This window comes from Apium graveolens, chromosome 9 (assembly GCF_009905375.1).
Source record: "Apium graveolens cultivar Ventura chromosome 9, ASM990537v1, whole genome shotgun sequence".
NCBI lineage: Eukaryota > Viridiplantae > Streptophyta > Magnoliopsida > Apiales > Apiaceae > Apium > Apium graveolens.
In genome coordinates this window covers 213,525,369-213,669,547 of record NC_133655.1, presented here as the reverse complement: position 1 = coordinate 213,669,547, position 144,179 = coordinate 213,525,369, and positions in this window count along the sequence as shown.

Below are 144,179 nucleotides of genomic sequence, written 5' to 3'. Positions count from 1 at the left end.
CCCCTGCATAGGTGCAACTTCCTTTGGCGTAGTCACCACAGTTTCAATAACATCAGAGTTCGATCCATCAGAGTTTGCAGTATCAGGATTTAGATTGTCAGGATTTTCAGTATCAGAATTTAAGTCTTCATTTTCAAATCTCAGCTGCTCATGATCAATAAAATCTTCAAGTCCAGTAATCTTCTTATCATCAAAAGAGACATTGATATATTCCATGACCACTCTTATTCTCAAGTTATAGACTCTGAAGGCTTTTGTGGAAAGTAAATATCCAACAAAGATTCCTTCATCAGCTTTTAGATCAAATTTGGATAGCTATTCAGGGTGAGTCTTAAGAACAAAACACTTACATCCAAATACATGAAAATACTTCAGATTTGGCTTCTTTTTCTTCACCATCTCATATGGTGTCTTTCCATGCTTCTTAATTAGTGTTGCATTCTGAGTAAAACAAGCAGTCTGCACAGCTTCAGCCCAGAAATAGGTTGGAAGCTTTGCTTCATTAAGCATTGTACGTGCAGCTTCAATGAGAGTTCTATTCTTCCTTTCAACAACTCCATTTTGCTGTGGAGTTCCAGGAGCAGAAAATTCCTGCTTGATTCTATGGTTTTTGCAGAACTCTTCCATTATCAAATTCTTGAACTCAGTACCATTATCACTCCTTATTATTTTTACAGAATCTTTGACCAATTTATCTAGTTGCCTGACATGATCAATTAAGATAGATGCAGTTTCACTTTTTGTGTGCAAGAAATACACCCATGTGTATCTGGTGAACTAATCCACTATAACCATAGCATATTTCTTCTTTGCAATAGACATGACATTTACTGGACCAAATAGATCAACATGTAGTAGGTGAAAGGCTCAAGAATTGATGATTCAGTCTTGCTCTTGAATGAAGATTTTCTTTGTTTGGCCTTCGAACAAGAATCACAAAGACCATCAGGAGCAAATACTGACTTTGGCAGTCCTCTTACAAGATCTTTCTTGACCAACTCATTTATATTGTTGAAATTTAAATGTGTGAGTTTCTTATGCCAATTCCAGCTTTCTTCAATTGATGCTCTACTCATCAGACAGATTGCAGAACCATCAGTATTTGTTGAAAGCTTGGCTTCATAAATGTTACCATGCCTGTATCCTTTCAGAACAACTTTGCCTGTAGTTTTACTTACAACTTCACAGTGTTCTTCAAAGAAATCCACATGATAACCTCTGTCACAGATTTGACTGACACTCAGCAGATTGTGTTTAAGTCCTGAGACCAGAGCTACTTCTTTAATGATGACATTCCCAAGATTGATATTGCCATATACCAATGTTTTTCCAATATTGCCATCTCCATAAGAAATACTTGGGCCAGCCTTCTCCACAAAGTCTGATAGCAGGGCTTTATTTCCAGTCATATGTCCTGAACATCCACTGTCCAGAACTAGGATGTTTTTCCTGTTGCCCTGCAATCACAAAGACCACTAATGATTAGTTTTAAGGACCCAGACATGCTTGGATCCTTTGGCCTTATCAAGTCTGTTAACATTTGCAGCGAATTTAGCATCAGAGTTTATGTTAACATTTTTCTTATCAGAATTTACACTATCAGACTTTGAATCAGAACTTACACTAGAAGGAACAATGGTAACTTTCTTTAAAGAAGGTTTTATTTGATAATAATTATAGTACATACTATGATATTCCTTATAAGTATAAATGGAATGCCATAAACTACCACAATGAAAACAAGGATCTTGTGGCTTATATCTAACAAACTGACTCTTAACTCCTGACTTTGAAGGTAAGGAGTTTATGTTCTTATTCTTCCTGCAAAAAAGAAGCCAGATGGTTAGAACTTCCACAGTTATGACACGTTTTCCTAGGAGCATTAGGAACAGGCTTATAATCATTACTTTTATTCACACCTTCCTTTCCATTCCTATTTTTCCTAGGTGTTTTTACCTTGTTTGCATTCTTAACATCTTTCAGCTTATGTTTAAGCTGCTTCTTAGTCATTAAGCCTACGTTTACTTCAGTTGTCTTTTCCTGTTTTAGTTTGTCAGAAGTTGATTCCTTTTTAACTTCCGATTTCTCATTATTAGACTTTACAGCTACAAACTTAACAGGTTTTAACTTTGGCTTTTGTTTAACAACTACAGGCTTAATATCTACAGGTCCTTTATCATTCTTATCCTCTCCATAACCTAAGCCCTCTTTCCAGTTTTCACTACTTAACAAATTCTGAGTTGTTCTGCTAGAGTTAGTCCAAGTCCTGATAATCTCTCTTTCCTTTTCTAACTCAGCTTTTAGAGATTCATTCATTTTAAGCACTTCATCCCTAACATAGAAAGCATCATCTATGTCTTTCTGAGTTTGATGGAACATGACTAACTCTTTTTCTAAATAATCATTCCTCTTTTTGCAAGCAAGATTTTCAGAAGTTAATCTTTCACATGTTAAAATTTGATCTCTATAACTAATGAACATGGTTTTAAGATATCTTCTCAACTCATTAATATCATCATTATGAAAAGCATAAGTAGTTTGAGGTACCTTTAATTCAGTAGCTTCAGAACTGCTTTCAGCACTTGCCTTATCAGCATTTGCCATCAAGGCATAATTCTCCTCACTTTCAGAATCTGAGGTGTCTGTCCAGCTTTCCTTCTTTGTGACAAGAGCCTTTCCTTTGTCACTTTTCACTTTCTTGCAATCAGGAGATATGTGGCCTTTCTCACCACAGTTGTAGCATTTGACATTTGTATAATCTCCTCTGTCAGACTTTCCTCCTCTTCCCTCAGATTTTCTGAAATTCTTCTTATCAGAACTTGTGCCTTTCCTGGAAAACTTCTTTCCCTTCCTGAACTTCCTGTATGCAATCTTTGTGATCCCTTTCACCATAAGAGCACACAGCTTCATCATCTCTTCATCAGCATCCGTCTCAGGCAAGCTTTCTGATTCTGAGTCATCATCACTTTCAGAACTTGATGACTTAGTATCAGACTTTGTGAAGAGAGCTTTACCCTTGTCTTTCCTTGAGGTAGCTGCCTTGGGGGATTCTTCTTCAGCCTTAAGAGCAACTGTCCTTGACTTTCCTCCTTTCCTCTTGCTTCTTTGTTCCATCTCAAGTTCATGAGTCTTGAACATTCCATAAATTTCATCAAGAGTTGTTTCATCAAGATTATAGTTGTCTTTTATTGTTGTTGCCTTCAAATCCCTGCATTCAGGAAGAGCTAACATGAATTTAAGGTTTGAATCTTCAAGATCATACTCTTTATTAACCAGTGACAAATCGTTCAAGAGTTTGACAAATCTATCATATAAATCAGTCAATGACTCATTAGCCTTTGAGTCAAAGTGTTCATACTCTTGAGTGAGTATTGTCTTCTTGTTTTTGTTGATCGTATCCGTTCCCTGACATCTTGTTTTGCAAAGCATCCCATATCTCCTTTGCAGTCTTGCAGTTTATTACCCTGTTTGACATTACATTATCAATATCACTATGCAGTAAGTGTCGTACCTTAGCATCCTTAGCAATTGATGCGATATCTTCAGCAGTGTAATCACTCTTCTCCTTTGGTACAGACTTTGCTGCTTCACCTGCAACTGCAACAACGAGCTTGGTTGGTTTGTGAGGCCCTTCCTTGATTCTATCAAGATATTCTGGATCTGTAGCTTCCAGAAACATGGTCATCCTCACCTTCCATATGGCATATTCAGATGGTCTCAATATGGGAACTCTGATAGTCTCATATCGGCTTTGAATTTGTGTCTTTGGAGGTTCTTCAGTTTTGGTGGGCTTAGTTGGAGTTTCTGTTTCAGACATGATTGTGTTTGGATCTTAAACTGTTTGTGTGTTAACAGATAGGCTCTGATACCACTTGTTAGGTCACACACACACTGTAGAGGGGGGGTGAATACAATGTATAGTACAATCAAATCGAACTTTAATAACTCAAGTAACAGAAAACAAACTTTATTGAAACAATAAACTCTGTTACAATATGAAACTGTTCTCTCTCAGTGATGAACAAATATCACGAGAGCTGCTAGGGTTACAATGAATAATCTTCTCGATTATGATAACACTTATAGTGTAAACCCTATGTCTGTGTTTATATACTACACAGTTACAAGATAATCGCTAATTGTATGGAATATAATTCTGCTTCCTAAAATATATCAATCAGATATCTTTTCCTCCAAGTATTCTATTCTTCATAGAATTCCCTCTTCATGCATATCTCTTCTTATGTTTGTCTCGATCTTCTTTCCTTTAACCAACTGCCTTTCTTATCTGAACGTCCTTCAGTACTTAAGTTCTGATATCCATCTTCTGATGATTATCTCCTGATAATTTAAGTACTGATATCCTTAAGTCCTGACTTCCAGTAAGTACTGATTTATCCTATTTAAGTAAGATCTGAAAACTAAACATAAATCACATTAGCCATGACATTATCAAATATATCTAACAAGATTTCTTGGACACCTTCTTACGAAAACAATTCTTTAAGGGGTTTTATAACCTGTGAATACCTTAATAGTAATCCCAGCACCTAGGCTTGGGTTACGATATTGCATATCAATTCCAATTGGAAGAGTTTGGACATCTCACTGGAGCCACCGCATACGATGATCAGTCGTACTACGGAAGTAACCTTCTTTACTAGTAAAAGGACGAAACCGTCATCTCTTGGGTATCACCCTGGCCGCATTCGGGCTACGTGTCCCATTTTCGGGTATGCACATACTTTACAAGTTCCTGAGTACACAGAGTACCTTCGCCTGCGGTACCTTTGGTAGCCCATCTAGCACACATAGTACCAGAGTCTACCCCTCCATTGTCCTTTCAAAAGAATTCTATCAATCTCGAGAACTCGAACCACATCGAAGTTCCCCAAGCGTTTTGCTTGTTGATAGAAATAGTTTATCTCTTTAAAATATAAGTGTATATATATGTATATACGTACTTCCGAGAATTTCGGTGGAAGTACTAAGGATGTGAGTTGACCGTTGTCAACAGATAATTAATAAGGGGAAAAAGTTTCTTCTCGAAACTATATTCAATATAATAATAAGTCGGGATAATATTCACCGACGATCTGAAATTATTCGAATAATACTTCTAAATCAAAAAGTATATCAGGATCTATGATTTTTAAATCAATAACAATCCTTTAATAAATAATTAATTAAATAATAGTCTATAATTAATTAAATGATAATTGATATTAATCATAACTCGAATGAGTTTACTCTCTAAAAGATTTATTTAAATAATATTCCTCAACTAGTTTGTGTTTACATAATTAATAATCTATAATGATTAATCGGGTTTGAATAAATAAACGTTGAAGTATACTACTCCTATAATAAAGGAATACATATATAATATTTACTATCCGAATCAATAAAATATAGTTGAGGGAATATGCTCGTTAGGAAATCGTTTTAAAAGTTCGAGGTGTTTTAATGTTTCGTAAATGGACGATGAGTCCCTTTAAAACGTACTATTATGGACTTATATCCACCCTATAATATCTCCGAAATGATTCCCGGGTTTTATCTTAAATCCCGACCGACTCTCGGTCTTATATAATACGTCACGCCTTAAAGCGAAATAATATTTCACGATATATACTTATCATACAACATCGCTATATTATTCGAAAATTCAACAACTACGTATCATGGCAAACATGGTATTTAAGCGATGATAGTAAAACAATAATTTCACAACACAACGGTAAAAATGGAGTTGGGTTTGTAAACTTGCCTGGGTATCTCGAGGTGGAGGATGCTCTAGGTTCCGCTCGGAAATCTATAACCATAAACATATTTCATTTTGTTAGGTTCCGTCCTAACTTACGGTAACTCGTACTCATGTGCTACTCATTATACACCCTCTCAACTCATACTACCCTTAACATTTCTTTTAAGTCATAATCACTTTATGGTCACTTCATTTTCCTAAGTATCTTGAGTTCATTCTCATTATCGTTGTCGGCTCCGCTTAAAGATTCTTACGGTTTCTACTCGCGCGGTCTCGGCTCCGACATTTTTATAAAATTGAGAAATCATTATTTTCACTTGAAATTTTTATGAAATTTAGGAAACTCAATATGTTACTCTCTGTAAAAATTTTATGATTTATGAATACATTTAAGCCTATCCTTTATATTTTCAAAGTTCGTAATTCGTAGCAGTTTTTATCACATAAATCAGTTTTACTAAAACTACCATAACTTTTGATCAGTAAATCGGAATCAAGCGATTCAAGCGCCTAAATGATCCTTATAATATTTTCTATCCTAAACAAAGGTTATTTTTCAAGAATCTATAGTTTACAACTTCGGTACCTTCTGCAGAAACTTAAAGTTACGGTTTGTTGGTTTTAACGAAGTTACGTTTTACGATCGGGGTTTCGTTTACGCCTTAACTATCAACACAACCACCAACAATTATCATATTATCATTAACACACAAACTCCTCTCAAGAACATCATGTTCTTGAGGCAACAACAACCAACCTTAAGTCTACTTAACTTAATCATCAAGATTTCATCAATAACACTTAGTAAGTTAGGTTTACTAACACCCACTAAATGGATCTTAAACATGAACCTTAAATAAAGTTAGGCCAAAGATTTTTACCTTTCTTGAAAGCTTGAGATGTGTTCTTGAGGATGGTGGAGGCTTGGAAGTGCTTGGTATGATTTTTAGAACCTAAAACCACCATTAAAATCAAGAAACCAAAGAGAGGTTACTATTCACACTATTCACCAGGGAGTTTCTTGAATTTATTCCACCCATCAAACCTTGATAAAAAGAGATGAAAGATTTTTCTTACCTTAGTTTAGTTGCTAGGAGGCTTGGGAATTAATTGTGTGATTTTACAAGAACTAGAGCTTGGAGTTTTGAATTCCAATTCCCCTTTTTTCTTCAAAATAGAATGAGAGCTTTGTGAGGGGGGTATTTGTGATATCCTGTATTTTTAGAATTATTATTATTAATATTTGAATATGTTTATGTGATTTTATGATTTAGAAGGAATAAAATGGTGGATATTTTATTCTTATTTGACGAGTTTGTGTTATTAAATGGTAATGTGCTAATTGTTGAGTGTTATATCGATCCTTGTTAATTTCTAAAAATATTTACTTAAATGTATTATGTTTAAAAGTTTATTTGAAAACCGATCATTTTATTGGTATCGGTAGATTGAGTTCGTTTAGTAATATTCAGGATTAGATGGATATTCGGTCTGCTATGTGTTGTATGTAATATTAATTGTATGGGATTCAGTTGTGATTGAGGATTATTTGTATTATTAATTACTGAGTCGTATCGTTTTGTTTTTGTCTTTAAAAGTGATTTTATTGAAAATTTCATTTTATAAATATTTAAATAACTTTAAAATTATTTTTATGCCTTTATAATTACAATCATTATTTTTGAGATTTTATAAAATTTGGAAATCAATAATTCATCAATTATTTAGCCCTATATGATTTTTTGATTTCATTTATTTGTAAAATCCGTATTTAATTCCAAAATTCTTCAAAAATTACGAAACTCATATTCATTTAAGTTTGGAATATTCTGAGAATTTTAAAATTATTTTGGAAATTTTTAGGATTAATTTTACCCGCACGTTGAATCGTTTAATTGCTAAAAGCGGGTATAAAATGCATTTCAAAAATTGTTTTAAAATTTCAAAATCTATGTTTTTATAAACTTCGGGATATTTGTAACATTTTAAGACTATTTTCGTGATTTTCTGAATTTGTTTCAAGTGCAACTCGGTTCGTTAATTGTAAAATGCGGGTATAGCGCACGATTCAAAAATGTTTTAAAAATTATGAAAATTTTATTTTATTAGTTTTTAAATATTATGAGATTTTTAGAAGTATTTCGGTAATTTTTTTGAGTTAGTTTTACTCGCAAGTCTGTTCTTTAAATCACGAAATGCGGGTTTGATTTAAGATTCAAAAATATATTAAAAATTACGAAATTTATATTTTATTAGTTTTTAAATATTTCAGGAATTTTAGAATTATTTTGGTAATTTTTTAATTTAATTTCATTTGCAAATTATATCGTTAAAATCAGAATGCGGGATAGAATCGGGCTGCTGAGAATCCATACAGATCCTTTTTTTTGCTACGTGGCTATTTAATCAAGGGTGTCATATTTTTTTTCATACGTGTTGATTGCTGATTTTATAAAAAAAAAATCCAAAAACTACCGACCTGAACTACCCGGCCACGCGCGACCCCTTCCCCCCAATCTGCGCCTAAACCCCCTCCCCTGTTCTTTCCTTCACAGATGTACTTCCCCCTTATTTTCTTTTGTTCCCGCAGTTTACTTCCTCCCTGCTTCCCTCTCTCTCCTGTCTCCCATTATCGTATATATTTTTATACTTTTAATTTTCAAAAATTCATATCTTCTCAACCGTATATCCAAATTTCAATTATTATATATATAAACGATCAGCGTTTCGATACCTACGCATAGGTATATATATTGCAAGGTTTTGATAAGAAAATTTGTGGGCCATATTTCTGTTATATTTCCGTTTTAATTTATTTTCGGGACATAGAAAAGGAGTTTGAAGGCGGTGATTACTCCACATGGCATCTCAACGTGTATATGTCTATGGCTATTAATTTCGAATTTTTTTGGAGATATTTTCTGGACATCAGATATTCTCCTCGGGGTGACCAGAATTTATTTTGGATGCGGATCTCTCAAGTCGATCAGGACCAGATAGAATGGGTGAAGAGTAGAGTTGAATAGTATGGAATCTTGGGTTGTAGCACTGCATGAGCAGCAGACCAAATGATTAGTTGAATAAAGACGGTGATGTCTTGAGACAGAATGTCAGAATAAATGCGTCTTTGCGAGTGTGACTAACTGCTAAAACCCAAAGGCAAGTATCCCTATCATCACTTATTGTTCAAGTGATATTTATTTTAAATCTTTTGATGCAAGTATTGCTTTCCCTATTCTCAGTTTAGAAACGATAAATGTTTTACATATCGCTGAATTAAATAATTCTGTTATGTAAATACTCGTCTGTTGTTCTATGTTAAGAATAGTCAAGTGATTTTACTTATCCAATTATCGGATTTATAAATGTTTTGGATTTTGAGAAAAGTGATTTGGTTGCCAATATTCCTACCCAAGAATTGGGGGAATAAAATTATTTCAGGTGTTAATTATTATGACCCCATTTCAATAAAAGGTTTTAAGATTGGATCATAATTGCGTAAGTGACCGGGACGGACGGTCCAGCGGAGGGCTATTTCTAAGTGCCATATGGAATATTATGACACAATTTTTGCCACAGGCAGGTATATTTCCTTTTGTTTGAGTACTCATATTTTTGGGGTCACGTTTCTACGAATCATGACCTTGTGCTATCACACGGGCTGATCAGCATGTGATAGTACGTCCGTCGGAGAATGATCCTAATCTAAATTATCATATCGTTTTGATATTCATAGAATAAATGATTTATTAACTGTTTCTGTTTTGGAATAATGGTAAAATGCAGTTTTGATTCAGATTTTGATTTATGCTTATACTTACGTTGTTGTTAAATATCAAAGGTGGTATTAGTATAGATGATTGATGTTGACTTCAGTAAGGGTGTTGTGAGCATCAAAGTTCGTATTGATATCTAATTTGATATGACAGCAAAGTAAGTATTAATTTGAAGAGTTCGGTTTTGAATGAGTTTATGATCCACTCTATAATCATTGTTTCATGTTATTGTTGTTTATGATATTTCCGTAAACACTGTTTTACGAGTTTTATTCTCATCAAAATTCAAAGTATTGCTGAAGCATTTTGCTCAAAAATATCAAAATGGTTTTGAATATAATTAAGGAATTAAATATGGGATTCCTCAACTAAAATTTTATAATTCAGCAACTATGATTTTATAAATGTTCTGCTCTAATGCAGATGTCAATTTTATATCAAAACGACCATATATATATGCTATAATGAACTTGCTGAGCATTTCTTCCGCTCATACTTGTCTGTTTTCAAATTTAACCTCCAGTGAGGATTAGCTTGCGCTAGTTAGCTGCGTAATTCAAGGAAGCAAAGAAGAAGCTTTTGGAAGGTGGTTGGTCCAGGGTTGCGGACTAGTGTAAGTTTTATTGTGTAAAGTTGTTTATATTATATTATATTTTAGTTGTGTATTTTATTTAGTCCTAGTATACTTCATTTCAAAGTTATACTAGTGGGTTTAGTTTTGAGTTGGAATTTATTGAAAAGAGTTTTAAAAGAAAGCGAAAAAAATTATTGATGGAATTTGGATTTCTTGTTTCTAGAACTGTAACCTCAAAAGATCTTGGATTAGTTTGGTGTCATTTATGCTAAATATCTTCTGCTGGCATTTGTTTATTGATGAAACAGGTTAATTTGGATTGAGGTTTCATAGTGACGACCAAATCCCTTGACCCCGGATTTGGGGGCGTTACAGGTTGGTATCAGAGCTGAGGTTATAGTAAACTAGAAACGAGAGTGTGTAGGAGTGGGTATAGCTATGTGAGGACGTTTGAGCTCATATCGAGTTCCTGTTGGACTATTGGATATAGTACCGACGAGTAAGTTAAGATAGGCGCATTTGTTTGAGATGGTTGTGTTGAGTTGAACAAAACTCCTGGCAGTTGCAAACTTCTGTTGTGGAATCTTTCGAGGCTACTACGATTCGACGACGATGAAGATTATCAATATCCTTGGAACATGGAAAAATGTCTAGAATTAGATGGCGAGTCGACTGAAGAGTTCAATCAGAAGATAAGTATTAAGACCTTGGCAATACATTCTCTTCTATAATTCCTTTTGACATCTCTCAAAAAGAAGTAATTGTTAGAGGATATATTCCCTAACACTCATTTTCAATCATATCTGTGTTTTAAATGTGTCAGAGGCTGTCATGAAGCCTATTTTTCAGGTTTTGATAGCTCTACCAAGTTATGATAATTTAACTTCCACTTTTCTTATATGGTGGATAGTTTCTTGGTGATGTGACACCGGTTATTCATTTTGTGCCCGAATTTTTATTCTCTGGACTTCATTTCCTTCAAAAATATTTGCTTTGAAATCTTTCCAGTTTTATTCATTTGATTTTGGATTCTTTTGATATTCTTTTATTCTAACTTGGATGAACAACCCTAACTATAGGGGACACAAGGTATACATGTCTGTGTGATAGGAGTTGGATGGGACGCCATCACTTGTGTGTATTGTGAATACATGAAGGTTAACCACCTTTAGTAGTGTCCTAATTTGGGCACGCAATACCAAGTTCGTTTGATCATATTGATCTCTCAGTTATTCTCTTATTTCAACAAAACTTTTTCTCAAATTCAGATTTTGGTTCCGTTATGATATCAAATTCTTTTCTTTTTAAAATTCCATGATTTTATCATTCCAAATATTCGGAGGTATGTCAATCAAGTTAAGCTGAGTTATCCTGGTCAAGTCAAAGCAAGGTTATGTGATGGGATTACCAAAGGCAACAGTGGAATGCAATGGGATTAAAATATCAGTGGCATATACCGAAGTCGGTATGTTTCTTTATTTCCCTCTCTCTCTCTATCTATCTCTCTATTTCTTTTTTTCTCTTTATCTTTCTCTTTATTCTTCTTTCTCACGATCAGTAAAACTGATGCTATTGAGGAATTGGTCAAAGGATGTAGACGGAACAGTGGTACACAGTGAAGCTCTTGTAAAAGTTTTATTATACAAGGAATGCAAGATTTGTTTGAGATTATGGAAAATTGAGGTTATTTGGAAATGGAAAGTTGGTTAGAAAACCCTTAGTGATTTTTTTCCGCTGATTCCGAGGATGGAATCCTTATAAGGGGGGTAGATTGTGATATCCTGTATTTTCAGAATTATTATTATTAATATTTGAATATGTTTACGTGATTTTATGATTTAGAAGGAATAAAATGGTGGATATTTTATTCTTATTTGACGAGTTTGTGTTATTAAATGGTAATGTGCTAATTGTTGAGTGTTATATCGATCTTTGTTAATTTCTAAAAATATTTACTTAAATGTATTATGTTTAAAAGTTTATTTGAAAACCGATCATTTTATTGGTATCGGTAGATTGAGTTCGTTTAGTAATATTCGGGATTAGATGGATATTCGGTCTGCTATGTGTTGTATGTAATATTAATTGTGTGGGATTCAGTTGTGATTGAGGATTATTTGTATTATTAATTACTGAGTCGTATCGTTTTGTTTTTGTCTTTAAAAGTGATTTTATTGAAAATTTAATTTCATAAATATTTAAATTATCTTTAAAATTATTTTTATGCCTTTATAATTACAATCATTATTTTTGAGATTTTATAAAATTTGGAAATCAATATTTCATCAATTATTTAGCCCTATATGATTTTCTGATTTCATTTATTTGTAAAATCCGTATTTAATTCCAGAATTCTTCAAAAATTACGAAACTCATATTCATTTAAGTTTGGAATATTTTGAGAATTTTAAAATTATTTTGGAAATTTTTAGGATTAATTTTACCCGCACGTTGAATCGTTTAATTGCTAAAAGCGGGTATAAATTGCATTTCAAAAATTGTTTTAAAATTTCAAAATTTATGTTTTTATAAACTTCGGGATATTTGTAACATTTTAAGACTATTTTCGTGATTTTCTGAATTTGTTTCAAGTGCAACTCGGTTCGTTAATTGTAAAATGCGGGTATAGCGCACGATTCAAAAATGTTTTAAAAATTATGAAAATTTTATTTTATTAGTTTTTAAATATTCTGACATTTTTAGAAGTATTTCGGTAATTTTTTTGAGTTAGTTTTACTCGCAAGTCTGTTCTTTAAATCACGAAATGCGGGTTTGATTTTAGATTCAAAAATATATTAAAAATTACGAAATTTATATTTTATTAGTTTTTAAATATTTCAGGAATTTTAGAATTATTTTGGTAATTTTTCAATTTAATTTCATTTGCAAATTATATCGTTAAAATCAGAATGCGGGATAGAACCGGGCTGCTGAGAATCCATACAGATCCTTTTTTTTGCTACGTGGCTATTTAATCAGGGGTGTCATATTTTTTTTCATACGTGTTGATTGCTGATTTTATATAAAAAAAAAATCCAAAAACTACCGACCTGAACTACCCGGCCACGCGCGACCCCTTCCCCCCAATCTGCGCCTAAACCCCCTCCCCTGTTCTTTCCTTCACAGATGTACTTCCCCCTTATTTTCTTTTGTTCCCGCAATTCACTTCCTCCCTGCTTCCCTCTCTCTCCTATCTCCCATTATCGTATATATTTTTATACTTTTAATTTTCAAAAATTCATATCTTCTCAACCGTATATCCAAATTTCAGTTATTATATATATAAACGATCAGCGTTTCGATACCTACGCATAGGTATATATATTGCAAGGTTTTGATAAGAAAATTTGCGGGGCATATTTCCGTTTTAATTTATTTTCGGGACATAGAAAAGGAGTTTGAAGGCGGTGATTACTCCACATGGCATCTCAACGTGTATATGTCTATGGCTATTAATTTCGGATTTTTTTGGAAATATTTTCTGGACATCAGATATTCTCCTCGGGGTGACCAGAATTTATTTTGGATGCGGATCTCTCAAGTCGATCAGGACCAGATAGAATGGGTGAAGAGTAGAGTTGAATAGTATGGAATCTTGGGTTGTAGCACTGCATGAGCAGCAGACCAAATGATTAGTTGAATAAAGACGGTGATGTCTTGAGACAGAATGTCAGAATAAATGCGTCTTTGCGAGTGTGACTAACTGCTAAAACCCAAAGGCAAGTATCCCTATCATCACTTATTGTTCAAGTGATATTTATTTTAAATCTTTTGATGCAAGTATTGCTTTCCCTATTCTCAGTTTAGAATCGATAAATGTTTTACATATCGCTGAATTAAATAATTCTGTTATGCAAATACTCGTCTGTTGTTCTATGTTAAGAATAGTCAAGTGATTTTACTTATCCAATTATCGGATTTATAAATGTTTTGGATTTTGAGAAAAGTGATTTGGTTGCGAATATTCCTACCCAAGAATTGGGGGAGTAAAATTATTTCAGGTGTCAATTATTATGACCCCATTTCAATAAAAGGTTTTAAAATTGGATCATAATTGCGTAAGTGACCGGGACAGACGGTCCAGCGGAAGGCTATTTCTAAGTGCCATATGGAATATTATGACACAATTTTTGCCACAGGCAGGTATATTGCCTTTTGTTTGAGTACTCATATTTTTGGGGTCACGTTTCTACGAATCATGACCTTGTGCTATCACACGGGCTGATCAGCATGTGATAGTACGTCCGTCGGAGAATGATCCTAATCTAAATTATCATATCGTTTTGATATTCATAGAATAAATGATTTATTAACTGTTTCTGTTTTGGAATAATGGTAAAATGCAGTTTTGATTCAGATTTTGATTTATGCTTATACTTACGTTGTTGTTAAATATCAAATATGGTATTAGTATAGATGATTGATGTTGACTTCAGTATGGGTGTTGTGAGCATCAAAGTTCGTATTGATATCTAATTTGATGTGACAGCAAAGTAAGTATTAATTTGAAGAGTTCGGTTTTCAATGAGTTTATGATCCAATCTATAATCATTGTTTCATGTTATTGTTGTTTATGATATTTCTGTAAACACTGTTTTACGAGTTTTATTCTCATCAAGATTCAAAATATTGCTAAAGCATTTTGCTCAAAAATATCAAAATGGTTTTGAATATAATTAAGGAATTAAATATGGGATTCCTCAACTAAAATTTTATAATTCAGCAACTATGATTTTATAAATGTTCTGCTCTAATGCAGATGTCAATTTTATATCAAAACGACCATATATATATGCTATAATGAACTTGCTGAGCATTTCTTCCGCTCATACTTGTCTATTTTCAAATTTAACCTCCAGTGAGGATTAGCTTGCGCTAGTTAACTGCGTAATTCGAGGAAGCAAAGAAGAAGCTTTTGGAAGGTGGTTGGTCCAGGGTTGCGGACTAGTGTAAGTTTTATTGTGTAAAGTTGTTTATATTATATTATATTATATTATAGTTGTGTATTTTATTTAGTCCTAGTATACTTCATTTCGAAGTTATACTAGTGGGTTTAGTTTTGAGTTGGAATTTATTGAAAAGAGTTTTAAAAGAAAGCGAAAAAAATTATTGATGGAATTTGGATTTCTTGTTTCTAGAACTGTAACCTCAAAAGATCTTGGATTAGTTTGGTGTCATTTATGCTAAATATCTTCTGCTGGCATTTGTTTATTGATTAAACAGGTTAATTTGGATTGAGGTTTCATAGTGACGACCAAATCCCTTGACCCCGGATTTGGGGGCGTTACAGGTTGGTATCAGAGCTGAGGTTATAGTAAACTAGAAACGAGAGTGTGTAGGAGTGGGTATAGCTATGTGAGGACGTTTGAGCTCATATCGAGTTCCTGTTGGACTATTGGATATAGTACCGACGAGTAAGTTAAGATAGGCGCATTTATTTGAGATGGTTGTGTTGAGTTGAACAAAACTCCTGGCAGTTGCAAACTTCTGTTGTGGAATCTTTCGAGGCTACTACGATTCGACGACGATGAAGATTATCAATATCCTTGGAACATGGAAAAATGTCTAGAATTAGATGGCGAGTCGACTGAAGAGTTCAATCAGAAGATAAGTATTAAGACCTTGGCAATACCTTCTCTTCTATAATTCCTTTTGACATCTCTCAAAAAGAAGTAATTGTTAGAGGATATATTCCCTAACACTCATTTTCAATCATATCTGTGTTTTAAATGTGTCAGAGGCTGTCATGAAGCCTATTTTTCAGGTTTTGATAGCTCTACCAAGTTATGATAATTTAACTTCCACTTTTCTTATATGGTGGATAGTTTCTTGGTGATGTGACACCGGTTATTCATTTTGTGCCCGAATTTTTATTCTCTGGACTTCATTTCCTTCAAAAATATTTGCTTTGAATCTTTCCAGTTTTATTCATTTGATTTTGGATTCTTTTGATATTCTTTTATTCTGACTTGGATGAACAACCCTAACTATAGGGGACACAAGGTATACATGTCTGTGTGATAGGAGTTGGATGGGACGCCATCACTTGTGTGTATTGTGAATACATGAAGGTTAACCACCTTTAGTAGTGTCCTAATTTGGGCACGCAATACCAAGTTCATTTGATCATATTGATCTCTCAGTTATTCTCTTATTTCAACAAAACTTTTTCTCAAATTCAGATTTTGGTTCCGTTATGATATCAAATTCTTTTCTTTTTAAAATTCCATGATTTTATCATTCCAAATATTCGGAGGTATGCCAATCAAGTTAAGCTGAGTTATCCTGGTCAAGTCAAAGCAAGGTTATGTGATGGGATTACCAATGGCAACAGTGGAATGCAATGGGATTAAAATATCAGTGGCATATACCGAAGTCGGTATGTTTCTTTATTTCCCTCTCTCTCTCTATCTATCTCTCTATTTCTTTTTTTCTCTTTATCTTTCTCTCTATTCTTCTTTCTCGCGATCAGTAAAAGTGATGCTATTGAGGAATTGGTCAAAGGATGTAGACGGAACAGTGGTACACAGTGAAGCTCTTGTAAAAGTTTTATTATACAAGGAATGCAAGATTTGTTTGAGATTATGGAAAATTGAGGTTATTTGGAAATGGAAAGTTGGTTAGAAAACCCTTAGTGATTTTTTTCCGCTGATTCCGAGGACGGAATCCTTATAAGGGGGGTAGATTGTGATATCCTGTATTTTCAGAATTATTATTATTAATATTTGAATATGTTTACGTGATTTTATGATTTAGAAGGAATAAAATGGTGGATATTTTATTCTTATTTGACGAGTTTGTGTTATTAAATGGTAATGTGCTAATTGTTGAGTGTTATATCGATCCTTGTTAATTTCTAAAAATATTTACTTAAATGTATTATGTTTAAAAGTTTATTTGAAAACCGATCATTTTATTGGTATCGGTAGATTGAGTTCGTTTAGTAATATTCGGGATTAGATGGATATTCGGTCTGCTATGTGTTGTATGTAATATTAATTGTGTGGGATTCAGTTGTGATTGAGGATTATTTGTATTATTAATTACTGAGTCCTATCGTTTTGTTTTTGTCTTTAAAAGTGATTTTATTGAAAATTTAATTTCATAAATATTTAAATTATCTTTAAAATTATTTTTATGCCTTTATAATTACAATCATTATTTTTGAGATTTTATAAAATTTGGAAATCAATATTTCATCAATTATTTAGCCCTATATGATTTTCTGATTTCATTTATTTGTAAAATCCGTATTTAATTTCAAAATTCTTCAAAAATTACGAAACTCATATTCATTTAAGTTTGGAATATTTTGAGAATTTTAAAATTATTTTGGAAATTTTTAGGATTAATTTTACTCGCACGTTGAATCATTTAATTGCTAAAAGCGGGTATAAATTGCGTTTCCAAAATTATTTTAAAATTTCGAAATTTATGTTTTTATAAACTTCGGGATATTTGTAACATTTTAAGACTATTTTCGTGATTTTCTGAATTTGTTTCAAGTGCAACTCGGTTCGTTAATTGTAAAATGCGGGTATAGCGCACGATTCAAAAATGTTTTAAAAATTATGAAAATTTTATTTTATTAGTTTTTAAATATTCTGAGATTTTTAGAAGTATTTCGGTAATTTTTTTGAGTTAGTTTTACTCGCAAGTCTGTTCTTTAAATCACGAAATGCGGGTTTGATTTTAGATTCAAAAATATATTAAAAATTACGAAATTTATATTTTATTAGTTTTTAAATATTTCAGGAATTTTAGAATTATTTTGGTAATTTTTCAATTTAATTTCATTTGCAAATTATATCGTTAAAATCAGAATGCGGGATAGAACCGGGCTGCTGAGAATCCATACAGATCCTTTTTTTTTGCTACGTGGCTATTTAATCAGGGGTGTCATATTTTTTTTCATACGTGTTGATTGCTGATTTTATATAAAAAAAAAATCCAAAAACTACCGACCTGAACTACCCGGCCACGCGCGACCCCTTCCCCCCAATCTGCGCCTAAACCCCCTCCCCTGTTCTTTCCTTCACAGATGTACTTCCCCCTTATTTTCTTTTGTTCCCGCAGTTCACTTCCTCCCTGCTTCCCTCTCTCTCCTGTCTCCCATTATCGTATATATTTTTATACTTTTAATTTTCAAAAATTCATATCTTCTCAACCGTATATCCAAATTTCAATTATTATATATATAAACGATCAGCGTTTCGATACCTACGCATAGGTATATATATTGCAAGGTTTTGATAAGAAAATTTACGGGGCATATTTCCGTTTTAATTTATTTTCGGGACATAGAAAAGGAGTTTGAAGGCGGTGATTACTCCACATGGCATCTCAACGTGTATATGTCTATGGCTATTAATTTCGGATTTTTTTGGAGATATTTTCTGGACATCAGATATTCTCCTCGGGGTGACCAAAATTTATTTTGGATGCGGATCTCTCAAGTCGATCAGGACCAGATATAATGGGTGAAGAGTAGAGTTGAATAGTATGGAATCTTGGGTTGTAGCACTGCATGAGCAGCAGACCAAATGATTAGTTGAATAAAGACGGTGATGTCTTGAGACAGAATGTCAGAATAAATGCGTCTTTGCGAGTGTGACTAACTGCTAAAACCCAAAGGCAAGTATCCCTATCATCACTTATTGTTCAAGTGATATTTATTTTAAATCTTTTGATGCAAGTATTGCTTTCCCTATTCTCAGTTTAGAATCGATAAATGTTTTACATATCGCTGAATTAAATAATTCTGTTATGCAAATACTCGTCTGTTGTTCTATGTTAAGAATAGTCAAGTGATTTTACTTATCCAATTATCGGATTTATAAATGTTTTGGATTTTGAGAAAAGTGATTTGGTTGCGAATATTCCTACCCAAAAATTGGGGGAGTAAAATTATTTCAGGTGTCAATTATTATGACCCCATTTCAATAAAAGGTTTTAAAATTGGATCATAATTGCGTAAGTGACCGGGACAGACGGTCCAGCGGAGGGCTATTTCTAAGTGCCATATGGAATATTATGACACAATTTTTGCCACAGGCAGGTATATTGCCTTTTGTTTGAGTACTCATATATTTGGGGTCACGTTTCTACGAATCATGACCTTGTGCTATCACACGGGCTGATCAACATGTGATAGTACGTCCGTCGGAGAATGATCCTAATCTAAATTATAATATCGTTTTGATATTCATAGAATAAATGATTTATTAACTGTTTCTGTTTTGGAATAATGGTAAAATGCAGTTTTGATTCAGATTTTGATTTATGCTTATACTTACGTTGTTGTTAAATATCAAATGTGGTATTAGTATAGATGATTGATGTTGACTTCAGTATGGGTGTTGTGAGCATCAAAGTTCGTATTGATATCTAATTTGATGTGACAGCAAAGTAAGTATTAATTTGAAGAGTTCGGTTTTCAATGAGTTTATGATCCAATCTATAATCATTGTTTCATGTTATTGTTGTTTATGATATTTCTGTAAACACTGTTTTACGAGTTTTATTCTCATCAAGATTCAAAGTATTGCTAAAGCATTTTGCTCAAAAATATCAAAATGGTTTTGAATATAATTAAGGAATTAAATATGGGATTCCTCAACTAAAATTTTATAATTCAGCAACTATGATTTTATAAATGTTCTGCTCTAATGCAGATGTCAATTTTATATCAAAACGACTATATATATATGCTATAATGAACTTGCTGAGCATTTCTTCCGCTCATACTTGTCTATTTTCAAATTTAACCTCCAGTGAGGATTAGCTTGCGCTAGTTAGCTGCGTAATTCGAGGAAGCAAAGAAGAAACTTTTGGAAGGTGGTTGGTCCAGGGTTGCGGACTAGTGTAAGTTTTATTGTGTAAAGTTGTTTATATTATATTATATTATAGTTGTGTATTTTATTTAGTCCTAGTATACTTCATTTCGAAGTTATACTAGTGGGTTTAGTTTTGAGTTGGAATTTATTGAAAAGAGTTTTAAAAGAAAGCGAAAAAAATTATTGATGGAATTTGGATTTCTTGTTTCTAGAACTGTAACCTCAAAAGATCTTGGATTAGTTTGGGGTCATTTATGCTAAATATCTTCCGCTGGCATTTGTTTATTGATTAAACAAGTTAATTTGGATTGAGGTTTCATAGTGACGACCAAATCCCTTGACCCCGGATTTGGGGGCGTTACAGTATTTATAGCACTTGGTTGCTTCTCTTGAATGATTTCTAGGTTGCTTCTTGGAAGGTGACTTGATATCTTTGCAACTTGATCTTTATTCTTCCTAGGATAGCATTAGGTTTATTCCTTGTCTCCAAATCCATGGACATATCTTTGTAGTTTGCTAGCTTACAAGCTAAACTACAAGGTTAGCTCCTTAGCACACTATTTGCTAGCTAGCTTGGTCATCCTAGTGTTAGCTCACTATTTGATGAAGTAATCATGGTTACTTTCTTACCATGGTTTAGTTAGTGCATTACGTTTAATTAATCACTTACGCGTCGCTCGGTTACTTAAACGTTCTCCGTAATACTAACTCGTAAATGGTTCGCAATGTAATTCCATTCGCACTTATTCCTTATATTTTATTTATCCTACTTGAATATAAATCCGTAGGATTTTAATCTCGTAATTATATTATGATTCCCGTAATCCTTGATAAGTCGAAAATACGGTCGTTTTTCAACGTTCGTTTTCTTCGAAAACTAATACCGTTTACATACACTCTTTTGGTACATATAGTCGTAATATCAATTCCGAAACTCATTTTCTCATGCACTATATAGTGTGGGCTCAAAAGTTTTTTTCCCGTCTGTCAGGGTTACTATTCATTAAACATTTTACAAGGTCTCAAAAATTCGAGTTATTACAGTCTTACCCTCTAACAAGGATTTCGTCCCGGAATCAATTAGAAAATAAGTGAGGATATCTATTCCTCATTGTATCTTAAGTTCCCAAGTTGATTCCTCAGCATTTTGATTTCTCCACAAGATCCTAACTAGCTTCACCGTTTTGTTCCTCAACACTTGTTCTTTCTGGTCCATTATCCGAACTGGCTGCTCGATGTAGGTCAGGTCTGGTTGTAAATCTACCTGCTCGTACTCTATTACATGTCGGGCATCGACATGGTACTCTCTCAACATGGACACGTGGAACACGTTGTGTACTTGTTGCAAATTAGGAGGCAAGGCGAGCTTGTAACACCCCCAAATCCGGGGTCGGGGATCCGGGTTGTCACGAGTTCCATTTCCCTTATAACACCCAATCTTAATAAATAATCAACTACTCTGTACTGTGACCCCACAATAAACACACACCACAAGTTATAGTCTCAGAGATGAACACTCAAAAATAACACAAGTCCTTATATTCCACAATTATAAACCGTTACACCTTAAAAAGGTTCTGAATAAATTTACATATTCCTTGCCATTATTACAATTCATATTATACATAAGTCTGGTTCATCAATAGTTGAAAACCTAGCTTATTGGTAGCTCCTACCTCAGCTACGGCGACATCAACGCTTTCAGAAGACTGCGAAACGTTTTCTAACCGCTTACGAATCGGGAGCTTGGTCCTGTTCATCTTTTCTATCTGTTGTTGTGTGATGAAAGAAGAAAGCAAGGGTGAGCAGTAAGCCCACCAAAATAATATGTATAATGATTAACAATATATGAGCCTTCTCATAGTACTCATGAAAGTCTTGGTCAAAAGAAATGAACCAAGTTTAATATCTTAATGCGATGAAGTCGCAAAATATTCAGTATATATACATATATACTTTTCAAAATCGTGGAAGTCCTCTTCCATGCATAATATACACAGAGTTCCAGTTTATAACTGTATAAAAATATCGTTGCAAGGTGATCTCATATATCTACCCTTGTCTCAACATTTTTCTGAAAATCTTTGATATGCATAAGATAATCATTAACTAGATATAAGTTGAAAATATGAAGTTACAAGATACCCCAATATACTTATATCTTTTCCAAATATTACTTGAACTACCACCGTTCAAGTTATAATCAGTTCAAAAGTTCATCACATAGATGAGACTACAAGACAAGATTTGAATAGATTCAATCTTTGAATATCATTATAAATAATGAAGTTACGAGATACTTTATTAAATCCTGATATATATATACACCTATATATATACATTTCATACACTCCTTGAAAACCTCTGTTATGAAAATTATAAACAGAGTTGCAATATCCAATGAATTTGGAAAGGAGAAAACCTTGGCATAAACCTGATATCTTGCTGATCAGGCAAAGATACCAATAAGTAACCTTTTCTACTAGTAGATGGACGAATTCCCCACGGGTCATCACCCTGGCCGCAATAGGACCTTATGCTGGACTGCCACTCAGCCACTTACGCATTTGATGGTGTAACACCCCCAGATCCGGGGTCGGGGATCCGGGTCGTCACGGTCTTTCTTCCCACAATATCACTTCACTTAATTAATAATAATAACCTTATGCTGTGACCCCACACTAACACACCACAACCCGTTATAGTCTCAGAGATGAAATTGAAATAAGTACAAGTCTTTGAATCCACAATTTAATAGTTATTACAACCCAAAACGATTACTTGATAAATTTACAGTTAATTGCCATTATCTGTCACAAGTTATAATTATACATAATTGATTCTCAAAAGTAGAATGCCTGATCTACCAATGGATCTACCTCTGCAGCTATAGCAGCCATAACATCAACGGGAAGACGCGGGACGCTTCCCACGCGCTTGCGCTGGGTCTGCTGGAGTCTGGCCATCTTTCCTAACTGTTGTTGTGTGATGAAGAAATAAAGCAAGGGTGAGCAGCAAGCCCACCAAAATAATATGTATAATGATTAATAGTATATGAGCCTTCTCATAGTACTCATGAAAGTCTTGGTCAAAAGAAATGAATCAAGTTTGATATCTTAATGCGATGAAGTCGCAAAATATTCGGTATATATACATATATACTTTTCAAAATCTTGGAAGTCCTCTTCCATCCATAATATACACAGAGTTCCAGTTTATAACTGTATACACAAAAAATATCGTTGCAAGGTGATCTCATATATCTAACCTTGTCTCAACGTTTTTCCGAAAATCTTTGTCATTCATAAGACAATCATTAACTAGATATAAGTTTAAAAGATGAAGTTACAAGATACCCCAAAATACTTATATCTTTACCAAATACTACTTGAACTACCCCCGTTCAAGTTATAATCAGTTTCAAAGGTTCATCACATAGATGAGACTACAAGATAAGACTTGAATAGATTCAATCTTTGAAATATCATTATAAATAATGAAGTTACGAGATACTTCATTAAGTCCTGATATATATATCCATATATATATATCTCATACATTTCCTGAAAATCTCTGTCATGTAAAGTATGAACAGAGTTATAATATCCAATGAATTTTGGAAAGGAAAAGAATTTTGGCATAAACCAGATATCTTGCTGATCAGGCAAAGATACCAATAAGTAACCTTTTCTACTGTAGATGGATGAATTCCTCACCGGTCATCACCCTGGCCGCATTAGGACCTCGCGCTAGACCGTTACCCGGCCACTCACGCGTTGATGGACTGCCACCCAGCCACTTACACTTTGATAGACCGTACCCCGGCCTGTCGCTTATGCCGACTCAATTAGATGGGCTTACTTCCCGAACATTGGGCAAGTAATCAATTCATTTATCAAAACAACAACCTTGTTGCGAATATAAAATACACCATAGAGCCGGATCCCTCAGGTTTTGAACGAGTATTTAAATCCCCTTTAAAAGGAAGATCTTAAATATAAAAATGAGTTTTGGGATCCGCTCTAACTTTTAAAAATCATTTTGAAGACTCGAAAACATTTTTAAGAATGTTTGGAGTAATGCTGATTTAATAAAATAAATCAGTCCCAATATGAAAGAAATATCTGAATATTATTATTTAAATAATATTCCCATAAAGAATAATTGAGGTAGAAGTTGAAAAACTTATACTTGAATGAATAGCAATTAATCAAAGATATACTTATACGAAAGTAATATCTTTACTTGAATATCAAAAGTAAGTTTGATTATCGAACATTATTCTTTAATAAAATAAAGAATATTTATAAATAGTAAGCGGAGTCATAATACCTCGAATGAATATTATAAACAATATTCATTAAATAAAATAAAGGAGTCATACATCCTCAAATGAATATCCAATTAATAATCATTAATAATATAAACTGAGTCATAAGCCCTCGAATGAATATTCAAAATAATATTCATTAAATAAAATAAAGTTATCGAATAAACCTTATTCGATTAATAGTTTTGAAAACTATAACCATATATTTATATAAATATATATATTATACTCGGGATCCTCGACTCCCGGTTTAGAAAATATTTTCACCTTTGGGTCCCTATACTAAGGGTATATGCAAATACCGCTTTTCTCTAGCATAGGTATTATGCAACGAATAAGCACTTGAACCAACAGATATATAAATCAAGAATACGAAACATGCATGCATATATATACCATATCAGCATGCTTCAATATATTGCAACATTTGCTAATATAAACATCATGCATCTATCGCAAGATAATGCATATACATATATACATCACAACAACAGTATAACGGGTAGAAAACTTGCCTGAGCGACTGGGGGTTACGAATGGCTCGGGACGAGTCTGGTAACCTATAAACAACAAGTAAGTTGGAATTAAACCAAAGTCACTTGTAAATCTATACTTTAACTAACTTAGACTCTAACGCTTGTTTTGCGCTTACTGATTCTCTTAAGTCACTCGAGTACCCTCGGCTCCACCATTTTTAATAATTTAACCTTTACGAGTTTTAAGGCGATTCCTTCGCGAGTGTCTTACCAACTGCCTAACACACTTACCATAAATGTTTCATACATTAATTAACCCTTTTCGGTCTTTAACCTATGTTTCAAAGTAAGGCGAGGGGAAAAGTTTCGTTCGCGAAACGCCGTTACTTGAAACGGTCATTTCTCCTAAACCGTGCATTGGAATCGAACGAACTACATATCAAAACGAAGCTCGTAACATGAGCTATCTAAACATGGCAGTGGTCATAATCTAGCAGGGGGTTCTCGGGTCCTAATATTATACACAAAAACAGTCTAAAGAAAATCGGACGTTACGACGGCTATGTTTACGCGATTACCAATGTTTAAACTACTCCAATTAACCACCAACCAACTCATAACCATCAATACAACAAAACTTCACCTAAACCATACCACATCAGTCCATAATCTCCAAGGTTTTCAACTCAAACAACCACAATCAAGACCTATGAACTATAATCAAGCTTCAATTACCAAAACACTTCCAAATCAAACCAAACTACTAATAATCACAATCCATGCTTCTCATTTCACAACACCAACCATTAAACTTACTAACAAATAAAGTAAAGGCTAGGGTTTGAAGTTTATACCTTCCTTTGGAGGTGTTAAGTTGCTAGGAAGCCTTAGGGAGCCTCCTACAAGCTTGATCTTTCCAAAGAAATCAAGAACACAAAGTTAGGCTTTGAAGTTTCTAAAAGTCCGATTTAAAGAACTATAAAAATGAGGGTCTTACCATGATTATTTGGACGAGACTTGTGAACAAGAGTTGTAGGCCATCTCAATACCTTTCCAATGAGCTATAGAACACAATATTTGAGTGAGAAATGAAGGAGATACAGCAGTTTTAATGTTCTGGTTCTGTTTTGGCCGAGAGCATGAAGAACAATGCCTTGGTTTCTTTTTGATTTTGATGAAAATGATTTTACTTGGCTTGGTTGCTTTGTTTTTGTGTTTGATTTAGTCAATTACCTTGTTGCCCTTGAATTTGTGTGGTTCTCATTCAACCACACCTCCTTCCTTCCCATGTCATGCTTGTGTAATCCTCATGATGTCATCCTCCCCTCCTTGTCCTCTTTCTATTGGTTGGATAACATCATCCTCACTAATCCCCTTGATTAACTTCCTAATCGTTTGCCTAATGACCGCTGATCTGTTATACGGTTCGCTTAACTTTCGTTTTCGTTTATCGTTTGAGGGATCATACCCGGGATCTTATTACTTAGGTTCCCTTAACCTTTCTCAATATATTGTATTCCTTTTATGACCCTCTCTTATAATCCTTTAATTTAAATCCTTTTTATCCTGTTACCTTATACTCAATTCTTTCCGTATCTATTGGATTTCCGGGAAAAATCAAAGTGTTCGGATTTGGATTCTGACGATCTTTACATACACTTATATCCCATATAAAGTACTAATAAAATCTCAGAATATCCATATCAGAACCCCTACATAGTGTGGCATGAAAAGTTTTCTCATTCAGCAAAAACACTATTCATAAGGGTTTCAAAAATTTCCCAAAAATTGGGGTTATTACAGTCTCCCCTCCTTAAAAGGATTCCGTCCCGGAATCAGATAGAAAATGAATAGGGATACTCTCTTAGCATTGCACTTTCTAACTCTCGAGTAAATTTTCCCACATTGTGGTTCTACCATCAAACTCTTACTAGTTTGATAACCCTTCTCCTAAGCACTCGTTCCCTTTTACTCTATACCCTTCCTGGTTGCTCCATATAGGTTACGTCTGGTTGCATGTCTATGCGCTCATATGCCCCTATTTGTCTGGCATCCGAATTACACTTCCTTAACATTGATACGTGGAACACGTTATGAACTTGCTACAGGTTCGGGGGTAGGGCTAGCTCATATGCTAACTTCCCAAACGTCTTAATATATCCAAGGGTCCAACAAATTGTAGACTTAGCTTTCCTTTCTTTCCGAACCTCATCAATCCTTTTCAAGGGTTTCCAAGGGGATGCCTATAACATTACTAGGCCCCCTATTTCGTACTCTTTATCCTTTTGTGTCAAATCAACATACTTATCATGTCCATCTTGGGCTACTACCAGCCGTCCTTTGATTAGATCTATCATATCCTTGGTCCTTTAGACCACTGCTGGTCCGAGCATCTTGCGCTCTACAACTTCATCCTAACATAAGGGAGATCGATATTGTCTTCCCTCAAGGATCTCATAAGGCGATATCTCAATACTGACATATGATCTATTGTCGTAAGAAAACTCAATCCGTGTTAAGTGATCATTCCAATTTCTTTCAAGTCTATTGCACAGACTCTCATTATAGCTTTTAGCATTAGAGCTTTTGCTTCTCAATACCCATTCTTTTCCAGTTCGTAATCGTTACTACCTTCCGTTCCTAATATTATACTGGTTATACTTTTGCTCGTTAGCGTTCTATAACCTTTTAATAACCACGTCAACCTTAGTATCACGAATGTGTTTCCATTCCGAATACTACCACAACTTTATTACTCCTTTTTCAGCTGTTTCTATTTCCCAAAGTTTGATCAATCATATAGAAGTAAAGGAATTTATTGAGAGATCACTATGATCATGAACACTTGTTATATCGCATAGTTAGTACAGAAGGTGGCCAGCCTTTATTACTTAACAAGCAATTAAACAATAGCTGGTATCCTACTCGGCTTCTATCACACAGATAGATAGTCATTCGGCAATACCTCCCCTTCTGGAAGGGTTGTTCTTCTCAGCTTACATGAAATGAAAAGAAGAGAAAAGAATGAACTGAAGAGAATTGTATATTCATAAAAAAAATTTATTGCCATAAAATATCTGGCTTGGAATCTACCTCTGAACTATAGAGGTTTATCATAGAAGAACAAAACATATATGTATTTATATCAACATCAAGTATTATAGCATCGCATTTCACGTGCCTAAATATTTTCGCTATCCCGTCCATCATTCTATGGACCCATGCTCTTCCTCGAGCTTATACACAATCACCTTTGAAACTTCCTCGACATCGAAAATCGAATTTGGGATCTCATTCTATATATCACCGTTACTAGGATTCTATGCTCGCACCGCAACCTTCCTCGTATAATAATACGACTCTCTATTGATAAGAAAGAATAATTATTCACTAGGTAGATACTCTACTTAATTAGTCTATCAATGATAACTTATACACTACCATGACCCGATTAGTGGTACTCAATCTCAACACCCATTCCAATACAACTCTCACGGTTGTAATCAGCTCATTACTCGCAGAATCATTGCTGCCTTACTATGGTCCACCACTGACCTACTGTCGTCATTCACTTTTCCATAAAATCTTAATATCTAACCATACGGAGTCCATACATCTCGTATCTAATTCTCCTAAGGAGTTAACATAACCACCAATCACAATTCATGAAGAACACTCCAAACTCTGACGTACTTTCATGACATGAAGTAGATAAAATTGCAGAAGAGTTTCAATCAAAGGAACGATAGCAGGTTAATACCATTCTTAATCATACGCCCTAAATAGAAGAATTAACTCAAGGGTTCATCTAGTCCTTTTTGAAACATGGTCCTGGCTTATCTCAAGATAGGACCTTCTAAGATAGATAGCCCGTTCCTGGCGATTACATGAATTAAACCTTTACCAACTACTATTACGGTTGGGTATTGCACAATCATCAGAAGGAATGTCAATCTTCCAAACCATAATTCAACCTTCACATTTTTAACCATCATCACTGTTTTCTTTTGGAACACGCGCCTATAATTATCCACTTACCTTTAAAGTGTCGGCCACCTCTTTGGCCTTTCCTAATAGTAAAATTTCCTTACAGTCAATGTCATTTTAACCACCTCCAAATAAATTTTCTACCTTATTTCCGATCACTGCTTGAGTGAAGATGTTTTCCTTAAAATCAGATGGGAAAGAAAAGAAAAAAAAATATCACCATTTTTCCATAAGTTATTGCCTCAATCTTTAGAGGCTAATCACTGCCAAGACTGACTCTCAATCATACTTAGAACATTTTTTATCTTAAGTCCTAATTGCCCTGAACAATTTCGACCATTACTGGTTCGATCCATACTTTCTCGTGGTTTAACACGTGCCCCACTTGGCATCATTATAATTATGTCATATTTCCTTTATCAACATTTTTATTCTTGAGAATTTCGAATATTTCCTTTCTCCTTGTAAAACCTCTAAGGTTATCCTTCAATCGTTCCTCCTGTATTCCCTATATACAGGGCATATCAAAATACCATTTACTAATACTAGAACCATTGTCTATATACTTCTGAAAAATTTCTCCACTGATCCTTAAAGGTTATTATTACCTTAATCCTTTCCAATTCATACTGTCAAAACTCATACTATCCCTATTAAGGGTGAAATGCCAACCTTTATGCATTCCCCTAGGATTCATTTTAAGTTACCGATGTTCTATCCTTAATTCCACCTTTGAAAAGGTACATGCATCCATCCATGGATAAACCAAGTCATATATCCTTGATAGATTATCTTCTTCATCATTCCCACCTCGATAGTCTATACCTAACTTCATAATAGCATCCTTATTCAAATTGAGGTCAATCCATATGGCCTCCAAAAGATAACAATGGTCATCCGCTTTTCTTTCCTGATTTGGTAATGATAACATGGATGTTCTGGAAGATATTGGTCGTGTTTAACGTGAACTTCTTCTTAATAATTCCTTATTTAATTTTGTTGTTTATCTCAACAGTCACCTCAATGTTGGGATATCTTTTATACCTGGCGTCTCCCTTTCTGGGTATCAAGCCACCGGTCTTACATTTCACCTTCTTGAAGGTCACTTCCTTCATCCAATTTTTCCTAATTTTTACTTCCTTATCCCCTTAGTCTATCCGCGTCTCATTATTTATCTTTCGAATTATCTCAAGGTTTCCTCGAATCCTCCCAACTTACAGGGGATAAACAATATGTATCTCTTATGCCCTCAACCATCAATTTTAACTTATGGTGAATCACCCTCATCCTGACGAATGCATACTTTTCTATGTCTATTGCTACGAGTCTTTAGGGTTTCCTCATACCCAACTCCCTTATCATTCCTCAAACTCTATTGCCTTTATATTCCTTTCCACTTCAGTTTCTTTTTATTTTCCTTTCTCTTATCATTATTTCATGGACCAACACAACATAAACATTGATTTCATACATCTCGTCATTCTGGATTCGTGTCCTCAGAACGAATCTTGATAACTTTTACAACTTAGATTCATAATTCATCATGCTCGTCTGCCTTTGTTCTGTCTCTAAAGCTTTTACACTATCTCCATAACCTTGGGAAGTACTTTCCTAAAACAATTGACTGAACTTAAATCAGTTTATTATAACCTCTGGCTCCGTGCCTTTCTTGGTCTTTCACCAGCGGGTGGCCTCTCTCTTAGGAGGGTAAGTGACAAAAACAGTCCTTTGTGGTTCGTCAATCATTTAGAATCTTAAATGATTTCTCTATTTCCTTTATCCAGGCTCTTGCCTCGGCTGGGTCAGCTTGTTCCATGGAACTGTGAGAGCTTAGCGACTTAAAGGTCCTGAAAGAATTTCTCACCGTACTGTCTCCTCAGGGTGGTGGTTGGGGATAATAGTCTAAGTTCTCTTTAGACAGGTCCATGAATTGCCGTATAGGGGTACCATCTCGGGTCTCCTTTCCTTATTCGACTTTTTGTTTCCTTAATATGAAATGTTTCATCCTACTCTCCATAATTCGGGTCATCTTTTAATTTAAAATCCTCATTTTCCACTCCATTATGTCATGAGTTCCTTCTATCTTGATGGCGACCTCCCTGACTATCACGTTCAGGGTTTGCTCTAAATCTTATTCCTCAAACTAGCTTTCATCTAAGATCTCATCTTTAAGCTCTTGAACATTTGGAACCCAAATTCTGTAGGAATATCTCATTATTCCCTTCTCATCTTTCTCGGTATTAACCTCTTATCTATTTGTTGGCTCTCTGCCTTCATTCATAACTTTTTCTGGCATAATATGATCTTTTCCAATAATTCGGGCTGTATTGCTATCTAAAACAGCTTTTCGGTACCGGCTCCGGTTACCTTCACTACTATTTCCATTTTCTCAAAATCTCTTATAAACTCTCCAAAAGACATTATCATCTTGAGTCTCTCCTTTTTACTAAGGGCATCAGCCACCATATTGGCTTTCCCCGAATGATAAAGAATCTCCCAATCATAATTCTTGATTAGCTCTAACCGCCTCCTCTGGCGTATGTTGAGCTCTTTCTACGTAAGAATGTATTAGAGCACTTATGGCTTAGGTAATTCTCGCACTTCTCTCCATACAAGTAGTGCCTCCAATCTTTAGGGTAAAACTATTGCCACGAGCCTAAGCTCATGGGCGGGGATATCGAATTTCATATTACCTTAATTGTCTTGACGCAGACGCGATTATCTTGCTGTGCTAAGAAGCACCCTAATTCCTTATGCGAAGCGTCACTTACAAATCACAAAATCTCCTTTTTCCATCCAGCAACGCCAGCATAGGGGCCATCACCAACCTCTGCTTCAGTTCTTGAAAGCTGTTCTCGCATTTCTCTGTCCATTCGAACTTCTCAGTCTTACGAGTAAGCCGCGTTAAAGGGGCTACTATCTTTACAACTTGAACGAACCTCCGGTAGTGACCGGCCAATCCTACCTCTGGTAGTTGCCCTAACCATGGTCATCAATTCCTCAGTGGTCCTTTATTCATTCTTGTCAGGATCCTCCATAGGATCCTCCTCAGCAACTATCCCTTCTAGGACAACATCCTCAACCGCTACATCCTCAATATCAACATCATCAGGTCCCGCGTTAGGACGCTCTATCGGATCCATAATCTGATCCCCAATAAATAATAAAACATCATCGCGTTGATGTTCCTCAACTTCAGGGTTCGGAGTCCCGCTACCATATACGATAACGAACTATGCTTCTATCGCTACATTTATAAGGGTTCCCATAAGGGTTTTAACTGTCAGTACTACGTTAGGTAGTCCGACTATGAACTTGGCAAGAGTTCTTATTATCTTAGTGAATTTATTATCTTAACGTCCCATCATCTCTGAGGTTTATAACGCTTAGCTCTGATACCATTTCTGTAACACCCCCATATCCGGGGTCGGGGATCCGGGTCGTCACGGTCTTTCTTCCCACAATATCACTTCACTTAATTAATAATAATAACCTTATGCTGTGACCCCACACTAACACACCACAACCCGTTATAGTCTCAGAGATGAAATTGAAATAAGTACAAGTCTTTGAATCCACAATTTAATAGTTATTACAACCCAAAACGATTACTTGATAAATTTACAGTTAATTGCCATTATCTGTCACAAGTTATAATTATACATAATTGATTCTCAAAAGTAGAATGCCTGATCTACCAATGGATCTACCTCTGCAGCTATAGCAGCCACAACATCAACGGGAAGACGCGGGACGCTTCCCACGCGCTTGCGCTGGGTCTGCTGGAGTCTGGCCATCTTTCCTAACTGTTGTTGTGTGATGAAGAAATAAAGCAAGGGTGAGCAGCAAGCCCACCAAAATAATATGTATAATGATTAATAGTATATGAGCCTTCTCATAGTACTCATGAAAGTCTTGGTCAAAAGAAATGAACCAAGTTTGATATCTTAATGCGATGAAGTCGCAAAATATTCAGTATATATACATATATACTTTTCAAAATCTTGGAAGTCCTCTTCCATCCATAATATACACAGAGTTCCAGTTTATAACTGTATACACAAAAAATATCGTTGCAAGGTGATCTCATATATCTAACCTTGTCTCAACGTTTTTCCGAAAATCTTTGTCATTCATAAGACAATCATTAACTAGATATAAGTTTAAAAGATGAAGTTACAAGATACCCCAAAATACTTATATCTTTACCAAATACTACTTGAACTACCCCCGTTCAAGTTATAATCAGTTTCAAAGGTTCATCACATAGATGAGACTACAAGATAAGACTTGAATAGATTCAATCTTTGAAATATCATTATAAATAATGAAGTTACGAGATACTTCATTAAGTCCTGATATATATATCCATATATATATATATATATCTCATACATTTCCTGAAAATCTCTGTCATGTAAAGTATGAACAGAGTTATAATATCCAATGAATTTTGGAAAGGAAAAGAATTTTGGCATAAATCAGATATCTTGCTGATCAGGCAAAGATACCAACAAGTAACCTTTTCTACTGTATATGGATGAATTCCTCACCGGTCATCACCCTGGCCGCATTAGGACCTCGCGCTAGACCGTTACCCGGCCACTCACGCGTTGATGGACTGCCACCCAGCCACTTACACTTTGATAGACCGTACCCCGGCCTGTCGCTTATGCCGACTCAATTAGATGGGCTTACTTCCCGAACATTGGGCAAGTAATCAATTCATTTATCAAAACAGCAACCTTGTTGCGAATATAAAATACACCATAGAGCCGGATCCCTCAGGTTTTGAACGAGTATTTAAATCCCCTTTAAAAGGAAGATCTTAAATATAAAAATGAGTTTTGGGATCCGCTCTAACTTTTAAAAATCATTTTGAAGACTCGAAAACATTTTTAAGAATGTTTGGAGTAATGATGATTTAATAAAATAAATCAGTCCCAATATGAAAGAAATATCTGAATATTATTATTTAAATAATATTCCCATAAAGAATAATTGAGGTAGAAGTTGAAAAACTTATACTTGAATGAATAGCAATTAATCAAAGATATACTTATACGAAAGTAATATCTTTACTTGAATATCAAAAGTAAGTTTGATTATCGAACATTATTCTTTAATAAAATAAAGAATATTAATAAATAGTAAGCGGAGTCATAATACCTCGAATGAATATTATAAAAAATATTCATTAAATAAAATAAAGGAGTCATACATCCTCAAATGAATATCCAATTAATAATCATTAATAATATAAACTGAGTCATAAGTCCTCGAATGAATATTCAAAATAATATTCATTAAATAAAATAAAGTTATCGAATAAACCTTATTCGATTAATAGTTTTGAAAACTATAACCATATATTTATATAAATATATATTATACTCGGGATCCTCGACTCCCGGTTTAGAAAATATTTTCACCTTTGGGTCCCTATACTAAGGGTATATGCAAATACCGCTTTTCTCTAGCATAGGTATTATGCAACGAATAAGCACTTGAACCAACAGATATATAAATCAAGAATACGAAACAGGCATGCATATATATACCATATCAGCATGCTTCAATATATTGCAACATTTGCTAATATAAACATCATGCATCTATCGCAAGATAATGCATATACATATATACATCACAACAACAGTATAACGGGTAGAAAACTTGCCTGAGCGACTGGGGGTTACGAATGGCTCGGGACGAGTCTGGTAACCTATAAACAACAAGTAAGTTGGAATTAAACCAAAGTCACTTGTAAATCTATACTTTAACTAACTTAGACTCTAACGCTTGTTTTGCGCTTACTGATTCTCTTAAGTCACTCGAGTACCCTCGGCTCCACCATTTTTAATAATTTAACCTTTACGAGTTTTAAGGCGATTCCTTCGCGAGTGTCTTACCAACTGCCTAACACACTTACCATAAATGTTTCATACATTAATTAACCCTTTTCGGTCTTTAACCTATGTTTCAAAGTAAGGCGAGGGGAAAAGTTTCGTTCGCGAAACGCCGTTACTTGAAACGGTCATTTCTCCTAAACCGTGCATCGGAATCGAACGAACTACATATCAAAACGAAGCTCGTAACATGAGCTATCTAAACTTGGCAGTGGTCATAATCTAGCAGGGGATTCTCGGGTCCTAATATTATGCACAAAAACAGTCTAAAGAAAATCGGACGTTACGACGACTATGTTTACGCGATTACCAATGTTTAAACTACTCCAATTAACCACCAACCAACTCATAACCATCAATACAACAAAACTTCACCTAAACCATACCACATCAGTCCATAATCTCCAAGGTTTTCAACTCAAACAACCACAATCAAGACCTATGAACTATAATCAAGCTTCAATTACCAAAACACTTCCAAATCAAACCAAACTACTAATAATCACAATCCATGCTTCTCATTTCACAACACCAACCATTAAACTTACTAACAAATAAAGTAAAGGCTAGGGTTTGAAGTTTATACCTTCCTTGGGAGGTGTTAAGTTGCTAGGAAGCCTTAGGGAGCCTCCTACAAGCTTGATCTTTCCAAAGAAATCAAGAACACAAAGTTAGGCTTTGAAGTTTCTAAAAGTCCGATTTAAAGAACTGTAAAAATGAGGGTCTTACCATAATTATTTGGACGAGACTTCTGAACAAGAGTTGTAGGCCATCTCAATACCTTTCCAATGAGCTATAGAACACAATATTTGAGTGAGAAATGAAGGAGATACAGCAGTTTTAGTGTTCTGGTTCTGTTTTGGCCGAGAGCATGAAGAACAATGCCTTGGTTTCTTTTTGATTTTGATGAAAATGATTTTACTTGGCTTGGTTGCTTTGTTTTTGTGTTTGATTTAGTCAATTACCTTGTTGCCCTTGAATTTGTGTGGTTCTCATTCAACCACACCTCCTTCCTTCCCATGTCATGCTTGTGTCATCCTCATGATGTCATCCTCCCCTCCTTGTCCTCTTTCTATTGGTTGGATGACATCATCCCCACTAATCCCCTTGATTAACTTCCTAATCGTTTGCCTAATGACCGCTGATCTGTTATACGGTTCGCTTAACTTTCGTTTTCGTTTATCGTTTGAGGGATCATACCCGGGATCTTATTACTTAGGTTCCCTTAACCTTTCTCAATATATTGTATTCCTTTTATGATCCTCTCTTATAATCCTTTAATTTAAATCCTTTTTATCCTGTTACCTTATACTCAATTCTTTCCGTATCTATTGGATTTCCGGGAAAAATCAAAGTGTTCGGATTTGGATTCTGACGATCTTTACATACACTTATATCCCATATAAAGTACTAATAAAATCTCAGAATATCCATATCAGAACCCCTACATAGTGTGGCATGAAAAGTTTTCTCATTCAGCAAAAACACTATTCATAAGGGTTTCAAAAATTTCCCAAAAATTGGGGTTATTACAGATGGACTCCCACTGAGCCACTTACACTTTCATGGACGCCCACTGAGCCCATGTTGCTTATGCCGACTCAAATAGATGAACTTACTTCCCGAATGATGGGCAAGTAATCCAGATGTGTTCTCAAAACAGCAACCTCGTTGCGAATGTAAAATACACCACTGAGCCGGATCCCTCAAGTTTTGAACGAGTATTTAAATCCCCTTTAAAAGGAAGATCTTAAATATAAAAATGAGTTTTGGGATCCCCTCTAACTTTTAAAAATCATTTTGAAGACTCGAAAACACTTTAAAGAGTGTTTGGAGTAATGCTGATTTAATGAAATAAATCAGTCCCAATACATTAGAAAATATCTGAATATTATTATTTAAATAATATTCCCATAAAGAATAATCTTTATAAAAATAATTGAAGCAGAAGTTTTAAAACTTATACTTGAAATGAGTATTAAATAACCAAAGATATACTTATACGAAAGTACTATCTTTGTTTGAATAATCAAAGATAAGTTTGATTATCGACACCTTATTCTTTAATAAAATAAAGAATATATCTCAGCAAATAATCGGAGTCATAGATCCTCAAATGAATATTCAAATAATATTCATTAAATAATATAAACTGAGTCATAAGCCCTCGAATAAATATTCAAATAATATTCAATAAATAATATAAAGGAGTCATAAGCACTCGAATGAATATTCAAATAATATTCAAATAATAAAATAAAAGGAGTCATAAGTCCTCGAATGAATATTCAAAATAATATTCATTTAATAAAATAAAGAAGTCATAAGCCCTCGAATGAATATTCAAAATAATATTCATTTAATAAAATAAAGAAGTCATAAGCCCTCGAATGAATATTCAAAATAATATTCATTAAATAAAATAAAGTTATCGAATAAACCTTATTCGATTAATAGTTTTAAAAACTATATCAATATATATATATAAATATATTATACTCGGGAGCCTCGCCTCCCGGTTTTAGAAAAAGTTCACCTTTTGATCCCCTATACTAAGGGTATACGCAAATACCGCTTATCTCTAGCATAGGTATTATGCAACAAATAAGCATTTGAACCAACAGATATATAAATCAAGAATACGAAACAGGCATGCATATATACCATATCACATGCTACAATATATCGCAAGAATTTGCTAATAACAAATATGCATTTATCACAAGATCATGCATATACACATATACATCACAACAACAGTACAACGGGTAGAAAACTTGCCTGAGCGACTGGGGGTTACAAATGGCTTGGGACGAGTCTGGTAACCTATAAACAACATATAAGTTGGAATTAAACCGAAGTCACTTGTAAATCTATACTTTAACCAAATTAGACTCTAACGCTCGCTTTGCGCTTACTGATTCTCTTAAGTCACTCGAGTACCCTCGGCTCCACCATTTTTAAGAAATTAACCATTACGAGTTTTAAGGCGATTTCTTCGCGAGTGTCTTACCAACTTCCTATTACACTTTACATAAATGTTTCATACTCCAATTAGTCTTTTAAGGTCTTTAACCTATGTTTCAAAGTAAGGCAAGGGGTAATGTTTCGTTCGCGAAACGTCGTTACTTAAAACGGCCGTTTCTCCTAAAACCGTACATCGGAATCAAACGAATCATATATCAAAATGAAGTTCGTAACATGAACTATCTAAACATGGCAATGGTCAAAAGCTAGCAGGGATTTCTCGGGTCCTAATGTTCTGAACAAAAGCAGTTTAAAGTAAATCGGACATTACGACGGCTATGTTTACGCGATTTCCAAATTTTTTACCATTCCAAATCATATCAATCCAACTACCAATTAACAACAACTCAAGATACACATCAATGCTACTGATTTCAGTCATAATAAGCTCAAGGATCTCAATCCAATCATATATTATAACATCTCCAAATTCAACTAAACTACTTAACAATTAAGCTCGAATCATGCTTATCATTCAAATTACTACTCATCCATCCAAACCATCTCCAAACTTCAACATTCAAACTTATTACTAAAGGGTGTGAAGATTTATACCTTTCTTAGAGGGTGGAAAGTTACTAGGGAGCCTTATGGAGCCTCCTACAAGCTTGATCTTTCCAAAGAAATCAAGAACACAAAGTTAGGCTTTGAAGTTTCTAAAAGTCCGATTTACAGAACTGTAAAAATGAGGGTCTTACCTTGTTTATTTGGAAGAGACTTGTGAACAAGAGTTGTAGGCCATCTCAATACCTTTCCAACGAGCTATAGAACACAACATTTGAGTGAGTATTGAAGGAGATATGGCAGTTTGAAGTTTCTGGATTTGTTTTAGCCGAGAGCTTTCTTCTTGAAATGGGAAAGTCAACTTTCAATTTGTATTTGTGTTATGATATTTGTTGGTTGGTTGCTTCCTTTTGTCTTGGAATTAAATTAAATTTTTACCATGGTGAAAAATGTGTGGCGCACAATCAACCAACCAATCCTTCCCACTTGTCATGCTTAGGTCATCAAGCTTAGGTCATCTTGTTACACTTGTCTTCTTCTTGTTGGTTTGATGACATCATCATCCCTAACCTCCTTGATTAACTCCTAATTGCTTGCCTAATGACCGCTGATCTGTTATACAGTTCGCTTAACTTTCGTTCTCATTTATCGTTTGAGGAATCATATCCGGGATCTTATCACTTGGGTTCCCCTAAACCTTCCTAAATATTTTATATTCCTTTTTATGATCCCCTCTTAAAATCCTTGAATTTAAATCCTATTTATCCTGTTACCTTATACTCACTTCTTTTTGTATCTGGTGGATTTCCGGGAAAAATCAAAGTGTTCGGAATTGGATTATGACGATCTTTACATACACTTATATACCATATAGAGTACTAATAAAATCTCAGAATATCCATAACAGAACCCCTACATAGTGTGGCATGAAAAGTTTTCTCATTCAGCATAATCTGCAAAATCACTATTCATAAGGGTTTCAAAAATTCCAAAAATTGGGGTTATTACAGTCTCCCCTCCTTAAAAGGATTCCGTCCCGGAATCAGATAGAAAATGAATAGGGATACTTTCTTAGCATTACACTTTCTAACTCTCAAGTAAATTTTCCCACATTGTGGTTCTTCCATCAAACTCTGAATAGTTTGATAACCCTTCTCCTAAGCACTTGTTCCTTTTTCAATCTATAACCCTTCCTGGTTGCTCCATATAGGTTACGTCTGGTTGCATGTCTATGCGCTCATATGCTCCTATTTATCTGGCATCCGAATTACACTTCCTTAACATTGATATGTGAAACACGTTTTGACTTGCTACATGTTCTGGGGTAAGGCTAGCTCATATGCTAACTTCCCAATACTTCTTAATATATCCAAGGGTCCGACAAATTGTGGACTTAGCTTTCCTTTCTTTCCGAATCTCATCAATCCTTTCCAAGGGTTTCCAAGGGAATACCTTTAACAACACTAGGTCCCCTACTTCCTATTCTTTGTCCTTTCGTGTCAAATCAACATACTTCTTATGTCCATCTTGGGTTACTACCAGCCGTCCTCTGATTAGATCTATTATATCCTCGGTCCTTTGGACTACTGCGGGTTCGAGCATCTTGCGCTCTACAACTTCATCCTAACATAAGGGAGATCGACATTGTCTTCCCTCAAGGATCTCATAAGGCGACAACTCGATAATGACATAAGATCTATTGTCGTAAGAAAACTCAATCCGTGTTAAGTGATCATTCCAATTTCTTTCAAGTCTATTGCACAGACTCTCATTATAGCTTTTAGCATTAGAGCTTTTGCTTCTCAATACCCATTCTTTTCCAGTTCGTAATCGCTACTACCTTCTGTTCCTAATATTATACTGGATATACTTTTGCTCGTTAGCGTTCTATAACCTTTTAATAACCTCGTCAACCTTAGTATCACGAATGTGTTTCCATTCCGCATACCACCACAACTTTACTACTCCTTTTTCAGCTGCTTCTATCTTCGAAAGCTTAGTCCTTCATATAGAAGTAAAAGAATTTATTGAGAGATCACTATGATCATGAACACTTGTTACATTGCATAGTTAGTACAGAATGTGGCCAGCCTTTAGTACTTGACAAGCAATTAAACAATATATGGTATCCTACTCGGCTTCTATCACACAGATAGATAGTCATTCGGCAATACCTCCCCTTCTGGAAGGGTTGTTCTTCTCAGCTTATATGAAATGAAAAGAAGAGAAAAGAACGAATTGAAGAGAATTGTATATGTGAAAAAAAAATATACTGCCACCAAATATCTGGCTTGGAACCTACCTCTGAACTATAGAGGTTTGATATAGGAGAACAAAACATATGTGTATTTATATCAACATCAAGTATTATAGCATCGCATTTTACATGCTTAAATATTTACTATTCCATCCATCATTCTATGGACCCATGCTCTTGCTCGAGCTTATACACAATCACCTTTGAAACTCCCTCGACATCGAAAATCGAATCTGGGTTTTCATTCTAGACATCACCGTTACTAAAATTCTATGCTTGCACTGCAACCTTCCTCGTATAGTAATACGACTCTCTATTGATAAGAAGGAATAAGTATTCAATAGGTAGATAATCGACTTAATTAGTCTATCAGTGATAACTTATACATCACCACAACCCGATTAGTGGTACTTAATCTCAACATCCATTCCAATACAACTCTTACGGTTGTAATTAATTGGCTCATTACCCGCAGAATCATTCCTGCACTACTAGGGTCCATCGTTGACCTACTGTAGTCATTCATTTTCCATGAAGTCTTAATAGCTAACCATACAGAGTCCATACATCTCGTATCGAATTCTTCTAAGGAGGTACATGATCACCGTTCATGATTCATGAAGAACACTCTTGAACTTGACGTACATATGACATGAAGCAGATAAAATTGCAGAAGAGTTTCAATGAAAGCAACGATAGCAGGTTAATACCATTATTAACCATATGTCTTTATTAGGAGACATGAAGCTCAAAGGTTCATTTAGTCCTTTCGTAACATGGTCCTGGCTTATCTTAAGATATGACCCTCTAAGATAGATAGCCCGCTCACGGTGATTACAAAAAATAATCTTTACCCAACTACTATCACGGTTGAGTATCGCACAATCATCAGAAGGAATGTCAATCTTCCACACCATAATACAACCTTCACAGCCTTAACCATTATCACTATATTCCTCTGGCACGAGCGCCTATAATTGTCCTCTTACACTTAAAGTGTCGGCCACCTCTTTGGCCTTTCTTGATAGTAATATTTCCTTACAGTCAATGTCATTTTAACCACCTTCACTAAATTTTCTACCTCATTTCCAATCACTGCTTGTGTGAAGATGTTTTCCTTAAAATCTGATGAGTAAAAAAAAAATATCACCATTTTTCCATAAGTTATTCCCTCAGTCTTTAGAGGTTAATCACTGTCACGACTGACTCTCAATCATTCTTAGAACATCTTTTATCCTAGGCCCAAATTGCCCTGAACAATTTCGACCTTTACTGGTTCGATCCATACTTTCTCGTGGTTTAACACGTGCCCCACTTGGCATCATTATAATTACGTCATATTTCCTTTATCAACATTTTTATTCTTGAGAATTTTGAATATTACCTTTCTCCTTGTAAAACCTCTAAGGTTATCCTCGAATCGTTCCTCCTGTATTCCCTAGATACAGGGCATATCAAGATACCATTTATTAATACCAGAATCATTGTCTATATACTTCTGAAAAATTTCTCCACTGATTCTTAAAGGTTGTTATTACCTTAACCCTTTCCAATTCATACTGTCAAACTCATACTATCCCTATTAAGGGTGAAATGCCAACCTTTATGCATTCCCCTGGGATTCATTTTAAGTTACCGATGTTCTATCCTTAATTCCACCTTTAGAAAAAGTACATGCATCCTTCCATGGATAAATCAAGTCATATATCCCTGATGAGGGTGTCTTATTCAATCATTTCCACCTCGATAGTCTATACCGAATTTCACAATAGCATCCTTATTCAAGTTAAGGTCAATCCAAATGGCCTCCAAAAGATAAAAAATGGTTATCCGCTTTTCTTGCCTAATTTGGTAATGATAACAAGGATGTTCTGGAAGATATTGGTCGTGTTCAACGTGAACCTCTTCTTAATAATTCCTTATTTACTTTTGTTGTTTATCTCAACAGTCACCTCAATGTTGGGATATCTTTCATACCTGGCGTCTCCCTTTCTGGGTATCAAGCCACCGGTCTTACACTTCACATTCTTGAAGGTCACTTCCTTCATCCAATTTTCCTAATTTCTTACTTCCTTGTCTCCTCAGTCTATCCGCGTCTCATTATTTATCCTTCGAACTATCTCAAGGTTTCTTTGAATCCTCCCAACTTACAGGGGATAAAATATATGTATCTCTTATTCCTTCAATCATCAACTTTAACTCATGGTGAATCACCCTCATCCTGACGATTACATACTTTTCTATTTCTATTGCTACGAGTCTTTAGGGTTTCCTCATACCCAACTCCCTTATCATTCCTCAAACTCTATTGCCTTTATATTCCTTTCCACTTCAATTTCTTTTTATTTTCCTTTCTCTTATCATTATTTCATGAACCAACACAACATAAGCATTGATTTCAAACATCCCGTCATTCTGGATTCGTGTCCTTAGAACGAATCTTGACAACTTTTACAACTTAGATTCACAATTCATCATACTTGTCCGCCTTTGTTCTGGCTCTAAAGATTTTACACTATCTCCATAACCTTGGGAATTACTTTCCCGAAAACAATTGACTAACTTTTAATCAGTTTATTCTAACCTCTGGCTCTGTGCCTTTCTTGGTCTTTCACCAGCGGGTGGCCTCTTTCTTAGGAGGGTAAGTGACAAAACAGTCTTTTGTGATTCGTCCATCATTTAGAATCTCAAATGATTCCTATATTTCCTTTAGCGAGGTTCTTGCCTCGACTGGTTCAGCTTGTTCCTTGGAACTCTAAGGGCTTAGCGACTTAAAGGCCCTGAAAGAATTTCTCACTGCATTGTTTCCTCAAGGTGGTGGTTGGGGATAGTAGTCTAAGTTCTTTTTAGACAGGTCCATGAAATGCCGTATAGGAGTACCGTCTCGGGTCTCCTTTCCTTACTCGTCTTTCTGTTTCCTTAGTATGAAATGTTTCATCCTTCTCCCATACTTGGGGTTATCTTATATGTTAAAATCCTCATTTTCCACTTCATTATGTTATGGGTTCCTTCTATCTTGATGGCGTCCTCCCTGACTATCACATTCAGGGTTTGCCCTAAATCTTATTCCTCAAACTAGCTTTAATCTAAGATCTCATCTTTAAGCTCTTGAACATTTGGAACCCAAATTCTGTAGGAATACCTCATTATTCCCTTATCATCTTTCTCGGTATTAATCTTTTATCTAATTGTTAGCTCTCTGCCTTCATTCATCACTTTTTCTGGCACAATATGTTCTCTTCCGATAATTCGGACTGTATTGCAATCTCAAACATCTTTTCGGTACCGGCTCCGGTTACCTTCACTTCTATTTCCATTTTCTCAAAATCTCTTATAAACTCTCTCAAAGACATTATCATCTTGAGTCTCTCCTTTTTACTAAGGGCATCAGCCACCACATTGGCTTTCCCCGAATGATAAAGAATCTCATAATCGTAATCCTTGATTATCTCTAACCACCTCATTTGGCGCATGTTGAGCTCTTTCTGCGTGAAAATGCACTAGAGCACTTATGGCTTGTGTAAATCTCGTACTTCTCTCCATACAAGTAGTGCCTCCAATATTTAGGGTAAAACTATTGCCACGAGCCCAAGCTCATGGGTGGGGATATCGAATTTTATATTTCCTTAATTGTCTTGATGCGTACGCGATTACCTTGTTGTGCTGTATAAGAAGCACCCTAATTCCTTATGTGAAGCGTCACTACACATCACAAAATCTCCTTTTCCATCCGGCAACGCTATCATAGGGGTCGTCACCAATCTTTGCTTCAGTTCTTGAAAGTTGTTCTCATATTTCTCTGTCCATTCAAACTTCTCAGTCTTACGAGTAAGCCGCGTTAAAGGGGGCTACTATCTTTACAAACTTGAACGAACCTCCGATAGTGACTGACCAATTCTACCTCTGGTAGTCGACCTAACCATGGTCATCAATTCATCAGTGGTCCTTTATTCATTCTTGTCAGGATCCTCCATGGGATCCTCCTCAGCAACTATCCCTTCTAGGACAACATCCTCAACATGAACATCATCCGATCCCGTGTTAGGACACTCTATCGGATCCATAATCTGATCTCCAATAAGTAATAAAATATCATCGCGTTGTTGCTCCTCAACCTCAGGGTTCGGAGTCCCGCTACCACATACGATAACGAACTACGCTTCTATCACGATATTTATAAGGGTTCCCATAAGGGTTTTAATTGTCAGTACTACGTTAGGTAGCCCGACTAGGAACTTGGTAAGAGTTCTTATTATCTTAGTGAACTTATTATCTTAACGTCACATCATCTCTGAGGTTTATAACGCTTAGCTCTGATACCACTTCTGTAACACCCCCAAATCCGGGGTCGGGGATCCGGGTTGTCACGAGTTCCATTTCCCTTAATAACACCCAATCTTAATAAATAATCAACTACTCTGTACTGTGACCCCACAATAAACACACACACCACAAGTTATAGTCTCAGAGATGAACACTAAAAAATAACACAAGTCCTTATATTCCACAATTATAAACCGTTACACCTTAAAAAGGTTCTGAATAAATTTACATATTCCTTGCCATTATTACAATTCATATTATACATAAGTCTGGTTCATCAATAGTTGAAAACCTAGCCTATTGGTAGCTCCTACCTCAGCTACGGCGACATCAACGCTTTCAGAAGACTGCGAAACGTTTTCTAACCGCTTACGAATCGGGAGCTTGGTCCTGTTCATCTTTTCTATCTATTGTTGTGTGATGAAAGAAGAAAGCAAGGGTGAGCAGCAAGCCCACCAAAATAATATGTATAATGATTAACAATATATAAGCCTTCTCATAGTACTCATGAAAGTCTTGGTCAAAAGAAATGAACCAAGTTTAATATCTTAATACGATGAAGTCGCAAAATATTCAGTATATATACATATATACTTTTCAAAATCGTGGAAGTCCTCTTCCATGCATAATATACACAGAGTTCCAGTTTATAACTGTATAAAAATATCGTTGCAAGGTGATCTCATATATCTACCCTTGTCTCAACGTTTTTCTGAAAATCTTTGATATGCATAAGATAATCATTAACTAGATATAAGTTGAAAATATGAAGTTACAAGATACCCCAATATACTTATATCTTTTCCAAATATTACTTGAACTACCACCGTTCAAGTTATAATCAGTTCAAAAGTTCATCACATAGATGAGACTACAAGATAAGATTTGAATAGATTCAATCTTTGAATATCATTATAAATAATAAAGTTACGAGATACTTCATTAAATCCCGATATATATATACACCTATATATATACATTTCATACACTCCTTGAAAACCTCTGTTATGAAAATTATAAACAGAGTTGCAATATCCAATGAATTTGGAAAGGAGAAAACCTTGGCATAAACCTGATATCTTGCTGATCAGGCAAAGATACCAATAAGTAACCTTTTCTACTAGTAGATGGACGAATTCCCCACGGGTCATCACCCTGGCCGCAATAGGACCTTATGCTGGACTGCCACTCAGCCACTTACGCATTTGATGGACTCCCACTGAGCCACTTACACTTTCATGGACGCCCACTGAGCCCATGTTGCTTATGCCGACTTAAATAGATGAACTTACTTCCCGAATGATGGGCAAGTAATCCAGATGTGTTCTCAAAACAGCAACCTCGTTGCGAATGTAAAATACACCACTGAGCCGGATCCCTCAAGTTTTGAACGAGTATTTAAATCCCCTTTAAAAGGAAGATCTTAAATATAAAAATGAGTTTTGGGATCCCCTCTAACTTTTAAAAATCATTTTGAAGACTCGAAAACACTTTAAAGAGTGTTTGGAGTAATGCTGATTTAATGAAATAAATCAGTCCCAATACATTAGAAAATATCTGAATATTATTATTTAAATAATATTCCCATAAAGAATAATCTTTATAAAAATAATTGAAGCAGAAGTTTTAAAACTTATACTTGAAATGAGTATTAAATAACCAAAGATATACTTATACGAAAGTACTATCTTTGTTTGAATAATCAAAGATAAGTTTGATTATCGACACCTTATTCTTTAATAAAATAAAGAATATATCTCAGCAAATAATCGGAGTCATAGATCCTCAAATGAATATTCAAATAATATTCATTAAATAATATAAACTGAGTCATAAGCCCTCGAATAAATATTCAAATAATATTCAATAAATAATATAAAGGAGTCATAAGCACTCGAATGAATATTCAAATAATATTCAAATAATAAAATAAAAGGAGTCATAAGTCCTCGAATGAATATTCAAAATAATATTCATTTAATAAAATAAAGAAGTCATAAGCCCTCGAATGAATATTCAAAATAATATTCATTTAATAAAATAAAGAAGTCATAAGCCCTCGAATGAATATTCAAAATAATATTCATTAAATAAAATAAAGTTATCGAATAAACCTTATTCGATTAATAGTTTTAAAAACTATATCAATATATATATATATATATATATATATATATAAATATATATTATACTCGGGAGCCTCGCCTCCCGGTTTTAGAAAAAGTTCACCTTTTGATCCCCTATACTAAGGGTATACGCAAATACCGCTTATCTCTAGCATAGGTATTATGCAACAAATAAGCATTTGAACCAACAGATATATAAATCAAGAATACGAAACATGCATGCATATATACCATATCACATGCTACAATATATCGCAAGAATTTGCTAATAACAAATATACATTTATCACAAGATCATGCATATACACATATACATCACAACAACAGTATAACGGGTAGAAAACTTGCCTGAGTGACTGGGGGTTACAAATGGCTTGGGACGAGTCTGGTAACCTATAAACAACATATAAGTTGGAATTAAACCGAAGTCACTTGTAAATCTATACTTTAACCAAATTAGACTCTAACGCTCGCTTTGCGCTTACTGATTCTCTTAAGTCGCTCGAGTACCCTCGGCTCCACCATTTTTAATAAATTAACCATTACGAGTTTTAAGGCGATTCCTTCGCGAGTGTCTTACCAACTGCCTATTACACTTTACATAAATGTTTCATACTCCAATTAGTCCTTTAAGGTCTTTAACCTATGTTTCAAAGTAAGGCAAGGGGTAATGTTTCGTTCGCGAAACGTCGTTACTTAAAACGGCCGTTTCTCCTAAACCGTACATCGGAATCAAACGAATCACATATCAAAACGAAGCTCATAACATGAACTATATAAAAATGGCAATGGTCAAAACCTAGCAGGGATTTCTCGGGTCCTAATGTTATGAACAAAAGCAGTCTAAAGTAAATCGGACATTACGACGGCTATGTTTACGCGATTTCCAAATTTTTTACCATTCCAAATCATATCAATCCAACTACCAATCAACAACAACTCAAGATACACATCAATGCTACTTATTTCAGTCATAATAAGCTCAAGGATCTCAATCCAATTATATATTATAACATCTCTAAATTCAACTAAACTACTTAACAATTAAGCTCGAATCATGCTTATCATTCAAATTACTACTCATCCATCCAAACCATCTCCAAACTTCAACATTCAAACTTATTACTAAAGGGTGTGAAGATTTATACCTTTCTTGGAGGGTGGAAAGTTACTAGGGAGCCTTATGGAGCCTCCTACAAGCTTGATCTTTCCAAAGAAATCAAGAACACAAAGTTAGGGTTTGAAGTTTCTAAAAGTCCGATTTAAAGAACTGTAAAAATGAGGGTCTTACCATGTTTATTTGGAAGAGACTTGTGAACAATAGTTGTAGGCCATCTCAATACCTTTCCAACGAGCTATAGAACACAACATTTGAGTAAGTATTGAAGGAGATATGGCAGTTTGAAGTTGCTGGGTTTGTTTTAGCCGAGAGCTTTCTTCTTGAAATGGAAAAGTCAACTTTCAATTTGTATTTGTGTTATGATATTTGTTGGTTGGTTGCTTCCTTTTGTCTTGGAATTAAATTAAATTTTTACCATGGTGAAAAATGTGTGGCTCACAATCAACCAACCAATCCTTCCCACTTGTCATGCTTAGGTCATCAAGCTTAGGTCATCTTGTTACACTTGTCTTCTTCTTGTTGGTTTGATGACATCATCATCCCTACCTCCTTGATTAACTCCTAATTGCTTGCCTAATGACCACTGATCTGTTATACGGTTCGCTTAACTTTCGTTCTCGTTTATCGTTTGAGGAATCATATCTGGGATCTTATCACTTGGGTTCCCCTAAACCTTCCTCAATATTTTATATTCCTTTTTATGATCCCCTCTTAAAATCCTTGAATTTAAATCCTATTTATCCTGTTACCTTATACTCACTTCTTTCTGTATCTGGTGGATTTCCGGGAAAAATCAAAGTGTTCGGAATTGGATTCTGACAATCTTTACATACACTTATATACCATATAGAGTACTAATAAAATCTCAGAATATCCATAACAGAACCCCTACATAGTGTGGCATGAAAAGTTTTCTCATTCAGCATAATCTGCAAAATCACTATTCATAAGGGTTTCAAAAATTCCAAAAATTGGGGTTATTACAGAGCTCGTAAGCTAGAGGTCCTATTCACCTCAAAATTTCAAAGGGTCCTATGAATCTGGGACTCAACTTCCCTTTCTTTCTAAATCTCATCACTCCTTTCCACGGAGATACCTTCAATAGCACCGAATCTCCTACTTCATATTCCCTATCCTTCCTGGTCTGGTCGGCGTACTTCTTTTGTCTGTCCTGGGCTGCTACCAGTCTCTTCCTGATGAGTCCTACCATTTCTCTGGTCTGCTGGACTAACTCTGGTCCTAATATCTTGTGTTCTCCAACTTCATCCCAACACAGGGGAGAACGACATCTTCTCCTGTAAAGAGCTTCATACGGGGGCATTCCTATGCTAGCGTGATAGCTATTGTTGTAAGAAAATTTGATCAGGGGTAAGTGATCATCCTAATTTCCTTTGAAATCGATGGCACACACTCGCAGCATATCTTCTAGGGTCTGTATAGTCCTTTCGCTTTGTCCATCAGTCTGGGGGTGGTAAGCGGTACTCATGTTTAGTCTGGTGTCTACACATTCCTGGAAGCTTCTCCAAAATTGGGAATTAAACCTCGGGTCTCTTTCTGACACTATGGCTACAGGAACGCCGTGTCTTATTACAATTTCCTTCAAGTAAATATCTACCAACTTGTCTACGGTGTACCTTTCGTTGATTGGTAAGAAGTGTGCGGACTTGGTCAGTCTATCAATGATAACCCATATAGCATCGTGATTAGTCTTTGTCCTTGGTAAGCCCGTCATAAATCCATGGCTATGTGTTCCCATTTCCATTCCGGAATTTCTAGGGGCCGTAACAGTCCACTAGGTCGCTGGTGTTCCGCCTTCACTCTCTGGCATGTCAAGCACTTGCTGACCCACTCTGCTACTTCTCTCTTCATGTTAGGCCATCAATAATATTCCTTAAGGTCACGGTACATTTTCGTACTTCCTGGGTGGATTGAATATCTAGAGCTGTGCCCTTCATGCAACAGCTCGTACTTTAATTCTTGCACATTCGGAATCCAAATCCGGGACGCATAACTCATGATCCCTTTCTCATCCTTCTCACATCTCACTTCTTCACCGGTCAATGTCCCTTTTTCCTTACTCATCTTCTTTTCCTGACATACTCGTATCTTTTCAGTCAGTTCTGGTACTAGCTTAATCTCAAATAATCCTTCCATTCCCTTACCGGTCACCCTCCTCTGTCTCATGTTCAGTTCCTTCTGAGTAAAAATATATTTGAGGCTTTTATGGTCAGTGTAGATCTCGCATTTTTCACCGTATAGGTAGTGTCTCTAAATTTTTAGGGCAAATACTATGGCTACTAATTCTAGATCATGCGTAAGGTATCTGCTCTCATGTTCCTTCAATTGCCGAGAGGCATACGCTATAACTTTGCCGTGCTGCATTAGTACACATCCTAATCCTTTAAGCGATGTGTCGCTGTATATCACAAACTCTCCCTTTCCATCGGGAAGAGCGAGCACTGGTGCTGACACCAGCCTCCTTTTCAGTTCTTGAAAACTCTCCTCACATTTCTCTGTCCATACAAACTTTTCTGCCTTCTGGGTGAGTCTAGTCAGTGGACCGTTTATCTTAGCAAAGTCTTGCACGAACCTTTGGTAATATCCTGCTAAACCCACGAAACTCCTAACCTCTGTTGGGGTTGTTGGTCTTTCCCAATTGGATACCGCCTCTATCTTGGCAGGGTCAACTAAAACTCCTTTGCTACTCACCACATGTCCTAAAAACTGAACTTCTCTCAACCAAAATGCACTTCGAAAATTTGGCATACAATTTCTCATTCCTCAAGATTTCTAAGACTATCCTCAAATGTTCTGCATGTTCTTGCTCTGTCTTTGAGTATATTAGAATATCATCTATAAAAACTATCACACATATATCCAGGTACTTTTTGAACACTCTGTTCATCCAATCCATAAAGGCTGCGGGTGCATTGGTTAACCCAAACGACATGACTAAGAACTCATAGTGTCCATACCTAGTGCGAAAAGCGGTCTTCGGTATATCTTCCGGTTTGATTTTCAACTGGTTATTACCTGTTCTTAAATCTATTTTGGAAAAATGTACAGCTCCTTTGAGTTGGTCGAATAGGTCATCAATTCTGGGAAGAGGGTACCTATTCTTAATAGTCAGTTTATTCAGCTCTCGATAGTCTATACATAATCTCATGCTGCCGTCCTTTTTCTTGACGAATAGTACTGGCGCTCCCCATGGCGACACACTGGGCCTTATCATTCCATTATCTAATAATTCTTGCAGTTGAGAAGCTAGTTCTTTCATCTCAACTGGGGCTAGCCTATATGGGGCCTTGGATACTGGTGCCGTCCCTGGCGTTAACTCTATAGCGAACTCTATTTCTCGGTCATGTGGTAATCCTGGTAAGTTTTCTGGAAATATATCCTCGAATTCATTTACTATGGGTATGTCCTATATATTGGGGACCTCCTTCTTGGTATCTATCACATAAGCCAAATAGGCCTTGTTACCTATCCTTAACAATCTCTTTGCTTGAAGCATGGTCAGAAATTTTTGGTTCTGTAGTTGACCTTTAAACACTACTTCTATTTCATTTTGCACTCTTATCTTAACTTTCTTCTGTTCACAATCTATTTGCATTCCATTACTGGATAACCAATCCATTCCTATAATCACATCAAATTCTCCTAATGCGAATGATATTAGGTCGACCTCGAAGATCTTCCCTTCTAATTTCAGCTTGCACTTAGGGTATACTTGATTTACAGGGATTATTTCTTTGTTTGCTATTTCCACTCGTAATACTTCACGTAAGGGTATGACATTAAGTTTTAACTTTCTAGCAAAATCTTGAGATATAAAAGACTTGGTTGCTCCGGAATCAAATAGGACATTTGCATGTTCAGAATTTAACAAAAGGGTACCTGCTATCACGTCAGTGTTTCAGACAGTATCCTGAACAGTCATGTTGAAGGTCCTAGCGGCTGGAGGTCGGTTGGATGCAGCTTTGCTCATTCCTGAGGCTGGGGGCTTCAACATTGGGCAATCCCTCTTCATGTGTCCTACTTTCCCACATTGGAAACACGTTACTTTGGGTCGGGTGCAGCTGTTGGCAAGGTGCCCGATTTGGTCACACAGGTAACATCTCAGAGGGGCTCTTATCTGGGTACATACTCCAAGGTGCTTCTTCTTACAGGTTGACACTCTGGTATTGGGGCACGTGGTTGGCTATGAAATATTGCCCTAGATTGTCCGCCGCCTTGGCCAACGCTCTCACTCGGGGCCTTTCTGAATCCGGGGCCTCGTGCAGGTTGGGACACCACTCCCCTGACGAACCTGCTCGGAAGGCTCCTGTTCCCGATTCCTATTCCTTGACTGCCTATCTTCCTCTTCCTATTTTCCTTTTTTTTCACAATCTGCTCACTGCCAGCTTCAACAATCGAGGCTTTCTGTACTAAGGTGGCATAGTCTGTCAGCTCTAACACTGCTACTCGGTTCTGTATCCATTATTTCAGACCAAGCTGAAACCTTCGTGCTTTCTTTTATTCGGTATTCATAAACTCTGGTATAAATCTAGACAACTCAGTAAATTTGGCCTCATATTCTGCCACAGTCATCTTATCCTGTTTCAACTCCAGAAACCTAATCTCTATCTGGGTTTCCATGAACCTAGGGAAGTACTTGTCTAAGAACAGTCGGGTAAATCTATCCCATGGGATCACAACATCAGTTTCTAGGTTTCGTTTGGACTCCCACCAGTAGTTAGCTTCTCCTTTCAGCATGTAAGAAGCGAAAATGGTCTTATGTCGTTCCTCAACACCTAGTATCTCGAAGGATTTTTTTATTTCTTTGAGCCAGGCCCGTGCTTCAACGGGTCGGCAGATCCTAGGAACTCTGGGCGTTTGAGGGATTTGAAGGCTCTAAAGGCAGTAGCTCCAGTCTGTTGGGCAGCATAGGGCTGTGGTGGAATAGGCTGTTGGTTCAGATTTGCTCTTAGCAGTTCCATAAATTCATTCATGGGGTTCCCTCCCTGATGGGTATCCTCAGCCTCTTCTTCTACATATTCTTCCTCATCATATTCATTATAGTCTAGGTCTTCTTCACTTTCTTCATTTACTACTGGGTCACCTCGTTATTGGTTAACAGACTCTGCGGGCTGTGCCCTGGTTCCTCTTCTACGGGGTGGCATTGTTCTGATAAAGAAAATTGGTCACATGATTATAACAGTTGGGTTATTTTGTTCATATGTAAGCATGTCATTTATTATTTAACAAGTTTTATAAAGTGCAGTAATATAGACATCATTTCTTAATAACTGCTTAGATATATATTCATAAGATCTCCCATTTATATCTTGGGGATGAAACAACTAGCCGAGTTCATACACGCCTGATTATAATCTATCACTACTAGTTCTAAATACTGAAATGAAAATACATAAGCCGTGTACCCTGAAAGGCTAGGAACGCTATCTACTACTAGCAATTCTATCAAAATTGGTGACAAGTCACTCAGCCTTCTTCAAGGTCTACATCTAATCACTAATCTCTCAGTCACTATCACTGTGAGTGAGGTCACGCACCCTCCTCATCGCTCCTGCAATCATCATCTCTGCATCCACTACCGGGATGTATCCTCCCACTGATGTCATCCTCATCTAAACCCTGGTACGGAGCTCGATCCCATCGATCTCTCTGCGGGCTATGGTTGGGGAAGAAGCTCTGAAATCTCCTGGGTATCCTAGTCGTGTAGCTCTCTCAGCTGTCAGTGCCTGGCGTAACTCAGCAATGCGAGCAGATGCCGCAGTGATCTCAGCGTTAAGCTGACCCACTATCCAGTCGTGTACGGCTACATGCATGGTCGCCGGTGGTGGTAGAGGTGAATCTGGGCCGCTAGAGGATATGTCATGGACCTCATGGAACTATACATGTATCGCCTCCTCATCATCATCATCAGTATAGGACATAGGGTTTTGGATCCCTGGGGGTGGTGTAGGAGAGCGAATAGCCTGGTGTGGGTACATCTCTACATCTCTCCATACTACCCTATTAGCTACGGGGACAGGAAGCTCAGTCTCCTCATCTAGGACATCCTCAGTAGGGTCATCATCTGAATCATCAATGGGTGGGCTCTCTGGCTCAGGAATAGGGTCACGCTCTGGAATCATGACATCATCAACAGGTTCAACCTCCCTCCTAGGCTCCATTGGTACCTGACATAATAGGCAAGGTATTACTAACTTAAAGTTGGAATTTCCTTGAGGGTAAAACAGTCAAGACTACCCATGTAGCCTGACGACGAACTTGACTTGAGCTCTAATTGATTGTTTTATTATTCTTAGGTCTACGTATTTTATATCCTATCGTTTCCAAGATTTGATAACCTATGGCTCTGATACCATTTCTGTGGCGCCCCAAAACCCGGGGTCAGGAGTCTCGGAAGCCATGCCATCTAAACTCACACTACAATATATAAATACTCACGCTTCACAACCCCACACTTATCACACACACACTTACAGGTTTTTGTCTTGGAAACGAACCATCATTACTAGAGAAATTTTATTACAACCCAAATATAATTAGTCTTACCGGGGAGTGACCTTTAGGTAAGGTTAGTCCTCCGGCCAAATATACGTTTCTTATTTCTTATCTTACATAAACCATACTTATAAATAAGCCAAACTATAAACAACTGAAAACTAATCCAGCTTATTCTGACTACCTGAGGTACAACACCAAATAATCTACGGAACAGCTGGCCATTTCCTACCCGTTTCCTGGCTGTTGTTCTCATGGCAGGCATCTTGATTGACTGTTGTGTTGTGTCAATTTAAGAAAACAAGTGTGAGCTATAATGCTCAGCATAATAATGTACAGTATGAAAATGACTGTATAATAACATCATATATTATATATATATTTTATTTGAAAATAGATTTCTTGGTGTCCCACACCTTCTTACGAAAACAATTCTTTAAGGGGTTATAACCTGCGAATACCTTAATAGTAATCCCAGCACCTAGGCTTGGGTTACGGTATTGCATATCAATTCCAATTGGAAGAGTTTGGACATCTCACTGGAGCCACCGCATACGATGATCAGTCGTACTACGGAAGTAACCTTCTTTACTAGTAAAAGGACGAAACCGTCATCTCTCGGGTATCACCCTGGCCGCATTCGGGCTACGTGTCCCATTTTCGGGTATGCGCATACTTCACAAGTTCCTGAGTACACAAAGTACCTTCGCCTGCGGTACCTTTGGTAGACCATCTAGCACACATAGTACCAGAGTCTACCCCTCCATTGTCCTTTCAAAAGAATTCTATCAATCTCGAGAACTTGAACCACATCGAAGTTCCCCAAGCGTTTTGCTTGTTGATAGAAATAGTTTATCTCTTTAAAATATAAGTGTATATATATGTATATACGTACTTTCGAGAATTTCGGTGGAAGTACTAAGGATGTGAGTTGACCGTTGTCAACAGATAATTAATAAGGGGAAAAAGTTTCTTCTCGAAACTATATTCAATATAATAATAAGTCGGGATAATATTCACCGACGATCTGAAATTATTCGAATAATACTTCTAAATCAGAAAGTATATCAGGATCTATGATTTTTAAATCAATAACAATCCTTTAATAAATAATTAATTAAATAATAGTCTATAATTAATTAAATGATAATTGATATTAATCATAACTCGAATGAGTTTACTCTTTAAAAGATTTATTTAAATAATATTCCTCAACTAGTTTGTATTTACATAATTAATAATCTATAATGATTAATCGGGTTTGAATAAATAAACGTTGAAGTATACTACTCCTATAATAAAGGAATACGTATATAATATTTACTATCCGAATCAATAAAATATAGTTGAGGGAATATGCTCGTTGGGAAATCATTTTAAAAGTTCGAGGTGTTTTAATGTTTCGTAAATGGACAATGAGTCCCTTTAAAATGTACTATTATGGACTTATATCCGCCCTATAATATCTCCGAAATGATTCCCGGGTTTTATCTTAAATCCCGACCGACTCTCGGTCTTATATAATATGTCACGCCTTAAAGCGAAATAACATTTCACAATATATACTTATCGTACAACATCGCTATATTATTCGAAAATTTAACAACTACGTATCATGGCAAACATGGTATTTAAGCGATGATAGTAAAACAATAATTTCACAACACAACTGTAAAAATGGAGTTGGGTTTGTAAACTTGCCTGGGTATCTCGAGGTGGAGGATGCTCTAGGTTCCGCTCGGAAATCTATAACCATAAATATATTTCATTTCGTTAGGTTCCGTCCTAACTTACGGTAACTCGTACTCATGTGCTACTCATTATACACCCTCTCAACTCATACTACCCTTAACATTTCTTTTAAGTCATAATCACTTTATGGTCACTTCATTTTCCTAAGTATCTTGAGTTCATTCTCATTATCGTTGTCGGCTCCGCTTAAAGATTCTTACGGTTTCTACTCGCGCGGTCTGGCTCCTACATTTTTATAAAATTAAGAAATCATTATTTTCACTTGAAATTTTTATGCAAGTTAGGAAACTCAATATTTTACTCTCTGTAAAAAGTTCATGATTTATGAATACTTTTAAGCCTATCCTTTATATTTTCAAAGTTTATAATTCGTAGCAGTTTTTATCGCGTAAATCACTTTTACTAAAACTACCATAACTTTTGATCCGTAAATCGGAATCAAGCGATTCAAGCGTCTAAACGATCCTTATAATATTTTCTATCAAAAAAGATTATTTTTCAAGAATATACAGTTCTTCGGGACCTTCTGCAGAAACTTAAAGTTACGGTTTGTTGGTTTTAACGAAGTTACGTTTTACGATCGGGGTTTCGTTTACGCCTTAACTATCAACACAACCACCAACAATCATCATATCATCATTAACACACAAACTCCTCTCAATAAAATCATGTTCTTGAGGAAACAACAACCAACCTTAAGTCTACTTAACTTAATCATTAAGATTTCATCAATAATACTTAGTAAGTTAGGTTTACTAACACCCACTAAATGGATATTAAACATGAACCTTAAATAAAGTTAGGCCAAAGATTTTTACCTTTCTTGAAAGCTTGAGATGTGTTCTTGAGGATGGTGGAGGCTTGGAAGTGCTTGGTATGAGTTTTAGAACCTAAAACCACCATTAAAATCAAGAAACCAAAGAGAGGTTACTATTCACACTATTCACTAGGGAGTTTCTTGAATTTATTCCACCCATCAAACCTTGATAAAAAGAGATGAAAGATTTTTCTTACCTTAGTTTAGTTGCTAGGAGGCTTGGGAATTAATTGTGTGATTTTACAAGAACTAGAGCTTGGAGTTTTGAATTCCAATTCTCCTTTTTCTTCAAAATAGCCGAATGGGAGCTTTGTGAGGGGGGGGGGGGGGTATTTATAGCACTTGATTGCTTCTCTTGGATGATTTCTAGGTTGCTTCTTGGAAGGTGACTTGATATCTTTTCAAATTGATCTTTTTTCTTCCTAGGATAGCATTAGGTTTATTCCTTGTCTCCAAATTCATGGACATATCTTTGTAGTTTGCTAGCTTACAAGCTAAACTACAAGGTTAGCTCCTTAGCACACTATTTGCTAGCTAGATTGGTCCTCCTAGGGTTAGCTCACTATTTGATGAAATAACCATGGTTACTTCCTTACCATGGTTTAGTTAGTGCGTTACGTTTAATTAATCGCTTACGCGTTCGCTCGGTTACTTAAACGTTCTCCGTAATACTAACTCGTAAATGGTTCGCAATGTAATTCCATTCGCACTTATTATTATATTTTTATTTATCCTACTTGAATATAAATCCATAGGGTTTTAATCTCGTAATTATATTGTGATTCCCGTAATCCTTGATTTGTCGTAAATATGGTCGTTTTTCAAAGTTCGTTTTCTTCGAAAACTAATAACGTTTACATACACTCATTTGGTACGTATAGTCGTAATATCAATTCCGAAACTCATTTTCTCATGCACTATATAGTGTGGGCTCAAAAGTTTTTTTCCTGTCTGTCAGGGTTACTATTCATTAAATGTTTTACAAGGTCTCAAAAATTCGAGTTATTACAGTGTTGCTCCGCGGCTGATCATCGGCGGCAACACACCGTCGTTCGAGGATTCCAATCTAAATTATTATATTGTTTTTGATAATCATAGAATCAATGATTTTTATCAACTGTTTATGTTTTGGATTAATGGTAAAATGCAGTTTTGATTCAGTTTCTGATTTGCGCTGATACTTACTTTGTTGTTAAATATCAAAGGTGGTATTAGTATAGATGATTGATGTTGACTTCAGTATGGGATGTTGCGAGCATCAAAGTTCATATTGATATCTAATTTGATATGACAACAAAATGAGTATTAATATCAAAAGTTCGATTTTGAATAAAGTTTATGATTCACTCCATAATCATTATTTCATGTTGATGTTGTTTACGATATTACCGTAAACACTGTTTTACAAGTTTTATTCTCATCAAGATTCAAAATATTGCTGAAGCATTTCGCTCGAAAATATCAAAAGAGTTTTGAATACAGTATGAAACAATTATCCGATTCTTTAATAAATTTTCTATTTCAGCAATTATGTTTTTAAAATGATCTGCGCTATTGCAGATGTCGGTTTTATATCAAAACGACCATATATATGTATTACAATGATCTTGCTGAGTATTTCTTCCGCTCATACTTGCCTGTTTTTAAATTTAACCTCCTGTGAGGATTAACTTGCGCTGTTTAGCCGTGTAATTCGAGGAAGCAAAGAAGAAGCTCTTGGAAGGTGATGGGTCCAGGGTTTGCAACTTAGTGTAAGTTTTATTGTATAAAGTTGTTTATATTATATTATATTATAATTATGTTATTTTATTTTATTGTTGGGCTAGTATACTTCTTTTTGACGTTATACTAGCGAGTTAGTTTTGAATTAGAATTTATTGAAAAGAGTTTTAAAAGAAAGAGAAAAATTTATTGGTGGAATTTGGAATTCTTGTTTCTAGAACTGTAACCTTAAAAGATCTTGGATTAGTTTGGGGTCATAGATGTTAAATATCTTTCGCTGGCAATTGTATATTGATTAAACAAGTTGATTTGGATTGAGGTTTCATAGTGACGACCAAATCCTCTGATCCCGGATTTGGGGGCGTTACAACAGAGTTCTCGAATTTATATATATCTCTGGTGGAAAAGTTCAATCCACCAGAAAGTTTTTAAATACTTTTATTTGATTACTTTGTGTTTGATTTCTTCAATACTTTTATTCTGCACCTTAGCTAAATCAAACACAATTATATATTCAAGGTAGAACCATTCTTAAAATCCAAAAAGAGCCAGAATTACATTCAACCCCCTTCTGTAATTCTTTGTTAGATTTTTTGGGAATAACAATTGGTATCAGAGCAAGCTCTTGAAGAACGAAGAGTTTAAAGATCACAACAACTAACAAGATGAGCATACTAGATATTGGAGTAAAGATTCCATTTTTGGACAAAGACAATTATCACCATTGGAAGGTGAAAATACACCTGCATCTCCTCTTTCAAGATGAAGAATATGTGGACTACATTGAGAAAGGTCCTCATGTCCCTATGAGAGCTGCTACAGGAAATGAGCCATCTATCCCCAAATCTTAAGCAGAATGGTTTGATCCAGATATTGAACAAGTTCATAAGGATAAGAAGGCCGTGAATATTTTGTTTAATGGTGTTCATGGTGACATGTTTGACAATATCATAAATTGAAAAACTGCTAAAGAGGTCTGGGATACAATTCAAGTTATATGTGATGGAACTGAGCAGGTAAGGGAAAATAAAATGCAACTCTTGATTCAGCAATATGAGCATTTCCATGGTGAAGAAAGTGAGTCACTCACTGACATTTTTAGTAGATTTTAAAAGCTGGTGAATGTTCTAAAGCTGCATGGAAGAGTTTATCAGACAAAGGACTCAAACCTCAAGTTCCTTATATCTCTACCAAAGGAATGGAAGCCTATGATAGTCTCACTAAGAAACTCTCAAGACTACAAGGAATTTACCTTGGATAGACTGTATGGGATTCTAAAGACCTATGAGCTTGAAATAGAACAAGATGAGAAGCTGGAGAAAGGGAGGAAGAAGGGAGGATCCATTGCATTGGTTGCTGAGCAAGAGAGATAGAAAGAGATAAAGGTTTAAGCTGTGGAATCTGCACCAAACCCTAGAGTTTGTGATGGCAAAGGAAAAGGGCTAGTAGCTGAACATGAAGACCATCTTAGTCAAGATGATATGGATGACATAGATGAACATCTGACTTTTCTATCCAGAAGGTTTGCCAAGCTCAAATTCAAGAAGAATTTTGGAGCATCCAAGCCAAACAGAAACATGGTTAACAAGTCAAAATTTAAATGTTTCAAGTATGGCTTGAGTGGTCATTTTGCAAGTGAATGCAGGAAGCCTGATTCTGATAGAAAGAAGTTTGAGCCCGTGGACTACAAAAAGAAATACTTTGAGTTGCTCAAACAGAAGGAAGTGGCCTTTCTAACTCAGGAAAATGACTGGGCTGCTGATGTATTAGAGGAGGATGATGATACAAGCTATGTTAATCTAGCACTTATGGCCAAATCAGATAAAACAGAAGTCAGTTCATCCAGTAATCAGGTAATCACCACTAATCTATCATATTTATGTAAAGCTGAGTGTAATGATGCTATAAATGACATGTCTACTGAATTATATCATCTGCGTGTTACACTCAAATCTCTCACTAAAGAAAACACTAAAATTAAAGAGAATAATATGATTTTAAGTGAAAGAAACAATGTGTTAGAAACTCAATTTATTGAGTTTGAAAAACTGAAGATGGAGTGCAAGATTGCCAAGGATGAACTGACTGAATCCTTAAAGAAAGAGGATATTTTAAGAAAGCAACTTGAAAGAGAACATGAAGTAATTAAGGCATGGAAATCATCTAGAGATGTCCATGATAAAATTACTAAAGTTCAAGGTATAGAATCCTTCTGTGATGAAGCCTGGAAAAAGAGCAAGGAGAAACTGAATCCCAACTTGGAAGAAGGATTTTCAACAGATGTGGATTCGACGGATAATTAAGATTATCCGTAGAATAATCAAAATAATTATCCGTCGAAAGACAAGGAATCACATCCGTTGAGTGAAAGAAAGCTAGTTAGCAAATCCCAGATAGCTAAGTTAAATGAGAATTATGGATCAGCTTCCAAGAACTTTGTTCTAGGAGAAACAAGTTAAGTGCAAAAGAATAAGAGAGTCAATGTAGGGCATCTGTCAATCAAGCAATTGAATGACAGATTGGAGAAAAGAGAAGTTAAAGCAGAATCAAAAAAGAAAAATAATAGGATTGGGAAAGTAGGAATTAACAAACATAACAACTACACACCTGATAAATATGCACCTATAAAAATTTGTGTGAAGTGTGGTAGTGTTAAACATTTGTCTGTTAATTGCAAACTTGCTATGCATGCACCCATGTATGCTCCTCCTTCATTTCCTACATGCCTACAATGCCTATGAATATTATGCCTGCACATAATTTGAATGCACAATTTTCTAATATGCCATTTGCACAATATCCTTACTATGCTGCATTTAGTATGCCACAAATACCATTTAGCATGCCTTACTGGAATAACATGTTTGCACAAAATATACCTTTCCATGTTAACCAGCATGTGCATGATAATTCTGTAATGATGAATGGTTTTAAAGGTTCCACTCAATTGACTAAGGATGAATCTCAAATACCTAAGTCAAATGAGGACAAGCCTAAGAAACCTAAGAAAAAGGCTAACAAAACAGGACCCAAGGAAACCTGGGTACCAAAATCAACTTGATTTGATTTTTTTGTGTGCAAGGAAATAGAAAAAATCTTTGGTATTTGGATAGTGGGTGCTCAAGGCACATGACTGGAGATTCTACCCTGCTCACTGAGTTCAAGGAGAGAGCTGACCCAAGTATTACTTTTGGAGATGATAGCAAGGGTTATACTGTGGGATATGGCTTGATTACAAAGGACAATGTCATCATTGAGGAAGTTGCCCTAGTGGATGGACTCTAGCATAATTTGTTGAGTATCAGCCAGCTTTGTGACAAGGGCAACTCAGTAACATTCAATTCTAAAGCATGTGTTGTGACCAACAAGAAAAGCAACAAAGTGGTTCTCACTGGTGTGAGAAAAGGAAATGTGTATCTAGCTGACTTCAACTCATCAAATGCAGAATCTGTCACTTGTCTCTTTAGCAAGGCTAGTCAAGATGAAAGTTGGCTATGGCACAAGAAGCTGTCCCATCTTAACTTCAAGACTATGAGTGAACTAATCAAGAAAGATTTGGTAAGAGGCATTCCTCAAGTGGAATTCTCAAAGGATGGATTGTGTGATGCCTGTTAGATTGGAAAGCAGATCAAGGCATCATTCAAAAAGAAGCTTAATTCAACAATTGAAGAACCTTTACAACTACTGCACATGGATTTATTTGGACCAGTCAATGTGTTGTCCATCTCAAAGAAAAGATATTGCCTAGTAATTTTTGATGATTTCTCAAAGATCTCTTGGACATATTTTCTCAAATCCAAAGATGAAGCTAGTAAAATCATCATCGATCACATTAGGCAAGTCAACAATCATCCTGATTTCAAGGTTAGAAGAATCATGAGTGACAATGGAACTGAGTTTAAGAATTCTGTGATGAGATTGTTTTGTGAAGAGAATGGGATCATGCATGAGTTTTTTGTAGCAAGAACCCCACAAAAAAATGGAGTGGTGGAAAGGAAGAACAGATCTCTTATTGAAGCTACAAGAACAATGTTAGAAGAATCAAAGTTACCAACATACTTTTGGGAAGAATCTGTAAATACTGCATGCTACACTCAGAACATTTCTTTGGTTAATCAAGCAAAATGCATGACACCCTACCAATTGTTTAAGAATAGGAAGCCAACATTAAACTTTCTTCATGTCTTTGGCTTTAAATGCTATATCTTAAGGAATCAAACTGATCAGCATGGAAAGTTTGATGCCAAAGCAGATGAAGGCATCTTTGTTGGATATGCAGTTGGAAAAGCATACAGATTCTACAATCTCGGAACCAACATTGTTATGGAATCTGTACATGCTATGTTTGATGATAAAAAGATTGAAGGATTTCTAGATTGAGATTTCCATGAAAGCCTCAAATTTGACAATGTTGAGATGATTTGTGATGATAGTGATGACGAAGGTGATCAAGAAACAATATCTAAGGATAATGCAGAAAAGCCTACAACAAGTGAAACACATAATTTAATATCTGTTGAAAGACCAAGTGCATCATCCGTTGAGAGACAACCTTCATCATCCATCGAAAGGAAAAGATCAACATCCGCTGAGCCATAAATAGGAGTTGAAAGCCAATACAGATCACAATCAGAAAGAACCCCAACACCAAGTCAAAGATCCACAAACTCAGGGGGAGTTTCTTCTAATCAAAACTCAGTCATACATCAAGACAACTATGAGGCCTCTTCATCTAGAGCTAATCTACCACAATAGAGAAAATGGACTAGAGATCACCCATTTGAGCTAATTATTGGTGATGCATCTTCAAGAGTGCAAACAAGGAAAGCAACTCAAGAAGAATGTCTGTACAACAGCTTCCTGTCTCAGGAAGAACCAAAAAAGGTAGAAGAAGCTCTGTTTGATCCTGATTGAGTATTAGCTATGCAAGAGGAGCTAAACCAATTTGAAAGGAATAAAGTTTGGAAGCTGGTACCCAAGCCTAAAGGAAAGAATCCTATTAACACCAAGTGGGTATTCAGAAACAAGATGGACGGAAATGGTATAATGGTTAGGAACAAATCTAGATTGGTTGCTAAGGGCTACTGTCAACAAGAAGGAATAGATTTTGATGAGACTTTTGCTCCTGTTACAAGACTTGAGGCCATCAGAATCAATATGGCCTATGCAGCCCATGCCAATTTCAAAGTCTATCAAATGGATGTTAAAAGTGCCTTTCTGAATGGAGACTTGGAGGAGGAAGTCTATGTCAGTCAGCCTCCTGGTTTTGAAGATCCCAATTTTCCAAAATATGTCTACTATCTTTTGAAAGCACTTTATGGACTGAAGCAAGCACCTAGAGCTTGGTATGACACCTTATCAAAGTCTTTCTTAGAAAATCATTTCACAAGAGGTACTGTTGATAAAATCTTATTCTATAGAAATGTTAATGGCTCTAGTATACTTGTTTAAATTTATGTAGATGATATTATATTTGGCTCTATAGATGAAAAACTTTGCAAAATGTTTGCCAAATTGATGCAAAGTAAATTTGAAATGAGCATGATGGGAGAACTAACTTATTTTCTTGGTTTACAAGTTAAGTAAGTTAGTGATGGAATATTCATTAGTCAAACCAAATATATTTATGATCTTTTAAAGAAGTTTGACTTAATGGATTGCACATGTGCAAAAACTCCTATGACCACTGCAACTAAACTCGAAGTAAACACTACTGAAAAATCTGTGGATATTTCAAGCTATAGAGGCATGGTTGGCTCACTTTTATATTTAACAGCCAGTAGGCCAAATATAATGTTTGCTACCTGTCTTTGTGCTAGATTTCAGGCTAATCCTAGAGAATCTCATTTAGTAGCTATTAAGAGAATTTTCAGATATCTCAAAGGAACACCAAAACTTGGTATTTGGTATCCTAGAGATTCTGGTTTTAATCTAACTGGTTATTCAGATGCAGATTATGCAGGTTGTAAAATTGATAGAAAAAGTACTATAGGTCCCTGCCCATTTCTAGGAAATAAGCTAGTACCTGGTTCAGTAAAAAGCAAAATTCAGTCTCTACTTCTACAGTTAAGGCTGAATATATTGCTGCTGGTAGTTGTTGTGCACATATTTTATGGATGAAAAATCAACTGTTGGACTATGGTTTACAGGTGAATAAGATTCCTATTTTCTGTGATAACACAAGTGCCATTGCAATTACTGAAAATTCAGTACAACATTCAAGGACCAAGCACATTGACATCAAGTACCACTTCATTAAAGATCATGTCATGAATGGTACTGTGGAACTTCACTTTGTTCCAAGTAAGAAGTAACTTGTAGACATCTTCACCAAACCACTTGATGAATCCACCTTTACTAGGTTGGTAAGTGAGTTAGGTATGCTTAATTACTCTTAATCTGTTTTGATGTCTAAGCAATTTGAAATGCAGCTAGAATAAAATTTGATATTTCTTGTCAAAGATGAAATTTTTGCTAGGTCAGAATTTACATCTCGACGGATGTTCATTATCCGTTGAAAATGAATATTCGTTGAATTTTATCATCCATTGATATATCAAATATTATTCTGGGTACTTTTAATCCTTATCCGTTGAATTGCTCTCAATTTTAGCCATTAATTATAGATATTATCCGTCAAATTTACTTACAGCCTGTAAGTATACTTCGATGGATAATCATTAAAATTTTGACACTTTTCTTTATTTTAAACGGCTATTTTGGCTAATTTGATTGGCTAATTTATTTTTTCTTTTATTTTTTAACCGTTTATGTTTGAGAAAGTATAAAATCCTATTTCATTCTCATTTTCACTTTTATCTTTCTCAAAACTATCACTAATCTCTCTTCGTCTCCAAAGAAAAAAAAACCCTTTCTGCAACTACTTTCAATCACGGTAATGGCACCCGCAGTCAAAATCATGTCTCAAACTGGGTATGTATATGAAAAAAACAACTTTGTAGCTTTGGTGAACAAGGAAATTCCTGTATCTGAAGACTATCACAAAATGATGGACTTCATTCGAAGCTGCAAATTGAGTTATGCCATGCTTGAGTCCCCAATCATCTACTGTGAAGTTGTTGAGGAGATTTGGACTACTTCTGTGCTCAACTCCAAGGATAAGACCATTACTGCGGCGCCTTCCAAACCCGGGTCAGAAGTTTGGGGTCCACACACACCTTATTTATAACCTGTTTATAATAATAATAAAGATAATAATAATATACAATGACCCTACTTACCAACTACCACGGACCGTAACAGGTTAAAGTATGCACACAAGCCAAACACACTATTATATTACAAATCGTTCAAATCCCAACTATTCAAACTCAGAACTGAGTATTAAACATTATTATAAACTTTTACAAACTTAAATTATCCCAAAAGAAGCCTACTAGCTCAACTTGATCAACCTGTACCCCTAGTTCTCGCGCTGGACTGGGGATCCTCGCTACCAACTGGTTCCTTTTTAACTGGAAAAGAATAAAAACAACATCGCACAAATGAGCTAACTAGCTCAGCAAGTCATAATGACAAAACTGAGAATAATGATCATCAGGTGAACACGGTTATGATATTAAATGAACAATGGATTATGATTTAGAATTGAATATTATATTTTCATTTTAAAAATAAAGGTTAGGCTGCTGATCAGTCACGCACTAACCCCGAGCAAAGCACACAACACTGCTATAACTACTGGATCCAAGGCACACATTGGCCTAACTTGACCATTATATGGTCTGACCACGAATCTGGTCTACAATTTTATAAAAACAATCCAATTCTAACATAATAACAGAATAAGCAATAATAAACAATAATCAGAATTATTAACAACATTGAGTGTTCAACAATGAAAGGGTTTCAATCTTCATAAGGATCAGTAAGGTAATTTCAAAGCTTGGATGCTGGGTAAGGAAAGAATTGGATAACAAAGGAAATGATGTTTCAGAGTTTCAAGGATTTGGTCTTTTAAAGCATAAGATACAATGGTTTGAGTGCGTAGGTAATTCGATTCAGTGCATGGTGTTTAGTTTGTATGTATTGGTGGAGTAGTATCGTATATTTGTGGTTCATAATTGGGTATACAACAATCAATGGTCTAGAAAGAATCAGGTTTACGACTCAAGATCAATAACTGGATTCATGGTTAGGGTTCAGTGCCTCAAAGCACTTGCAATATAAAACAGGACTATCAATCACTATAATATCTCGAGAAAGTTCAAAACACTTGCCTGGTACTAGCTTACTACACTGCACTTGCTCTCAATCACCACACTGTCTTACTCCTTTACAATCTGTTTCCCTTTTCTAGGCATTGCCTCTTCTGCTCACATATCATAAGCATCTATCAATATTTAACTCATACGATTCTATTCGACACATACTTCTATCTACCCTTCGTTTCACCCAAATCCGATTAACGGATTGAAAGTTATGCAATAAACAAGTAAACATCGAATATATAGACCGACAGTTAACCAACAAGCCACATATAACACATAACACGTCACATAATCAATGGTATATCATTTATAAAGAAGTCTCGGGTCATAAATCGGCTTTCAGGTACTTAAAATGATTTTTAAAACATTTTTTAAAATTAAAACGGGTCGTTGGATCAATTTCAGAGTAATAAATAGGGCTCGGTTGGCCAATTCAGGCTTCAAAACAATTTTATAATAATTTTCGAGCCTTGGAAATAATTTAGAATAATATTTTAAAGCTCGAAACTATTTTTCGAAATTTTTAAATCATTTTTAAATAATTAAATCTAATTAAATAATTAATTAAAATCAATTAATAATTAATTAAAAATTAACTGAAGTTAATTAACTAATTAATTCAGATTTATTTTTGAATTAAAAATAATTTTTGGAATTAAAATAATAATTTTTAGAATTTTTTTTAGAAATTAAAAACCAATTTTGGAAATGAATTTATAGAAGAAATCTGATTTTTAAAAGTTTTTGAAACAGAAATCCCATTTCTGCAAAGCTGGGAAACCTTGGGGGGCTAAACTGTAAAAACAGAAGTTAGAAATTAATTTTACAGAATTTTGGATCAAAACCGGGTCAAACCGGGTCAGAACTCCGGGTCACCAAGAACAGAAACGGGTTCTTCATGAACCCAGATTCTGGTGACCAGAATACGGCTCCGGTGTGCCCCGATTCAAGCGAAAACAGGATGGTTTAACACGATTCAAGAGGGGTTTTCATTCTAAATCACTTCAGGAGTTCAAATCAATTAACAAATGGACCAAACGACATCTGGAAACGAAAATCCGGCCAAAAACTTTAAGAACACCGGCGACACATTCAAGAGATCGATTCGCACAAACCAGGAATCGTCCGTTGCTATACTATATACGAATCGATTCCATATTCAACCAGGAACACATATCAACCATCAAATTCGACAGATAACCCCTAACAAAGATTCCCCTAAATCGAATTGAAAACATTCAAGATAATATAAACCCTAATTTCTAATTCCGAGAATCAAACACAAAATTAAACACGTTATTGAACTCCAAATCAAGCGTATGATATACCAAAATCTTCAGAATGAAAAGTTCTACCACATGCAATCATCAAAACATACAAACAATAGCTCGAACAAAAATTCATAATTTTATTTTTAAGAAATTCGAATATAAGTAATTAAATCAGAAAATACCTTTGAAATCTGCAGTGAAACGGATGAAAGATTTGGATTCTAGATTTCAGTAGCTTCGTTTTGAGTATATGTACGCCAAAATCGGATATCGATAACTCTTCCAAATTTGTATTTGATTACGAAGAACAATTTATAGTTCTAGTATTTTCTCTGTAAAAATTCTGTAAATACTGTTTGCAAATGATTTCTGGTACGAAATAAAATACGGTAAAGGCTATTTATATTTCGGAAAATTAGTATCACGTTGGATCATTCCGGATATAAAACGGTACGTTCATTTATAAAAACTGATCCAAACGGTATCGGTTTTCGGGATAATTATCCAAATCAGTACAATTTGTACTGCGGTCTTGGTCTCAGCGCCTGGTTACACGTATTATGAGGTGATAATTGTGATAGTTTAATAAAAAGCTCTCGTTTATCGAAAATACGAGTTTTATTGATTTACCGAAACGAATATTGTATCAAAAATGTTGCGCCGGGACCCGCACAGGACAAGCCGTACGCCGGATCGAAAAAGTCAAAACATGGAATATGCTCGGAATATTGCAATAAGGTTAGGAAGGAGTTCTCGGAAGAGTTTCCGGTTCCAAAAACGTAACAACGGATAACGTCGGTTGGTTCCCGTTTTTATAAAATAGATTTTAAATACCCGGAAAAAGATTTTATAAAATTCATATGATTCCTATATATTCATAAATCAACATAAAAATAATTAGGAAGATATGACAATTATCTATATTTTATTTTGGACATATAAAAATTAAAATACTCAATTAATATTATTTTTAAATATCCAAACACAGATAACACTTAAAAATTAATTCATATAATAGATACTGATCACAAATAATAATTATTTATTAGCGAAAATAATTACACGATATATCTCAGATATTACATCTATTCCCCCTTAAAAGGATTCTGTCCTCAGAATCTCCTAAGAAAACAAATGAGTGTACTTTTCTCTCATATCACTTTCTAACTCCCAGGCTGACTCTTCAACCTTTGGGTTTCTCCATAATACTCTTACTAGCTTTACCACTTTATTACTCAATACTTTCTCTCTTTCCTCTAGAATCTCTATTGGACTCTCTACATATGACAAATCTGCCTGAAGCTCTATTGGCTCATATTCTATTACATGCCTGAAGTCTGGATTATATTTCTTAAACATCGATACGTGAAAAATATTGTGAATATGCTCCATGTGCGGAGGTAACACCAACTCGTAAGCTACTTTGCCAGGGCACTTTAGAATCTCAAAAGGTCCGACATATCTTGGGCTCAGCTTTCCTTTCTTTCCAAACCTCGTTAGTCCTTTCCATGGTGATACTTTCAGTAATACCAAGCTTCCTTCTTCGAATTCCATGTCTTTCCTTGACTGGTCTACATATTTCCTTTGACGGTCTTGTGCTGCTATCAATCTTTTCTGGATTACTTCAACAACTTCCTTTGTCTGCTGCACCAATTCAGGTCCAAGTATTTTGCGTTCTCCTATTTCGTCCCAATATACTGGAGATCTATATTTGCGTCCATAAAGGGCTTCATAGGGTCGCATCCCAATGCTGGCGTGGTAACTGTTGTTATAAGCAAACTCTACCAGGGGTAAATGCTCGTCCCAACTTCCTTTGAAATCAATAGCACAAACACGTAACATGTCCTCGATTGTCTGGATCGTTCTTTCACTTTGGCCGTCCGTCTGGGGGTGATAGGCCGTACTCATATTCAGTCTCGTTCCCAAACATTCTTGAAAATTCTTCCAAAATCTCGAATTAAATCTTGGATCTCGATCAGATACGATAGACACTGAAACTCCATGACGAATTATGATTTCCTTTAGGTACATATGGACTAACTTATCGAGCGAGAATCTTTCATTTATAGGCAGAAAATGAGCTGACTTGGTAAGTCTGTCCACTATAACCCAGATGGCATCATGATTAGCTCTTGTTCTTGGTAATCCAACTATGAAATCCATGGCAATATGTTCCCACTTCCACTCTGGAATTTCCAATGGCTGTAGCAATCCACTTGGTCTCTGATGCTCGGCTTTAACTCTCTGACACGTATAACATCTGCTAACCCATTCCGCAATTTCCGTCTTCATATCTGGCCACCAATAATTTTCCTTTAAATCTCTGTACATTTTGGTACTCCCTGGATGGATTGAATATCTTGAACTATGTGCTTCCTGTAAAATTTTATTCTTCAGCTCCATTACTGGTGGAATCCAAATTCTAGAAGAAAACCTTAGAATACCTTGCTCATCCTTTTACGTGCATAATTCTTCACCTACCAAAAGATTTATATCTTGATCCATCACATCCTTCTGACACTTCTTTATTTTCTCTAGCAACTACAGCTGAAAAGTCATACTGTACACTTTTGCTTCTTTAGGCCTGCAAACTTTAATCTCCAATTCCAGTTTATGAAATTCCTTATATATCTCTTCAGGTACTGATAACACATTTAACTTTTCCTTCCGACTCAACGCGTCTGCTACAACGTTCGCTCTACCGGGATGATAATTAATCGAGCAGTCGTAATCCTTTATTAATTCTAACCATCTCCTTTGCCTCATATTAAGCTCCTTCTGTGTGAATCTGTACTTTAAGCTTTTGTGATCCGTGTAAATCTCGCACTTTTCTCCATACAAATAATGTCTCCAAATTTTCAAAGCAAAAACTATGGCTGCTAGCTCCAAATCATGAGTAGGATATTTTTGTTCGTGTGGTTTCAATTGCCTTGACGCATACGCAATCACCTTATCGTGCTGCATTAGAACACATCCTAGTCCTTTATGAGAAGCATCGCTATAAATTACGAAATTTCCTTGATCGTCTGGAAGTGACAAAACAGGTGCTGTGATTAATCGTTGCTTCAATTTCTGAAAACTTTCTTCGCACTTGTCGTTCCATATAAACTTTTCATTTTTCCGTGTAAGCTTTATCAATGGTATTGCAATCCTTGAAAATTTTTGAACGAATCGACGATAATATCCCGCTAATCCCAAGAAACTTCTTACCTCGGTGGGTATTCTCGGTCTTTCCCAATTTATAATTGCCTCAATCTTTACTGGGTCCACTTTGATCCCTTCATTACTGACTATATGTCCTAAGAACTGAACTTCCTGTAGCCAAAACTCACACTTCGAGAATTTAGCATACAACTTCTTTTTCCTTAGAATTTCCAAAGCTGTTTTCAAATGTTCTGCATGATCCCCTTCCGCCTTTGAATAAATCAAAATATCATCTATAAACACAATAACGAACTTGTCCAAGTATTCCTTGAAAATTCTGTTCATCAGGTCCATAAACGCTGCCGGGGCATTGGTCAATCTAAAAGACATCACTAAAAATTTGTAATGTCCATACCTTATTCTGAAAGCTGTCTTTGGTATATCTTCTGGCTTGATCTTCAGTTGATGATATCCCGGTCTTAAATCAATTTTGGAGAAGTACTTGGCTTCCTTCAATTGGTCAAACAAATCGTCAATTCTGGGTAACGGATACTTGTTCTTGATTGTAAGCTTATTGAGTTCTCTATAGTCGATGCATAGTCTCATGCTTCCATCTTTCTTCTTGACAAATAATATCGGTGCACCCCACGGGGATACACTGGGTCTGATTACTCATTTCTCTAACAATTCTTGCAATTGCTTTGCTAGCTCTTTTATCTCAACGGGCGCCATTCTGTACGGGGCTTTGGATACCGGTTCTGTTCCAGGTGCTAAGTCGATTGCAAACTCAATTTCTCTATCTAGAGGAAGTCCTGGTAACTCGTCGGGAAACACATCTGGAAATTCATTCACTACTGGAATATCTTCAAGTTTTGCTGGCTCCTGACTTCTGTCAATTACATATGCCACGAAATGCTCGCATCCTTGCCGTAGTAACTTCTTGGCTTGAATCATCGTTAAGAACTTCTTTACCTGCTTCTGGCCCTTGAACGTTATTATCTTTTCATCTGGCGTCTTCACCATTACCTTCTTATTTCGACAATCTATCTGCGCATCATGCTTAGATAACCAATCCATTCCTAATATAACGTCAAATTCTCCTAACTTAAATGGTATCAAATCTACACAAAACTTACTATCAGAAATCTCAATCTCACAATTCCCACAAACTTGGTTAACAGATACACGTACTTGATTTGCTAATTCCACAGTCATTATTTCATTTAAATACTCAACTGGACAATTTAACTTGCTAACAAAATCTTGTGAAACAAACGATCGAGTTGCTCCCGAATCTATTAATACTTTGGCACCTAAAGAATTCATATTAAGCGTACCTGCCACGACATCAGTATCCTGGATAACATCCTTCATAGACATGTCAAAAACTCTAGCCCTTGGAGTCTCATTCACTGCTGGGGTAGATCCCATAATCCTCAATGCATTACTGACTGGGGCTGGTGTCTTGCAATCCCTGGCCATATGTCCTGGCTTTCCACATTTGAAGCACGTAAATCCAATGGCTGGAACCTTTACTGCTGGATTCTGAATAGGCTGATCCTTATTTGCTGGCTCTTTTGCTGGCTGGTTTCGGTACTCCCTCAAATAGTGCCCTTTCTGGTTACATTTGAAACATACCACATTTAACTTATTACAAACTCCTCCATGCTTCTTCCCAGATACTTGACAATCTGGAAAAGTTAGTCTCAACTGATTCGGCTGATTTGCATTAACTGGACGGTTTCCCTGACCTCCGTCGCCTGCATTTTATCTCCTGAAATTAAAATTTCTCCCTGGCTGAAACTTGCCTTTTTTAAAATTTGGAAACTTCCCTGGTTATGACTGACTTTCATTCCCTTCAAATTTCCTTTTCTTGCTTTCCTTCTCCTTCTGTGATATCTCACTCTCTGTTTCTGCGATCATGGCCTTCTGTACCACTCGTGCATAGGTTTCCAACTCAAAAATAGCTACCTTCCCTCTGATCCATGGCTTCAAGCCTTGCTGGAATCTCTTAGCATTCTTCCTGTCGGTATCCACATACAACGGCACATACCTTGACAATTCTTCAAACTTACTTTCATAATCTGCCACCGACATATTCCCTTGCTTTAATTCTAAAAACTTCAGCTCCATCTGATCTTGAATAAACTGAGGAAAATACTTTTCTAAAAACAACTCCTTAAACCTCTCCCAAGTAATAACATCTGTTCCTTCCAACGTCTTCACCATCTCCCACCAATAGGTGGCCTCATTCTTCAAATAGTAACTTACAAACTCAACCTTCTGTTCGTCCTTTACTTTTATTAAGGCAAATGCCTTCTCTATCTCCTTTAACCAAACATTTGCTTCAATCGGTTCTAAGGAACCCTTGAATTCTGGTGGGTTTACTGCCTGAAAAGTTTTGAAAGTTACCTGGGGATTAGTCTGTCTTTGTTGTTGTTGTGCCAGGTGAATTGTTTGTTGGGCCAAGATTTGAAGAATCTGGGCTATTGCTGGATCTATGGGTCCTGGGTTTGCATTCTGGTTTGTATCATCTTGGTTGTTATTGTTGTGGTTGTTGGTTTCTTCATTCTGGGTGTTGGTGCGGGTATTTCTTCTGGGAGGCATTTTCTGTAAAGAATCAAACAACTTATTTAGGTTTTGAATCAAATCTTTTGCATAAAAGAAAAAGTTTTGTAAAATAGAAATATTTCTTTTTGAAAATAGTTATAACTAAGTAAATTGCATGCTTCTTTACAGAATATAAACAGTTATGGAAAACAGGGTACATGGTATCACATGGGTATAACTGGTGCAATAAATAAGGTAAAGTAAAATAGGTGCAATAAAGTAAATGACAGTGCTGGAAAGGAAAAGGTACTGATATATATAGATCAAAAGTTTTAGGTAGTATAAGGGTAAAGATGCTTCGGAAGTAAAAGCAAAAGGGTACAACAACCTACTCACTAGTCAGCATAGCTAGTCTATAAATATAACTCAAAAGTCTACTGATACACACCACACACTACTGTACACAATACATAACCATAACAACACTGCTCAGCATCTCTATCTCCGGCTCTCTGACTCATGGCAAGTCTGGATCTCCAATCTCCTCAAGCTCCTCTACAACCCACTTAGCCCACTCCACTAAAAAATCAGGGGTGATGTCCTCATGGGTAGCCTCAGCAATCCTCACAGCAGCTGCTCTACGAAACACCTGGAGCCTCTCTCTAAGTCGTTTCTCACCACTCCCAACCTCTCTAGTACGCATAATATGTAGTAACTCCTGAATCTGACCCTGTAGGAATCGCTGCTCCATAAGGCAAGCCTCAAACTGATGATATGGGACAGGATAAGAAGAGAACTGGAAAGGTACTCCTGTAACTAAATGGCCAGTAAAGCCTTAATCAGCAGGTGGGGGTCCTCTGATAGGTGACCTCATGCTTGGAGGTGGAATAGCCTGCAGTGGTACGGGCTGCAACACAGGTGGAGGTAGAATAGCCAATGCTGGTGGAATAATAGGACGTGGATCTGATGATGGTGCTCCAACTGAAGGCTCTGAGTGATCAGCTGATACGGGGATAAAAGAGTCGGCCATCGCTGCTATCTGAAATCATATCGCAATATAAGAATCTCGAACCATGACGCGAATTATACTAGTACCTGTTATACCACAACTCTGAACCTCTCGACGTTCTATCTTTCTATTCCTTACTTCTAATCCTACCCCTCTATCAATTCTCGTTGTCCTAGGCTTGTGTCAGTGACTTATAACCTGTAGCTCTGATACCAAACCTGTGGCGCCCTCCAAACCCGGGTCAGAAGTTTGGGGTCCACACACACCTTATTTATAACCTGTTTATAATAATAATAAAGATAATAATAATATGCAATGACCCTACTTACCAACTACCACGGACCGTAACAGGTTAAAGTATGCACACAAGCCAAACACACTATTATATTACAAACCATTTAAATCCCAACTATTAAAACTCAGAACTGAGTATTAAATATTATTACAAACTTTTACAAACTTAAATTATCCCAAAAGAAGCCTACTAGCTCAACTTGATCAACCTGTACCCCTAGTTCTCGCGCTGGACTGGGGATCCTCGCTATCAACTGGTTCCTTTTTAACTGGAAAAGAATATAAACAACATCACACAAATGAGCTAACTAGCTCAACAAGTCATAATGACAAAACTGAGAATAATGATCATCAGGTGAACATGGTTATGATATTAAATGAACAATGGATTATGATTTAGAATGGGATATTATATTTTCATTTTAAAAACCAAGGTTAGGCTGCTGATCAGTCACGCACTAACCCCAAGCAAAGCACACATCACTGCTCTAACTACTGGATCCAAGGCACACATTGGCCTAACTTGACCATTATATGGTCTGAATATGAATCTGGTCTACAATTTTATAAAAACAATCCAATTCTAATATAATAACAGAATAAGCAATAATAAACAATAATCAGAATCATTAACAACATTGAGTGTTCAATAATGAAAGGGTTTCAATCTTCATAAGGATCAGAAGGTAATTTCAAAGCTTGGATGCTGGGTAAAGAAAAAATTGGATAACAAAGGAAACGACGTTTCAGAGTGGCGCCCTCCAAACCCGGGTCAGAAGTTTCGGGTCCACACACACCTTATTTATAACCTGTTTATAATAATAATAAAGATAATAATAATATGCAATGACCCTACTTACCAACTACCATGGACCGCAACAGGTTAAAGTATGCACACAAGCCAAACACACTATTATATTACAAACCGTTCAAATCCCAACTATTCAAACTCAGAACAGAGTATTAAACATTATTACAAACTTTTACAAACTTAAATTATCCCAAAAGAAGCCTACTAGCTCAACCTGTACCCCTAGTTCTCGCGCTGGACTGGAGATCCTCGCTACCAACTGGTTCCTTTTTAACTGGAAAAGAATATAAACAACATCGCACAAATGAGCTAACTAGCTCAGCAAGTCATAATGACAAAACTGAGAATAATGATCATCAGGTGAACATGGTTATGATATTAAATGAACAATGGATTATGATTTAGAATTGGATATTATATTTTCATTTTAAAAACCAAGGTTAGGCTGTTGATCAGTCACGCACTAACCCCGAGCAAAGCACACAGCACTGCTCTAACTACTGGATCCAAGGCACACATTGGCCTAACTTGACCATTATATGGCCTGACCACGAATCTGGTCTACAAATTTATAAAAATAATCCAATTCTAACATAATAACAGAATAAGCAATAATAAACAATAATCAAAATCATTAACAACATTGAGTGTTCAATAATGAAAGGGTTTCAATCTTCATAAGGATCAGTAAGGTAATTTCAAAGCTTGGATGTTGGGTAAGGAAATAATTGGATAATAAAGGAAACGATGTTTCAGAGTTTCAGGGATTTGGTCTTTCAAAGCATAAGATACAATGGTTTGAGTATGTAGGTAATTCGATTCAGTGCATGGTGTTTAGTTTGTATGTATTGGTGGAGTAGTATCGTATATTTGTGGTTCATAATTGGGTATACAACAATCAATGGTCTAGAAAGAATCGGGTTTACGGCTCAAGATCAATAACTGGATTCATGGTTAGGGTTCAGTGCCTCAAAGCACTTGCAATATAAAACAGGACTATCAATCACTATAATATCTTGAGAAAGTTCTGAACACTTGCCTGGTACTAGCTTACTACACTGCACTTGCTCTCAATCACCACAGTCTTACTCCTTGACTATCTGTTTCCCTTTTCTACGCCTTGCCTCTTCTGCTCACATATCATAAGCTTCTATCAATATTTAACTCATACGATTCTATTCGACACATACTTCTATCTACCCTTCGTTTCACCCAATCCGATTAACGGATTGAAAGTTATGCAATAAACAAGTAAAAATCGAATATATAGACCGACAGTTAACCAACAAGCCACATATAACACATAACACGTCACATAATCAATGGTATATCATTTATAAAGAAGTCTCGGGTCATAAATAGGCTTTCGGGTACTTAAAATGATTTTTAAAACATTTTTTGAAATTAAAACGGGTCGTTGGATCAATTTCGGAGTAATAAATAGGGTTCGGTTGGCCAATTCTGGCTTTAAAACAATTTTATAATAATTATCGAGCCTTGGAAATAATTTAGAATAATATTTTAAAGCTAGAAACTATTTTTTGGAATTTTTAAATCATTTTTAAATAATTAAATCTAATTAAATAATTAATTAAAATCAATTAATAATAAATTATATCAATTAATCAATTAATTTTCGAATTAATTGACCAATTAATCAATTAAAAATTAACTGAAATTAATTAACTAATTAATTCAGATTTATTTTTGAATTAAAAATAATTTTTTGAATTAAAATAATAATTTTTAGAATTTTTTTTAGAAATTAAAAACCAATTTTGGAAATGAATTTATAAAAGAAATCTGATTTTTAAAAGTTTTTGAAACAGAAATCCCATTTCTGCAAAGCTGGGAAACCTTGGGGGGCTAAAATGTAAAAACAGAAGTTAGAAATTAATTTTACAAAATTTTGGATCAAAACCAGGTCAAACCGGGTCAGAACTCCGGGTCACCAAGAACAGAAACGGGTTCTTCATGAACCCAGATTACGGTGACCGGAATACGGCTCCGGTGAGCCCCGATTCAAGCGAAAACAGGATGGTTTGACACGATTCAAGTGGGGCTTTCATTCTAAATCACTTCAGGAGTTCAAATCAATTAACAAATGGACCAAACGACATCTGGAAACGAAAATCCGGCCAAAAGTTCAAGAACACCGGCGAAACATTCAAGAGATCGATTCGCACAAACCAGGAATCGTCTGTTGCTATACTATATACGAATCGATTCCATATTCAACCAGGAACACATATCAACCATGAAATTCGACAGATAACCCCTAACAAAGATTCCCCTAAATCGAATTGAAAACATTCAAGATAATATAAACTCTAATTTCTAATTCCGAGAATCAAACACAAAATTAAACACATTATTGAACTCCAAATCAAGCGTATGATATACCAAAATCTTCGGAATGAAAAGTTTTACCACATGCAAGCATCAAAACATACAAACAATAGCTCGAACAAAAATTCATAATTTTATTTTTAAGAAATTCGAATATAAGTAATTAAATCAGAAAATACCTTTGAAATCTGCAGTGAAACGGATGAAAGATTTGGATTCTAGATTTCAGTAGCTTCGTTTTGAGTATATGTACGCCAAAATCGGATATCGATAACGCCTCCAAATTTGTATTTGATTACGAAGAACAATTTATAGTTATAGTAGTTTCTCTGTAAAAATTCTGTAAATACTGTTTGCAAATGATTTCTGGTACGAAATAAAATACGGTAAAGGCTATTTATATTTACGGAAAATTAGTATCCCGTTGGATCATTCCGGATATAAAACGGTTCTTTTATTTATAAAAACTGATCCAAACGGTATCGGTTTTCGGGATAATTATCCAAATCAGTACAATTTGTACTGCGGTCTTGGTCTCAGCGCCTGGCTACACGTATTACGAGCTGATAATTTTGATAGTTTAATAAAAAGCTCCCGTTTATCGAAAATATGAGTTTTATTGATTTACCGAAACGAATATTGTATTGAAAATGTTGCGCCGGGACCCACACAGGACAAACCGTACGCCGGATCGAAAAAGTCAAAACATGGAATATGCTCGGAATATTGCAATTAGGTTAGAAAAGAGTTCTCGGAAGAGTTTCGGGTTCCAAAAACATAACGGATAACGTCGGTTGGTTCCCGTTTTTATAAAATAGATTTTAAATACCCGGAAAAAGATTTTATAAAATTCATATGATTCCTATATATTCATAAATCAACATAAAAATAATTAGGAAGATATGACAATTATCTATATTTTATTTTGGACATATAAAAATTAAAATACTCAATTAATATTATTTTTAAATATCCAAACACATATAAGACTTAACAATTAATTCATAGAATAGATACTGATCACAAATAATAATTATTTATTAGCGAAAATAATTACACGATATATCCCGGATATTACAATTACCTTCTCTCTCAAAGGTGACAAACACTGTATTAACTGTGATACTCTTGAAGCATGCTTTAAATTGCCTGAAAATAACACTCTTGCTCCACACACAGACATTGATTTGAGTAACATGCTTATTTCTATGGGTTATACTCTTACTGCCACCAAATTAAGTGAAGTTAGAAGACTAGGTCTTAGGAAAGAATGAAGCTTTCTATGTGGCTCATTTGTTAAGGTTTTTTCTGGAAAAGTTAGTAATTTTGATGTTGTTAGCTATTCTATTAATTGTTAACATGCTCTATATGCTTCTGAGTGATAAGTATTTTAATTTCAGTACTTCTGTAATGTATGAATTGGGGAGTAAAATAGGAGACATTAACAAGAGGCCTATGTTAGGAATATGTTATGAACTTGATGATAAGTTAAACAAAACACCTTAGTAGATTTAACTTAGTAAAATTTGTAGCTCTCGACGGATGATTTACAAGATTCCCGACGGATGATCAACAAAGCTCCCTACGGATAATCATCAAGACTCCTGACGGATGACAAACATAGTCCTGCCGGATGATCAAATTCAAAATAGCTGTTGATAGTGACAACAGAGTCACATGCGTTGGGTGTTTTTAAATGGAATGTGGCAGCCTGTTAAGCAGGATTTTGAGAACAAAGAAGCATTACCATTTCCATGCAACAGTGAAGATATTCAAAGATGCTGGAATAGAGTAGTGAAGCAGCATGGAGTTAGAGTAGATATATTTTGTTATATTATCTTGTCTTACTGTCATGTAAACTTGGTGATATATAAACCAAGTGTAGCAAGTAAAACAATTAACTAAGCAAATACATTTTCCAGAGAAACATATCAAGATGTTTTCAGTAAGAATTTCTCTGTAGTTTGTTTGTTCAACTTGTAAAGCAGCTGTGAGCTATTTAAAGCTTCACAGAGTTCTCAAATTGATATAAATACATATCTCTGGTGGATACATTCAAATCCACCAAAAAGTTTTAAAACTTATGTTTTGATTTCAATTATCTTTCCATTCCGCACTACACCAACTCAAACAATATTATATGTATTAAGTTAGAACTGTTTTTAAAATCTAAAAAAGAAGCCAGAATTACATTCAACCCCCTTCTGTAATTCTTGTTTTATTGTTAGGTGTAATAACCCCAATTTTTGGAAATTTTTGAAACCCTTATGAATAGTGATTTTGCAGATTATGCTGAATGAGAAAACTTTTCATGCCACACTATGTAGGGGTTCTGTTATTGATCTTCTGGGATATTATTAGTACTCTATGTGGTATATAAGTGTATATAAAGATCGTCAGAATCCAATTCCGAACACTTTGATTTTTCCCGGAAATCCACTAGATACGGAAAGAATTGAGTATAAGGTAACAGGATGACAAGGATTTAAATTAAAGGATTATAAGAGAGGATCAAAAAAGGAATATAATATATTGAGAAAGGTTAAGGAAACCCAAGTAATAAGATCCCGGGTATGATCCCTCAAACGATAAACGAAAACAAAAGTTAAGCGAACCGTATAACAGATCAGCGGTCATTAGGCAAACAATTAGGAAGTTAATCAAGGAGGTTAGGGATGATGAGGTCATCCAACCAATAAGGAGAGGACAAGTAAGGGATGATGACACAATAAGGTGATGTAAGCATGACATAGGAGGGAAGGAGGTGTGGATGAATGATAACCACACAAAGTTCAAGGTTATTAAGGTAATTAACCAAAATCTAAACAAAAACAACCAACCAAAAAACAAATCAAAGCAAAAAAACACAAAAATCTCTCTTTCTCCAAGCTTGCTCTCGGCTTTTCTTCTTTTTCAAAGAAGAAATTTTCAAAAATCAAGTTCCAAGCATTGTTAAATCACAAGGTAATTATCTAAGGTTCCTTGTACATAGATATGGATGTCCTATAAGTTTAAACTTCTAATTCCTTCACAATCTCTTCCAATAAATTAAGGAAGAAGATGGTGAATAGTAACCTTCAAGAAATAACTTTGGTTTTCTTGATTTTTTATGAAAGTTCAAGGTAGCTTAAGCATAGATCAAGGCTTCCATGGGCATTCCAAGGATCTTTCATTGATTAAGAAGCTTCAAGAAGGTATAAACTCCAAACCCTAGCTTTAGTTTTGAGTATTTAGGAATGGTTATGAGTAATATAGTATATGTGAAGCATGAAGCTTGTTTGTTTAGAGTTTGGGTTGGAGTGGTAGTGGTATGAATGTTGAATCTTGTTGATTTGTTAAAGGAATTAAGTATAGTTTAAGTTCATGATGAGAATAACATAAATTGGAAGAACTTGAGGTGTTGGGACTGTTGTAGTGTGTTTTGGATGAATGTTGATTGTATGAATGAATTGGGATTAATTGGTGGTTGAATTGGAATGGTATAAAATTGGGAAATCGCGTAAACATAGCCGTCGTAATGTCTGATTTACTTTAGACTGCTTTTGTTCATAACATTAGGACCCGAGAACTCCCTGCTAGGTTTTGACCATTGCCATGTTTAGATAGTTCATGTTACGAGCTTCGTTTTGATATGTGGTTCGTTTGATTCCGATGTACGGTTTAGGAGAAACGGCCGTTTTAAGTAACGACGTTTCGCGAACGAATCATTACCCCTCGCCTTACTTCGAAACATAGGTTAAAGACCTTAAAGACTAATTGAAGTATGAAACATTTATGTAAGGTGTAAGAGGCAGTTGGTAAGGTACTCGCGAAAGAATCGCTTTAAAACTCGTAATGGTTAATTTATTAAAAATGGGGGAGCCGAGGGTACTCGAGCGACTTAAGTAAATCGTTAAGCGCGAAAGCGAACGTTAGGACTCTAAATGGTTAAAGTCTAGTTTCTTAAGCGACCGGGGTTTAATTCCGACTTATGTTGTTGTTCATAGGTTATTGGACCCACTCTAAGCTTAAGTCTATCCGGGAGCACTCAGGCAAGTTTTGTACCCGTTATACTGTTATTGTGATGTATATATGTATATGCATTATCTTGTGATAGATGCATGTTGGTTAATTAGCAAATTTTGCAATATATTGAAGCATGCTGATATGGTATATATATGCATGCCTGTTTCGTATTCTTGCCATATATATCTGTTGGTTCAGTTGATAAATACCTATGCTAGAGAATAGCGGTAATTTGCATATACCCTTAGTATAGGGACCCAAAGGTGAAAACATTTTCTAAAACCGGGAGTCGAGGATCCCGAGTTGATTTTATATAAATATATTTATATATATATGGTTATAGTTTTCAAAACTATTAATCGAATAAGTTTTATTCGATAACTTTATATTATTTAATGAATATTATTTCGAATATTCATTCGAGGGCTTATGACTCAGCTTATTTATTTATTGAATATTATTTCGAATATTCATTCGAGGGCTTATGACTCAGCTTATTTATTTATTGAATATTATTTCGAATATTCATTCGAGGACTTATGACTCCTTTATATTATTTATTGAATATTATTTGAATATTCATTCGAGGGCTTATGACTCAGTTCATATTATTTGATGAATATTATTTAAATATTCATTTGAGGATGTATGACTCCGTTATTTTATTTAATGAATATTATTTATAATATTCATTCGAGGTATTATGACTCCGCTTATTATTTAAAAATATTCTTTATTTTATTAAAGAATAATGTGTCGATAATCAAACTTACTTTTGATTATTCAAATAAATATATTACTTTCGTATAAGTATATCTTTGGTTATTTAAGAGTCATTTCAAATATAAGTTTTACAACATCTACTTCAATTATTTTTATAAAGATTATTCTTTATGGGAATATTATTTAAATAATAATATTCAAATATTTTTATATATTGGGACTGATTTATTTTATTAAATCAGCATTACTCCAAACATTCTTAAAAATGTTTTCGAGTCTTCAAAATGATTTTTAAAAGTTAGAGCGGATCGCAAAACTCATTTTTATATTTAAGATCCTCCTTTCGAAGGGGATTTAAATACTCGCTCAAAACCTGAGGGATCCGGCTCTGTGGTGTATTTTATATTCGCAACATGGTTGCTATTCTGATAAAAGAGTTTTTGATTACTTACCCAACACTCGGGAAGTAAAATTCTTGGAACAAGTTAATCCATTAACAGGCATCGCCTGGGAAATATTGGTGAGTTTTCCTTTCCAACTAGATACGACTTCTTGGTGGAGCCGTACCAACAAGTTTCTACTTGGGGAAATGGGGGACGAGCTTTACGTTTCAGAGTCATGGATTTCATCTGAACTAGGAGTGGCATAAGTGGTCGAGTAGCGCCGGCCCAGCCTTATTATCTTGGCCCAAATGGCCCGGAAGTTCCGCTAAGGCGGTCCATTCCTTAGGAGTTCAGTGTTCGGTTGACAAGTAAATCCGACAGGTTCTCCTCTACATGTAGAAAATGGTGGGGTTGTACTACTACGACTGATCATCGTAATTGGTCTTCCTGGCGCGACAAACTCCCGTAATGAGTTCATCATCCAATTGGATATTTCTGCAACACTACCCAGAGCACTTCGATAGAAAGGCTACGGTTGGGCGATTGTTGAGTGTTGGCAGGGTCAAGTTTTCAAAATGATGTTTGCATCAAATGAAGTATCTCGTAACTTCATTTTATTTTGATGATATTTTAAAGATTTAATCTATTCAAATCTGGTCTTGTAGTCTCATCTATGTGATGAACTTTTGAAACTAATTATAACTTGAACGGTGGTAGTTCAAGTAATATTTGGAAAAGATATAAGTATATTGGAGTATCTTGTAACTTCATCTTTTAAACTTATATCTAGTAAATGATTATCTTATGCATGTCAAAGATTTTCAGAAAAACGTTGAGACAAGGTTAGATATATGAGATCACCTTGCAATGATATTTTTATACAGTTATAAACTGGAACTCTGTGTATATTATACATGTTAGAGGATTTCAAAGATTGTGAAAAGTATATATGTATGTATACTGAATATTTTGCGTCTTCATCGCATTAAGATATCAAACTTGGTTCATTTCTTTTGACCAAGACTTTCATGAGTACTATGAGAAGGCTCATATATTGTTAATCATTATACATATTATTTTGGTGGGCTTGCTGCTCACCCTTGCTTTCTTCTTTCATCACACAACAACAGATAGAAAAGATGAACAGGACCAAGCTCCCAATTCGCGAGTGGATAGGAAACGTTCCGCAGTTTCCTATAGGCATTGATGTCGCTGTAGCTGAGGTAGGAACTACCAATAGGCTAGGCTTCAACTTTTGATGTACCAGATTTATGTATATTTATGAATTGTAATAATGGCAAAGAAATGTAAATTTATTCAGAAACCCTTTTAAGGTGTATTGGCATATATTGGTGGAATAAAACGACTTGTGATTATTATTGGATATTCATCTCTGAGACTATAACTTGTGGTGTGTGTGTTTATTGTGGGGTCACAGTACAGAGTAGTTGATTATTTATTAAGATTGGGTGTTATTAAGGGAAATGGAACTCGTGACAACCCGGATCCCCGACCCCGGATTTGGGGGTGTTACAGAAGTGGTATCAGAGCTAAGCGTTATAAACCTCAGAGATGATGTGACGTTAAGATAATAACTAAGATAATAAGAACTCTTGCCAAGTTCATAGTCGGGCTACCTAACGTAGTACTAACAGTTAAAACCCTTATGGGAACCCTTATAAATATCGTGGTAGAAGCGTAGTTCGTTATCGTATATGGTAGCGGGACTCCGAACCCTGAGGTTGAGGAGTAACAGCGCGATGATGTTTTATTACTAATTGGAAATTGGATTGTGGATCCGATAGAGCGTCCTAACGCAGGACCGGATGATGTTGATATTGCGGATGTAGCGGTTGAGGATGTTGTCCTAGAAGGGATTGTTGCTGAGGAGGATCCCGTGAAGGATCCTGACAAGAATGAATAAAGGACCACTGAGGAATCGATGACCATGGTTAGGGCAACTCCCAGAGGTAGGATTGGCCGGTCACTACCGGAGGTTCGTTCAAGTTTGTAAAGATAGTAGCCCCTTTAACGCGGCTTACTCGTAAGACTGAGAAGTTCGAATGGACAGAGAAATGCGAGAACAACTTTTAAGAACCGAAGCAAAGGTTGGTGACGTTCCCTATGTTTGCGTTGCCGGATGGAAAATGAGATTTTTTGAAGTGTAGTGACCCTTCGCATAAGGAATTAGGGTGCTTCTTATACAGCACAACAAGGTAATCGCGTACGCGTCAAGACAATTAAGGGAATATAAAATTCGATATCCCCACCCATGAGCTTGGGCTCGTGGCAATAGTTTTGCCCTAAATATTGGAGGCACTACTTGTATGGAGAGAAGTGCGAGATTTACCTAAGCCATAAGTACTCTAGTACATTTTCCCGCAGAAAGAGCTCAACATGCGCCAAATGAGGTGGTTAGAGCTAATCAAGAATTATGATTGGGAGATTCTTTATCATTCAGGGAAAGCCAATATGGTGGCTGATGCCCTTAGTAAAAAGGAGAGACTCAAGATAATAATGTCTTTGGGAGAGTTTATAAGAGATTTTGAGAAAATGGAAATAGAAGTGAAGGTAACCGGAGCCGGTACCGAAAAGCTGTTTGAGATTGCAATACAGACCGAATTTTTGGAAAAGAACATATTGTGCCAGAAAAAGTGATGAATGAAGGCAGAGAGTCGATGACTGGAGAAGAGATCCATACCGAGAAAGATGATAAGGGGATAGTGAGGTGTTCCTACAGAAATTGGGTTCCAAAAGTTCAAGAGCTTAAGGATGAGAACTTAGATGAAAGCTAGTTTGAGGAATAAGATTTAGAGCAAACCCTGAACGTGATAGTCAGGGAGGTCGCCATCAAGATAAAAAGGAACCCATAACATAATGAAGTGGAAAACAAGGATTTTTAACGTATAAGATAACCCCGATTATGGGAGAAGGTTGGAACATTTCATACTGAGAAAATAGAAGTTGAACAAGATAGGGAGACTCAGAATGGTACTCCTATTGGGCAATTCATGGACCTATCTAAACAGAACTTATACTTTATTCCCAACCACCACCTTGAGGGAAACAATGTAGTGGAAAATTCTTTCAGGACCTTTAAATTGCTAAGCTCTCAGTGTTCCAAGGAACAAGTTGACCCAGTCGAGGCAAGAGCCTGGCTAAAGGAAATATAGGAATCATTTGAGATTCTAAATGATTGACGAATCACAAAAGACGGTTTTTGTCACTTACCCTCCTAAGAGAGAGGCCACCCGCTGGTGAAAGGCCAAGGAAGGCACGGAGCAAGAGATTATAATAAACTGATTTAAGTTCAGTCAATTGTTTTCAAGAAAGTGCTTCCCAAGAGTATATAGATAGTGTAAAGCTTTGGAGCTAGAATAAAAGCGGATGAGTATGATGAATTATGAATCTAAGTTGTAAAAGTTGTCAAGATTCGTTTTGAGGACACGAATCCAGAATGACGGGATATTTGAAATCAATGCTTATGTTGTGTTGGTTCATGAAATAATGAGAAGAGAAAGGAAAATAAAAAGAAACTGAAGTGGAAAGGAATATAAAGACAATAGAGTTTGAGGAATGATAAGGGAGTTGGGTATGAGGAAACCCTAAAGACTCGTAGTAATAGAAATAGAAAAGTATGTAATCGTCAGGATGAGGGTGATTCACCATGAGTTAAATTGATGGTTGAAGGTATAAGAGATACATATATTTCATCCAAGGATTCGAGGAAACCTTGAGATAATTCGAAGGATAAATAATGAGACGCAGATAGACTGAGGAGACAAGGAAGTAAGAAATTAGGAAAAATTGGATGAAGGAAGTGACCTTCAAGAATGTGAAGTGTAAGACCGGTGGCTTGATACCCAGAAAGGGAGACGCCATGTATGAAAGATATCCCAATATTGAGGTGACTGTTGAGATAAACAACAAAAGTAAATAAGGAATTATTAAGAAGAGGTTCACGTTGAACACGACCAATATCTTCCAGAACATCCTTGTTATCGTTACCAAATTAGGCAAGAAAAGCGGATAACCATTGTTATCTTTTGGAGGCCATATTGATTGACCTCATTTTGAATACAGATGTTATTGTGAAACTAGGCATATACTATCGAGGTGGGAATGATTGAATAAGACACCCTTATCAGGGATATATGACTTGATTTATCCATGGAAGGATGCATGTACCTTTTTAAAGGTGGAATTAAGGATAGAACATCGGTAACTTAAAACGAATCCTAGGGTAATGCATAAAGGCTGGCATTTCACCCTTAATAGGGACATAATGAGTTTTGACAGTATGAATTGGAAAGGATTAAGGTAATAACAACCTTTAAGAATCAGTGGAGAAATTTTTTCAGAAGTATATAGACAATGATTCTGGTATTAATAAATGGTATCTTGATATGCCCTGTATCTAGGGAATACATGAGGAACGATTCAAGGATAACCTTAGAGGTTTTACAAGGAGAAAGGTAATATTCAAAATTCTCAAGAATAGAAATGTTGATAAAGGAAATATGACGTAATTATAATGATGCCAAGTGGGGCACGTATTAAACCACGAGAAGGTATGGATCGAACCAGTAATGGTCGAAATTGTTCAGGGCAATTAGGACTTAAGATAAAAGATGTTATAATTATGATTGAGAGTCAGTCATGACAGTGATTAACCTCTAAAGACTGAGGCAATAACTTATGGAAAAATGGTGATATTTTTTTTACTCATCAGATTTTAAGGAAAACATCTTCACATAAGCTGTGATTGAAATGAGGTAGAAAATTTATTTGGAGGTGGTTAAAATGACATTGACTGTAAGGAAATTTTACTATCAGGAAGGGCCAAAGAGGTGGCCGACACTTTAAAGGTAAGAGGATAATTATAGGCGCTTGTGCCAAAGGAATACAGTGATGATGGTTAAAGCTGAAGGTTGTATTATGGTTTGGAAGATTGACATTCCTTCTAATGACTGTGCGATACCCAACCGTAATAGTAGTTGGTAAAGGTTTAATTCGTATAATCACCATAAGCGGGCTATCTATCTTAGAAGGTACTATCTTGAGAATGAGCCTGGACCATGTTTCAAAAAGGACTAAACGAACCTTTGAGTTAAGTCTTCTATCGAAGGCATATGATTAAGAATGGTATTAACCTGCTATCGTTGCTTTAATTGAATCTCTTCTGCAATTTTATCTGCTTCATGTCATGTATGTATGGCAGGATCAGGAGTGTTCTTCATGAATCATGAATGGTGATTATGTTACCTCCTTAGAAGAATTCTATACGAGATGTATGGACTCCGTATGATTAGATATTAAGATTTCATGGAAAGTGAATGACGACAGTAGGTCAGTAGTCGACCATAGTAGTGCAGCAATGATTCTGCGAGTAATGAGCTGATTACAACCGTGAGAGTTGTATTGGAATGGATGTTGAGATTGAGTACCACTAATCGGGTCGTGGTAGTGTATAAATTATCATTGAATAGACTAATTAAGTAGATTATTTACCTATTGAATATTTATTCCTCCTTATCAATAGAGGGTCGTATGACTATATGAGGAAGGTTGCGATACAAGCATAGAATTCTAGTAACGATGATGTCTAGAATGAGATCCCATATTCGATTTTCGATATCGAGGGAGTTTCAAAGGTGATTGTGTATAAGCTCGAGGAAGAGCATGGGTCCATAGAATGATGGACGGAATAGCAAAAATATTTAGGCATGTGCAATACGATGCTATTATACTTGATGTGGGTTTATATACACATATGTTTCGTTCTCCTATGACAAACCTCTATAGTTCAGAGGTAGGTTCCAAGCCAGATATTTGGTGGCAGTATATTTTTTTTATATATACAATTCTCTTCAATTCATTTTTTTCCTCTCATTTTCATTTCATGTAAGTTGAGAAGAACAACCCTTCAAGAAGGGGAGGTATTGCTGAATGACTATCTATCTGTGTGATAGAAGCCTAGTAGGATACCACATGTTGTTTAATTGCTTGTCAAGTACTAAAGGCTGGCCACCTTCTGTACTAACTATGCAATGTAACAAGTGTTCATGATCATAGTGATCTCTCAACAAATTCCTTTACTTCTATATGATGGATCAAGCTTTCGAAGATGGAAGCAGCTAAAGGAAGTAGTATCAGTCCGATGGTATTCCGATTCTAACGCGTTAGTGATACTAAGGTTGACGTGGTTATTAAAAGGTTATAGAATGCTAACGAGCAAAAGTATAACCAGTATAATATTAGGAACGGAAGGTAGTAGCGATTACGAACCGGAAAAGAATGGGTATTGAGAAGCAAAAGCTCTAATGCTAGAAGCTATGATGAGAGTCTGTGCAATAGACTTGAAATAAATTGGAATGATCACTTAACACGGATTGAGTTTTCTTACGACAATAGATCATATGTCAGTATTAATATTTCGCCTTATGAGATCCTTAAGGGAAGACAATGTCGATCTCCCTTATGTTAGGATGAAGTTGTAGAGCGCAAGAGGCTCGGACCCGCAGTAGTCCAAAGGACCAAGGATATAATAGATCTAATCAGAGGACGGCTGGTAGTAGCCCAAGATGGACATAAGAAGTATGTTGATTTGACACGAAAGGACAAAGAATAGGAAGTAGGGGACCTAGTGTTGTTAAAGGTATCCCCTTGGAAACCCTTGGAAAGGATTGATGAGATTCGGAAAGAAAGGAAAGCTAAGTCCATAATTTGTCGGACCCTTGGATATACTAAAACACATTGGGAAGTTAGCATACGAGCTAGCCCTACCCCCGAACCTGTAGCAAGTTCATAACGTGTTCCACGTATCAATGTTAAGGAAGTGTAATTCGGATGCCAGATAAATAGGGGCATATGAGCGCATAGACATGCAACCCGACGTAACCTATATGGAGCAACCAGGAAGGGTTATAGAGTGAAAAGGAACAAGTGCTTAGGAGAAGGGTTATCAAACTATTCAGAGTTTGATGGAAGAACCACAATGTGGGAAAATTTACTCGAGAGTTAGAAAGTGCAATGCTAAGAGAGTATCCCTATTCATTTTTTATCTGATTCCGGGACGGAATCCTTTTAAGGAGGGGAGACTGTAATAACCCCAATTTTTGGAAATTTTTGAAACCCTTATGAAGAGTGATTTTGTAGATTATGCTGAATGAGAAAACTTTTCATGCCACACTATGTAGGGGTTCTGTTATTGATCTTCTGGGATATTATTAGTACTCTATGTGGTATATAAGTGTATGTAAAGATCGTCAGAATCCAATTCCGAACACTTTGATTTTTCCCGGAAATCCACTAGATACGGAAAGAATTGAGTATAAGTTAACAGGATAAAAAGGATTTAAATTAAAGGATTATAAGAGAGGATCAAAAAAGGAATATAATGTATTGAGAAAGGTTAAGGAAACCCAAGTAATAAGATCCCGGGTATGATCCCTCAAACGATAAACGAAAACGAAAGTTAAGCGAACAGTATAACAGATCAGCGGTCATTAGGCAAACAATTAGGAAGTTAATCAAGGAGGTTAGGGATGATGAGGTCATCCAACCAATAAGGAGAGGACAAGTAAGGGATGATGACAGAATAAGGTGATGTAAGCATGACATAGGAGGGAAGGAGGTGTGGATGAATGATAACCACACAAAGTTCAAGGTTATTAAGGTAATTAACCAAAATCTAAACAAAAACAACCAACCAAAAAACAAATCAAAGCAAAAAAACACAAAAATCTCTCTTTCTCCAAGCTTGCTCTCGGCTTTTCTTCTTTTTCAAAGAAGAAATTTTCAAAAATCAAGTTCCAAGCATTGTTAAATCACAAGGTAATTATCTAAGGTTCCTTGTACATAGATATGGATATCCTATAAGTTTAAACTTCTAATTCCTTCAAAATCTCTTCCAATAAATTAAGGAAGAAGATGGTGAATAGTAACCTTCAAGAAATAACTTTGGTTTTCTTGATTTTTTATGAAAGTTCAAGGTAGCTTAAGCATAGATCAAGGCTTCCATGGGCATTCCAAGGATCTTTCATTGATTAAGAAGCTTCAAGAAGGTATAAACTCCAAACCCTAGCTTTAGTTTTGAGTATTTAGGAATGGTTATGAGTAATATAGTATATGTGAAGCATGAAGCTTGTTTGTTTAGAGTTTGGGTTGGAGTGGTAGTGGTATGAATGTTGAATCTTGTTGATTTGTTAAAGGAATTAAGTATAGTTTAAGTTCATGATGAGAATAACATAAATTGGAAGAACTTGAGGTGTTGGGACTGTTGTAGTGTGTTTTGGATGAATGTTGATTGTATGAATGAATTGGGATTGATTGGTGGTTGAATTGGAATAGTATAAAATTGGGAAATCGCGTAAACATAGTCGTCGTAATGTCCGATTTACTTTAGACTGCTTTTGTTCTTAACATTAGGACCCGAGAACTCCCTGCTAGGTTTTGACCATTGCCATGTTTAGATAGTTCATGTTACGAGCTTCGTTTTGATATGTGGTTCGTTTGATTCCGATGTACGGTTTAGGAGAAACGACCGTTTTAAGTAACGACATTTCGCGAACGAATCATTACCCCTCGCCTTACTTCGAAACATAGGTTAAAGAACTTAAAGGACTAATTGAAGTATGAAACATTTATGTAAGGTGTAAGAGGCAGTTGGTAAGGTACTCGCGAAAGAATCGCTTTAAAACTCGTAATGGTTAATTTATTAAAAATGGGGGAGCCGAGGGTACTCGAGCGACTTAAGTAAATCGTTAAGCGCGAAAGCGAACGTTAGGACTCTAAATGGTTAAAGTCTAGTTTCTTAAGCGACCGGGGTTTAATTCCGACTTATGTTGTTGTTCATAGGTTATCGGACCCACTCTAAGCTTAAGTCTATCCGGGAGCACTCAGGCAAGTTTTACCCGTTATACTGTTGTTGTGATGTATATATGTATATGCATTATCTTGTGATAGATGCATGTTGGTTAATTAGCAAATTTTGCGATATATTGAAGCATGCTGATATGGTATATATATGCATGCATGTTTCGTATTCTTGCCATATATATCTGTTGGTTCAGTTGATAATACCTATGCTAGAGAATAGCGGTAATTTGCATATACCCTTAGTATAGGGACCCAAAGGTGAAAACATTTTCTAAAACCGGGAGTCGAGGATCCCGAGTTAATTTTATATATATATATATTTATATATATATGGTTATAGTTTTCAAAACTATTAATCGAATAACGTTTATTCGATAACTTTATATTATTTAATGAATATTATTTCGAATATTCATTCGAGGGCTTATGACTCAGCTTATTTATTGAATATTATTTCGAATATTCATTCGAGGGCTTATGACTCAGCTTATTTATTTATTGAATATTATTTCGAATATTCATTCGAGGACTTATGACTCCTTTATATTATTTATTGAATATTATTTGAATATTCATTCGAGGGCTTATGACTCAGTTCATATTATTTGATGAATATTATTTAAATATTCATTTAAGGATGCATGACTCCGTTATTTTATTTAATGAATATTATTTATAATATTCATTCGAGGTATTATGACTCCGCTTATTATTTAATAATATTCTTTATTTTATTAAAGAATAATGTGTCGATAATCAAACTTACTTTTGATTATTCAAATAAAGATATTACTTTCGTATAAGTATATCTTTGGTTATTTAAGAGTCATTTCAAGTATAAGTTTTACAACATCTACTTCAATTATTTTTATAAAGATTATTCTTTATGGGAATATTATTTAAATAATAATATTTAGATATTTTTATATATTGGGACTAATTTATTTTATTAAATCAGCATTACTCCAAACATTCTTAAAAATGTTTTCGAGTCTTCAAAATGATTTTTAAAAGTTAGAGCGGATCCCAAAACTCATTTTTATATTTAAGATCCTCCTTTCGAAGGGGATTTAAATACTCACTCAAAACCTGAGGGATCCGGCTCTGTGGTGTATTTTATATTCGCAACAAGGTTGCTATTCCGAACACTCGGGAAGTAAAATTCTTAGAATAAGTTAATCCATTAACAGGCATCGCCTGGGAAATATTGGTGAGTTTTCCTTTCCAACTAGATACGACTTCTTGGTGGAGCCGTACCAACAAGTTTCTACTTGGGGAAAGGGGGGACGAGCTTTACGTTTCAGAGTAATGGATTTCATCTGAACTAGGAGTGGCGTAAGTGGTCGAGTAGCGCCGGCCCAGCTTTATTATATTGGCCCAAATGGCCCGGAAGTTCCGCTAAGGCGGTCCATTCCTTAGGAGTTCAGTGTTCGGTTGACAAGTAAATCCGACAGGTTCTCCTCTACATGTAGAAAATGGTGGGGTTGTACTACTACGACTGATCATCGTAAGTGGTCTTCCTGGCGCGGCAAACTCCCGTAATGAGTTCATCATCCAATTGTATATTTCTGCAACACTACCCAGAGCACTTCGATAGAAAGGCTACGGTTGGGCGATTGTTGAGTGTTGGCAGGGTCAAGTTTTCAAAATGATGTTTGCATCAAATGAAGTATCTCGTAACTTCATTTTATTTTGATGATATTTTAAAGATTTAATCTATTCAAATCTGGTCTTGTAGTCTCATCTATGTGATGAACTTTTGAAACTAATTATAACTTGAACGGTGGTAGTTCAAGTAGTATTTGGAAAAGATATAAGTATATTGGAGTATCTTGTAACTTCATCTTTTAAACTTATATCTAGTAAATGATTATCTTATGCATGTCAAAGATTTTCAGAAAAACGTTGAGACAAGGTTAGATATATGAGATCACCTTGCAACGATATTTTTATACAGTTATAAACTGGAACTCTATGTATATTATACATGTCAGAGGATTTCAAAGATTGTGAAAAGTATATATGTATGTATACTGAATATTTTGCGACTTCATCGCATTAAGATATCAAACTTGGTTCATTTCTTTTGACCAAGACTTTCATGAGTACTATGAGAAGGCTCATATATTGTTAATCATTATACATATTATTTTGGTGGGCTTGCTGCTCACCCTTGCTTTCTTCTTTCATCACACAACAACAGATAGAAAAGATGAACAGGACCAAGCTCCCAATTCGCGAGCAGATAGGAAACGTTCCGCAGTTTCCTATAGGCATTGATGTCGCTGTAGCTGAGGTAAGAACTACCAATAGGCTAGGCTTCAACTTTTGATATACCAGATTTATGTATATTTATGAATTGTAATAATGACAAAGAAATGTAAATTTATTCAGAAACCCTTTTAAGGTGTATTGGCATATATTGGTGGAATAAAATGACTTGTGATTATTTTTGGATATTCATCTCTGAGACTATAACTTGTGGTGTGTGTGTTTATTGTGGGGTCACAGTACAGAGTAGTTGATTATTTATTAAGATTGGGTGTTATTAAGGGAAATGGAACTCGTGACAACCCGGATCCCCGACCCCGGATTTGGGGGTGTTACATTAGGGAATAACAATTGGTATCAGAGCAAGCTCTTGAAGTACAAAGAGTGTAAAGAACACAACAAAGAGCAAAATGAACAAAAAGGATGTTGGAGTTAAAATTCCATTTCTGGATAAAGATAATTATCACCACTGGAAGGTGAAGATGCACTTACATCTTCTTTCCCAAGATGAGGCCTATGTGGACTGCATAGAGAGAGATCCTTATGTACCAATGAGAGCTGCAACTGGCAATGAGCCATCTATTCCAAAACCTAGGCATGAATGGTCAGACCATGATATTGAGCAAGTCAGGAAGGATAAGAAGGCCATGAACATATTGTTCAATGGAGTTGATGGTTGTATGTTTGATAACATCATTAACTGTAAAACAACCAGCGGGGTTTGGGACACAATAGAGATTATTTGTGATGGTACCGAGCAAGTAAGGGAGAACAAGATGTAGCTCCTGATTCAGCAATATGAGCATTTCCACTATGAAGACAATGAGTCACTCACTGATATATTTAGTAGATTTCAAAAACTACTAAATGCTCTGAAGATGCATGGAAGAGTCTATCAAATAAAAGACTCTAACCTCAAGTTCCTTAGATCTCTCCCAAAAGAGTGGAAGCCAATGACAGTCTCATTGAGAAATTCACAGGATTACAAGGAGTTTACCTTAGAGAGACTGTATGGCATCCTGAAAACTATGAGCTTGAAATAGAGCAAGATGAAAGGATGGATAAAGAAAGGAAGAAAGGAGGGTCCATAGCTCTGGGTGCTGAGTTATAGAAGGAGAAAGAGATGAAGGTAGAAGTTGTAGAGCCTACTTCAAAGGTCTGTGAAAGCAAGGGTAAAGGGATGGTAGCTGAAAATGAAGATCAGTTGAGCCATGATGAAATGGATGATATTGATGAACATCTAGCATTCTTATCTAGGAGGTTTGCCAAGCTCAAATTCAAGAAGAATTTTGGAGCAGCCAAGCCAAATAGAAACATGGTTGATAAGTCAAAATTTAAGTGTTTCAAATGTGGCTTGGCGGGTCATTTTGCCAGTGAATGTAGAAAGTCTGATTCCAGCAAAAAGAAGTTTGAGCCTGTTCATTATAAACAGAAATACTTTGAGTTGCTCAAACAAAAGGAAAGGGCTTTCATCACACAGGAGAATGACTGGGCTGCAGATGGATTGGATGAAGATGAAGAAACAAGCTATGTCAATCTAGCCCTAATGGCTAAATCTGATGAAACAGAAACAAGTTCTTCAAGCAATCAGGTAATCACTACTAACCTAGCACATTTATCTAAAGCTGAGTGTAATGATGCAATAAATGACATGTCCACAGACTTATATCACCTGCGTGTTATATTTAAGTCCCTCACCAAGGAAAATGCTAAAATTAAAGAAAACAATTTATTTTTAAGTGAGAGGAATAATGTGTTAGAGTCTCAGTTTATTGAATTTGAGAAATTGAGAATTGAGTGTAAGATTGCTAAGGATGAATCAACTAAGTCCTTGAAGAAAGAAGAGATTTTAAAGAAGCAGCTTGAACGAGAACATGAAGTGATTAAGGCATGGAAATCATCTAGAAATGTTCATGCTCAAATCACTAAAGTTCAAGGTATTGTCCTTTTGTGATGCAGCCTGGAAGAAGAGTAAAGAGAAGCTTGAGTCCAATTCGGTTGAAAGATTGTTGACAGATGTGGACTCGACGGATGATGAAAATCATTCGTCGGATAATCAAAAGGATTATACGTCGAGAGACAAGGAGCCATATCCGTCTGCTGTGAGTAAACGAGTTAGCAAAGCTAAGCTTTCTAAGTTGAATGAGAAATATGGATCAGTTTCTAAAAACTTTATTCCAGGAGAATCAAGTCAAGTCAGAAAAGAAAAAAAAAGTTAATGTTGGTCATCTGTCTATCAAGCAATTGAATGAGAGATTAGAAAAGATTGAGGTTAAAAATAAGCTAAAAAGAAAAATAATAGAAATGGGAAAGTAGGAATTAACAAACATAACAACTACACACCTGATAAATATGCACCAAGGAAAATATGTGTTAAGTGCGGTAGTGTTAATCATTTGTCTGTTAATTACAAACTTGCTATGCCTACTCCCATGTCTGCACCCTCTTCTTTTACCAACATGACTACCATGCCTATGAATGCTATGTCTACTCAGAATATGAATGCAAAATTTGCTAATATGCCATTTGCACCTAATCTTTATTATGCTGCATTTAGTATGCCTCAAATGCCATTTAGCATGCCTTACCGGAATAACATGTTTTGCAAATAGCATGCCTTTTCATGTAAACCAAAATATGCATGATAATTCTGTTTTAATGACTGATTTCAAAGGTTCAACTCAAATGACTAAGGATGAATCTGAAATTCCCAAGTCAAATGAGATCAAACCCAAGAAACCAAAGAAGGAAGCTAACAAGGTAGGACCCAAGGAAACATGACTGGAGATTCTACCCTGCTCACTGAGTTCAAGGAAAGAGCTGGCCCAAGTATTACTTTTGGAGATGACAACAAGGGTTATACTGTGGAATATGGCTTGATTTCAAAAGAAAGTGTCATCATTGAAGAGGTTGCCCTTGTGGATGGTCTCAGGCATAATTTATTGAGTATCAGCTAATTTGTGATAAGGGCAACTTAGTTACTTTTAACTTAGAAGCATGTGTTGTGACAAACATAAAGAGCAACAAAGTGGTTCTCACTGGAGTCAGAAAAGGAAATGTGTACCTAGATGACTTCAACTCATCAAATTCTGAATCTATCACCTGTCTTCTCAGTAAAGCAAGTCAAGATGAAAGTTGGATATGGCACAAGAAGCTGTCCCATCTAAACTTCAAGACCATGAATGAGTATGTCAAGAAAGAATTGGTTAGAGGTATTCCTCAAGTGGAGTTTACTAAGGATGGATTGTGTGATGCCTGTCAGAAAGGAAAGCAGATTAAAGCATCATTCCTAAAGAAGCTTGATTCAACAATTGAAGAACCTTTAGAACTGTTGCACATGGATTTATTTGGACCAGTCAATGTGTTGTCTATCTCAAGAAAAAGATATTTCCTAGTAATTGTAGATGATTTCTCAAAGTTCTCTTGGACATATTTTCTAAAGTCCAAAGATGAAGCTAGTGAAATCATCATCAATCACATAAGGCAAATCAATAATAATCCTGACTTTAAAGTAAGAAGAATCAGGAATGACAATGGAACTGAGTTCAAGAATTCTGTGATGAGATCATTTTATGAAGAGAATGGGATTATGCATGAATTTTCTAGAGCAAGAACTCCACAACAAAATGGAGTAGTGGAAAGGAAGAACATATCTCTTATTGAAGCTGCAAGGACAATGCTTGAAGAATCAAAGTTACCAACATATTTTTGGGATGAAGCTGTGAATACTACCTGCTACACTCAGAATATCTCTTTGGTTAATCAAGCAAAGTGCATGACACCCTACCAATTGTTCAAGAATAGGAAGCCAACTCTAAATTTCTTCATGTCTTTGGCTGCAAATGTTATATCTTAAGAAATCAAACTGATCAACATGTAAAGTTTGATGCTAAAGCAGATGAAGGAATCTTTGTTGGATATGTTGTTGGAAAAGCATATAGAGTCTACAATCTAAGAACCAAAATTGTTATGGAATCAGTACATATTGTGTTTGATGATAAAAAGATTGAAGGACTACGAGATGGAGATTTCCATGAAAGCCTCAAGTTTGATAATGTCGGGATGGTTAGTGATGACAGTGATGATGAGAGTGATTAAGAAACAGCGGCTAATGATAATGCAGAAAAATCTACAACTAATGAAGCACATAATTCAATATTTGTCGAGTTATAAAATTCTTCATCCGTCAGTAGACAATCTGCCTCATCCGTTGGGAGACAATCAACTTCATCCGTCGAGATACAAAGTGAATCATCCATTGGAATAATGAGAGAAGCTGAAAGTCAGAATATATCATCTACAGAAAATATCCCTTTTTCAAATCAAAGATTCACAAATTCAGGGGGAGTTTCTCATAATCAAAACTCAGTCACATATCAAGACAATAATGAGGCCTCTTCATCTAGAGCTAATCTACCTCAACAAAGAAATTGGACTAGAGATCACCCTTTTGAGCTCATCATTGGTGATGTATCTTCTAGAGTTCAAACATGGAAAGCAACTAAAGAAGAATGTCTATATAGCAGCTTTCTTTCTAAGGAAGAACCAAAGAAGGTAGTAGAAGCTTTGTTGGATCCTGATTGGGTTTTAGCTATGCAGGATGAGCTAAACCAATTTGAAAGGAACAAGGTATGGAAGCTGGTACCCAAACCTAAAGGAAAGAATCCAATTGCCACCAAGTGGGTATTCAGAAACAAGATGGATGAAAATGGCATAGTGGTCAGGAACAAAGCTAGATTGGTTGCTAAGGGCTACAGTCAACAAGAAGGAATAGATTTTGATGAAACTTTTTCTCCTATTGCAAGACTTGAAGCCATCAGAATTTTCTTAGCCTATGCAACCCATGCCAATTTCAAGGTCTATCAAATGGATGTCAAAAGTGCCTTTCTGAATGGAGATTTGGAGGAGGAAGTCTATGTCAGTCAGCCTCCTGGTTTTGAAGATCCAAATTTTTCAGAATATGTGTACTATCTTTTGAAAGCACTTTATGGATTAAAGCAAGCACCTAGAGCCTGTTATGACACTTTATCAAAGTTCCTTTTGGAAAATCACTTCACAAGAGGTACTGTTGATAAAACTTTATTCTTTAGAAATGTTAATGGCTCCAGTATACTTGTTCAAATTTATGTAGATGATATTATATTTGGCTCTGCAGATGAAAAACTTTGCAAAAAGTTTGCCAAATTGATGCAAAGTAAGTATGAAATGAGCATGATGGGAGAGCTAACTTACTTTCTTGGTTTACAAGTTAAGCAAGTTAGTGATGGAATATTCATTAGTCAAACCAAATATATTTATGATCTCTTAAAGAAGTTTGATCTAATGGATTGCACATCTGTAAGAACTCCCATGGCCACTGCAACTAAACTTGAATTAAACACTACTGAAAAGTCTGTGGATATTTCAAGCTATAGGGGCATGGTTGGCTCACTTTAATACTTAACAGCTAGTAAGCCAGATATAATGTTTTCTACTTGTCTTTGTGCTAGATTTCAGGCCGATCCTAGAGAATCTCACTTAGTAGCTATTAAGAGAATTTTCAGATATCTCAAGGGAACACCAAAACTTGGCATTTGGTACCCTAGAGATTCTGGTTTTGATCTAACTGGTTATTCAAATACAGATTATGCAGGTTGTAAAATTGATAGGAAAAGTACAACTGGAACCTGTCAATTTCTAGGGAACAAGCTTGTGTCCTGGTTCAGTAAAAAGTAAAATTTAGTTTCTACTTCTACAGCTGAAGCTGAATATATTGCTGTTGGTTGTTGCTGTGCACAAATTTTGTGGATGAAAACTAATTATTGGACTATGGTGTACAAGTGGACAAAATTCCTATTTTATGTGATAACAAAAGTACAATTTCCATCACTGAAAATCCAGTACATCACTCAAGAACAAAGCACATAGACATCAAGTATCACTTCATTAGGGAACATGTGATGAATGGTACTATGGACCTTCATTTTGTTCCAAGTGAAAAGCAGCTTACAAATATCTTTACCAAGCCACTTGATGAATACACCTTTTCTAGGTTGGTAAGTGAGTTAGGTATGCTTAATTATTCCTAAATCATTTCAGATATTTTTGCAAGTTCTAATGCATCCAGAAACTCAATTGATTTTTCTGTATTAGATGAAATTTTGGCTAAGTCAAAATTTACATCCCAACGGATGCTCATTATCCATCGAGTTTGATCATCCGTCGGAATAGTATATCTTAATAAAAAATCAATTACTTTTCTGGATTATTTTATACCCGACAGATAATTGCTTTATTCTCATCCTTCGAATTGTCTCAATCTTAGCCGTTGGAACTCTGAACATTATCCATCGGATATACTTACAGTCTGTAAGTATATCACGATGAATAATTGACATAATTTTGATAGTTTATTTATTTTAAACGGTTATTTTGGGCTATTTTGATTGGTTACTTTATTTTACTTTATTACTTTTGACAGTTTATTTTTGAGATGGTATAAAAACAAAATTCATTTTCATTCTCTTCTTTTATCAATCTCAAATCAATTGCTCTAACTCTCTTCTTCTCCAAAGCAAATACTCTCTTTCTCTCTGCAAATTCCCTTACTTTAACAATGGAACCAGTAGTTAAAATCATGTCTCAGTCTGAATTCATCTATGAAAAGAACAACTTCATAGCTCTTGTGAACAAGGAAATTCCACTATCCGAAGATTTTAACAAAATGATGGATTTTGTGAAAGGTTGCAAACTTAGTTATGCTATGCTGGAATCACCCACAATCTACTGTGAAGTTGTGGAGGAGATATGGACAACTGCTGTGTACCATTCTACAGAAAAAACCATGTCTTTCACTCTCAAAGTTAAGCAATTCTGCATTAATAGTGACATAATTCAAGCATGCTTTAAGATTCCTGAAAACACTACTACTGTTCCACACACATATGCTAATTTAGTTACCATGCTTAATGCTGTTGGCTATGCACTCCCTACCTCTAAGTTAAGTGAGATTAGGAGGCTAGGTCTTAGAAAAGAATGGAATTATCTGTGTGATGTAGTTACCAAGGTATTTTCAGGTAAGATAAGCAATTTTGATTCTGTCAATACTGCCATGCTTAACATGCTTTATATGCTAGTTACTGATAATTATCATAATTTAAGTGACATGGTTATGTTTGAATTAGGCTATAAGTTAGAGGAACTTAATAAGAGAGGTAAAAGTATCTATTATGCTAGATTCTTTATGATGCTTGCTAACCATCTTATGAAAAATATTTCTATTGAGAACCCAACCAACAAACTAAATTGTTGGGTTCAAGAAAGAAGAATCATTGCAGATCTCAACGGAGCAAGTCACCACAAAGAGGTGCCCCTCTTCTACTTTCCAATCATGGAAGGCCCTCAGGTAAGTGAGTTAAGCACCACTGTGTCCACTATTCCAACCTCACAAATTTCTTTGCCTTTAAGTGTAGCAATGACATCTGTGTCAATGAACCAACAGATGCCTACCCAAGCTACCAAAACAAAAACTTCAAAATCCAAAGCAAAGAAAGCCCCCTCTGGTTTCTCTCAAAAGAAACTAGTTGCAAAATCTACCAAACCTAAAGAGGAGAGTGTGCAGGGTAGTGAGTTGGGTGAGGGACAGGGTGAAAATCATAGAAACCCTAAGGATAAGGTTTGTGAGGAAAGTGTACCCAAGCCTAGCCACACCACAGTTTCCCAACAAACTGTAGTAGTTAATAAGGAAATTAGAACAATTCTAGTTTCATCCTCCCAAAAGGATGTTGCTATTGAAACAAGCTCCCAACTAGGAGCACAGGCCAAGAGGGTAAGGGACACAAGTTCACCTCAAACCTATGCCAGAAAGAAGAGATCTAAAACCCTTGGGATGCACAGGGAACACACACAGTGCAAACTGGAGCTTAAAACTCAGTCACTGTACCATCTCAAATTCAACTTGATGTGGCTCCAATAAATGTGGAGTCACAGCCAAATCTTTAGTGATAGAAGCACCTCAAACACCAAACTCTCCCACAAATTCTCTGGATGTGGATATGATTAACACATCAATTCCTGATTCCCCTTCTTTAACTTTGTTGGGGAAGCCAAAATCTAGTGCAAGTGAGCATCATCTTTTAAATGATTTGTTGGCTCACTTGCCAATTCTTTCAGGATCTATTGAGATATCTGTGCCCAAATATTCATCAATCTGCACAGATTCTACAATAGTCTCTACTCCAAACTCATTCATTTCTTCTATTCCGATGGATATTGCTCATCCATCGGTTAGTGATTGTATCCCGATGGATGTGCCTAACAGCAGTCATCCGTCGGCTATCCTAACTACTATCCCGATGGAAGTTCCTCATCCGTCGGTACACTCTACACACACTGAAAATTCAACAATTGTTACAAGTATAGATGAGTTAGTAGTTGTACAATCACTCTTAGGACTGAGGGAAGGGAGTGAAATGAGTGAGAGGCTGGGTTACTCCCAGGAAAAAGGAGAGGAAATGAGTGAACATATACAGGCTATTTATTCCAGCCTGGCAAAAGAGAGTGAAAGGAGTTCCACCTTAGAAGGTGAAGGTGAGGGTGGTGAGCCAAGGGGAGCCCTTGATGCAAGAAAATAGAGAAAATGAGAGAAATGCAAATACATGAGAAATAAGGATGGACATCATTGTTAGTGAGTCAATGAATGTCAATGATTCAGACAGAGAAAAATTACTTCAGCATGCTCAAGTTGTCATAGATTCCATCTCTTTGGATGCTGAGACATTTACTCATCCTATTCCAGCATATCAACTTTTGGCTGGACAGAGCAATGAAAATGCAGAAAAGATGCTTAACTTGGTACATACAACTAAATCAATGCAAAGAGCAAAGGATGCCATCACAGCCATGCCACATAGAGATGGTGATGATGTTGACTATGGTACTGGTGAGTCTGAAGACTTCTTTGGAGATGATGGTGATAATGGTGAAGAGTTCATGGACATATGGGGAGAAGCAGGCCCTAGCTCTAGATCAAACATTCCTCCTTGGGTATTTTCTAAATACTGTGATGAGCAGCATTTCAAAACAACTCTTTTTCACATCATCCAACAGAAACACAATGCTCTTTAAGCCACTAACAATGCTAGCACCAAGAAGCTTCTACAGGCACATCTCAACTCTCTGCAACTACATCAAATCCAATCTCTTTAAAATAACCAAGATGTCACTTCAATTAAGACAGAGATTGACCAAGTCAAGAAGAATGTCTCTGAAAGATTGGATGCTACATTTCCAAACACAACAATGCTTGACATCAACAGACAGTTGAGGAGAAATTCTAATCTTGCAACCAAAGTGGACTCTTTGGACACTAGACTGAAAGTTGTAGAAGCCTCTCTAACATCTATTCATCTTCATCAAGCACAACAAACTCAGTTGCTGCAAAGGCTGGTGGCTGCACAAACTTCTACCTCCACTCTACTTGATGATAACAAAACGGGGGAACAAGAATCAACAATCCAAGTCAATCAAGCAGAGCCAAACAGTGAGGGGGAGCATGTGATTAATGTTTAAATCAGTCAAGTAATTGTTCCGGAAATTACTCTGCCTAAGCCACCAGTATTGGACAATATTGATCTGATGCAAATAGCAGCTGCTAAACTTGATTCAAAGACAAATCCCAAGATGCTTGATGTTGTAGCTGTTGAGAAGGAACTAGATGAAAAATGGAAGAAGATTGATGCATATATTCTGAAGAAATTTGGTCAGCTACAGAAACCAGACAAGACTTTTCATCACTATTCTCAAGTCAAACATATCTCAGTGCATGAAATGAGTATAGGCAACTTGGAAAAAGGCCACACTTCATGCATCAAATCTCCAAAAGCTAATCTGATTTTGAAGCCTAAAAGGAACTATTCAAAGCTCTCAGAAAAAAGTCCTGTGGATCTTATGTTTGAGACATCTAGGCCAGATGAAAAGAAGCTGTTGGCAAGGTCAATTGCATTTTACAAAGATCCATCTGATTCAGTTCAAAAGAAGAGAATTTCCAAAATTTACATGAATGGAAAAGAGATATGTGTGGTGGCTGGACACCCTCTGTTTGTAGAAGCTAAGAAGGAAGAAAAAGAAAGGATCAAGCAAGAAAAGAAGCAGGTTGCTTTAGATGCTAAGAAGCTCAAACAAAAGAAGGAGCAAGCTGCTATCTTGGCTAAACTTCAAGTTGTCAAATCTACAACTGAGATTTCTGAAAAACCACCTGTGATTACTGAAGCTCAAGATCAACAAATTCAAAATGAACCTCCATAGAAAAGAAAGTTCAGATACAAGCTTCACTCCAAAAGAAAATTGGACTTTAATGATGAGGAAATGGAGGACTACATTCCCAAAAAGTCTACAACATCAAATTAAACATCCATGCCCTCAGTGGTGCCTGAGGAATTCAAGGTGGATCCAAGAAAGAACTTTCATGGTGAGCCTATTATTCCCAAGGATGAGTCAATAGACTGGGAAAGTTTGCCAATTCCTGAATTCAACTTACCTATCTTCAACAAGCCAAAGAAGACAAAGATTAGAGCAACCAAGAAAGTGAAGCCTGTGACTCTTAGATCCAAGACCCTAACCAAATCTCAACCCACAGTCAACAAGGAGGATCACTTATACATCTGTGACATCAAGGACTTTCCTAAAATAAACCTCTACTTGGATGAATTGGAAGAAGTAAGAGGGATTGATGCTCACAGACATCTTCCTGAAATGCTGGTGTTCAAGTAGAAGGGAGGGAAAGAAATCACATGGCCACTTCACAGGATCCTTCAGGAAAGCCATTTTGTTCTGATAAAAGTCTTCTCATCCTTCAAGAAAAACTTTGGGTTCAATGTAACTGCAAGGAAACTGGTTCTAAAGAAGATAGAAGATCTAAGGAGTAATAAAACAAAAAATGCACTTCCAAGAACTCTAACAATTCCCTTTACAGGAAAGAGAGTACATATGAGGCCTTATTTGCTGATGGAATTCATGGATAATAAGGGAGTTAGAAGATTCTTCAGACTGGATGACCAATTGAGTATCTCTAGCAATGAGACTCTATTGGAAATGCAAGAAATGCTGGATCTATCTGAAGCTGATGAACTTGAATTCCACATACAACTCTAGAATCAAATAGAAGAAAACAACATGAAGCTTGGGAAGAAATCCAGACAATTAATGAAATAGAATTATCTGCTCAGACTAAAGGAGCACCTTGAAAATGATTGTGAGAACTCTTTGTACACTTTGCATTGTTCAATTTTCAATAAATTTTGTAGCACTTATCAGTTTTATCTACTACTTTTTAATATGTATTTTTAGGGTGTTTTATTATCATCAAGTTTCTCTTAATTTATGGCTACAATTCCAGTAGACATAAATTGGGGGAGATTGTTAGGAATATATCGTGAACTTGATGATAAGTTAAACAAAACACCTTAATAGATTTAACTTAGTGAAATTTGTAGCTCTCGACGGATGAACTATAAGACTCCCGATGGATGATCAACAAAGCTCCCTACGAATAATCATCAAGACTCTTGACGGATGACAAACATAGTCCCGACAGATGATCAAATTCAAAATAGTTGTTGATAGTGACAACACAGTCACATGCGTTGGGTGTTTTTAAAAGGAATGTGGCAGCAGGTTAAGCAGGATTTTGAGAACAAAGAAGCATTACCATTTCCATGCAATTGTGAAGATATTCAAAGATGCTGGAATAGAGTAGTGAAGCAGCATGTAGTTAGACTAGATATATTTTGTTTTATTATCTTGTCTTACTGTCAAGTAAACTTGGTGATATATAAACTAAGTGTAGCAAGTAAAACAATTAACTAAGTAAATACATTTTCCAGAGAAACATATCAAGCTGTCTTCTGTAAGAATTTCTCTGTAGTTTGTTTATTCAACTTGTAAAGCAGCTGTGAGCTATTCAAAGCTTCACAGAGTTCTCGAACTGATATATATACATATCTCTGGTGGATACATTCAAATCCACCAAAAAGTTTTAAAACTTGTATTCTATTATTTAGTGTTTTGATTTCAATTATCTTTCTATTCCGCACTATATCAAATCAAACACTGTTATATGTATTAAGTTAGAACTAATTTTAAAATCTCAAAAAGAAGCCAGAATTACATTCAACCCCCCCTTCTGTAATTCTTGTTATATTGTTAGGAAATAACAACCTAAGAATATTTATTATGCTAGATTCTTTATGATGATAACTAAATTTGTTTCCGAGGATATCTCAATTATGAACCTAACAAACAAGTTAGATTGTTGGGTCCAAGAGAGAAGAATTATTGATGATCTTAACATGGCTAATCACCATAAAGAGGTTCCCCTAATCTACATGCCCATTATGGAGCAGCCTCAGGTAAGTGAAGTAAACACTTCTATCCCTGCTACTTCTCTACCATAAGTTTCTTTGCAGAAAACTGTGGCTATGGCATCTGTGAGTTTGCCCCAACAGGTGCCTACCCAAGCCACAAAATCAAAAATTTCCAAATCCAAGTCAAAGAAAACCCACTCTAGTTTCTCTCAAAAGAAACTAATTTTAAAATCTACTAAAAGCCAAGAGGGGAATGTGAAGGGAAGTGAGCCTGGTGAGGGACATGGTGAAAATCAAAGAAGCCCTAAGAATAAGGAAAGTGAGGTGTGTGTAATCCAGCCTAGCCACACCGCAGTTTCCTGAAAACTGTAGTGCTTAATAAGGATTCAAGCTCATTGCTAGTTGCATCCTCCCCAAAGGGTGTAACTATTGAAATAAGCTCTTAACCAAGAACACATGCCAAAAGGGTTAGGTGTAACGACTGGGAAATTACGCTTGTATATATTTTATTAATGATAAGTTATGTGTCTTATTATGTCATATATGTGTAATTAGTTGTAAAACCCTAAGTGTTACGTGCTATGTGTATTCTGTATTGTCCGGGTATTTTCAGGGTATTTTTCAGATATTTTATTTCGTATTTAAAGCCTTCGTATCAAAAGTTATATGACCCGAACTATGTTTTAATAGCTGATATTTCAAATAAAATAATTGGCCTTATTTTTCTTAGAATGGCTTGTACCATCGCATTATTCTGAACATCTAGATATTTTATAAATTTTCCCATTTTACGAAAAATGACTTTTTCGGGCCCCATTGGGTGTTAAAAACCCCACAAAAAATCACATTTTTACTTTTATAAAATTATAAGACTTTTATTTATACTAATTCTTTTCATTTTTGAATTATTCACAATTTTTGGGAATTTTTAGCATATATATTGTATATATTAATTATTTAAAAATTAAAATTTAATACTAAAAAATTATAAAATTAGGGGCCAATTAATTTTAAAAGATGTATAATTAGGGCCTTAATTTTAATTATGGGTATTATTTTACCTACTATAAATAACCTAATTTTTAATTAATTATTATTAAAAAAACAGAAAAATTATCAAAATTCTCTGAAATCGGGTCGGGTTTGTCAGAATCGGGTCGAAGATTAACCGGTGATTTTGATCGATTCTCTGCACCAAATCAAGTGATTCAAATACTCAAATCGAAGGTTTTGATATGTTCTTTCTGTTTTTACCATCAATTTCATATTTTAATTCGTATATTTTGATTTTCAATTTCTAGTATGACGGACCCACACTACTAACTAGCAGGAATATGCATAATATTAATTAAACAATAAAGTACTACAAAAGATAGAATATTAAAGCTACCAACCCTTAACCACAATCCCCGAATACACAGGAATGAGTTTGAACAATATCTAACATCTTTATTATTACAGACCAAAAATATCTTAAGTCAAATTACTACCAAATTTTAAACCCAAAGTTTATAACCCTTAGGGAACTACTAGTTCCCTACCTGCTCCAACATCTGACGGTAGGCATACCCCGAGTCCCCAGAAGTCTTACGCGCGGTTTGCTTGAAACGAACCATCTTCGGGTTTCACTGAAGGGATAACATCAATAACAATATTAATGAGCAAAACGCTCAGCAAGTGAATAAGAGTGAATAACAATGCATCATATACTCAATAAAATGATAACAGAAGATAATTAACAATAAGAAATCTCAAATAAAAGATCAAGTTTTTAATAAGTGAATGAAATTGGAAATCTCACGGCGCTATGAGCGATGAGGGGTGATCAGCCCACATCAAAGCTCCGCACCACATAACAAGTGATTCACAACTATTGAGGATCCTCGGCACACTTTGGCCATATAAAACCATCAGGCTCCCTGCTACTGAGGTTTTAACAGTGACGGGCGCCTTAGTCTTACCAGAACATACCATCCAGTTCCTTTTAATCAATTCATTTTAATTTCAAAGGGTTCTTGATCAAGGACAAGATAACAAGGGTTGGTATTGTCAAAGTTCAAATGATGGGATGTTATTAGTGTTTGGGTTTCCAAAAGAAATGATTCTAATTTATGAGGGTTTTAGGATTCACTTGATATATTAAGGAACTATTTTAGGGTATTCACATGGGTATGAGGTAATATATGATGAAAAGGGTTCAATTCAAGTATGAAAGCGATTAACTAAATTCAAGATCTAATCATTTGGTGATGTCAGGGACTAATTAATTTATTGAAACTGTAGTCATGCATTCACAGGATAATTAATCACAGGAACAGAATTATAGAGGTAAGTTGAGAGTTCACTTTCCTGGACTACGCTTACTGAGTACTTGAATGGAATCGTCTATGGGCTTCTTTCTTGGCCTCCTACTTGAATCTATTATGAATAGCACATTTAGATTTTTCTACCTTAGTCACTTTAGCAATTTACCATATAACATATAATTATCAAGACTAATACTCCTAATCCTCCTTTATAGACCTCAACTCAGCCAAGGTTTAGTAAGGCACACTTGTGCCTCAATTCAAATGACTCACAATTACAATGCACACTACTTAACTTACCTGAATGTACACCTTGGCACCAATTCTGTGCCTTGGCATATATATGAAGCTCTACCTTGGGAATTTGTTATATTCTGACTCCTATGAATTCTTATGAATTTAAGCTAACTTCATAAATTGGTTTGACATCAAGGCCTCACTTAAAAGACACACAAATGCAATGCACTTCTCTAAGTTTTCGAAGGCAACTCTAATGGTGACTCTCGGGTGTTTTGGTGGAAATAAGGTATCTCCACCTTGGGACTTCACTCCAAACCAACTCTCAAAGGTTATTAAGACTCTAAACTGACTCTTAAAGTTGTAATGACTCAAAGGCCTCACTCAGGCCTCCCTATGCCTTAAGTGGAAGTTGACACAAAACTGCCTCCCCTGATTACCACACTGCCTTGATTTGATCAACTTAAAGCTCATTTATCCAATTCAATTACTGGTTTTAATGTCTTGTTAAGCTTCATAATACTTCATTATCTCTATTTAGACCAAGGCCCCATGAAGGCCTAACCTATGACATGATGATAATCAATCAAAAGTCAAGTTTACTCAAATCTGCCCCGTTCTGAGCTGCTCTCGGGTTTGTGTGTGTGCACCTAACCAAATGCAAGTTTTTATTCAATCTAAAGCTACTGGATTCAAGTATGAACAAAGTCACAACTCCCTTGAGCTCAGGCCTACCAAGGACTTGCTAAAACTCACCTAAAATGACCTAAACTTCTAGTACAAAAATATGCCCAGCTATGACCAAGTGACTTCTTCCACCTTAACTCCCTACATTACTCCAAAAACAATCAACAACCAACCAAGGCAAGTCTTAACATACACTTACACCTACTGATTATCAACACATAAGGTTCATTTACAATTCCTTAAGCATGAAAACAAAATATAAAGACAAGCAAAGTAACACATCACAAGTCGAGCCATCACTTAGCATTTTTTAGGGAAAAGTTCGAAGTAAACATGCATGGTAACTTCATGACACCTACTGAGCTTAAGCAATTTCATAATATATAACCTAAACTAGCATTTTATCAAAGGAATCATGTCATGCAACTCACAAAAATCAATTATCAAGAGGTTAAAAGAACAACTATATTGGTAATATCACCTCTTCGAGTTTTAAGCAAAAATTCGAACCATAAACCCAAAATAATCACTTGATATCTAATGAATATAATCACTTATCATCATGGAATAATTCATCTAGCATTTTTATAACAAAGACCATAGCATGCATGTAACACCCCCAGATTTGGGGTCAGGGATCCGGGTCGTCACGGTCTTTCTTTCCACAATATCACTTCACTTAATTAAATAATAGTTAACCTTATGCTGTGACCCCACACTAACACACACCACAACCCGTTATAGTCTCAGAGATGAAATTGAAATAGATACAAGTCTTTGAATCCACAATTTAAAAGTTATTACAACCCAAAATGATTACTTGATAAGTTTACAATAATTGCCATTATCTGCCACAAGTTATAATTATACATAATTGATTCCCAAAAGTAGAAGGTCTGATCTACAGATAGATCTACCTCTGCAGCTATAGCAGCTATGATCTCAACGGGAAGGCGCGGGGCGCTTCCCACGCTCTTGCGCTGGGTCTGCTTGAGTCTGGCCATCTTTCCTAACTGTTGTTGTGTGATGAAGAAATAAAGCAAGAGTGAGCATTACAGCTCGCAAGATAATATATAGTGTAAACAATAATGCAAGTATCTAAATGGATAAATTACTAGAATCATTTATCAAGTGTAAGATAATTACTTACTGGATATAAGCAAAAACAAAGGATGAAGTTACCAAATACTTCACTATACTTATATCATTTATAAAGCTACTTGAACTACCACTATTCAAAGTATAATGAGCTTTCAACAGTTCATCACATAGATGAGACTATGAGCCAAGATTTGAATAGATTAAATCTTTGCAGTATTATTGAAGGAAATGACGCTATGATATACTTCATTAAGTTCCGATATATATATCCACATATATACCTTCTTTATACAGTTCCTGGAAACCTCTGTCATGTAAGGTATGAACAGAGTTTGTAACATCCAATAAATTTTTGGAAGGAAAAAGAATTGTGGCATAAACCCGATATCTTGCTGATCAGGCAAAGATACCAATAAGTAACCTTTTCTACTAGTAGATGGACGAATTCCCCACTGGTCATCACCCTGGTCGCAATAGGACCTTATGCTGGACTGCCACTCAGCCACTTACGCATTTGATGGACTCCCACTGAGCCACTTACACAATCATGGATGCCCACTGAGCCCATGTTTCTTATGCCGACTCGATAGATGGACTTACTTCCCGAATGTTGGGTAAGTAATCAATTCATTTACCAAAACCGCAACCTTGTTGCGAATATAAAATACACCACAGAGCCTGATCCCTCTGGTTTTGAGCGAGTATTTAAATCCCCTTTAAAAAGGAAGATCTTAAATATATAAAAATGAGTTTTGGGATCCGCTCTAACTTTTAAAAATTATTTTAAAGACTCGAAAACACTTTAAAGAGTGTTTGGAATAATGCTGATTTAATAAAGTAAATCAGTCCCAATATATTAGAAAATATCTGAATATTATTATTTAAATAATATTCCCATAAAGAATAATCTTTATACAAATAATTGAAGTAGAAGTTGTAAAACTTATACTTGAAATGAGTATTAAATAACCAAAGATATACTTATACGAAAGTACTATCTTTATTTGAATAATCAGAAAAATAAGTTTGATTATCGACACCTTATTCTCTAGTAAAATAAAGAATACATTTCAGAAAATAATCGGAGTCATAGGTCCTCATATGAATATTCAAATAATATTCAATTAAATAATATAAGTGGAGTCATCTGTCCTCGAATTAATATTCAAGTAATATTCATTAAATAATATAAAGTGAGTCATAAGTCCTCGAATGAATATTCCAGTAATATTCATTAAATAATATAAAGTTATCGAATAAACCTTATTCGATTAATAGTTTTAAAACTATTCATATATATATATATATATATATATATATATAATACTCGGGAGCCTCGCCTCCCGGTTTTAGAAAAAGTTCACCTTTTGATCCCCTATACTAAGGGTAAACTCAAATACCGCTTATCTCTAGCATAGGTATTATGCGACTAATAAGCACTTGAACCAACAGATATATAAATCAAGAATACGAAATAAGCATGCATATATACCATATCACATGCTACAATAGATCGCAAGAATTTGCTAATAATCAAATATGCATTTATCACAAGATCATGCATATACACATATATATCACAACAATAGTTATACGGGTAGAAAACTTGCTTGAGCGACTGGGGGTTACAAATGGCTCGGGACGAGTCTGGTAACCTATAAACAACATGTAAGTTGGAATTAAACCAAAGTCACTTGTAAATCTATACTTTAACCAAATTAGACTCTAACGCTCGCTTCGCGCTTACTGATTCTCTTAAGTCGCTCGAGTACCCTCGGCTCCACCATTTTTAATAAATTAATCATTACGAGTTTTAAGGCGATTCTTTCGTGAGTGTCTTACCAACTGCCTATTACACTTTACATAAATGTTTCATACTCCAATTAGTCCTTTAAGGTCTTTAACCTATGTTTCAAAGTAAGGTGAGGGGTAATGGTTCGTTCGCGAAACATTGTTACTTAAAACGGCCGTTTCTCCTAAACCGTACATCGGAATCAAACGAATCACATATCAAAACGAAGCTCGTAACATGAAATATCTAAACATGGCAATGGTCAAAACCTAGCAGGGAGTTCTCGGGTACTAATGTTATGAACAAAAGCAGTCTAAAGTAAATCGGACATTACGACGGCTATGTTTACGCGATTTCCCAAATTTATACCATTCCAAATCAACCACCAATCAACCCCAATTCACAACCCAATCAAAAATCCATCCATACTACATCATAACAGTCCCAACAACTCAACATTAACAATTTTTACTTATTCTTAAACTTGAATTTAAAACTATACTTAAGTCCTTTACTAATCAACAAGATTCAACATTCAATTCACTACAACTCCACCCCAAACTCTAAACCTACAAGCATCAAGCTACTCTTTTACCATAACAATCAAAATCATCCTAATATAAAAAGTAAAGCTAGGGTTTGGAGATGTTATACCTTCCTTGAAGTGATTGGAGTAGCTAGGAAGCCTTAAGAAGCCTTGAGATGTCTTAGGGATGCTTGGATCTTAAAGGAAAAACAAGAAAATTCAAGTTAAAAATCTTGAAATCACTATTCATTATCTTCTTCATTGATTTCTTGGAGAAGATTGTGAATGATTTGGAGGCTTAAACTTATAGGATAACTATATCTATGCATAAGGAGTACTAGATAATTATCTTACCAATTAAGGAAGCTTGGAACTTGATTTTTGAAATTCTTGCTTTGAAGAAAAAGGAAAAGCCGAGAGCTCCTTGGATGAAGAAAGAAATGATTTTGTGTTTTGCTTTGATTTGTTTTGGTTGGTTGATTTTTTGATTTGTTTTATTTTGATTTCTTACCTTTTTACCATGGTAATTATTGTGTGGTTCACAATCATCCAACAATTCCTTCCCTTATGTCATACTTATGTCATCATGTGATGTCACCCTCCCTCCTTTGTCCTCTTCTCATTGGTTGGATGACATCATCCCCTCTAATCTCTTTGATTAGCTTCTAATTACCTGGCTAATGACCGCTGATCTGTTATACGGTTCACTTAACTTTCATTTTCGTTTATCGTTTGAGGGATCATACCCAGGATCTTAATACTTAGGTTCCCTTAACTTTTCTCAATACATTATATTCCTTTTTTTATGATCCTCTATTAAAATCCTTGAATTTAAATCCTTTTTATCCTGTTACCTTATACTCAATTCTTTCGATATCTGGTGGATTTTCGGGAAAAATCAAAAGGTTCAAATTTGGATTCTGACGATCTTTACATACACTTATATATCATATAGAGTACCAATAAAATCTCAGAATATCCATAAAAGAAACCCTACATAGTGTGGCATGAAAAGTTTTCTTGTTCAGAAATATCAGCAAAAACACTATTCATAAGGGTTACAAAAAGTTCAAAATTTTGGGGTTATTACAGTCTCCCCTCCTTAAAAGGATTCCGTCCCGGAATCAAATAGAAAACAAATGGGGGTACTTTTCTAGCATTGCGCTCTCTAGTTCCCAAGTTGATTCTTCCACATTATGATTTTTCCATAGTACTCTGACTAGCTTGATCACTTTGTTCCGAAGCACCTGCTCCTTCTTATCTATAATCCTTATTGGTTTCTCCATGTAAGTCAGATCTGGTTGCATATCCACATGCTCGTACTCCACTATGTGTCTGGCATCCCGATGATACTTCCTTAGCATTGACACATGGAACATATTATGAACTTGTTGTAGGTTCGGGGGTAAGGCTAGCTCGTAAGCCAACTTCCCAATCCGTCTTAGTATCTCAAAAGGTCCAATGTATCTTGGGCTTAGTTTTCCTTTCTTTCCAAATCTCATTAACCCCTTCCAAGGGGATACTTTTAGTAGTACTAAGTCCCCTACTCCATACTCCTTGTCCTTTCGGGCTAGGTCTGCATATTTCTTCTGTCTATCTTGGGCTGCCACCAGCCGCCCTCTGATAAGATCCACTATGTCTTTGGTCCTTTGGACCACTTCGGGTCCGAGCATCTTCCGTTCCCCTACTTCATCCCAGTATAAGGGAGATCGACACCTTCTTCCGTACAGGGCCTCATAAGGCGGCATTCCGATGCTAGCATGAAAGCTATTGTTATAAGAAAACTCGATCAACGGCAAGTGATCATCCCAACTTCCTTTAAAGTCTATTGCACAGACTCTCAACATATCATGTAGTGTCTGGATGGTCCTTTCACTCTGCCCATCCGTCTGGGGATGGTACGGGGTACTCATATTTAACTTGGTCCCCGCACATTCTTGAAAGCTCCTCCAAAATCTGGAGTTGAACCTGGGGTCTCGGTCTGAGACAATGGACGCTGGGACTCCATGTCGCGTCACTATTTCCTTAAGGAAAATGTCCACCAGTCTATCGACTGTGTATCTCTCATTGATAGGAATGAAATGAGCTGACTTTGTCAGTCGGTCTATAATCACCCATATGGCATCATGGTTGGCTTTCGTCCTTGGTAAACCGACAACAAAATCCATGGCTATCTGTTCCCATTTCCATTCGGGAATCTCCAGGGGTCGTAAAAGTCCACTGGGTCTCTGGTGCTCTGCCTTTACTCTTTGGCAAGTCAAACATTTGCTTACCCATTCTGCTACGTCCCTCTTCATGTTGGGCCACCAGTAATATTCCTTCAAATCCCTATACATCTTGGTGCTTCCCGGGTGAATGGAATACCTTGAACTATGGCTTTCATCCAAAATCTCATCTTTAAGCTCTTGAACGTTCGGAACCCAAATCCGGTAGGAGTACCTCATTATCCCTTTATCATCTTTCTCAGTATGGATCTCTTCTCCAGTCATTGACTCTCTGCCTTCATTCATTATTTTCTCTTGGCACAATCTGATCTTTTCCAATAACTCTGGCTGCATTGAGATCTCAAAAAGCTTTTCAGTTCCGGTTCCGGTTACCTTTACTTCTATTTCCATTCTTTCGAAATCCCTGATTAATTCCCCCGAAGTCATTATCATTCTGAGCCTTTCCTTCCTACTGAGGGCGTCAGCCACCACATTGGCTTTCCCTGGATGATAGAGAATCTCACAATCATAGTCCTTGATTAGCTCTAACCATCTCCTCTAGCGCATATTGAGCTCTTTCTGCGTGAATATGTACTTGAGGCTCTTATGGTCTGTGAAAATCTCGCACTTCTCTCCATACAAGTAGTACCTCTAAATTTTTAGGGCAAAAACTATTGCTGCGAGCTCAAGGTCATGAGTAGGATATCTAATCTCGTATTCCTTCAGTTGTCTCGATGCATATGCAATCACTTTATCGTACTGCATAAGCACACACCCTAATCCTTTGTGCGACGCATCACTATATATCACAAAATATCCTTTTCCGTCTGGCAATGCCAACACCGGGGCCGTTACCAACCTTTTCTTTAATTCCTGAAAACTGTTCTCGCATTTCTCCGTCCATTCAAACTTCTCTGTCTTACGAGTAAGTCGTGTCAAAGGGGCTGCGACCTTCGCAAAGTCCTGTACAAATCTACGATAGTAGCCGGCCAATCCTATGAAACTCCTTACCTCTGTGGGTGTGGTTGGCCTTTCCCAATTTGAGACCGCCTCTATCTTGGAGGGGTCGACCAATACTCCTTCTTTATTGATCACATGTCCTAAAAACTGTACTTCATTCCGCCAGAATTCACACTTCGAGAATTTGGCAAATAACTGATCCTCTCTGAGTATTCCTAGAGCTATCCTCAGATGCTCTACATGATCTGCCTCAGTCCTTGAGTAGATTAAAATATCATCGATAAAAACTATCACACACTTGTCCAAGTACTTCTTAAATACTCTGTTCATTAAATCCTTGAGTAGATTAAAATATCATCGATAAAAACTATCACACACTTGTCCAAGTACTTCTTAAATACTCTGTTCATTAAATCCATGAAAGTCGCTGGGGCATTGGTTAATCCAAAGGACATTACCAAGAACTCATAGTGCCCATACCTGGTACGGAACACTGTCTTGGAAATATCTTCGGGTTTAATCTTTAGTTGGTGATATCCAGTTCTCAAGTCAATCTTGGAAAAATAAACAGCATCCTTTAGCTGGTCGAACAGATCGTCTATTCTAGGTAACGGGTACCTGTTCTTTATGGTTAGCTTGTTCAACTCTCGATAGTCGATGCACAGCCTCATGCTCCCATCCTTCTTCTTAACAAATAACACTGGTGCTCCCCACGGAGACACACTGGGTCTATCATACCCTTATCCAAAAGTTCCTGCAATTGGGTAGCTAATTCCTTCATTTCTAATGGGGCTAACCGGTAAGGTGCTTTTGAAACTGGCGCCGTCCCTGGGGCCAACTAAATAGCAAATTCAATCAATCTATCAGCTGGTAATCCCGGAAGGTCTTGTGGGAATACGTCTTCAAATTCGTTGACTACTGGAATATCTTGTAAGTTGGGCACCTCCTTTTGCGTGTCCACCACATAGGCTAGGTAAGCCTCATTTCCTTTTTGTAGCATCCTTCTGGCCTGGGCCATAGTCAAAAATTTCTGCGTCTGCCTCTTTCCTCTAAATATAACTTCTTTCTTTCCTGGGATATTTAACTTAACTTTCTTCCCCTTACAGTCTATCTGAGCATCATTTCTAGATAGCCAGTCCATTCCCAAAATTACATCAAACTCCCCTAATTTAAAAGGAATCGGATCAACACTAAAAGATTGCTCCCCTATGCCTAACTCACAGGCGGGGTGAATCTGGTTAACAGGAATAATTTCATGATTGACTATTTATACTTGCAAGGGTTCTACCAAGGGTTCAGCCTTAAGTCTTAACTTACGCGCAAGGTCCTTTGATATAAAAGATTTAGTTGCTCCCGAATCAAATAAAACGTTTGCACTGACTGAATTTAAAGAAAGGGTACCTGCTATCACATCTGAGTCTTTCATAGCATCCTGGACTGTCATGTTGAAAGTCCTCGCAGTAGGTGGCTTATCGGAGGCAGCCCTGCTGGCTCCTGAAGCTGCTGGTTTGTTCATTGGGCATTCCCTCTTCCAATGACCCGGGCGTCCACACTGATGACAAGTGGTGGTTGGAATGATGGCAGGGGTTGATGAAGGGCACTTAGTTGAATAGTGACCTTCTCGACCGTACTTAAAGCAGGTTACTGGCTTTCCTTTACACTCCCCAGTGTGCATCCTTCCACAAGTGTTACAGGCTGGCAATGGGGGTCAAGACTGGTTGGAATAGGACATTCTTGACTTCTGGCCGCTCTGGCTCACATTCACGCTAATTGGCCGCTTAAACCCAGTGTTCTTTCCCAGTAGGGACACTGCTCCTCGATTAAATCTAGTTGGGAAGCTCCTTCCTGCGGAACCCCCACCCATGCTCATACTTTTCCTCTTTATTCCCTTCTTCTCTCTTTCCTTCTGCATCTGTTCACTTCCGGCTTCTACAATTGTTGCCTTTTGCACCAGAGTGGCATAATCCGTAAGCTCAAGGATTGCCACCCTATTCAGAATCCACGGTTTCAGTCCCTGCTGAAATCTCCTAGCTTTCTTTTCCTTGGTGCTTACAAATTCTGGCACAAACCTTGATAACTCAGTAAATTTCGCTTCGTACTCTGCTACAGATAAGTTATTCTGCTTTAGCTCCAAGAACTTGAGCTCCATCTGGTTCTCCATAAACCTCGGGAAATATTTTCCCAGAAATAACTGATTGAACCTCTCCCAGGTTATGATAGCATCTGTCTCCATGTTTTTCTTGGCCTCCCACCAGTAGTTGGCCTCTCCTTTCAGAAGGTAGGTAGCAAATACAGTCTTCTGTGCCTCATCGGTACTCAAAATCTCAAAGGATTTCTCCATTTCCTTTAACCATGCCCTTGCCTCAACTGGGTCGGCTGATCCGTGGAACTCAGGGGGCTTAAGGGACTTAAAAGCCCTGAAAGAGTTTGCCACAGCATTGTTATTTCCTTGAGGGGGTGGGTTGGGTTGACGTTCCAAGTTCTGCCTTAGTAGTTGCATGAACTGGCCCATGGGATCCATGCCTGGGTTTGGTATTGGTTGCTCAACCTCAGTTTCTCCTTCCTCAGCCTCTATCTCAAATCCCTCAACATCATATGTTTCCTCTTCATCTTGATACAGGGAGTCATCCTGTTCCACATAATCCTCATCTTCCTCTTCACTGTGTTCCTGGTTCCTATCATCCTGGTTATCGCTTCCCTGGTCCTCAGATCCAGGGTTCGCCCTAGTTCCAATCTTTCTTGGCGGCATGATACTGATAAATATTTGGGGAATTCCATGTTAGGTCACAATCATACACAACATTGTGCCTTGCACAGTTCTATAATGGGGAGAATGTATCTCGCAATTCTATTATATTATGACAGTTCTAATAAGAAGTGCAGTAATAATAATGATAAAAGCAGTGATCTCGTCACTAAGGAACTGAACCAAAAGGAAACAAATATATACATAATGCGAGAAATACATAGTTTGATCTGGTCAAAAGTACAACAGTGCTACAGCCATCTGTCCCAAAAGTGTAATAACCCCAATTTTGGAGAAATTTTGAAACCCTTATGAATAGTGTTTTTGCTGAACGAGAAAACTTTTCATGCCACACTATGTAGGGGTTCTGTTATTAATCTTATGGGATATTATTAGTACTCTATGTGGTATATAAGTGTATGTAAAGATCGTCAGAATCCAATTCCGAACACTTTGATTTTTCCCGGAAATCCACAAGATACGGAGAGAATTGAGTATAAGGTAACAGGATAAAAAGGATTTAAATTAAAGGATTATAAGAGAGGATCATAGAAGGAATACAATATATTGAGAAAGGTTAAGGGAACCTAAGTAATAAGATCTCGGGTATGATCCCTCAAACGATAAACGAGAACGAAAGATAAGCGAACCGTAAAACAAATAAGTGACCAAGAGACAAGCTTGTACAAGAAGCCAGTGACTGTGACATCATCAAACCACAAGGTGTGGACAAGTGGGAGCATTATGACATGTGCAAGGTGACATAGGCATGACAAAAAAGGAAGGAGATGTGGTGACTTTTTAACCACACAAAATCAAGGGCAACTAGGTAATTTACTAAATCAAACACAAAAACAAGCCAACCAAGCCAAGCAAAATCATTTTTCATCAAAATCAAAAAGCAACCAAGGCATGGTTCATCTTTGCTCTTGGCTTTTTACTATTCAAAAGAGCAAGAAATTCAAAATCAAAGATCCAAGCTTCCTAAATTGGTGAGTTAATTCCCTAATCATCTTCATGCTTAGTTAGGGCTATATCATGAGTTTAAGCCATCAATTCCTTCTCCATCTTCTCCATTTAATCAAAGAAGAAGACTATGAATAGTGTTTTCAAGTTTTTAACTTGAAGTTTTTCTTGTTTTCCTTGAAGATCCAAGCATTCCTAAGACTTCTCAAAGCTTCTTAAGGCTTCCTAGCTCCTCCCACCACTTCAAGGAAGGTATACCATCTCCACACCCTAGATTCCTATGTATTATAAGATGATTTTGATTAGTAGGATGATATTGTAGCTTGTTGTTATGATTAGAGTTTGGGAATTGAAATGGTAGTGAAATGGAATGGTAAATGTTGTTGTTTTGATTAAAAGAACTTAAGAATTGTTAAAGTTAAGCTTAGGCATAAGTATGAATGATTAAATTGAATTGGTTGGGGTTGTTATGATGTGATAAGGATGGATGTTGGTTGTATGTTGGATTTGAGGTTGATTTGGAATGGTTTTGAATGGTTTAAAATATTGGAAATCGCGTAAACATAGCCGTCATAACGTCCGATTTTCTTTGGACTGTTTTTGTGCATAGCATTAGGACCCGAGAACCCCCTGCTAGTTTATGACCACTGCCATTTTTAGATAGCTCATGTTACGAGCTTCGTTTTGATATGTAGTTCGTTCGATTCCGATGCACGGTTTAGGAGAAACGACCGTTTCAAGTAACGGCGTTTCGCGAACGAAACTTTTCCCCTCGCCTTACTTTGAAACATAGGTTAAAGACCAAAAAGGGTTAATTAATGTATGAAACATTTATGGTAAGTGTGTTAGGCAGTTGGTAAGACACTCGCGAAGGAATTGCTTTAAAACTCGTAAAGGTTAAATTATTAAAAATGGTGGAGCCGAGGGTACCCGAGTGACTTAAGCGAATCAGTGAGCGCAAAACAAGCGTTAGAGTCTAAGTTAGTTAAAGTATAGATTTACAAGTGATTTTGGTTTAATTCCAACTTACTTGTTGTTTATAGGTTACCAGACTCGTCCCGAGCCTTTTATCACCCCAAGTCGCTCAGGCAAGTATTCTATCCGTTACACTGTTGTTGTGATGTATATATGTATTTGCATTATCTTGCGATAGATGCATGTTGGTTAATTAGCAAATGTTGCAATATATTGAAGCATGCTGCTATGGTATATATATATGCATGCCTGTTTCGTATTCTTTCCATATATATCTGTTGATTCAGTTGATAATACCTATGCTAGAGGATAGCGGTAATTTGCATATACCCTTAGTATAGGGACCCAAAGGTGAAAATATTTTCCAAAACCGGGAGTCGAGGATCCCGAGTAGATTTTTGTATATATGGATATGGATATATATATATATATATTTATATATATATATATGGTTATAGTTTTCCAAACTATTAATCGAATAAGGTTTATTCGATAACTTTAACTTTATTTTATTAATGAATATTATCTTGAATATTCATCCGAGGACTTATGACTCCTTTATCTTATTAATGAATATTATCTTGAATATTCATTCGAGGGCTTATGACTCCTTTTATTTTGTTAATTGAATATTATTTGAATATTCATTTGAGGATGTATGACTCCTTTATTTTATTTAATGAATATTATTTATAATATTCATTCGAGGTATTATGACTCCGCTTATTACTGAAATATATTCTTCATTTTATTAAAGAATAAGGTGTAAATAATCAAACTTATTTTCGATTATTCAAATAAAGATAATACTTTCATATAAGTGTATCTTTGGTTATGTAATACCCGTTTCAAGTATAAGTTTAATACTTCTACTTCAATTATTTTTTTAAAGATTATTCTTTATGGGAATATTATTTAAATAATAATATTCAGTCATTTTCTAAATATTCTGGGGACTGATTTACTTCATTGAATCAGCTTTACTCCAAACACTCTATAAAGTGTTTTCGAGTCTTCAAAATGATTTTTAAAGTTAGAGCGGATCCCAAAACTTTTTTTTTATATTTAAGATCTTCCTTTTTTAAGGGGATTTAAATACTCGCTCAAAACCTAGGGAATCCGGCTCTGTGGTGTATTTTATATTCGCAACGAGGTTGCAGTTTTGGTAAATGAATTGATTACTTGCCCAATGTTCGGGAAGTAAGCCCATCTAATTGAGTCGGCATAAGCGACAGGCCGGGGTACGGTCTATTATTGTGTAAGTGGCTGGGTGGCAGTCCATCAACGCGTAAGAGGCCGGGTGGCGGTCCAGCACAAGGTCCTTATGAGGCCAGGGTGATGACCGGTGGGGGATTCATCCATCTACTAGTAGAAAAGGTTACTTATTGGTATCTTTGCCTGATCAGCAAGATATCTGGTTTATGCCAAAATTCTTTTCCTTTCCAAAATTTATTGGATGTTTCAAACTCTGTTCATACTTTACATAACAGAGGTTCCAGGAAATGTTTAAAGAGATATATATGTGGATATATATATATATATCGGGACTAAATAAAGTATCTCATAACTTTTTTTTTCATTCAATAATATTTCAAAGATTGAATCTATTCAAGTCTTAACTTGTGGTCTCATCTATGGGATGTTTTTCTTAAAACTTATAATACTTTGAACGGTGGTAGTTCAAGTAGCTTTATAAATGATATAAGTGTAGTGAAGTATTGGTAACTTCATTCCTTGTTTTTACTTATATCTAGTAAGTAATTATCTTGCATATGATAGAGATTCTATTAAGTATCCATTTAGATACTTATATTATTGTTATCACTATGTATTATCTTGCGAGCTGTAAGGCTCACTCTTGCTTTATTTCTTCATCACACAACAACAGTTAGGAGAGATGGCCAGACTCCAGCAGACCCAGCGCAAGCGCGTGGGAAGCTTCCCGCGTCTTCCCGATGATGTTGTAGCTGCTATAGCTGCAGAGGTAGATCCATTGTAGTTCAGACCATCTACTTTTGAGAATCAAATTATGTATAATTATAACTTGTGGCAGATAATGGCAATTAACTGTAAATTTATCAAGTAATCATTTTGGGTTGTAATAACTGTTAAATGGTGGATTCAAAGACTTGTACTTATTTCAATTTCATCTCTGAGACTATAACGGGTTGTGGTGTGTGTTAGTGTGGGGTCACAGCATAAGGTTATTATTATTAATTAAGTGAAGTGATATTGTGGAAAGAAAGACCGTGACAACCCGGATCCCCGACCCCGGATCTGGGGGTGTTACAGAAATGGTATCAGAGCTAAGCGTTATAAACCTCAGAGATGATGGGACGTTAAGATAATAAGTTCACTAAGATAATAAGAACTCTTGCCAAGTTCATAGTCGGGCTACCTAACGTAGCACTGACAGTTAAAACCCTTATGGGAACCCTTATAGGTATCGTGATAGTAACATAGTTTATTCTCGTATAGGGCAGCGGGGCACCAAACCTTGAGGTTCAGGAGCATCAGCATGAGGATGTTTTATTACAAGTTGGAGATCAAATTGTGAATCCGATGGAGTACCCTAATGAGGGACCGGATGAGGTTCAGATAGAGAATGCTGCGGTTGAGGATGTTATTCCGGAAAGGATTATGGCTGAGGAGGATCTCATGGAGGATCCTGATGAGAATGAAGAGAGGACCGTTGAGGAACAGATGACCGTAGTCAGGGCGACTACCAGAGCAAGAATGGCCACGAGGGTGGCCCTAGAGGATGAAGAGTTACCAAGGGCACAAAAGTTAATGAGGGCAGAAGGAGTGGGGCCTTCCACGACCCCAATTATACCAGTATCAGACCCTCTTCCAGAGGCTCCTGTAGACATCCATGAGGTTCCACCAATTCCTGTTCCCTCCCCTGTACAGAGCCCAGCACATACTGAGGAAATGCCACCTTTATCCCCTGCACCATTGTCACCTGATACCGTGCTTGATTATCCATTTGGATCTCCTGGGTCTGCACCACCTGCCCCCCATGGACTGCTAGATGCTACCACTCAGGCTTCTCTTATCGCTGATTATCATATGACTTTAGGTGGCCTGTCAGAGGCCCGGAATGTTAGGAGTGATCTGTTGGATCGACTTACGGCACCAAGGATTGAGGGTGGGATACTTCCGGCAGGATTAGCGTATAGCATGGAAAGGATTGAGGCTACCACCCGTGTTACAGCTAGGGGCCATCTTGAGGGTCAGGTTGATCCAGCTCTACTTGCGACTATCTTAGACCTCATCACCTCTGTGATGGAGCAGGTTAGGGATGTCGTGCGTGCTCGCATCTCTTAATCCATGGTAGTGTGCAGAGCCAGAGCAATCAAACAAGGGTCTCATGTAGCACCGCTTTTGGAGGATTAGCCTAAGTTATGAATGATTAGTTTTAATGACGAGATGACTATCTATGGTAGTACTTTTGGGATAGGAGCGATAAGTTCATATGATGTAATCCTCTTTAATATGTTCAGTTGTTGTACCCTCGAACAAATGGTTATGTATATATTCGTTAATTTCAGTTCAGATCAGTTTGATTGTGATAAATCACATTGTTAATTGCTCTATTAACACTTAAGAGAGTGTCATGAAGTTTATCGAACTTAAGAATTCATAATTTGCAATCGTGCAAGGACTAAACGAGGGGAAGACTTAAGCAAAGTAAGTAAGACAAATATCCGGAGATTCTCAAAATTTTCCAAGTAATATGCCCCCACAAGGAATAAGATTAAGGGCAAACCTTGAACGTGATAATCAGGGAGGTCGCAATTAAGATATAAAGAACCCAGAATATAATAAAGTGGAAAATGAAGATTTTAAATTAAAAGATGACTCCAATTATGGGGAGTAGGAAGAAATATTTAGATTGAGGAAACAAAAGTCGAGTAAGGAAAGGAGACCCGAGATGGTACCCCTATACGGCAATTCATGGACCTGTCTAAAGAGAACTTAGACTATTATCCCCAACCACCACCCTGAGGAGACAGTGCAGTGGGAAATTCTTTCATGACCTTTAAGTCGCTAAGCTCTCAGAGTTCCAAGGAACAAGCTGACCCAATCGAGGCAAGAGCCTGGCTAAAGGAAATAGATGAATCATTTGAGATTCTAAATGATTGACGAACCACAAAAGACTGTTTTGTCACTTACCCTCCTAAGAGAGAGACCACCCGCTGGTGAAAGGCCAAGGAAGGTACGGACCAAGAGATTATAATAAACTGATTTAAGTTCAGTCAATTGTTTTCAGGAAAGTACTTCCCAAGGTTATAGAGATAGTGTAAAAGCTTAAGAGCCAGAACAAAGGCAGACGAATATGATGAATTATGAATCTAAGTTGTAAAAGTTATCAAGATTCGTTCTGAAGACACGAATCCAGAATGACGGGATGTTTGAAATAAATGCTTATGTTGTGTTGGTTCATGAAATAACGATAAGAGAAAGGAATATAAAGGCAAGAGAGTTTGAGGAATGATAAGGGAGTTGGGTATGAGGAAACCCTAAAGACTCGTAGCAATAGACATAGAAAAGTATGTAATCATCAGGATGAGGGTGATTCACCATGAGTTAAAATAGATGGTTGAAGGCATAAGAGATACATATATAATTATCCCCTGTAAGTTGGGAGAATTCAATGAAACCTTGAGATAATTCGAAGGGTAAATAATGAGACGCGGATAGACTAAGGAGACAAGGAAGTAAGAAATTAAGAAAATTGGATAAAGGAAGTGACCTTCAAGAATGTGAAATGTAAGACCGGTGGCTCGATACTCAGAAAGGGAGACGCCAGGTATGAGAGATATCCCAACATTGAGGTGACTGTTGAGATAAACAACAAAAGTAAATAAGGAATTATTAAGAAAAAGTTCACGTTGAACATGACCAATATCTTCCAGAACATCCATGTTATCATTACCAAATCAGGAAAGAAAAGCGGATGACCATTGTTATCTTTTGGAGGCCATAAGGATTGACCTCAATTTGAATAAGGATGCTATTATGAAGTTAGGTATAGACTATCGAGGTGGGAATGATGAATAAGATAATCTATCAAGGATATATGACTTGGTTTATCCATGGATGGATGCATGTACCTTTTCAAAGGTGGAATTAAGGATAGAACATCGGTAACCTAAAATGAATCCTAGGGGAATGCATAAAGGTTGGAATTTCACCCTTAATAGGGACAGTGTGAGTTTTGACAGTATGAATTGGAAAGGATTAAGGTAACAACAACCTTTAAAGGATCAGTGGAGAAATTTTTTCAAAAGTATATAGACAATGATTCTAGTATTAGTATATGGTATTGTGATATGCCCTGTATCTAGGGAATACAGGAGGAACGATTGAAGGATAACCTTAGAGGTTTTACAAGGAGATAGGTAATATTCAAATTTCTCAAGAATAGAAATGTTGATAAAGGAAATATGACGTAATTATATTGATGCCAAGTGAGGCACGTGTTAAACCACGAGAAGGTATGGATCGAACCAGTAATGGTCGAAATTGTTCAGGGCAATTAGGACTTAAGATAAAAGATGTTCTAAGTATGATTGAGAGTCAGTCTTGACAGTGATTAGCCTCTAAAGACTGAGGCAATAACTTATGGAAAAATGGTGATTTTTTTTTTACTCATTAGATTTTAATGAAAACCTCTTCACATTAGCTGTGATGGAAATGAGGTAGAAAATTTAGTTGAAGGTGGTTAAAAGACATTGATTATAAGGAACTATTACTATCAGGAAAGGCCAAAGAGGTGGCCGACACTTTAACGGTAAAAGGATAATTGTAGGCGCTTGTGCCAAAGAATACAGTGATGATGGTTAAAGCTGTGAAGGTTGTATTATGGTTTAGCAGATTGACATTCCTTCTGATGACTGTGCAATACCCAACCGTAATAGTAGTTTGTAAAGGTTTAATTCGTGTAATCGCCATGAACGAGCTATCTATCTCATAAGGTACTATCTTGAGAATAAGCCAGGACCATGTTTCCAAAAGGACTAGACGAACCTTTGAGTTAAGTCTTCTATTTAAGGCATATGATTAAAAATGGTATTAACCTGCTATCGTTGCTTTGATTGAAACTCTTCTGCAATTTTATCTGCTTCATGTCATGAAAGTACGTCAGAGTTTGGAGTGTTCTTCATGAATTGTGATTGGTGGTTATGTTAACTCCTTAGAAGAATTTGATACGACATGTATAGACTCCGTATGGTTAGATATTAAGATTTTATGGAAAAATGAATGACGACAGTAGGTCAGTGGTGGACCATAGTAAAGCAGCAATGATTCTGCGAGTATTGAGCTGATTACAACCGTGAGAGTTGTATTGGAATGGGTGTTGAGATTGAGTACCACTAATCGGGTCATGGTAGTGTATAAGTTATCATTGATAGACTAATTAAGTAGAGTATCTACCTAGTGAATAATTATTCTTTCTTATCAATAGAGAGTCGTATTATTATACGAGGAAGGTTGCGGTGCAAGCATAGAATTCTAGTAACGATGATGTATAGAATGAGATCCCAGATTCGATTTTCGATGTCGAGGGAGTTTCAAAGGTGATTATGTATAAGCTCGAGGAAGAGTGTGGGTCCATAGAATGATGGACGGGATAGCGAATATATTTAGGCATGGGAAATACGAGGCTATAATGCTTGATGCTGATATAAATATGTATATGTTTTGTTCTCCTATGACAAACCTCTATAGTTCAGAGGTAGGTTCCAAGCCAGATATTTTGTGGCAGTATATTTTTTTCATATATACAATCCTCTTCAGTTCGTTCTTTTCTCTTCTTTTCATTTCATGTAAGCTGAGAAGAACAACCCTTCCAAAATGGGAGGTATTGCCGAATGACTATCTATCTGTGTGATAGAAGCCGAGTAGGATACCAGCTATTGTTTAATTGCTTGTCAAGTACTAAAGGCTGGCCACCTTCTGTACTAACTATGCAATATAACAAGTGTTCATGATCATAGTGATCTCTCAACAAATTCCTTTACTTCTATTTGATTGATCAAATTTTGGAAAATAGAAACAACTGAAAAAGGAGTAATAAAGTGGTGGTAGTATGCGAAATGGGAACACATTCGTTATACTAAGGTTGACGTGGTTATTAAAAGGTTATAGAACGCTAACGAGCAAAAGTATAACCAGTATAATATTAGGAACGGAAGGTAGTAGCGATTACGAACTGGAAAAGAATGGGTATTGAGAAGCAGAAGCTCTAATGCTAAAAGCAATAACGAGAGTCTGTGCAATAGACTTGAAAGAATTTGGAATGATCACTTAATTCGGATTGAGTTATCTTACGATAATAGAGGCATATGAGCGCATAGATATGCAACCCGACGTAACCTATATGGAGCAACCAGGAAGGGTTATAGAGTAAAAAGGAACAAGTGCTTAGGAGAAGGATTATCAAACTAGGCAGAGTTTGGTGGTAGAACCACAATGTGGGAAAATTGACTTGAGAGTTAGAAAGTGTAATGCTAAGCAAGTATCCCCATTTGTTTTCTATCTGATTCCGGGACGGAATCCTTTTAAGGAGGGGAGACTGTAATAACCCCAATTTTGGAGAAATTTTGAAACCCTTATGAATAGTGTTTTTGCTGAACGAGAAAACTTTTTATGCCACACTATGTAGGGGTTCTGTTATTAATCTTATGGGATATTATTAGTACTCTATGTGGTATATAAGTGTATGTAAAGATCGTCATAATCCAATTCCGAACACTTTGATTTTTCCCGGAAATCCACAAGATACGGAGAGAATTGAGTATAAGGTAACAGGATAAAAAGGATTTAAATTAAAGGATTATAAGAGAGGATCATAGAAGGAATACAATATATTGAGAAAGGTTAAGGGAACTTAAGTAATAAGATCTCGGGTATGATCCCTCAAACGATAAACGAGAACGAAAGATAAGCGAACCGTAAAACAAATAAGTGACCAAGAGACAAGCTTGTACAAGAAGCCAGGGACTATGACATCATCAAACCATAAGGTGTGGACAAGTGGGAGCATTATGACATGTGCAAGGTGACATAGGCATGACAAAAAAGGAAGGAGATGTGGTGACTTTTTAACCACACAAAATCAAGGGCAACTAGGTAATTTACTAAATCAAACACAAAAACAAGCCAACCAAGCCAAGCAAAATCATTTTTCATCAAATCAAAAAGCAACCAAGGCATGGTTCATCTTTGCTCTCGGCTTTTTACTATTCAAAAGAGCAAGAAATTCAAAATCAAAGATCCAAGCTTCCTAAATTGGTGAGTTAATTCCCTAATCATCTTCATGCTTAGTTAGGGCTATATCATGAGTTTAAGCCATCAATTCCTTCTCCATCTTCTCCATTTAATCAAAGAAGAAGACTATGAATAGTGTTTTCAAGTTTTTAACTTGAAGTTTTTCTTGTTTTCCTTGAAGATCCAAGCATTCCTAAGACTTCTCAAAGCTTCTTAAGGCTTCCTAGCTCCTCCCACCACTTCAAGGAAGGTATACCATCTCCAAACCCTAGATTCCTATGTATTATAAGATGATTTTGATTAGTAGGATGATATTGTAGCTTGTTGTTGTGATTAGAGTTTGGGAATTGAAATGGTAGTGAAATGGAATGGTAAATGTTGTTGTTTTGATTAAAAGAACTTAAGAATGGTTAAAGTTAAGCTTAGGCATAAGTATGAATGATTAAATTGAATTGGTTGGGGTTGTTATGATGTGATAAGGATGGATGTTGGTTGTATGTTGGATTTGAGGTTGATTTGGAATGGTTTTGAATGGTTTAAAATATTGGAAATCGCGTAAACATAGTCGTCTTAACGTCCGATTTTCTTTGGACTGTTTTTGTGCATAGCATTAGGACCCGAGAACCCCCTGCTAGTTCATGACCACTGCCATGTTTAGATAGCTCATGTTACGAGCTTCATTTTGATATGTAGTTCGTTCGATTCCGATGCACGGTTTAGGAGAAACGACCGTTTCAAGTAACGGCGTTTCGCGAACGAAACTTTTCCCCTCGCCTTACTTTGAAACATAGGTTAAAGACCAAAAAGGGTTAATTAATGTATGAAACATTTATGGTAAGTGTGTTAGGCAGTTGGTAAGACACTCGCGAAGGAATCGCTTTAAAACTCGTAAAGGTTAAATTATTAAAAATGGTAGAGCCGAGGGTACCCGAGTGACTTAAGCGAATCAGTGAGCGCAAAACAAGCGTTAGAGTCTAAGTTAGTTAAAGTATAGATTTACAAGTGATTTTGGTTTAATTCCAACTTACTTGTTATTTATAGGTTACCAGACTCGTCCCGAGCCTTTTATCACCCCAAGTCGCTCAGGCAAGTATTCTATCCGTTACACTGTTGTTGTGATGTATATATGTATTTGCATTATCTTGCGATAGATGCATGTTGGTTAAGTAGCAAATGTTGCAATATATTGAAGCATGCTGCTATGGTATATATATATGCATGCCTGTTTCGTATTCTTTCCATATATATCTGTTGATTCAGTTGATAATACATATGCTAGAGGATAGCGGTAATTTGCATATACCCTTAGTATAGGGACCCAAAGGTGAAAATATTTTCCAAAACCGGGAGTCGAGGATCCCGAGTAGATTTTTGTATATATGGATATGGATATATATATATATATATATTTATATATATATATATGGTTATAGTTTTCCAAACTATTAATCGAATAAGGTTTATTCGATAACTTTAACTTTATTTTATTAATGAATATTATCTTGAATATTCATCCGAGGACTTATGACTCCTTTATCTTATTAATGAATATTATCTTGAATATTCATTCGAGGGCTTATGACTCTATTTATTTTGTTAATTGAATATTATTTGAATATTCATTTGAGGATGTATGACTCCTTTATTTTATTTAATGAATATTATTTATAATATTCATTCGAGGTATTATGACTCCGCTTATTACTGAAATATATTCTTCATTTTATTAAAGAATAAGGTGTTAATAATCAAACTTATTTTCGATTATTCAAATAAAGATAATACTTTCATATAAGTGTATCTTTGGTTATTTAATACCCGTTTCAAGTATAAGTTTAATACTTCTACTTCAATTATTTTTATAAAGATTATTCTTTTTGGGAATATTATTTAAATAATAATATTCAGTCATTTTCTAAATATTCTGGGGACTGATTGACTTCATTAAATCAGCTTTACTCCAAACACTCTATAAAGTGTTTTCGAGTCTTCAAAATGATTTTTAAAGTTAGAGCGGATCCCAAAACTTTTTTTTTATATTTAAGATCTTCCTTTTTTAAGGGGATTTAAATACTCGCTGAAAACCGAGGGAATCCGGCTCTGTGGTGTATTTTATATTCGCAACGAGGTTGCAGTTTTGGTAAATGAATTGATTACTTGCCCAATGTTCGGGAAGTAAGCCCATCTAATTGAGTCGGCATAAGCGACAGGCCGGGGTACGGTCTATTATTGTGTAAGTGGCTGGGTGGCAGTCCATCAACGCGTAAGAGGCCGGGTGGCGGTCCAGCACAAGGTCCTTATGAGGCCAGGGTGATGACCGGTGGGGGATTCATCCATCTACTAGTAGAAAAGGTTACTTATTGGTATCTTTGCCTGATCAGCAAGATATCTGGTTTATGCCAAAATTCTTTTCCTTTCCAAAATTTATTGGATGTTTCAAACTCTGTTCATACTTTACATAACAGAGGTTCCAGGAAATGTTTAAAGAGATATATATGTGGATATATATATATATCGGGACTAAATAAAGTATCTCATAACTTTTTTTTTCATTCAATAATATTTCAAAGATTGAATCTATTCAAGTCTTAACTTGTGGTCTCATCTATGGGATGTTTTTCTTAAAACTTATAATACTTTGAACGGTGGTAGTTCAAGTAGCTTTATAAATGATATAAGTGTGGTGAAGTATTGGTAACTTCATTCCTTGTTTTTACTTATATCTAGTAAGTAATTATCTTGCATATGATAGAGATTCTATTAAGTATCCATTTAGATACTTATATTATTGTTATCACTATGTATTATCTTGCGAGCTGTAAGGCTCACTCTTGCTTTATTTCTTCATCACACAACAACAGTTAGGAGAGATGGCCAGACTCCAGCAGACCCAGCGCAAGCGCGTGGGAAGCGTCCCGCGTCTTCCCGATGATGTTGTAGCTGCTATAGCTGCAGAGGTAGATCTATTGTAGTTCAGACCATCTACTTTTGAGAATCAAATTATGTATAATTATAACTTGTGGCAGATAATGGCAATTAACTGTAAATTTATCAAGTAATCATTTTGGGTTGTAATAACTGTTAAATGGTGGATTCAAAGACTTGTACTTATTTCAATTTCATCTCTGAGACTATAACGGGTTGTGGTGTGTGTTAGTGTGGGGTCACAGCATAAGGTTATTATTATTAATTAAGTGAAGTGATATTGTGGAAAGAAAGACCGTGACAACCCGGATCCCCGACCCCGGATCTGGGGGTGTTACAAAAAGTGATACACAGGAGTCTATCTGTCTAGTTAGAAAAAGGGATGCTATATACAAGTCAACTATCCCGGAAAATTGGCTCTTACTAAGGCCTCGACTAACTAGACAACTAGAATATCCCATCGTCGGTCCTGAATCACACACCGGAGCGGGTCAGCTCCCATACCCTTTCCATCGCACGACGGAAGATATAGTCGGCCTGCCGCCTGGAGATCCTACCATGCCTGTCCCCCTGGAGCGATCTGAGTCTCGCTCGGGACGTGAGCTCTATCCCCGTCAGCTCCCTCCTCAAGGATCGGGGTATAGCAGCCCTAGTCTCATAAGCTCGGGTACGCCTACCCGCCCTCTCCGCATCCAACTCCCTCCTGGCCTCATCCAGCCGGGCCTCAGCAACAGCCACTCGGGTCCTTAGTACATCCTGAACATAGTCGTGGGCTAACAAAGACTGCCTATGGGCAGGGTCGAGAGGTGGTGAATCCGGAGCCGCTGGGGGTGCCTCCTCGGTCTGCTTAGGCTCAGGAGTATGGGTCTCTGAGCTGTCATCATAGGGGCTCCAAGATAGTGGTGGAGGGGTAGGAGCTCTGACCACCGGGAGTGTGGGTAAAGGGGTACCAGTGTACACTACCATAGCTCCGACACGCTCCTCAGCTACTGGGACCTCATCCGGGTCCTCCTCATCTGAAATAGCAATGACCTCTGTCTCTGACTCCTCTGAGGGGTCCTCCTCATCCTCCTCCATCTCAGGCTCCTCCTGATCCTCGACATCTAGCAGTGCCTCATCATGCTCACGCTCGAACATCTCAGGGTCCTCTATCTCATGCGCCTACACATTAAACGAGCTAAGTTACTATCATGATACTTATAAGGGTTCCCGTAAGGATTTTAACTGTCAGTGCTACTTTAAGTAGTCCGACCATGAACTTGGCAAGAGTTCTTATTATCTTTGTGAGTTTATTATTATATCGTCGCATCATCTATGAGGTTTATAACGCTTGGCTCTGATACCATTTATGTAACACCCCCAGATCCGGGGTCAGGGATCCGGGTCGTCACGGTCTTTCTTTCCACAATATCACTTCACTTAATTAAATAATAGTTAACCTTATGCTGTGACCCCACACTAACACACACCACAACCCGTTATAGTCTCAGAGATGAAATTGAAATAGATACAAGTCTTTGAATCCACAATTTAAAAGTTATTACAACCCAAAATGATTACTTGATAAGTTTACAATTAATTGCCATTATCTACCACAAGTTATAATTATACATAACTGATTCCCAAAAGTAGAAGGTCTGATCTACAGATAGATCTACCTCTGCAGCTATAGCAGCTATGATCTCAACGGGAAGGCGCGGGGCGCTTCCCACGCTCTTGCGCTGGGTCTGCTTGAGTCTGGCCATCTTTCCTAACTGTTGTTGTGTGATGAAGAAATAAAGCAAGAGTGAGCATTACAGCTCGCAAGATAATATATAGTGTAAACAATAATGCAAGTATCTAAATGGATAACTTACTAGAATCTTTTATCAAGTGTAAGATAATTACTTACTGGATATAAGCAAAAACAAGGGATGAAGTTACAAAATACTTCACTATACTTATATCATTTATAAAGCTACTTGAACTACCACTGTTCAAAGTATAATGAGCTTTCAACAGTTCATCACATAGATGAGACTACGAGCCAAGATTTGAATAGATTAAATCTTTGCAGTATTATTGAAGGAAATGAAGCTATGATATACTTCATTAAGTTCCGATATATATCCACATATATACCTTCTTTATACAGTTCCTGGAACCCTCTGTCATGTAAGGTATGAACAGAGTTTGTAACATCCAATAAATTTTTGGAAGGAAAAAGAATTGTGGCATAAACCCGATATCTTGCTGATCAGGCAAAGATACAAATAAGTAACCTTTTCTACTAGTAGATGGACAAATTCCCCACTGGTCATCACCCTGGTCGCAATAGGACCTTATGCTGGACTGCCACTCAGCCACTTACGCATTTGATAGACTCCCACTGAGCCACTTACACTATCATGGACGCCCACTGAGCCCATGTTGCTTATGCCGACTCGATAGATGGACTTACTTCCCGAACATTGGGTAAGTAATCAATTCATTTACCAAAACCGCAACCTTGTTGCGAATATAAAATACACCAAAGAGCCGGATCCCTCTGGTTTTGAGCGAGTATTTAAATCCCCTTTAAAAAGGAAGATCTTAATTATATAAAAATGAGTTTTGGGATCCGCTCTAACATTTAAAAATCATTTTAAAGACTCGAAAACACTTTAAAGAGTGTTTGGAGTAATGCTGATTTAATAAAGTAAATCAGTCCCAATATATTAGAAAATATCTGAATATTATTATTTAAATAATATTTCCATAAAGAATAATCTTTATACAAATAATTGAAGTAGAAGTTGTAAAACTTATACTTGAAATGAGTATTAAATAACCAAAGATATACTTATACGAAAGTACTATCTTTATTTGAATAATCAAAAAAATAAGTTTGATTATCGACACCTTATTCTCTAGTAAAATAAAGAATACATTTCAGAAAATAATCGGAGTCATAGGTCCTCATATGAATATTCAAAGAATATTCAATTAAATAATATAAGCGGAGTCATCTGTCCTCGAATGAATATTTAAGTAATATTCATTAAATAATATAAAGTGAGTCATAAGTCCTCGAATGAATATTCCAGTAATATTCATTAAATAATATAAAGTTATCGAATAAACCTTATTCGATTAATAGTTTTAAAACTATTCATATATATATATATAATACTCGGGAGCCTCGCCTCCCGGTTTTAGAAAAAGTTCACCTTTTGATCCCCTATACTAAGGGTAAACTCAAATACCGCTTATCTCTAGCATAGGTATTATGCGACTAATAAGCACTTGAACCAACAGATATATAAATCAAGAATACGAAACAGGCATGCATATATACCATATCACATGCTACAATATATCGCAAGAATTTGCTAATAATCAAATATGCATTTATCACAAGATCATGCATATACACATATACATCACAACAACAGTTATACGGGTAGAAAACTTGCCTGAGCGACTGGGGGTTACAAATGGCTCGGGACGAGTCTGGTAACCTATAAACAACATGTAAGTTGGAATTAAACCAAAGTCACTTGTAAATCTATACTTTAACCAAATTAGACTTTAACGCTCGCTTCGCGCTTACTGATTCTCTTAAGTCGCTTGAGTACCCTCGGCTCCACCATTTTTAATAAATTAACCATTAGGAGTTTTAAGGCGATTCTTTCGCGAGTGTCTTACCAACTGCCTATTACACTTTACATAAATGTTTCATACTACAATTAGTCCTTTAAGGTCTTTAACCTATGTTTCAAAGTAAGGCGAGGGGTAATGATTCATTTGCGAAACGTCGTTACTTAAAACGGTCGTTTCTCCTAAACCGTACATCGGAATCAAACGAACCACATATCAAAACGAAGCTCGTAACATGAACTATCTAAACATGGCAATGGTCAAAACCTAGAAGGGAGTTCTCGGGTCCTAATGTTATGAACAAAAGCAATCTAAAGTAAATCGGACATTACGACGGCTATGTTTACGCGATTTCCCAAATTTATACCATTCCAAATCATCCACCAATCAACCCCAATTCACAACCCAATCAAAACTCCATCCATACTACATCATAACAGTCCCAACAACTCAATATTAACAATTTTTACTTATTCTTAAACTTGAATTTAAAACTATACTTAAGTCATTTACTAATCAACAAGATTCAACATTCAATTCACTACAACTCCAACCCAAACTCTAAACCTACAAGCATCAAGCTACTCTTTTACCATAACAATCAAAATCATCCTAATATACAAAGTAAATCTAGGGTTTGGAGATGTTATACCTTCCTTGAAGTGATTGGAGTAGCTAGGAAACCTTAAGAAGCCTTGAGATGTCTTAGGGATGCTTGGATCTTAAAGGAAAAACAAGAAAATTCAAGTTAAAAATCTTGAAATCACTATTCATTATCTTCTTCATTGATTTCTTGGAGAAGATTGTGAATGATTTGGAGGCTTAAACTTATAGGATAGCTATATCTATGCATAAGGAGTACTAGATAATTATCTTACTAATTAAGGAAGCTTGGAACTTGATTTTTGAAATTCTTGCTTTGAAGAAAAAGGAAAAGCCGAGAGCTCCTTGGATGAAGAAATAAATGATTTTGTGTTTTGCTTTGATTTGTTTTGGTTGGTTGATTTTTTGATTTGTTTTGTTTTGATTTCTTACCTTTTTACCATGGTAATTATTGTGTGGTTCACAATCATCCAACAATTCCTTCCCTTATGTCATGCTTATGTCATCATGTGATGTCACCCTCCCTCCTTTGTCCTCTTCTCATTGGTTGGATGACATCATCCCCTCTAATCTCTTTGATTAGCTTCTAATTACCTGGCTAATGACCGCTGATCTGTTATACGGTTCGCTTAACTTTCGTTTTTGTTTATCGTTTGAGGGATCATACCCGGGATCTTATTACTTAGGTTCCCTTAACCTTTCTCAATACATTATATTCCTTTTTTTTATGATCCTCTATTAAAATCCTTGAATTTAAATCCTTTTTATCCTGTTACCTTATACTCAATTCTTTCGATATCTGGTGGATTTTCGGGAAAAATCAAAATGTTCAAATTTGGATTCTGACGATCTTTACATACACTTATATATCATATAGAGTACCAATAAAATCTCAGAATATCCATAAAAGAAACTCTACATAGTGTGGCATGAAAAGTTTTCTTGTTCAGAAATATCAGCAAAAACACTATTCATAAGGGTTACAAAAAGTTCAAAATTTTGGGGTTATTACAATGCATCTCACACAAGTCAAGTACCAAAGCACAAAATCAACAAGTATGGTTTCAACTTTGAAAATCACTTGTAAATCGACATGCAAGTACTATATCCAACATGCAAGTGCTAAAATCAACATGCAAGTACTAAACTTAAGGTATCTTGAAGGAAAAATAGCATGCAAGAGTTTAATCTTCATAAAACAATATTTATAAAGAGCAAGACTTTAAAAATCAACATGCATGGTCATTTTTCATAAAAACTTCCCAAAATCAACACTTTACATTCGACTCTTAAAAAAATCATTGCCAAATGTTTATGAACAAGATAATGACTTGGAAAAAATAGAAGTGTAACACCTCTCCAAGATCACATCTTTCTCATTTCTATAAGCACCATGGTTGAAACCTTGAGTTCACAAGAATTAAGGCCTCAACTTCGGCTTTAACAACATGCATGCACAAAACTCACCTCAAAATGAAGCTACTCCACTAAATGATGAAGATCTTGGCTTGACTAACTTGAGAAGTGAAAAAAATGAAAAGAAGTGAAGAAAAATGGCAAGAGTGGGGTAGGGGTGAGCTTCGACCGAGAGGGAGAGAGGAGATGAGAGGGTGAGGTGTTTGAGTGGGTGTGTGATGAAAATGAGAGTATCCTCTTGGTTTTGTTACTAAAATGTGGTAGTGGAATGGGGAATTTACTCTAATAACCCTCCTGCTAGTTGTAACAAAATTGCATGCAAGATTAAAGAAGTAAACTAGCAAGTTAGTGAGGTTGGAATTGACGGTCTTAGCCTTGGACCCTTTTATAAACCAAAATGCATGCAAGGGTATACTAGTAATCTATTAATTAATAAAAGTATAATTAAAAAGAATGGATTTTAGTAAATTAAATACAACTCCATAAATCACAAAATTAATACCATAAATACTATAAGATTTTGGAAGTTTTATAAAATTGTTTTCAAAAATTTTGAACAAGAATATATTATAAAAGAATTTTCTAGGATTAATACTCTAATATACAAGCCACATAAAAATATGATTAACAACTCTAAGTCACATAAAAAAATGCAAATAATTTGATTCTAAGCCGCTATTATACGAATTATACTCTATCATCTAATCACAACTATTACAATTATTATCTAATCATGTTAAACTCAAATATTATTTAATTGCGTAACGAAATTTGCTTGCGTACAATTAATCATACGCTTATAGATCATCTAACAATATTCGCAATGCCACACAACGAAGAATATATACGAACACATTGGATACTCATAATTTCTGACATCTGACACACAAAAATTATATAGCACAAAACAGAATATTATATTACATTCATATCAAATATTTACAGGCGTTACATCTAGGGTTTATGTTCGAATTGGGTCTTTTTGATTCTAGGATTATTAAGATGATTTGATGATTGAAATAGCTTTATATGATGATTTCTGATCGATTCATGGTATTTAATTGAACAAACGATTCCTGGATAAGTATATTCGATTATTAGGGTTTATGTTTAATTTTCAATTATACATTTTTGATTTTGATAAAGCTGAGGTATGTAGGGTGTTAGGGTTTTGATTCTCTGATGAACAAGCTTTGATTTGAGCTATTAAATTCAAAGTTTCATGTACGAATGAAGAAAATCAATACTTGGCTAGAGTTTATGTCGGTTTGATCGGAGATTGATATTTAGGGATAATTTCGGTGATTGAACGGTGTGTTTGTGTTGTTGAAGTGATTTGCAATCGATCCCAGTCAAGAAACAGACCAAACGATATCGATTTTGGCATGAAAATGGGCCACCAGAATCTGCTCCGATGACCATATTATGGGCAAAATCCGGCGTGTTCTTCACGACCCGGATTTTGACCCGTTCGACCCGTGTATTGACCTGTGTTTCAGACAAATATTTCTGGAATTTTATTTTTATTAATTATAAAATCAGTTTTTATTTATTTTATAAATTGATTAATTAATTATTTAATTAATTGATTTATATTATAAACAATTATGAAATATTTTCTAAAAATCAGAATTAATTATTTCTTTAATTATTTTATTATTTATTTATTAGGTATTAATTATTTAAAAATGATTAATTATTTTGATAATTAATTAAATTATTTTCAATAAATCATAATAAATTCATTTTAATTCCAAAAATTATGAAAAAATCATTTTTAATTCTGATTTTTCCTAAATAATTATTATAATATTTTTAAGGTTCAATAATTAGGAATAATTATTTTTATTGAATAATAAATTGATATATCTGTATTTATCGAATAATAATTGAACCGTTATCCGATTTGAGCGAAACAAAAGCCCTTTGACTCAGAAGAATGATCTGTTTTTATTAAAAATAGTATTAAATCTTAGTTTTTTTTAGAGCCTAGTTGAATTTCGATATTTATTTACTTGTAAGCCTTATTGCGTATAGAGATGAGTCCAATAAATCCCGAAAAATAGGAAACGAGTCAGATATTGTTCAGTTAAGCGAATAGTGAGTCGATTTCGATTCTAAAAATTATTTTAAACCTACAATGACTATGTGAACTTGTGTGTTATGTGAATTATGTGGTAAATCGAGTCTTATTTGCTAATAATTAATGTACGAGTTAGTAATACGCGTAAGGGTAAATGATAAATGCTATGTGAAGTCGGTTTTTGTTCATAATCACTGAAACACAATTATCATGCCTTTGTTCATATTTTATTTCGATTCCCGATTTCTCCTAATTCGTTGAATCCTCTATTAATATTCTAATAGTTATATATATATATACTTATATCTTGATATATTCTGATATTGGGATATATTAAAGCATACCGATTGTCACGGTTGCTCCTCTATGGACTGGATGGTGACAAATGGGATCTGGTATACACTTGATCCTAAGGGCCGGAAATTAACCGGATCCTTGTGTTGGGCCGTAGAGCCTGGGTACCCGAATGGATCTATAGATTGAGGTATGGATCTGCACTGTATCTTGGCTGATCAGCAGGATATAGGTACAAACTTGTATCCAATTTAGTTCATTTGATATTCGCCGATAGTGGCCTTCCTTCTTTCTCACGAGGTTATATCTTTGCAGATTTAACCATATTACCGGTTCATTTAGCTTATCATAACACTATTTATATATTGTGGATTTGTTGAGCAACTTATGGCTCACCCTCTTTTTGTTGTTATTCACCTTATTGTTTTCAGTTTAGAAGGAAAATAAAACCTATCAGTACTCGAGTGGTAAAGAAACGAGTCAAGCCGCGGGACCCTCTCATACCAAAGGTGTTCATCCCAATTCTGAAGGAAAGTTTTGAGTTGCTTGACCAGGTGGAGGGTAGATAATTGATGTGTGTGTTTGAATAATAAAAAAAAGTTGTAGTTAAAACTTGTTAAATAATGGTTTGTAATAAAGAGAGTTGTAAGATTTTAAATTGGGTTTGTAATAAAGTTAGATTGTGGTTCTTATTTTTCATACTTCAACCTAAAAAAATCTTGGTTAGTTTTAAAGGGGTTTCTATATTTATTTGTTTAATTACTATACAGATTTGGTGATTAGTTAGTAACCCCAGACTTATACCCCGGGTCTGGAGGGGTCTGAAGGGCGTTACAGTTTTGACATCAGAGCTATAGGTTAGGTCCCTAAAAAAAGAACATTAGGATTATGATAAGATAGGGAGATCACATAAGATAGGAATAGTAGTGTTAGGGTTTAGATAAGTCTAGGTTAGGAAGGTATGAGCTTTAGGGTTGCTAAGTGACCTTCTTATTTCCTTGTTATATTATTAGATGGCATCATCAGGATCTTCTGAGAGGATGGTGACTGGGCCAGCTGCACCAGTTATACCACCAGTGTCAGCACAGGTGTTTCCACCACTTCCACCACCACCACCACTACCCCAGGAGCCAGCACCACCGGCTCCAGAGCAGATACCAGATCTAGTAGAGATGTTTGATCCATTATAGTTCTTTGAGCCAATTCTTCCACCTCCACTTCTGATAGAGTATCAGTTTATTCCAGAGATTGAGCCAGAGATTCCACCAGCAGTGTTACCTCCTTTGCCTGTGTATGCTCCAGAGCCAGAGGTGTTTCAGATGGCCCCGGTTGAGGGGATGGATGAGCACGATGAGGGATTACAGCTGGGTTTTCCATAACAGGACATGGTAGGGATACCTAGAGTTCCATCACAGGAGTCTGTGGGACAGGTTGCAACGCCACATATGGTATCGTATCATGAGTACAGTGTTGTGAGAGAGGATGTTGAGTATTGGAGATCTCAGTGCATGGAGTTTATGGGTTTGTTTGACCAAAGAGATAGAGGACCGTTAGCTGTACTTTAGCCAGACTACATGATGAGGCAGAGACTTCATTCGACAGTGTACAGTGCAATTCTTGAGTTAGATGCTTTGATGTATGATGGGCCACATTCTTATGCAGAGTTTCATAGAGCTACCCGTTTGGCACAGTCGGTTATCGAGATACTCCGTGATGAGTTGAGGCACATTCCGCCAGGGTTTTGAGGTTTGACAGCTGGAGACTAGTTGTTGTATTATATGTGATATATGTAGATAGAGGCAACATAGTATAGCATGGTTAGTTATGTATGTGTGTAGTATCTAGTTTTGACTTGTATCAACAACAGCCATAGCAGATCTGATTTAGACTTTTGTATCAAACACTTACACCTGAGGCTGGTGTCATATATATAAAATAAACTTTTTCAACTTTTTCTTTTCATTTATTTAAATTCCAGTCTTTACAGGATTTATATTCATTTTATCATTTTACAGTTCCATATTTTAAATTCTGTTTGATTTAAAACAGAGTACCACCATTTTCATTTCAAATTATAAAATCATGTCAACTGATTGTTCCAATTTCAAATCATTTAAATTTCTTGTTTTAATATTAGTCAAATTGTTTTCTTTCCATTATCTATTGTTTAAATTTCCTGTTTTAATACCAGATAAATTGTTTCTTTATCTATTATTAAAATGTTCAATAAATCATTAAAAAAATCACTTGTATTCAGAAAAATGGCACCAAAAAAAAAACCAGAACTGAAACCTGCAACAACAAATCTGAGGGTCAGAATAATGATACTATGAACCAAATGTTCCATGTGATGCAACAAAAGATGGTAATGATGCAGCAGTAGATGCAACAACAACAACAACAACAACAACAGATTCAGCAACAGATGTTACAACAACCACTTCATCCCGAACCTCAGATACCACCAGTTGTGCCTGTTGTTACCTTTAAGCAGTTTCAGTCAGTTAAGGAGAAAGTGTTTGCACTCGTAAAAGTTGGAGAGGATCAGAAAACTGATTTTTCCAGCTACTTCCTGAAAGAAAAAGCAAATTATTGGCGGGAATCCAGAAAAGCTTTAGAGGGTGAAGATATTGTGACCTGGGATAGGTTTATGAAATTATTTCTGGAGAAGTATTTTCCTCGCTATATGAAGAACCAGATGGAAATCCGGTTCTTGGAATTGAAGCAAGGGAATATGTCAGTGACTGAATATGAAGCCAAGTTTATTGAGTTGGCTAGGTTTGTTCTGGAGCAGGTTGATACTGAAGAGAAACAGGCCAAGAGATTCCAACAAGGATTATAGCCATGGATTCGCAGCCGAATGCAGTTTTTGAATTGACGACCTATACCGCCATGGTTCCAAAAGCCATGATTATTGAAGGGGAAAGTGAAAGGTCCCAAAAGGAAAAGGGACAAGGGAATTTTCAGAGCCATTCCAACAGGAATCCGGGATTCCAAGCCCGGACAAATATGAATTTCAAAAGGACAGGACAAGGCAATCAAAGAGCAGATAATCATTTCCAAGCTCCCAACCCGCAAGGAATTATTAGACCCCCACTACCGTACTCCAAAACATGTGGTCAGAAACATACGGGCGTCTGTATCAAGGGAAATGTGATATGCTTCAGATGCAAACAGAAAAGGCATTTCTCTAATGAATGTCCAGCAGGAAGAACATAGGTTATTTGTTTCCAATGTGGGAAGAAAGGACATGTTGCTAGGGATTGCAGAGGACCAGCTATGACCTCTAGTGTTCCAAAAGTATTGGCACTACCTCCGCCACCACATCATAATCAGCTTAGAGTGAGAACTTTTAACATGACAATGAAAGAAGCTTTGTAGAGTC